The sequence below is a fragment of the Nomascus leucogenys genome, chromosome 16 (assembly GCF_006542625.1).
Source record: "Nomascus leucogenys isolate Asia chromosome 16, Asia_NLE_v1, whole genome shotgun sequence".
NCBI classification, from domain to species: Eukaryota; Metazoa; Chordata; class Mammalia; order Primates; family Hylobatidae; genus Nomascus; species Nomascus leucogenys.
In genome coordinates this window covers 63697886-63842064 of record NC_044396.1, presented here as the reverse complement: position 1 = coordinate 63842064, position 144179 = coordinate 63697886, and positions in this window count along the sequence as shown.

Sequence of the window (144179 nt, the reverse complement as noted above, 5' to 3'; positions counted from 1 at the left end):
AGGTGCTGATTGGTGTGTTCACAAACCTTGAGCTAGACACAAAGTGCTGATTGGTGCACTCACAATCCCTTAGCTAGACACAAAGGTTCTCCAAGTCCCCACTAGACTCAGGAGCCCAGCTGGCCTCACCCAGTGGATCTCACACCGGGTCCACAGGTGGAGCTGCCCACCAGTCAGGCATCATGCACCCGCACTCCTCAGCCCTTGGGCAGTTGATGGGACCAGGTGCCATGGAGCAGGGGGCAGTGCTCGTCAGGGAGGCTCAGGCTGCGCTGGAGCCCACAGTGGGGTCAGGGGGGAGGTGGGGAGAGACTCCGGCATGGCGGGCTGCAGTTCCCGAGCCCTGCCCCATGGGAAGGCAGCTAAGGCCTGGCGAGAAATCGGGTGCAGCGCCGGTAGGCCAGCACTGCTGGGGGACCCGGCGCACCCTCCACAGCTGCTGGCCTGGGTGCTAAGCCCCTTATTGCCTGGGGCTGTCAGGGCTGGCCGGTGGCTCCGAGTGCAGGGCCTGCCAAGCCCACCCCCACCCGGAACTCTAGCTGGCCCACAAGCACCACGCACAGCCCCGGTTCCCGCCCGTGCCTCTCCCTCCACACCTCCCTGCAAGCCGAGGGAGCCGGCTCCGGCCTTGGCCAGCCCAGAGAAGGGCTCCCATGGTGCATCGGCAGGCTGAAGGGCTCCTCAAGCATGGCCAGAATGGGCACCAAGGCCGAGGAGGCACCGAGAGCGAGTGAGGGCTGTGAGGGCTGCCAGCACGCTGTCGCCTCTCACTACTGATGCCTTGGTGTTGCACTTTGTAGAATTAAGAACTGTGAGAAATTTTTGTTGCTTATAAATTATCCAGTCTGGTATTTTATGATAGCAGTACTAACAGACTAAGAAAAAGAGCACTTACAAAAATTACCAAATTGATTAAATGACAAAAAAAAGAAAATTTAAAAATAAAGTGATTAAAAGTGTAAGTCCACAAAAGTAGGTTTAATATTTTGTAAGTAATAGAATTATATATCTGAGGTGGGATCATTAAGAGATCCAAGTTTCAACTGCATAACATTTCCATTCAGTTGTTTTTAAGAGAACTATTAATGCCATCTGTTACATGTATCACTGCTATATTATGAGTTTTATCAGGACAAGGATTTTTTTTTTACTGTTTGGTGAATTCCCAACATTTAGAATTGTGTCTGGCACATAGTAAATGATACATGTGGAGTAAATTTTTATTTTCAATTCTAAGATATGGTAGAAAAAATATTTAGAGTTGTCTGTAAACTAAGACTGTGAAAACAAATGTAACATATTTTATAAAAATGCTATGGTATTTTCCTAGCGTTGTTGTTTTCCTCATCTTGTTTTTCAAATTCTATATTTTGTCATCTACTTTTTACGTGAGAGATGAAACATAAAGGGACTAGAATATTATTACCATTCTAAAATTTTTAGTATTCATTTTAGAAGATTTGCCTATTTTCAGTCTCTATTCACTGTAGTAAATTGAGATCCCTGGGACCCAAATCAGAGGAAACTCTGTGACATAATCCAGGAGTCTATGCCAGGAAAATTCATTTTGAATAGACACTACCTTTGATTACTTACACAGAGGATAACACTTGCTTTTCTTTGTGTTTTGGCAGGAAGGATACGTTTATTTTATCGGAAATTACCACTTACAGACACGGTCTTCTTTTTTACTTTAACTTGAAAGCTTTATCTGATGTTCAAAAACTTTATGTGCCTATTTGAAATGTTTTATTTCTATTAAAATGCAGTTTTGGATGGCAGGCCAAGATGGCACTGTATTTCAGGCAGCCCATTAATTTTATAAACCTAAATATAAAATATTGGGTGAATGTTAATTGTTCTGTCTGAGGAGAGAACATATGGCCATCATTAAATTCTCAAATAAATTTGTGATGCAGTGAGAAAAATGCTTATAAACCACTAATCTACAATGCTATTTTTTAACCAGTAATTTCCTTTTATTTAAATTAACCAATCAGGATTGGAAGTTTATGAAAAGGGTGACTGACTAGAAGTGACTGACTCTTGCCCTTTCCTTCCAAAAAGACCAAAACAATAAATAAACAATTATTTTTTGACTAGAGTGACTGGAGAAATAAGCTGGAATACAACCAAGTACAACAAAGGAGTGGCAAAATTCTTCTGGGACACAGAAACCCAGGATGAAAGCAAGCATACAGGGGAAGTGAAACTTCCTGTCTCCAGCATCTAATCTTCCCTGCTGGGATCAGCTTGTAGCCAGGACGGATTCTCATTGTGGAGAAAAGATGAGCTGGAGGCCCCCAGCATCCTCATTATTGATGCATACACTTGCAGTTCTTATTACAAGACAAACCCACAGTCCTCATGAGCCCTGGATCCACTTTGGAGAGCTTTCTGGAATTCATGCTACTACTTTGCTCATGTTCTATACCCCCAACCCTCTTGGCCCAAACTCTCATGGCACAGTGCTATCTTGAAACTGGACCAAATCACAGTGTGTCCTGATCTGCCACCAGTAGCCGTCATATCTCTCCATCCCTGAGACTCCAGTCATTCCACCATACTCACATTGGTGGTTTAAGCACAACAAACCTGGCTGCTCAAAACCTAGACCCAGCAGAATGGCTGTGATCCCACTGTCAAAGCCTGCATGACACTTTAACTCTCAAGGAAAATGCCATCCTGCACAGTGGTGTAACTGACCCTAGATTGGCTTCTGGCAAGTCTGCCCCAGAAGCAAGCAACCTGCTGCACCAGTGTATGCCTGCACAGACAGCTGGCCCCATGACTATGTCAGAAAAATGCATACAAACCATTAATTTGTATTTTTTAACCAATAATTATTTTTTATTTACACTATCCAATCAAGATTGGAAGTTTATGAACATGATGAGTGACTGAGTTTTTGCCTTTTCCCTACAAAAAAAATACTAAAACAACAAATAAACAAATACATTTTGACTAGAGTGACTAAAGAAATAAGCTGAGCCAGGCGTGGTGGCTCACGCCTGTAATCCCAGCACTTTGGGAGGACAAGGGGGGCAGATCACCTGAGGTCAGGAGTTTGAGACCAGTCTGGCCAACATGGCGAAACCCCGTCTCTACTAAAAATACAAATATTAGCTGGGCGTGCTGGCATGTGCCTGTCCTCCCAGCTACCCAGGAGGCTGAGGCAAGATAATTGCTGAAACCCAAGGGGCAGAGGCTGCAGTGAGCCAAGATTGTGCCACTGCACTCCAGGCTGGGTGACAGAGCAAGGCTCTGTAAGAAAGAAAGACAGAGAGAGAGAGAGAAAGGAAGAAAGAGGCTGGGATATAGGAGACCGGTGAAGCAAAGTCACAGAATGCAAGGCTCCACCGATCCTCCTCCCCTGCAAGGAGACCAAGTTAACAACTATCTACGCAGACAAAACACCTTCATAACCAAAAATCAGGTGAGCACTCATAGTACCTGGTTTGAACTTCTTATCACTGAAAGAGGCACTGAAGAGATAGAAAGAGATAGAAAAAAACAATCAGAAATTACTGATGTGGACCCACCCCCACCCCCTCCGGGCAGCAGCACTAGCTTGCTGCGGAAAGCTTCTCTGGGACCTGCAGGAAGGAGAAAACAGCAATTGTGAGGTATTGAACTCAGTGCTGTCCTCTAAGAGGAGAAAGAAAAACTGGACCAAATTCAACCGACATTCACCCTCAGAGGAAGCATTTAAACCAGCCATAGGCAGAGGGAAGTCACAGATCCCAGTGGTAGGATCTTGAGTGCCTACAAACCTTGCCACAGAAGGGTACAGCACTCTGTGTCTTAAAGTAAATGTGAAAGGTAGTCTAGGCCATAAGGACTGAAACTCTTAGGAAAGTCCTAGTACTGAACTAGGCCCAGAGACAGTGGACTGGGGGACACACAACATACTGTGACAAGCCGAGGATGTGCTGGCATCACCCCTCTCCTAACCACAGGCTGCATAGCTCAAGGGTCCAAAAGATACCCCTTCCTTCAACTTGAGGAGATGAGAGAGAAGAATGGGGAAGACTTTGTCTTGCATCTTGGATACCAACTCAGCCACAGCAGGATACGGCACTGGACACTCATGAGGCTGTCATCTTGCCTGGCTTCCAGATGACATTTCTAGACAGACCCTGGGTCAGAAGGGAACCCACTGCCTTGAAGAAAAGGACCCAGTCCTGGCAGCATTCATCACCTGCTACTTGAAGAGCTGAAGAGCCCTTGGGCACTGAATAATCAGCAGTGATACTCAGGTACTAAATCAAGGGCCTTGGTTGAGCCTCTGAGACTTGCTGGCTTCAGGTGACACTCAGCACATTACCAGTTGTGATGGCTATGGGGTAAAGTCCTTCTGCTTGAGAAAAGCAGAGGGAAAAATAATGGAGACTTTGTTTTGCACTTTAGTTGTCAGGATGGCCACAGAATACCAAGTGGGCTCTTGGGGCCCTATTTCCAAGATTTGACTCTTGGGTGGCATTTCTGGACATGTCCTGGGCCAGAGGGAACCCCACTGCCCTGAAAGTTGAGCCCCAGAACAGGCAGCATACTCCACAAGTTGACTTAAGAGGCATTGGACCATAAAGGAACATTGGCTGGTAGTCTGGCCGTACTCCTCATGGTCTGAGGTGGCACTGGCTATGAAGTGAGGCTCCTCTGCCTTTGAAAAGGTGAGGGAAGAGTGGGAAGGACTGCATCTTGTGATTTCAGTGCCAGCTCGGCTACAATGTAATAAGCACCAGGCAGACTTCTAAGGTTTTTGACTCTAGTCTCTGACTCCTGGACAGCATCACTGGACCCACCTGGAGCCTGGAGGACCTTGCAATCCTAATGGGAAGGACACAGGCCTAGCTGGTTATACCACCTGCTGATTGTGGCATTACAGGGCCTTCAGCAAACATAGGCAGTAGGCAGGGAGTGCTTACAGCAGGTCTTCAGCAAAACCCAGCACTGTGCTGGCTTCAGGTCTGACCCAGTGCAGTCACAGTGGTGGTGGCCACAGGGATGCTTGTGTCACTTCACCCCCAGCTTTAGTTAGCTCAGAACAGACAGAGAGAGAATCTGTTTGTTTAGGAGAAAGGAAGGGAAGAGAACAAGAGTCTCTGCCTGGTAATCAAGATAATTCTTCTAGATCTTGTCAAAGATCATCAAAGTAGTACCTCTATAAGTCTGCAAGAAGCACAGCATTACTAGGCTTGGGGTGTCCCCTAAAATAGATACAAATTAGATCACAACACCCAAGTTCTTTCAAATACCTAGAAAGCCTTCCCGAGAAGGATGGCTACAGATAAACCCAGACAGTGAAGACTACAATAAATACCTAACTTTTCAATGTCCAGACACCAAAGAACATCTACTAGCATCAACACCATCCAGGAAAACATTAAATAAGGCATGAATGACTAATCCTAGAGAAATAGAGATATGTGACTGTATTAATTCATTCTCACACTGCTATAAAGAACTACCTGAGACTGGGTAATTTATGAAGAAAAGAGGCTTGACTCACATATCCACAGGCTATACAGGAGGCATGGCTGGGGAGGCTCATGACAGTCATGGCAAGAAGGCAAAGGGGAAGCCAGCATGTCTTCACATGGTGGCAGGAGAGAGAGAGTGAAGTGGGAGGTGTTACAAACTTTTAAACAACCAGATCTCATGAGAACTCACTATGATGAGAACAGAAAGAATGAAGTTTGCTCCCATGATCCAATTACTTCCCACTCTAACCGTTCAACAGATTCCCCTTCTTCACTGCTTAGATAGGCAGTATGATACTAGCTGTGGGTCTGTCATATATGGCATTTATTATACTGAGGTTTGTTCCTTCTATCCCCAGTCTTTTGAGGGTTATCATCATGAAAGAATGTTGAATGTTATCAAATGCTTTTTCAGCATCAACTGAAATGATCATATGATTTTATCCTTCATTCTGTTGATATGATGCATCACGTTGATTGATTTGCATACGTTAAGATATTCTTGCATCCCAGGGTTAAATCTCACTTGGTCATGATGAAAGATCTTTCTATTGTGTTGTTGAATTCAGTTTGCTAGTATTTTGTTGAAGATTTTTGTATCAATATTTATCAGAGACATTGGCCTGTAGTTTGATTTTGTTTGGGTTTCTGATGTATTGTTGGTTTTGGTATCATGGTAATACTGGCCTAGTACAATGAGTTTGGAAGTATTCTCTCCTCTTCTATTTTTCAGAATAGTTTGAGTCAGATTTGTACTAGCTCTACTTTAAATGTTTGATAAAATTCATCAATGAAGCCATCAAGTCACAGGCTTTTCTTTATTGGGAGAGACTTTATTACTGTTTCAATCTCATTACTGTTATGGGTCTGTTCAGGTTTTGGATTTCTTTCTTATTCAATCTTGGCAGGTTGTATGTGTCTAGGAATGTGTCCATTTATTCTAGAGTTTTCAATATACTGGCTTATTGTTGCTCATAATAGCCTAGTATGTTCCTTTTGAATTTTTGTGATGTCTCCTTTTTTATTTCTAATTTTATTTATTTGGATCTTCTCTTTTTTTTTCTTAGTTATCTGCCTAAAGTTTTGCCAGTTTTGTTTAACTTTTCAAAAAAACCTTTTTGTTTTATTGATCTTTTGTACCTTTTTTTCATTTTCATTTTATTTATTTGTACTCGGATATTTATTATTTCTTTTTGTCTACTAATTGTTGGTTTGGTTTACTCTTGCCTTTGTAGTTCTTTAAGATGCATCACTAGATTGTTCATTTGAAGTTGTTTATCTTTTTTGGTATGGGCACTTATAGCTGTAAACTTCCTTCTGAATACTGCTTTTGCTTTATCCCATAGGTTTTCATATGTTGTGTTTCCATTATCAGTTATTTCAAGAAATTTTTCAATGTCCTTATCAATTTCTTTTGATACACTGGACATTCAGAAGCATGTTTAATTTCCATTTACTTGTGTAGTCTCCAAAATTCCTCTTGTTATTGATTTTCAGTTTTATTTCATTTTGGTCAGAGAAAATGCTTGATATTATTTCAGTTTTTTTCAGATGTTTTCAATCTTGTTTTGTGACCTAAAGTATGGCCTATTTTTGAGAATGATCCATGTGCTGAAGAAAAGAATATATATTCTGCAGCTTTTAGATGAAATGTTTTATAAATATCTGCTAGATCCATTTGGGCTATAGTGCAGATTAAATCTGATATTTCTTTGTTGGTTTTCTGCCTGGAAGATCTGTCCAATGTTGTAATTAAGGGGTTGATGCCTCCAGCTATTATTGAATTGGAGCTGATCTCTCTCTTTAGCTCTAATAATATTTCCTTTATATATATCTGGGTTCTGTGCTGCTGGGTGCATATATATTTAAAATTGTTATATCCTCTTGCTTAATTTACCACTTTATCATTATATAATGACCTTCCTTGTCTCTTTTTATAGTTTTAGTCTTAAAATCTATTTTGTCTAATATAAATATAGCAAGTGTTGCTCCTTTTTGGTTTCCATTGGCATAAAATATCTTTTTCCATTCCTTTATTTTCACTCTATATGTGTCTTTATAGGGTAAGTGTGTTTCTTGTAAGCAACAGATCAGCGGATGTTGTTTTTTTCATTCATTCAGCCAGTCTATATCTTTTAATTGGAGAGTGTAGTGGATTTACATTAAATGTTATTATTGGTAAGTAGGGACTTACTCCTGCCGTTTTGTTTGTTTTCTGTTTGTTTTGTGGCTTTCTTTCTTTTTTCTTTTCTTCCTGCCTTCCTCTAATGAAGATAATTTTCTCTCGTGATATGATTTAGTTTCTTGCTTTTTTGTGTGTGTGTCCATTATATATTTTTTGGTTTGAGGTTATCATAGGCTTGAAAATATTTGCATAAACAAGCAAGCACAAAGAAAAATAATAAAAACTATATGCCTTAACTTTTCCCCTCCACTTTTTAACTTTTTTGTTGTTTCCATGTATATCTTATTGTACATACTGTCTTGAAAAGTTGTAGTTATTATTTTTGACTGGTTTATCATTCTATCTACTTAGGATAAAGTAATTTACACATCACAGTTATAGTATTATAATATTCTGTGATTTTCTGTGAACTTAGTAGTAAGTTCTGTACTTTCAGTTGATTATTTTATTGGTCATTAAAGTCCTTCTCTTTCTGTCTGAAGTACTCCCTTTAGCATTTCATGTAGGACAGGTCTGGTGTTAATTGGTATTAATAAAATCCCTCAGTTTTTGTTTGTCTGGGAAAGTATTTATTTCTCCTTCATGTTTCAAGGATATTTTTGCCAGATATACTATTCTAGAATAAAAGTTTTTTTTGTTGTTGTTGTTGTTTCTTCAGCACTTTAATATATCGTACCACTGTCTCCTGTCCTGTAAAGCTTCCACTGAGAAGTCTGCTGCCAAACACATTGGACCTCCATTGTATGTCATTTGTTTCTTTTCTCTTGCTGCTTTTAGGATTCTTTCTTTATCTTTGACCTTTGGAAGTTTTATTATTGATGCCTTGAGGTAGTCTTCTTTGGGTTAAATCTGCTTGGTGTTCTATAAGCTTCTTGTACTTAGATATTGATTTCTTTCTCTAGGTTTGGGAAACTCTCTGTTATTATCCTTTTTAATAAACTTTCTAACCTATCTCTTTGTCTACCTCCTCTTTAAGGCCAATAACTCTAGATTTGCCCTTTGTAGGCTATTTCCTAGATTCTGTAGGTGAGTTTTATTGTTTTTTATTCTTTTCTCTGTTGTCTCCTCTTACTGTGTATTTTCAAATAGCCAGTCTTCAAGCTCACTAATTCTTTTTTCTGCTTGGTCAATTCTGCTTGATCAGCTCTGAAGTATTCTTCAGTATGCCAACTGAATTTTTCAGAACCATACTTACTACTTGATTTTTAAAATTATTTTAATCTCTTCACTAAATTTATCAGATACAATTCTCAATTTCTTATCTGTGTTATCTTGAATTTCTTTGAGTTTCCTCAATATAGTTAATTTGAATTCTTTGTCTGAAAGGCCACTGATATGGTTCAGTTCTGGGTCCCCATATGAATGTCATGTTGAATTGTAATCCCCAGTGTTGGAGGAGGGACCCATAAGAAAGTAAATTAGTATATCAAAGAGATATCTGAACTCCTATGTTTGTTGCAGCACTGTTTATACTAGCTAAGATTTGGAAGCTACCTAAGCATCCATCAACAGATGAATGAATAAAGAATATGTGGTACATATACACAATTGAGTACTATTCAGCCTTAAAGCAGAATGAGACCCAGTCATTTGCAACAACATGGATGGAACTGGGTGTCATTATGTTAAGTGAAATAAGCCGTGAATAGAAAGACAAATATCACATGTTCTCGCTTATTTGTGGAATCTAAAAACCAAAGCAATTGAACTAATGGACACAGAGAGTAGACAAATTGTTATCAGGGGATAGGAAGGGTAGTGGGAGGATTGAGAGGAGGTTGGGATGGTTAACGTATACAAAAAATAGAAAGAAAGAATAAGAACTACTTTTGATAGCACAACAGGGTGACTATAGTCAATAAAAGCTTAATTGTATATTTCAAAATAACTTACAGAGTGTAATTGAATTGTTTGCAACTCATAGTATAAATGCTTGAGGGGATGGATAACTCTTTCTTCATGATGTGTTTATTTCATATGGCATGCCTGTATCAAAATATCTCATATACTGCGTAAATAATTACACCTACTATGTATCCACAAAAATTAAAAATAAGAAAGTAGCTGGAGTACAACAAAGGTGTACCAGAATTGCTATAGGGTATACAATGTATCTGCCCTAGAGTTAGTGGAAACACTTCTTCTGAGGGCACCCAGGTTAATAACCAGCCCAGCTGGCCTGCCTCCAGCAAAATCACAATAGCACTACCACAAACTCCTACAGCTTAGATTACTGACACACTAACAGGCATTGCTGACATGAGTTATAGCTGAAGAAACTGCACAAAGTGTACACTACTGCATTTACCCAGAATCAAAGTCAGTGCACCACACCCAACTGATACCCTAAGTACAGAAAAATCTTCATATGAAAGCTACTACATAAAATTAGAAAAGGCTACTGTTTCACCAGATGCATAGATATCAACATAGAGACAAGAAACATGAGAAGGTGAGAAAACATAACACCTCTAAAGAAACACAGTAATTTCTGTAGTAACTGACCTTAAAGAAAGGAAATTTTTTAAAATACCTGAAAATAAATTCAAAATAATGATCTAAAGAAAACTCTGTGAGATACAAAATAATACAGAAAGCCAGCAATTCAATAAAATTAGGAAAACAATTTATAATCTGGGTGAGCTATTAAAAAAATAGATATTATTTTAAAAACAACAAACAAATCTTAGTCTGAAGAATTCAATGAATGAAATATAAAATACAATTCAGAGCTTAAACGACAAAATAGATAGGCAGAAGAAATAACTTCTGATCTTGAATACAGATATTTTGAAATAACCCAGTCAGAAAAAAAAGAAGAATGAAAAAAATATAAAGTAAGCCTACAAGACCTATGAGACACCATTAAGTGAACAAATATTCACATTTTAGGGTGCCAGAGGGAGAATAAATGAAGAAAGCCAAAAAAAAAAAGAAAGAAAAAATTAACTACAGCAACAAACAAACAAAAACACCCATTTAACAAATTAGACCGGGTGCAGTGGCTCTTGCCTCTAATCCCAGAACTTTATGAGGCTGAGGCATGAGGATCACTTGACCCTAGGTGTTTGAGACTAGCCTGGGCAAGATGTTGAGACCCAGCCTCTATAATTTTTTTTTTAATTACATGGTTATAATGGTGTATATTTTTAGTCCCAGCTACTTGGGAGGATTAAGTGGGAGGATCCCTTGGACCCAGGAGTTTGAGGCAGCAGTGAATTATGATTGCACTGCTCCACTCCAGCCTGGATGAAAAAGAAAGACTCTTTCTTCAAAAAACAAAAACAAAAACATAACAGAAAGAACACAAAAAATAGTGTTGGAAACTTCTTAAGTCTTTATAGATATATGAACATTCAAAGTCAGGAAGCTTAAAAGTCCCAATACATTCAACCCCAAAAGGTATCCTCCAACACACAATATAATCAAACTGTCAAAAGTCAAAGACAAACAATTCTAAAATCAGAATTTTGGAATTCTGTCATATGTGCATCAAGTCACATATAAGGAAACCCCCATTAGGCTATCAGTAGATTTATCAGCTGAAACCTTGCAGGCCAAGAGAGAATAAAATGATATATTCAAAGTACTAAAAGCAAATGAACAAACAAACAAACAACCAGCCAAGAAAAGCAAGAATGTCTAGCAAATCTATACTTCAGAAATGAAGGAGAAATACATTTATTTCCAGATGTGTAGAAGCTGAGGAAATGTATTACTGCTAGAAATTCAAGCAATGCTTAAAGAGTCCTACAATTGGAAATAAAAAGACAATAGTTACTATCATGAAAATATGTCCAAGTAGAAAACATTCATAGAGGTAAATTTACAATCAAACTCAAAATATTCCAGTAATGTCATGATGCAATAAAAATTTTTCAAACCTCTAGAATGATGGTGAAAAGTCAAAATGATTAAAAAAAAACAGCTAAAATTACTGGTAAGGGAACACACAATATATAAAGATGTGAATTAAGGCAACAAAAATATAAAATGTTGCGGAATGGAAAAAGCCTCGAGTATTTTTATGTAACCAAAGGATGCATACAGACTGACAGTGAAGGGAAGGAAAAATATTCTGTGCAAATGGAAATGAAAAGCAAGAAGAAGTAGCTATAGTTATGCAAGATAAAACAGACTTTGTATCAAAAACTGTAAAAAGAGACAAAGAAGAACATTGCATAATGATAAAAGCATGAATTCAGCAAGAACATATAATAATCTTATATATGCACCCAACATGAGAGAACGCCAATATATAAAGCAAATATTAAATTTAAAGAAGGGATACTCTGCAATACCATAATACCAGATTTCAATATCCCACTTGTAACAGTAGACCAATTATCAAGACAGAAATGTCAACAACAAAAATATTAGACTTAAACTTCACCCTAGGTCAAATAAACATAACAGTTATTTATATAACATTGCATTCAACAGCTGAAACATACAAACTTTTTTCAACTGCATATAGGACATTCTACCAGATAGATTATATGTTAAGCTAGAAAAAAAGTCTTCATTAATTCAAGAAGATTGAAATTATATCAAGTATATTTTCTGACCACAACAGTATAAAGCTAGAAGTCAATAACAAGAGAATCTTCATAAATTTAAAAATACATGGAAATAAACAACATGTTCCTGAACAACCAATGGGTCAACGAATAATTACAAAGAAAATGTAAAAATTACTTTAGAAAAATGAAAATTAAAACACAACATACAAAATCTTTTATGGGATAAAGGAAAAATAGTTCAAGAGGAAAGTTAATAGCAATGTACACCTACATCAAAAAAGTAAGATTTCTAATAAACAACACAATGATGCACTTCAATAAACTAGAGCAAACTACACCCAAAATTAGCATAAAGAAGAAAATAATGAAGAACAGATAAAAAATAAATGAAATAAAAACTAGAAAAACAATACAAAAGATCAACAAAGTAAAGAGTTGTTTTTTATCAAAATAGAATTTAAAAACTGATAGTTGGACTACTAAGGAAAAAAAGACAACTCGAATAAGTAAAATCAGAAGTAAAAAAGGAAGCATAACAACTTATACCACAGAAATACAAGAATTATAAGAGACCATTATGTACATTTATACATAAACAAATTTGATAATCCTGAAAAAAAAACATATAAATGTATGGATGCATGCCATCTACTAAGATTTACTTGTGAGGAAATGGAAAATCTCCCATTAAAAAAAAAAAAGCCCAGGACTTGATGGCTCTCTGCTGAAATCTATCAAACATTTGTACTCTCAAACTCATTCTATGAGGCCAGCATCACCCTGATACAAAAACCAGAAGAAAGCAAAACCTAAAAAAGAAAACTACAGACCAATATGCCTTGATGAACAGAGATATAAAAATCCTCAACAAGTATCAGCACTCTGAATTCAAGCACTTTAAAAACATCATTCACTGTGATCAAGTGGGATTCATCTCTGTGCTGCAAGAATGGCTTACCATGTGCAAATCCATAAATGTGATACATTATAATAGCAGAAATATGGACAAAAAACTTTAAAATCATTTAAATAGATGCAAAAAAAGCATTTGACAAAATGTAACATCCCTCAAAAATTAAATATAGAAGGTATGATACTGAACACAATAAAGGCCATATGTAACAAATCATCAGCTAACATCAAACTGAGCACAGAATAAATGAAAGATTTTACTCTGAGATCTGGAAGAAGACAAGGATGCCCACGTTCACTGCTTCTATTTAACATAGTACTAAAAGCTCTAATCAGAGCAATTAGGCAAGAAAAAGAAATAAAACCATCCAAAATGGAAAGAAGGAAGTCACGTTATTTCTGTTTGCAAACCAACATAATCTTATATATAGAAAACACTAAAGACTCCACCAAAAAAAGGTAGCACTCATAAACAAATACAGTAAACTTGCAAGATACAAAATCAGTATACAAAAATCAGTAGTGTTTCTATATGCTGATAGTGAACTATCTAATAAAAGAATAAAAAAAACTATGCCTTTACTTTGTCTACAAAAATTAAGGTGACTAATACTAAACTAACCAAGGTAGCAAAAGATCTATGGGGAAAACTATAAAACACCAATGAAAGAAGTTAAAGAAAGCCAGGCACGGTAGCTCACGCCTGTAATCCTGGCACTTTAGGAGGCTGAGGCGGGCGGATCACGAGGTCAGGAGATCGAGACCATCCTGGCTAACGTGGTGAAACCCTGTCTCTACTAAAAAATACAAAAAATTAGCCAGGCATAGTGGTGGGCGCCTGTAGTCCCAGCTACTGGGGAGGCTGAGGCAGGAGAATGGGGTGAATCTAGGAGGTGGAGCTTGCAGTGAGCCAAGATCATGCCACTGCACTCAGCCTGGGCAACAGAGCAAGACTCCATCTCAAAAAAAAAAAAAGAGAAAAAAACAAAGAAGTTAAAGAAGACACAGATTAATGGAAAGATATTCCATGTTCTTGGATTGGAGGGTTTAATATTCTTACAGTGTCCATATTATCCAAAGTAATAATACATACTCAATGTAATTTCTATTTAAATATAAATGACAATCTTCACAGGAATAAAAGAAAATCCTCAAATTTGTATGACAGAATAAAAGAACCTGAATAGCCACAGCAATCTTGAAAGAAAAAAAACTAGAAGTCCCAGACTATCTGACTTCAAAACATACTACAAAACTATGTCTCCCAGCCTACATCCTTCTCCTGTACTGGATGCTTCCTGCCCTTGAACACCGGACTTTAAGTTCTTCAGTTTTGAGACTCAGACTGGCCCTCCCTGTTCCTCAAGCTTATAGGCAGCCTATTATGGGACCTGCTGATCGTGTAAGTTAATACTTAATAAACTCCCATATGTATCCTATAGTTCTGTCTCTCTAGGGAACCCTGACTAATACACTAAGGTAACCAAAGCAGCATGATATTAACATAAAAACAGAAACAGAAACTAATAGAACCGAATAGAGAGCCAAGAAATCAATCCACACATTTACAGCCAATTGATTTTTGACAGACGTTCCAAGGATATAAATTGAAAAAAAAAAAAAAGGACAGTTTCTTTAATAAAATAGTGCTGAGGAATTTGGATTTCCACATGCAGAAGAATGAAACTGAGCCCGTATTTTTACCACATTCAAAAATCAAATCAAAGTAGATTAAAGACATAAATGTAAGACCCCAAACCCTGAAACTACTGGAAGAGAACACAGGGAAAATGTTTCACAACATTGGACTGGGCAAGGAATTTTTGGCTAAGCCCTCAAAGCACAAACAACAAGAGCAAAAATTAGGAAATTATGTTACACCAAACTAAAAACCTTCTGCATAGCAAAGGCAACAATCAAGAGAGTGAAGAGACAACCTACAGAATGGGAGCAAATGTTTGCAAACTATGTGTGTGTGTATGTGTATATATCTACAATATATAAGAAACTTAACAGATAAAAAAACCCTCATTAAAAAATGAGCAAAGAGCCTGAATAGACATTTCTCAAAAGAAGGCATACAAATGGCAAACAGTTATGTTAAAAATGCTCAATACCACTAATCATCAGGGAAATATAAATTAAAACTCCAATGAGATATCTCCTTACTATTGTTAGAATGGCTATTATAAAAATGCTAGATAATAAGTGTTGGGGAGGATGTGGAGAATGGGGAAAACTTACACACTGTTGGTGGGAATGTAAATTAGTACAGTGATTATGGATAAAAATATGGAGGTGACGGAGTTTGGATACTTGTCCCTTCCCAAATCTCATATGGAATTGTAATCCCCACTGCTGGTGATGGGGCCTGATGGGGTGTTTGAATCATGGGGGTAGATTCCTTATGGCTTGGTGTTGTCTTTATGATAGTGAGTTCTTGTGTGATCTGGTCATTTAAAAGCATGTGGTGCCTCCCTCCATTGCTCCTGCTCCTGCCATGTGGGATGCCTGCTCCCCATTTTCTTTCCACCATGATTATAAGTTTTCTGAGGCTTCCCCTGGAGCAGATGCTGCCATGCTTCCTGTAAAGTCTGCAGAACTGTGAGCCAACTAAGCCTCTTTTCTTTATAAGTTACCCAGTCTCAGGTATTTCTTTATAGCTGTGCAAAAATGGTCTAATCCAGAAAATTGGTACTGGGAATGGGGCATTATTATATAGATACCAAAATATGTGGAATCAACTTTGGAACTGGGTAACTTTGGAACTGGAAGAGTTTGGAGGGCTCAGTAGACAACAGGAAGATGAGAGAAAGTTTGGAATCTCTTAGAAACTGGTTAAATGGTTGTGAGCAAAATGCTGGTAGTGATACGGACAGTGAAGTCTTAGATGGAAATGAGGAACTTATTGAGAACTAGAGCAAAGATCACATGTGTTATGCTTTAGCAAAGAATTTGGCTGGATTGTGTCCCTTCCCTGGGGATTTGTGGAAGTTTGAGCTGCAGAGTGATGAATTAGGGTATCTGGTGGAAGACATTTCCAATCAGCAAAGTGTTCAAGAAGTAACCTGGCTCCTTTTAACAGCCTAATTAAGATGCAGAAGCAAAAAGAAAATGACTTAAAGTTGGAATATATACTTAAAAGGGAAGCAGAGCATAAAAGTTCATAAAATTTGTGGCCTGACCATATGGCAGTGGAAGAAAAAGCTTTTTTCAGGAGAGGAATTCAAGCAAGCTGTGGAGCAACCACTTGCTAGGGAGATTTGTATTATTAAGAAAGAGCCTAGAGCTACTAGCCAAGGCAATGAGAAAAAAGACCTTGAAGACATTTCAGAGACCTTGATGGCAGCCTCTCCTATCACAGACCCTGAGGCCCTGGAAGACTGAATGCTTTTGTGGCCAGGCCCAGAGCCCCACTGCCCTGGGCAGCCTTGGGACACTGCTTCCGACATCCCAGCCACTCCATCTTTAGCTGTGGCTCAAAGGGGCCAAGTGCAGCTCAGGCTGCCGTTTTGGAGAATGCAAGCCATAAGCCTTGGCAACTTCCAAGTGGTGTTAAGCCTCTAGGTGCACAGAATGCAAGACTGAAGAGTACTTGGCAGCCTTTTCCAAGATTCCAGAGGATGTATGAGAAAGCCTGGGTGCCCAAGCAGAAGCCTGCTTAAGAGGTGAAGCCCTCACAGAGAACCCCTACTAGAACAGTGCCAAGGAAATATGTAGAGTTGGAGCCCCTATATAGAGTCCCCTAGTGGACTAGGAAGAAGCACTGCCTAGTGGAGCTGTGAGAAAGGAGCTACTGCCCTTCAGACTTGAGAATTGTAGATCTAGTCATAGCTCGTACCCTTCACCTGGAAAAGCCACAGGTACTCAACAATCTGTGACAGAAGTCTCAGAAACTGAACCCTGAAAAGCCATAGAGGTAGAGCTGCCAAAGACTTTGGGATACCACCCATCACACCAGTGAGCCCTGGATGTGGGACATGGAATCAAAGAAAATTATTTTGGAGCTTTAAGATTTAATGACTGCCCTTCTGGGTTTTGAACTTACATGGGACCTGTGGCCCCTTTCTTTTGGCTGATTTCTTCATTTTGGAAGGGAAATGTTTCCCTAATGCCTATAGCCCATTGTGTCTTGGAAGTAACTAACTTCTTTTTGATTTTACAGGCTTATAGGTGGAAGAGATTTGCCTTGTCTCAGATGAGACTTTGGACTTTCGAGATAATGCTAGAATGAGTTAAGACATTGGGAGACTGTTAGGAAGGCGTGATTGTATTTTGCAATGTGAGATGGACATGAGATTTGGGAGAGGCCAAGGATGAAATGATATAATTCAGATATTTGTCCCTGCCCAATCTCATGTTGAGTTGTAATCCCCAATGCTGGAAGTGGGGCCTGGTGTTTGGCTCATGGGGGAGGATTCCTCGTGGCTTGGTGCTGTCTTCATGATAGGGAGTTCTTGTGAGATCTGGTTATTTAAAAGTATGTAGCACCTCCCCACCCATGATCATGCTCCTGACATATGAGATGCCTTCTCCCCCTGTGCACCATCATTAGAAGCTTCCAATAGATGCTGTCATGCTTCCTGTAAGGCTTGCAGAACTGTGAGCCAATTCAACCTCTTGTCTTTATAAAATTCCCAATCTCAGATATTTCTTTATAGCAGTGCAAGAGTGGCCTAATATAATAAGAGGTTCCTCAAAAAGTAAATAAAATAAAAATATTACTATGATGCAATTCAGCAATCCTACTACTGGGTATATATTCAAAGAAAATTAAATCAATATGTAGAAGAGATACCTGCACTCATGCTTATTGCTGTACTATTCACAATAGCCAAGTTATGAAACCAACTTCAATGTCAAACCACGGATGTATAGTTAAGAAAATGTGGCACATATGCACAATGGAATACTATTCAGCCATGGAAAGGAAATCCTGTCATGTGTGACAACATAAATGAGCCTGAAGGACATCAGGTTATGTGAAATAAGCCAGGTACATAAACACAAATGAGTCACATTCTCAGTTATATGTAGAATCTTAAAAAGTTGATCACATAGAAGTAGTGAATAGAACAGTGGTTACAGGTGACTGGGGAAGGTAAGAGAGATGAGGATGGGGATTGGTTGATCAATGAGTACAAAGTTACAAGTAGAAAGTAAAGAGTAAATTCTGGCATCCTATTGCACAGTAGAATGACCAGAGCCATTTGTATGTCTCAAAATAGTTGAAAGAGAGGATTTTGAATGTTCTCATCACAAAGAAGGGCAAATGTTTGAGCTGATATATGTGCTAATTACCTTTACTTCATCATTACACAGTGTATACACGTATTGAAATATCACAGTATACTCAACAATTATGTATAATTATTATGTGTCAATTAAAACTAAAAATAACTTTTAAAGAGAATTGGAAGTTTACAATACAGTAAATGACATAAACTGGCACTTCTAGTTGATTCTGTCTTTGTAACTTTAAGTCAGATTTAGATGTCTTCTACATTGCTTTAAATACATCCAAACACGATGTTATTGTGACATTCAACCTTTTTAAAATTCCACTAATTTTCATTCTTCCTCTCAAATTGTAATATTTATACAATGCTTCATAAATATATGTACATTAACATAGAGAGCTGGAGGAAACTAAGTTAAAAGATGATTATACATTGTTGGATATTATGAAAAGATTAAAGAGGAAAAAGAAAAGAGTTTTAAAAAATAGAGTCTATGTTCTTTAGGTAGAGAAGAGAGAGGAGATGGTATAAATTTGGATACTTCTCTGCACTGTGGCTCCTGCTTATGTAGCGCCTACTGTCACTTGCCGAGTGTCTGCCTTGAAATAGGAAGTTCTTAATGGATGAAGTTGATAGCGCTGAACACACAAGTGGCTTTTTAACCTACAGTGAGTGTTCAAATAAAAAACAGATGGCAACTTCTTAGAAACTAAGTGCATTCCTCAGGAGATAAAGTGGAGTGTTAAAACATTTTAACATTGCACTGGAGCAGATAATTAGGGTAATTACAACTCTTCAAAGACACAAGGAAGAAGATCTAAGCCAACTTTTTTCTTCAAGTTATAAAGATTATGAAATTCTAACCAGAACTAGGGCAAAGTAATCATTTTATAAAATGCAATGATAAACAATGGTTGTATTTGAGATGGAATAGATTGTCTACTTCAATGTAATGTTTAAACATCAATTATATAATTAAGGAAGTAAAATCAGGTTGCCCTACTTCACAAAGGTGATAAAGTTAGAAAAAGAAAATGCTGCCAAGCTAGTTTAGAGACACAAAAATATGAGTAGACAAATACAAACACATACAGAAAATAAACAGAAATACTAATTTGATCTTGAAATATTTTAGTCATGCCACTGTGTCTTGGCTTTATAAATAGTGTCAGAAATGTGATCATCTTCTTAGTGATTTTTATTTTTCCTATTTTAATTATTTCCCTAAATAAATAATTTATTATTGGGGGATATAATATTATAGAGAGATAATACTGGCTTAAATGAAAGCAATATGTATTGCCTGCATAAACATATACCATCTCCTCTCTCTTCTCTACCTAAAGAACATAGACTCTATTTTTTAAAACTCTTCTTTTTCCTCTTTAATCTTTTCATAATATCCAACAATGTATAATCCTTTTAACTTAGTTTCCTCCAGCTCTCTATGTTAATGTACATATATTTATGAAGCATTGTATAAATATTACAATTTGAGAGGAGGAATGATAATTAGTGGAATTTTAAAAAGGTTGAATGTCACAATAACATCGTGTTTGGATGTATTTAAAGCAAAGTAGAAGACATCTAAATTTGACTTAAAGTTACAAAGACAGAATCAACTAGAAGTGCCAGTTTATGTCATTTACTGTATTGTTACTTTTGAAACAAGGTAGAGATACAAATAGACACGTTTGTGTGACTGTGTGTGTGTGTGAGTGTGTGTGTATGTGTGTGTTTATATATACACATACACCATATACATACATATTTATAAATATTACATCCTTTACTTTCTAACACATATATATTTTTCATAATGATCAACTCTGCTCATTTCATTATTATGTATTATACCCTTAGTCCAGGCCTTCTCTATCATTTCTTAGGACTTCTTTCAAAGTGTCAATATTGGCTCTGGGCATCCATTCTCTGCCTTTCCAAGGCCACCTCCATGTGCATCTATGGAATCTTTCAAGCCTTCCTAGATTTCTCTTTTCATTCTCTACCCTGTCTCTGCACACACAATCACATAGTGAGTAGAATTTCCTTTCTATATAGATAAATTCAATTACGTGACATTTCTACTTAAATAATTTAATGACTTTCCATGTATTTTAACTCATGGTGATTTAATAATCGGTCACCTACCTACCACTCAGACCTTTTTTCCATTCTCAACCTCAATTGCTACCTTGTAGCTACATTTGAAAAAATAGCTCTATCTGATTGTGTTATTCAGTTTGCATTACTATAAAGGAATACCTGAAACTAGGTAAGTTATAAAGAAAAGAGGTTTAATTGTCTTGTGGTTCTGTAGGGTGTATGGGAAGCATAGTGCCAGTATCTGCTTCTGGTGAGGGCCTCAGGAAGGCAGAAGGTGAATGGGGGGCAGGTGCATTATACAGTGAGAGTGGGAGCAAGAAAGAGAAGGGTTGAGGGGTGTCCCAGACTCTTTTAAACAACTAGATCTTGTGTGAACTAACTGAGCAAGAACTCACTCAGACCAAGGGGATAGTGCTAAGCCATTCAGAAGGGATTCACCCCAGTGATCCATCACCTCCCATCACACCCCATATCTAACATTGGGAATCATATTTCAACATGAGATTTGGAGGGGACAAACGTACACACCATATCGCTGATTTTCAGGACTGTCAAAATGTTCCAGTCTTGGGTTTTTTTGAACTTGTTGTTACCTTTTCCTAGCAAGATCTTTGCTTGGTTGGCTCCTCCGTATTATGGTCTTCAATAAATGTTTCTCTTTCAGAACATGAATATCCAGCCTCCCTTGCTACAGGAATATCTAGCTATTCTTTATCTTAAAACTATCTTAATTGTATTCTTTTTCTTATTTATGACTAGAATTTTTCTGTGTTTTTTTAGGTTAACATATGTATTTTTTGTTCTTCTGTACTTTTGAAAACCACAGCTATCCTCTCACTAGAATGAAAGATCCCTGAGAACAGAAAGTTTGTGAGTTGTATTTTTTCTATATCCCGAGGAACCTAGAACAGTTCCTGGCAGAGAAGATATGTCTATAGGTGTTCTTGAAATGAATGTATAAACAAGCAAATCAATAAATGTATGTTTTCCAGCATCCATAGATTTATTATTTTTCTTAACCTAGATTTGGATTTGGTATCAACTACCTACTAAAAATCTTGAACACATTACCATTGCCTACGTTATTAGATCCAACTTCATTGTAATGCCACATAAGTGCATTTAGAGGCTGGTCTCAATGCACAGTCACAGGCTTTCTCAAATCACTTCTGACTAGATTTGGCACTAACCACATTAACACTAATACTGAAAATACCATGGGCTTTCAAGTCTGATTTTTAATATAATTTGCTCATTGTCTGCAATGCTTTCTTTTGTTTTAAATAATTAACAATTTCTTAATTACGTTCTGAAATCCTACTGAATGTTTATACCTTTTCTACAATTACAAGTTATCTCAGAACGAATTAGGCCCTCATTCTTCATGTTTTCAAAGTAATTTGTGTACACCTCTGTATTCCAACAAAATTATTTATCCTCCTTTTAATTTTCTAATTGCTAATATAATTGTATATATGCACTGTGTACAATATGATATTTTGAAATATACATACATTGTGAAATGTCTAAATCAAGCTAATTAACATATGCATTACATTACATGGTTATCATTATATGGTAAGAACACTTAAAATTTACTCTGTTAGCATTTTTTAAAGTATAATATATTGTCATTAACTATAGTCAACATTTTGTGAAATGGTTATCCCAAACTTATACCTCCTAACTAAATTTGCATATCCTTTGATCAACATCTCTCTCACATTTAACAAGCCATTCCAGGCCCTGGTAACCACCATTCATTCTGTACTTCTATGAATTCAAATTTTTAAATTCCATGTCTAAGTGAGATCATGCTATATTAGTTTTTCTGTGACTGGCTTATTTCACTTAACACAATGATTTTCGGGTTCATCCATGTTTTTGCACGTGACAGGGTTTCTTCTTTTTATTGTTGAATAGTATTCCATTGTGTATATATACTACGTTTTCCTTAACCATTCATCCATTGAAGGACACATAAGCTGATTTCATATCTTGGCTATTGTAAATGATGCTACAATAAACATGGGAGTGCAGATAGCTCTTCTGCACACTGATTTAATTTCATTTGAATATATACCCAGTAGTGGGATTTCTAGATCATAAGGTAGTTTTATTTTTAATTTTTTGAGGAACCTTCATATTGATTTCAATAATTACTGTACTAATTTACATTCCCCCCAACAATGTGCCAGTATTCTCTTTTCTCTGCATTGTTACTCATACTTATCATCATCTATTAGATAACAGCCATTCTAAAAGATGTGAAGTAATATCTAATTGTGGTATTTAATTTGCAATTTCCTGATGTTTAGTGATGTTAATCATTTTTTTCATATATCTATTGGCCGTTTGTATGTTTTCTTTAAAAAATGTTTATTCAGGTCCTTTGCACATTTTTCAATTGGGTTATTTGTTTTTTTGTATTGAGTTGCTTGGGTTTTTTCATGTGTTTTGAAAATTAACTACTTAGGACATGACTGCTTGAAAAATATTTTTCATTTTTCTGCTTTAGATCATTTTTGTGCTTTTATGCTCATATCCAAAAATTATTGTACAGACAAATGTCCTAAAGATTTTCCACGTTTTCTTCAAGTAATTTTGGAGATTCATGACTTAAATTTAAGTTTTTAATCCATTTTGAATGGACTTTAGTTTATGATATGAGGTAAAGATCCAATTTTATTCTTCATTCTGTGTATATCTGGTTTTCCAAACAGCGTTTAGTGAAGAGACCATCCTTTCCTTAATATGTGTTCTAGGCACCTTTGTTGAAAATCAATTGGTTGTAAATGCATGTTTTTTCTGGAATCTCTATTCTGTTCTATTGCTATATATCTCTGCATTTATGAGAGTACCATACTCTTTAGATGGCTTTTTAGTATATTTTGTAGTCAGGTAGTGTTATTCCTCTGGCTTTGTTTTTTATACTTGAGATTGCTTTGGCTATTCAGAGTCTTTTGTTATTTCATACAAATTTTAGCATTTTTTCAATTTCTGTGAAGAATGTTATTGGTATTTTGATAGGGATTCCATTGAGCAAGGATAGCTTTATAAACTATAAAATGGCTACATAAACATATTTTATTTTTTGCTCCTATCTAAAAATTGGTTTGGAAGACAAAGTTTATCCAGATGTCTTTACTGAACATGCATATTTTTAGAAATTGCTTCAGTCAAGACCATATAGAGGAAGGAAACATCAACAAGAACAACAATAACATGACCCTAGCAAAATTAATTTTAATAGCAAAGCAAACATGTAAACACTAGTTAAAAATGCAATATCACAAGTGGTCTAAGACTTCTATGTGTAGCATACTCTAGAAGCACAGAAAGTTGAGTGAAATTTTTGTTTGGGGATTTCTTGGCAGAGGATATGCTTGAAGTGAATTTTTGCAATATGTGGTAGTCTGTCAACAGTACCATCTAATTTGAGAAGGAGAGGAGATCAGTGTGAAAATATCTTTGTAAAGCTGAACTTCTTCAGCAAAACCAAAGTTCTGTTAACTTTTAACAAACCCTCCTTCATGTTATATAAACAACACAAATGTGTAATCTTATAATTTAACAGGTCAGAAATACAACATGAACTCTCACCAGGCTAAAATTAAGGTGTCGGCAATGCAGCACTGCTTTCTAGAAGCTTTAAGGGAGGAATAGTTTTCTTGCTCATTCAATATGTTGGTAGGATCCAGTGATTTACTGCCATAGGAACAAAATCTCTATTTTCTTGCTGGCTGTTAACTGAAGGCCTTTCCCAGCTTTTAGAGGCAACCTTCATTCTTTGACTTCCTTCTTCCAACCACAAAGGCTGAGCAATGGTGCATGGGTCAAGCCCACTCTTGCTTAATATCTCTCCTCCTCCTCTTTCTCCTTCTTCTCCTATCTTATCTTTCAGATTTGCAGTTCTAGTTTTCTCTTTCACTTTTAGGACTCATGTGATTAGATTGGGTCCATTAAGATAATCTGGAATAATCTTCCCGTCTCAGCATCTTTACTCTTTATCAAAACTGCAAAGTTACTTTGTCATATAACATAACATATTCAGAGGCTAAAGGGCTTAGGGCATCATTAGGGGGTGGGAGGAGACATTATTCTGCCTACCACAGTTACCTTTGACTTCTAGCCTTTGACATGTAATCTCCACAGGGAACATAATCATTTTTATATAGCCTGTAATTCTTGTTATACTTTATGAGTTTTGATGGATGAAAATATAAGGCATCCTCTTTGAGAATGAGAGTATTGACACAGAATATAAAGAATAATCAAGTGTCCCTAGACATGTCTACTGTTACATAAACAGAGCTCATGACTACATATTGTATTTTTACTTAAAATCTTCATGAAAATATCAAATGAAATAGACATTTTTTAAATATTTGACTTACAGTTTAAAATAACATACTATTTTATCTCATCTGATCTCATCACAACTGTGTCATCTACCATAGATATTATTCTTTCACTTGTATAGATTAAATAAATCAGATTTGAAGAAAGTGGTGTTTTCTCAAAGTTGGCAGAAGTATTATGTTGGTGCAAAAGTAATTGCTGTTTTTACCTTTAAAAATAATGGCGGCTGGGTGCGGTGGCTCACGCTTGTAATCCCATCACTTTCAGAGGCTGAGGCAGGCGGATAATGAGGTCAGGAGATAGTGACCATCCTGGCTAACACAGTGAAACCCTGTCTCTACTAAAAATACAAAAAAAAAAAAAAAAAAATTAGCCAGGTGCGGTGGCAGGCGCCTATAGTCCCAGCTACTCAGGAGGCTGAGGCAGGAGAATGGCGTGAACCCAGGAGGCAGAGGTTGCAGTGAGCCTGGGCGACAAAGCAAGACTCCATCTCAAAAAAAAAAAAGTAATGGCAAGAACCACAATTACATTTGTGCCAACCTAATACAAAATAAAAATCTATTAGCTCAGCACTCTTGCCATACAAATGGGTGAAAACAAACACAATTTTAGATTTCTATAGCTTCTGGATAAACTCTAGAAGTTTTTTTTTTTTTTTTTTTAGTGGGTGCTGTGGAGGGGAGGTAACAATTGGTTAGGGTGGAATTCCTTTTATATATTACATGGGGAACAGAATAGCATTCAAACATTTGTTTAATAATGAATAATATTATAATGAGAAGCTAATATCCAAATATTATAATGAAGGGCAAAGTACATTACTCTTGATTTTGAGGGAAATGTCCATGATAAAAATGAAATCATTATGATACATAAAAATTTAAGTTTAGAGCTAGTGAATGAAATGAAAAAATATCAAATAAAGTCTTGAATTGCTTTACATTATTATAAAATTGGACAAGTGTATGAAGTAGTGAAGCAGAGAACTTCATTTAGATGAATACACAAACAATTTAATTAAAAAAGCACTCAGCATGATAATGGCGAAAAATATAGATTAAAAATTGTAATTAGACTGAAAATAGAGGTCATTTTAAGTAACGCTGGCAACTTGATTAATGTTAAAATATATCAAAAGTCCCATGTCTTAACAAACAGAACTTGATTTTGTCTCTCATCCCCTCTGCTAACTAGAAAAGTGTACATGTGTATGTGATTTTGTTGTTGTTTGTTGCATTGTTGTTGTTGTGAACACACGCAAATTATCCTTTTTCACAGACTGATTTTATGGACTACTTAAATGTGTTTTTTTTTTGTTTTTTCTTTTTTACTTTGAAGTAAAGGTCTTGCCATTTTTGTTTGTTTGTTTTCTGAGATGGAGTCTCGCTCTGCCGCCCAGGCTGGAGTGCAGTGCCGTGATCTCGGCTCACTGCAAGCTCTGCCTCCCAGGTTCACGCCATTCTCCTGCCTCAGCCTCCCGAGTAGCTGGGACCACAGGCGCCCGCCACCACGTCCAGCTAATTTTTCTTTTTTTTGTATTTTTAATATAGACGGGGTTTCACCGTGCTAGTCAGGGTGGTCTCGATCTCCTGACCTCGTGATCTGCCCGCCTCGGCCCCCCAAAGTGCTGGGATTACAGGCGTGAGCCACCATGCCTGGCTGCCATTTTTTTTTGTCATCATCCAAAGAAATAAAAATTTCTGTGAAGTCATATAGTCCTTCCTTTGAGTCACTACCATGGGGAATCACTAGTACAGATGAAAGAATATTGTGACTTTTGCAAGTATTGGAGTGGGAGAGTTTTATAAGTATTTCTCCAAACTGATAGTCTAGTCTCATCATTCATATATTATGTTTTGCTAATTTGCCTACTCACTACGACATATTTTTAACCTCCAAATCGCAACGTTTTCCTGTTCCTTGGAGGACATGCTAGAATGACAAAGGGTTTGATTCCCCATACACATATTTTCCCATCTCAAGTCTGATAAAAGAAAGCTCTGCTTTCTTGTTTCAACTCTCATAAAAGATGACCAGAGGATGGAGATTGTAGAGGCTATGCCAAGTAATACGAAAAGTCTGGGTCAGCTGGATCAGATTTGAATCACAACTCTAGGATATTCAGTTTATCATAACACTTTAGTAAGTAAGTTTTGATGTTTTCTCACTACTTAACTTGCTCTTGGTGTATACACGTGTGCATGCACGTGTGTATGTATGAACACGTATGTTTATAGTCCTGGTTAAAAAAAAAAAATTTAAATAATAGAGATTAATTCCGAGAGCAAAAATGCTTATGTTGGTACCAAATGGTAAAATAATACTTAAATTTAATGGAGAAACTAAGAAAAAATAAATATATATTTAAGTTTAGGTGTTTAAATATTAAGCCATGTAATCAATTAATTCATTATTTTATTTAATTTATTTAATTTAAATCAACCTAATTTATTTTGTTTAATAATGTCGAATGCTAAGACAGTCAATATAAGCCTCTAGATCTTTCTTCTGTTATATATAGGTCTTATTTTAATTATAAGTCAAGTCTTTTTTATTGTGTGGAGATTGTTCTTCTTATAGAGAACTGTTCAGAAAACTCTGCATCATACTTAAAGGATGTACCTAAAGTATGTTTATAAAAGTATAAATTATTCTCAGCTTGGCCACCTGAGCTCATGTTTTTCAGTGATGCCAAAATTGGAGATCACCTCTGAGGAAATCAGATGGGTATTTGGAAAACTTTCCCATGATATGCAGATGTGTGTTTTTCTTTGCTGTCATAATAATTCGGTCTGAATTTCAAATGCTTTTGTTTAACTAGATGACTTACACAAATTATGAAGTTGTAAAGCAGAAGACTAATAAAGATAAAATAAAAACTAAAGTTTGTGTTTATACACTTTGTGTTTATATTATGGCACCAGCACTTATTTTGTGTCTCTGGGCAAAATATTTTACTTTTTTGCCTCACTTTTCTTATATATAATATTGGAGTAATTTGATTCCCTACCTGATAAAAGTATGTGATAGTTAAATGTGTTTAATCATGTAAAATGCTTATATAGTACTACCATGTAGTCAAAGATAATTTACTAATGCATCCAAGTTCTAGAAAGTGGGAAGAAACAAGTTGAACGTATAATTTCCTCTCTTATCCAATTGGTCACCTAACTATATAAGCTGTAAGGGAGGAAAAAATTTGTAGCATTTATCCCTGTTCATTATATGCCTAGCCAGGACATACGAGTGTTAGCTCTACAGAGAGAAGATTTTGGAACAAGCAGAAGTTTCTGGAACCTTAAGTGTTCAGTATATTTTAGCTAGTGTAAGGAACAGACTCTAAGTGGTAACCTAAGCTTCCCTTCTCCTGGTATTCATGTCCATCTGTAATCCTCTCTTCTTAAATGTACACAAAATTTAAGACTTGTTTCTAACCAATAAGATACAGTGGAGATAGAATGTCACCTCCATAATTATATTACACAATATAGCAACTTTTGTCTTCTAGCAAACTTTCTCACTTTGTGCTTTTGTGGAAGCAAGTAGCCATGTTGTCAACTGGCCTATGGAGAGGCCAGAAACTGAGCCTTCCTGGCCAAAGGCCAGGAATAATTTGAGGCTTTTGGTCCAGAAGTCTGAAAGAAAACTTATCCTTTCAAAACCACATGAATATGCTTAAAATCAGATCCTTCCCCAGTCAAATCTTCAGATGATACAGCAGCTGTAGCCAACAACTTGATTACAGCTTTAGGCGACACCCTGAGCAGAGAACCTATTTAGGTCATGCTAAAGCTACTGACCCATAGATAGAAATAATGAAGTGATAAACATATATTATTTTTAGCAACTAAAGTTGGGGTAATATGTTATGGATTAGTAGAAAACTAACTGAGATACACCTTATCAATATCATTAAGAAAATCATTATATCTAAGTCTTCCTTCTAAGTGAAGGAAATAAGGAAGAAAATAAAGGGAGGAAAGGAGAGAGAAAGGGAAATAAAGCTTTCATATGTATTAAGCTAATTGTAATGATATTTAAAACTCTTTCCAAAGTGCCTTAATGTATTTTAAAGCTTACTCTTATTTTGACAAAATTTCAAATTTGATTTTTGGCTTAGGACTTGTGTTTTATAGAAAGGCATGAGGATGTTAGCGTGAATTTCCTTTAAAGGGTCTTTCAGCTGTGAGATACTAGAAACATATTTTTTCTTAACCTATTGACAAGGATGCCCTTATATAATTTTTCTTCTTCTACTAAAAATTAATTTCCCATTTTTCTGTTTTTTTCCTAAAACATGGTTTTAGATTTTTAACAATTCTGAATATAGTAAGCACAAAAAGTTGAACTATAGCTCAAAGGGTTTCTCTTTTTTGTTTCATTTGTTACAAACTGGAAATCTCTCTGATAATGAAAATTTTTGTTTATTTTTTCAGAATAGAACTTTAAGTGGTTTGCAAATAGCACTGAATCCTGAATATGGCAAATGCAAATGAAAACCTTTCTAAAAGGAAAGCAGACTACTTAGACTTGTTCAAGTATAATCAAAGTGAAGATGTTTCTCCTGTCTGGTGCCAGAAAAGTTTTAAAAAATTCTATTATTTGGTGAATAAAGGATATAACTTTTGATACAATATAATCATAGTAAAATTGTTTCAGAGATAGTGTTGGAGAAGTAATAGATTTTGAAACAATGTGATCACAGCAAAGGGAATTTCAGGTCCCTGGACATAAAGTAATTGTATAAATAGCCTTAGCTACTTTGATAAAATTATAAACTTTAAGCAAAAAAAGAATGTTATATAAGTAGAAAGCCTGATTTAAGATACCCTTCACAAATTACTATAAACTAATTATCATGATCAGAATTGAATTTCATACCTTTACTATTCAAACCGTGGACATATGCCTTTTACTTTTAATCATATGAAAACAGAGCATGTAAATTCCATTCCGGTATTTGTAATGAATTTTATATATTGGACATAAGTTTGGGGAAATAAAACTAATACCTACTTGACTTTTGAAGAGACTTGTCACTTCTATTTTAAGAAACAGATTTTAATAAGGATAAGTATTGATAAGAAATGCCTGTTTTCATATAATATAAATCTTAATTGGACAAACATAACTTTACCCTCAGTTTTTTTTTCCAGATAGTGCTTTAAGGAAAGGATCACATTCAATGCTTTAAAACATTATTTAACTTTTAAATTTTGTATCTTGAAAGCATCTGTTTTTCTGTAGCTAAACTTTTGCCATTTTTCATTGTTTCTAGCTGTTAGAGGAGATATTACTGTGATTTAATTTGTGTATATCGTTTGGCTAGAAACTAGAAACACTGTCCACATCAGGTTTAGTCTGCCAAACTGGGGGTAGCCCATAAACTTTGTTGATATAGTTTTCTTCTGTAATGCTAAATTCTTTCACTATTTATTAACTGTTAAAATATAATACTTAGGGCTAACTTCTATCCCTGTACTACAATTGTTGCACTACCATCTTGTCAACTTCAAGCATTTTGTGTCAGCTTATTCAATAATGAAATAAAATTGTTAAGCTTCTATTGGGTTAAAGTAATGTTCTACTAATTCTTTATAATCCTGTGTTTTAGTGCAAATCAGTACCAATTTTCATTCAATTTAGGATCAGTACCATATTAGACATCTCAGCGTGGAGGAAAAGTTGAATAGTACTAATTAGCAACTGTCACAAAATTTACTGTAATATATTAGGTTTTTTTAACTTCAGCCCTATAAACATTTTGGACTCAGCAATTCTTTGTTGTGGGGAGCTGTCCTATACATTGTAGGAAGTTTAGCAGCCTCCCTGACCTCTAACCACTATATGCCAGGAGCACTATCCCTCTCTAGCTGAGACAACCAGAAAAGGCATTGCTAAATGTCTCCTGAAGGACAGTGGTGTGGGGAGCCCTAGATGAGAACCATTGCTATACAGAAATAATTCTCACGCTGTAACCATAATAGATTTATTGCCCGATGCACCCAGCATGTCACCAGGTTGCAGCAGGGAGTTTTAATCACAGAGTTACTGATGGACGACATGGGAAGATACTGCCAATCCACCTTGCTGAAGAATTTGGGGCTAGTGTTTTTCGGGATTTGGGAGTAAGCCAAAGTGTAGAGATCGTTGATTGGATGGAGAGTGTGGAGCGAAGTCTTGGATGGGATATGAAGAAGCTATGTTATTGTGTTGATCCCTCTCCTCTGTGGAGGTCTCCAAACTGGTTGCTGGACTTAGGAGCCTGAAAAACATCTTAAGCTATCCTTAAACAAAAGCCTTATGATTCTGTAGTCAGAGATCTTGTTTATAGGAACAATGAAGATACATACAATTCTTTTTTTAAAATTATTATTATACTTTAAGTTTTAGGGTACATGTGCACCATGTGCAGGTTTGTTACATATGTATCCATGTGCCATGTTGGTGTGCTGCACCCATTAACTCATCATTTAGCATTAGGTATATCTCCTAATGCTGTCCCTCCCCCCTCCCCCCACCCCACAACAGTCCCCGGAGTGTGATGTTCCCCTTCCTGTGTCCATGTGTTCTCATTGTTCAATTCCCACCTATGAGTGAGAACATGAGGTGTTTGGTTTTTTGTCCTTGCGATAGTTTACTGAGAATGATGGTTTCCAGTTTCATCCATGTCCCTACAAAGGACATGAACTCATCATTTTTTATGGCTGCATAGTATTCCATGGTGTATAGGTGCCACATTTTTTTAATCCAGTCTATCGTTGTTGGACATTTGGGTTGGTTCCAAGTCTTTGCTATTGTGAATAGTGCCGCAATAAACATACGTGTGCATGTGTCTTTATAGCAGCATGATTTATAGTCCTTTGGGTATATACCCAGTAATGGGATGGCTGGGACAAATGGTATTTCTAGTTCTAGATCCCTGAAGAATCACCACACTGACTTCCACAATAGTTGAACTAGTTTACAGTCCCACCAACAGTGTAAAAGTGTTTCTATTTCTCCACATCCTCTCCAGCACCTGTGATTTCCTGACTTTTTAATGATGGCCATTCTAACTGGTGTGAGATGGTATCTCATTGTGGTTTTGATTTGCATTTCTCTGATGGCCAGTGATGATGAGCATTTTTTCATATGTTTTTTGGCTGCATAAATGTCTTCCTTTGAGAAGTGTCTGTTCATGTCCTTCACCCACTTTTTGATGGGGTTGTTTGTTTTTTCTTGTAAATTTGTTTGAGTTCATTGTAGATTCTGGATATTAGCCCTTTGTCAGATGAGTAGGTTGCGAAACTTTTCTCCCATTTTGTAGGTTGCCTGTTCACTCTGATGGTGGTTTCTTTTGCTGTGCAGAAGCTCTTTAGTTTAATTAGATCCCATTTGTCAATTTTTGCTTTTGTTGCCATTGCTTTTGTTGTTTTAGACATGAAGTCCTTGCCCACACCTATTTCCTGAATACTATTGCCTAGGTTTTCTTCTAGGGTTTTTATGGTTTTAGGACTAACATGTAAGTCTTTAATCCATCTTGAATTAATTTTTGCATAAGGTGTAAGGAAGGGATCCAGTTTCAGCTTTCTACATATGGCTAGCCAGTTTTCCCAGCACCATTTATTAAATAGGGAATCCTTTCCCCATTCCTTGTTTTTGTCAGGTTTGTCAAGGATCAGATAGTTGTAGATATGTGGCATTATTTCTGAGGGCTCTGTTCTGTTCTATTGATCTATGTCTCTGTTGTGGTACCAGTACCATGCTGTTTTGGTTACTGTAGCCTTGTAGTATAGTTTGAAGTCAGGTAGCGTGATGCCTCCAGCTTTGTTCTTTTGGCTTAGGATTGACTTGGCAGTGCGGGCTCTTTTTTGGTTCCATATGAACATTAAAGTAGTTTTTTCCAATTCTGTGAAGACAGTCATTGGTAGCTTTATGGGGATGGCATTGAATCTATAAATTACCTTGGGCAGTATGGCCATTTTCATAATATTGATTCTTCCAACCCATGAGCATGGAATGTTCTTCCATTTGTTTGTATCCTCTTTTATTTCACTGAGCAGTGGTTTGTAGTTCTCCTTGAAGAGGTCCTTCACCTCCCTTGTAAGTTGGATTCCTAGGTATTTTATTCTCTTTGAAGCAATTGTGAATGGGAGTTCACTCATGATTTGGCTCTCTGTCTGTGATTGGTGTATAAGAATGCTTGTGATTTTTATACATTGATTTTGTATCCTGAGACTTTGCTGCAGTTGCTTATCAGCTTGAGGAGATTTTGGGCTGAGACAATGGGGTTTTCTAGATATAGAATCATGTCATCTGCAAACAGGGACAATTTGACTTCCTCTTTTCCTAATTGAATACCCGTTATTTCCTTCTCCTGCCTGATTGCCCTGGCCAGAAATTCCAGCACTATGTTGAATAGGAGTGGTGAGAGAGGGCATCCCTGTCTTGTGCCAGTTTTCAAAGGGAATGCTTCCAGTTTTTGCCCATTCAGTATGATATTGGCTGTGGGTTTGTCATAGATAGCTCTTATTATTTTGAGATACGTCCCATCGATACCTAATTTATTGAGAGTTTTTAGCATGAAGGGTTGTTGAATTTTGTCAAAGGCCTTTTCTGCATCTATTGAGATAATCATGTGGTTTTTGTCTTTGGTTCTGTGTATATGCTGGATTACATTTATTGATTTTCGTATGTTGAACCTGCCTTGCATCCCAGGGATAAAGCCCACTTGATCATGGTGGATAAGTTTTTTGATGTGCTGCTGGATTCGGTTTGCCAGTATTTTATTGAGGATTTTTGCATCAATGTTCATCAAGGATATTGGTCTGAAATTCTCTTTTTTGGTTATGTCTCTGCCAGGCTTTGGTATCAGGATGATGCTAACCTCATAAAATGTGTTAGGGAGGATTCCCTCTTTTTCTATTGATTGGAATAGTTTCAGAAGAAATAGTACCAGTTCCTCCTTGTACCTCTGGTAGAATTCAGCTGTGAATCCATCAGGTCCTGGACTCTTTTTGGTTGGTAAGCTATTGATTATTGCCACAATTTCAGAGCCTGTTATTGGTCTATTCAGAGATTCAACTTCTTCCTGGTTTAGTCTTGGGAGGGTGTATTTGTCGAGGAATTTATCCATTTCTTCTGGATTTTCTAGTTTATTTGCATAGTGGTGTTTGTAGTATTCTCTGATGGTAGATTGTATTTCTGTGGGATCAGTGGTGATATCCCCTTTATCATTTTTTATTTGGCATCTATTTGATTCTTCTCTCTTTTCTTCTTTATTAGTCTTGCTAGCAGTCTATCAATTTTATTGATCTTTTCAAAAAACCAGCTCCTGGATTCATTAATTTTTTGAAGGGTTTTTTGTGTCTCTATTTCCTTCAGTTCTGCTCTGATTTTAGTTATTTCTTGCCTTCTGCTAGCTTTTGAATGTATGTGCTCTTGCTTTTCTAGTTCTTTTAATTGTGATGTTAGGGTATCAGTTTTGGATCTTTCCTGCTTTCTCTTGTGGGCATTTAGTGCTATAAATTTCCCTCTACACACTGCTTTGAATGTGTCCCAGAGATTCTGGTATGTTGTGTCTTTGTTCTCGTTGGTTTCAAAGAACATCTTTATTTCTGCTTTCATTTCGTTATGTGCCCAGTAGTCATTCAGGAGCAGGTTGTTCAGTTTCCATGTAGTTGAGTGGTTTTGAGTGAGTTTCTGAATCCTGAGTTCTAGTTTGATTGCACTGTGGTCTGAGAGACAGTTTGTTATAATTTCTGTTCTTTTACATTTGCTGAGGAGAGCTTTACTTCCAACTATGTGGTCAATTTTGGAATAGGTGTGGTGTGGTGCTGAAAAGAATGTATACTCTGTTGATTTGGGGTGGAGAGTTCTGCAGATGTCTATTAGGTCCGCTTGTTGCAGAGCTGAGTTCAATTCCTGGGTATCCTTGTTAACTTTCTGTCTCATTGATCTGTCTAATGTTGACAGTGGGGTATTAAAATCTCCCATTATTATTGTGTGGGAGTTTAAGTCACTCAGGAGTTGCTTTATGAATCTGGGTGCTCCTGTGTTGGGTGCATATATATTTAGGATAGTTAGCTCTTCTTGTTGAACTAATCCCTTTACCATTATGTAATGGTCTTCTTTGTCTCTTTTGATCTTTGTTGGTTTAAAGTCTATTTTATCAGAGACTAGGATTGCAACCCCTGCCTTTTTTTTGTTTTCCATTTGCTTGGTAGATCTTCCTCCATCCCTTTATTTTGAGTCTATGTGTGTCTCTGCACGTGAGATGGGTTTCCTGAATACAGCACACTGATGGGTCTTGACTCCTTATCCAATTTGCCAGTCTGTGTCTTTTAATTGGAGCATTTAGCCCATTTACATTTAAAGTTAATATTGTTATGTTTGAATCTGATCCTGTCATTATGATGTTAGTTGGTTATTTTGCTCGTTAGTTGATAAAGTTTCTTCCTAGCCTCGATGGTCTTTACAATTTGACATGTTTTTGCAGTGGCTGGTACCAGTTGTTCCTTTCCATGTATAGTGCTTCCTTCAGGAGCTCTTTTAGGGCAGGCCTGGTGGTGACAAAATCACTCAGCATTTGCTTGTCTGTAAAGTATTTTATTTCTCCTTCACTTATGAAGCTTAGTTTGGCTGGATATGAAATTCTGGGTTGAAAATTCTTTTCTTTAAGAATGTTGAATATGGGCCCCCACTCTCTTCTGGCTTGTAGAATTTCTGCCGAGAGATCAGCTGTTAGTCTGATGGGCTTCCCTTTGTGAGTAATCCGACCTTTCTCTCTGGCCGCCCTTAACATTTTTTCCTTCATTTCAACTTTGGTGAATCTGAAAATTATGTGTCTTGGAGTTGCTCTTCTCGAGGAGTATCTTTGTGGCATTCTCTGTATTTCCTGAATCTGAATGTTGGCCTGCCTTGCTAGATTGGGGAAGTTCTCCTGGATAATATCTTGCAGAGTGTTTTCCAACTTGGTTCCATTCTCCCCGTCACTTTCAGGTACACCAATCGGATGTAGGTTTTGTCTTTTCACATAGTCCCAAATTTCTTGGAGGCTTTGTTCATTTCTTTTTATTCTTTTTTCTCTAAACTTCCCTTCTCGCTTCATTTCATTCATTTCATCTTCCATCACTGATACCCTTTCTTCCAGTTGATCGCATTGGCTACTGAGGCTTCTGCAATCTTCACGTCGTTCTCGAAACTTGACTTTCAGCTCCATCAGCTCCTTTAGCCCTTCTCTGCATCGGTTATCTTAGTTATACATTCATCTATTTTTTTTTCAAAGTTTTTAACTTCTTTGCCATTGGTTTGAATTTCCTCCCATAGCTCAGAGTAGTTTGATCGTCTGAAGCCTTCTTCTCTCAACTCGTCAAAGTCATTCTCCATCCAGCTTTGTTCCATTGCTGGTGAGGAACTGCATTTCTTTGGAGGAGGAGAGGTGCTCTGCTTTTTAGAGTTTCCAGTTTTTCTGCTCTGTTTTCTCCCCATCTTTGTAGGTTTTTCTACTTTTGGTCTTTGATGATGGTGATGTACAGATGGGTTTTTGGTGTGGGTGTTCTTTCTGTTTGTTAGTTTTCCTTCTAACAGACAGGACCCTCAGCTGCAGGTCTGTTGGAGTTTGCTAAAGGTCCACTCCAGACCCTGTTTTGCTGGGTGTCAGCAGCGGTGGCTGCAGAACAGCAGATTTTCGTGAGACCGCAAATTCAGCTGTCTGATCGTTCCTCTGGGAGTTTTGTCTCAGAGGAGTACCTGGCCGAGTGAGGTGTCAGTCTGTCCCTACTGGGGGATGCCTCCCAGTTAGGCTGCTCGGGGGTCAGGGACCCACTTTAGGAAGCAGTCTGTCCGTTCTCAGATCTCTGGCTGCGTGCTGGGAGAACCACTACTCTCTTCAAAGCTGTCAGACAGGGACATTTAAGTCTGCAGAGGTTCCTGTTGTCTTTTTGTTTGTCTGTGCCCTGCCCCCAGAGGTGGAGCCTACAGGCAGGCAGGCCTCCCTGAGCTGTGGTGGGCTCCACCCAGTTCAAGCTTCCTGGTTGCTTTGTTTACCTAAGCGAGCCTGGGCAATGGCGGGCACCCCTCCCCCAGCCTCGCTGCCGCCTTGCAGTTTGATCTCAGACTGCTGTGCTAGCAATCAGCCAGACTCCATGGGCGTAGGACCCTCCAAGCCAGGTGTGGGACACAATCTCCTGGTGTGCCGTTTTCCAAGCCCGTTGGAAAAGCGCAGTATTAGGGTGGGACTGACCCGATTTTCCAGGTGCCATTTGTTACCCCTTTCTTTGACCATAAAAGGGAACTCCCTGACCCCTTGCACTTCCCAAGTGAGGCAATGCCTCGCCCTGCTTTGGCTTGCACAGGGTGTGCTGCACCGACTGTCCTGCACCCACTGTTTGGCACTCCCTAGTGAGATGAACCCGGTACCTCAGATGGAAATGCAGAAATCACCCGTCATCTGTGTCGCTCACGCTGGGAGCTGTAGACCAGAGCTGTTCCTATTCGGCCATCTTGGCTCCACCAGCTACATATCAATTCTTAAACAGTCTTTTGATCCTAATGCCCAAAATCCTATCTATAGGAACGATGGGGACGCAAATTGTCAGCATCTGGTGCTGTATTACTTTTAGCAACAGAAAAATGGGCCAAAGTGCAGCCGGATTAATGCTTAATTATAATTACATTTCTTTCCAGAACCCAACATGCAATTCTTATCAACCCTGTGGGGATGGTTGTGTGATGATTTAGGAATTTATGTAGGATTTTATACTTAAGATTGAATAAACATTTAATAAGTTTGGAGTTATAATGCTACTTATTTTTATACTATGTTTTAGAAAATCTTTCGGCTGGGCGAGGTGGCTCACGCCTGTAATCCCAGCACTTTGGGAGGCCAAGGCGGGCAGATCACAAGGTCAGGAGATAGAGACCATCCTGGCTAACACGGTGAAACCCTGTCCCTACTAAAAATACAAAAACTCAGCCAGGCGTGGTGGCGGACTCCTATAGTCCCAGCTACTTGGGAGGCTGAGGCAGGAGAATGGCGTGAACCGGTGAGGCCGAGCTTGCGTGAGCCGAAATTTGCGCCACTGCACTCCAGCCTGGTGACAGAGCAAAACTCCATCTCAAGTAAATAAATAAATAAAAATAGAATGTCTTTCAACATAGCATTTGTTTCTATTCTGATTGGGTTGACGATAAGTTGGGTTGGCTAGACACAATGAAAGTGGTTTATATTGATACTTGATTAGCCATAGTAACATGTAAGTAGTCAAATATCTATAAGAAGTTATAAATATATTTGTCTCTGGGGTTTTCTTTTGTCTTTAGTAAACACTTGACTATATGTGAGACTAAAACTTTGTTTCACATGAAACCCTGAAACATCTATTACTATTTATGGAATACAGCTGTGAAAAAATAACTTTAAGCAGCTCTGCATGGTGGCTCATGCCTGTAATCCCAGCACTTTGGGAGGCTGAGGTGGGCGGATCACAAAGTCAAGAGATCGAGACCGTCCTGACTAATGTGGTGAAACCCCATCTCTACTAAAATACAAAAATTATCTGGGCATAGTGGCACACGCCTGTAGTTCCAGCACTCAGGAGGCCGAGGCAGGAGAATTGCTTGAACCCAGGAGGCGAAGGTTCCAGTAAGCTGAGATTGTGCCATTGCACTCCAGCCTGGTGACAGAGTGAGACTCCGTCTCAAAAGAAAAAAAGGGAAAGTAACTTTAAGCTTAATTGTTTTATAACACATTGGCCTGAGTTACATATTCTCTACTTTGCTTCAGTGTTTTGTTTATATTTAAATATATACATATTTATATTGCAAATATATATATTTCTAATTTTTTAAAAGTAAGTTGTAATAGTTAAAATAAGTGAAATAGTAAAACTGATGAGAGTTGATAGTTTTAGATGATAAGATGTTAGTACACATTTGCTGAATATGTATGAATTAATAAATGAAAGATGTAAAAACAAATAACAACTAAAAATAACAGAACTAATTCTCCTTGTTGAATGTAAAGGAAAAGACTTCCCCTCTAGAATATTTACTTTAGAAAATGTATCACTGTAAGAACTTTCTCCTTTTTTTGAACTGTATATAAAGACTTTTTAAAACTAGATAGGTCTTTGCCAACCTTAAGACCCAGCATTGTCTTTTCTCAAGAACTTAGGAGCCATCTCTGAAATATAAACAACAAAGGAGGTAACGAAATGTATCTTCCCCCTTCTGTAGCAGAGTAAGAGCCTAACTTGCTCCAAATTGCAAAACTACCTCTTGTCATAAAAGATATAAGAAGTTTGTTTTTTTTTTTTTCACCGTGGATAAGCCAATTAGTCAATTATGGTGACATGGATGGTAATCACAATTACCAGGTGAGTCTGGAACAGACTGCATGATGAATGGTTCTGTCAAGTCCTCTTACTTGAGAATGACTTCTTATTGTTTATCTTGAGAAAATGTATGCAGTGAGTTGTATCTGGTTGGCTATATAAAAAAGTGAGTTTTTTTTGTCTTTACAGTCTCTTAGCAGGGTTTCCCATTTAGCACATCACATTCTGGGTTAATGCTTATTCAATAATGAAAGTTTTTTTTTTCATGATTCCGTTATGGAGAGAATTTCTAGTTTGGGAGAATATTTTTTAATTAAATTTCCAAAACAAAAGGGATTAATAAAGATGGGTTGAATTGATGTTATGCTACATGCATTTTAGTTTTAGTTGCACTGTGCTTTAATTCCTTTTGCCTGAAAACGAGGAAGAAAGAAATTAGGTTTGTTATACCTAGGCCCAAGTGATGATACTCTGCTGTGGAGGTGAACACTGTGTCAGAGAAGCATTGCTGAAAGAATATTCACTTTGCTGGGTAGGGCTCTGATTTTTACTGCTGCTATGGGTTAAAATAAGATGTATTGGGAAAGAAAATACTGACAGATACGCCCTAGAGAATAACTCTCCTACTGAATCCTCTGCCGCCTCTGCTGTTCTGCTAAATAAGTCCAGAAATAAGGCTATAAAAATAGTGCAATTGCATCCAGAAACAGTAAGTTAAAAAGTGGAGCTTTGTAGATGTCAAAGGCCTTTAGGCAAAACACCTTAAGAAGTTTACTCTCCCTCCCTTCGTCCCTCTTCCATCTCATCCTTTCTTTCCTGTGTCTTGTCTTTGTGGTTATTAAAAAGCCAAGGATAAGTTAAAGATGTATTAACTTCATTGAAGCATGTGGCAATTTAACAACTAGGCAGTTTCCTTGAGGTTATTTTCCATGGATAGGTAACAAGGAATTACGAAATTTATTTCACTCAAAGTAGAAAACCCTGACTAATGCAATTCTGATAAAAAAGCCTACCCAATATTAGGAAGCTCAGCCTGCTGGAATCATACTCCTTTTTCCTTTACTATTTCTCCCTGTTTTCATTATCTGCTGATAAACTGGTTTAACTAAAGATTTTCAGCCATTTTTCAAAATATTTTTAAACTCTTCAAACTTTAATGAAAATGTTATACAGTAGATTTTTAAAACCCACAATACTGTACCTATGTTTCTGTTTATCTATGGTAGCCTCCAGGCCTTCCTTCCTTCCATTATGATAAAAGCGGTCACTATACACTTTGGTGGCTGTTAAATAAGCAGAAATAGTGTCTCTCTTGTTGTGACTTGCCTCTACACTAATATGCCCTGCAAGGAGGGAGGAATTTATGCAGTTGGCAGCAGAAGCATGTTAGTTTTCTGGATTTGAAGTTAGATTGTTTTTCAATAAGTTTGCTAATTTCCTTCTGAAATAAAAGCAGAAGGAAAAAAGGCAAATTCCAATATAGCAATTTAAAGTAATTAAAAAGTATATTTTATGATAATGCACTCCTCATTCTATAGTAAGTGTTCGTATTGATTTTTTAAACACAGTCTAAATGTTCTATGCATAGACACCACAAAACAGACAAGCAAACACAATTATTCCTCAATTGGGCTTTCTGTGTTGATCCTAAAAACTTACAACGTGGAGTCTGACCTATTATTTGTTGCTATTTTTGTTTTCAAATTATTTATTCCTGTGCCTCTTCAAATAATTTTTTTTCCAAATAATTGTGAATACTTCTTGGTCTCAAACATTATAATTTAACTGAATGTAGTTAATTTTTTCTTCATTTCTTTACTGTGCATATTGTTTTTGATTTAATAATAAATTTAAATTTAAAAATAATAAAAATTAGAGCAATTTGCGTAAAATATTTCTTTTTTGATTGAACAAATTTTTATTATAAAATTTGAATTTAGTCAAATTACTAGTTAAGACCCATCAGTGATTGAAAAAGTACTCATTCTTTATTCAGAGTTTATAAAATCACCATATTGGCATTTTTTTCAGTTCTTATGCAGCATTTTGGTATCATCTTGAACCTAGCTCTGTGTCACTGAGTGACAAAAAGTAGTTATGTTTGATATGTGGTGGTTATACAACTATACATATTTCCCCAAATTCATCGACTAGTACACTAAAAATTGATAATTTTTATTGTACATAAATTTAGCCAAATAGGGCTTATTTCAAATAGGGAAAGAATAAACTGTCCATACATGCAACAATAGAAATGAATCTCAAAAATGTGTATATTGAGCAAAAAAAAAGACACAAAAGCAAATGTCAAATGAAATTGAAGAACAGGCAAAAATAATTTAGAATGATAGCAATCAGAAGAGTGGTTGCTGAAGAGGGGTAGGGATTGACTACAATGGGACACAAGTAAACAGTGGAGGAAATATGTCCTCGTTTTTATGCTAATTACATTAGTACATATATTTGTCAAAACTCAATGAACTGTATTCTTCATATCTGTGCATTTTATCTTAACTTTAAAAAATAATGTAAACAAGAAAAAATAATAAATTTAACCTTGTTTGGTCTATCACCCAGCTTTATGAATAGAACATTGCTAATTCCTCAGAAGCCCCTTTGATGCCTCTGTTTAATCATCTTTTCCTCCCACATGTTCATATGATCCCTGGATTTTGATGATTTAGAAGAGACACTTTCTCAGCCAGCCTCAGTTGCACAAATTCTGTACTTCCTGGAATTCACCTTCCTTCCAATTCCTCCATCAGTGTGGGAGCAGCTGCCTGTCTCCCACAGCATTCTAAACATATCCTCGATATTGTAGTGGAATCACTCTATGACTTTTACAATGGCAGTAAAATTGTGGGTACAAAATTTGGATTTCCAATTCCAGTTTGTGACAGCTAATACCATACTCCCAGAGGCAACAGGAGAGCTACTGAATGTACACTCAACTCAAACATATTTCCTCTTGAGAGACATATTTTAGTCAAACTGCCAGATTCAAATTGGAAGTACATTTAAAATCAGAGCCAGTGGTCCTAGTTCTAAAAATTACTTGAAGAGTGCCACTACACTTATGCAATTTGTGGTGATATTACAATAAGTGGTTTTCTGATTCTGACTTTGAAGACTCCAAGATCAGAATTATGCCTGGTTTTTTAGAGCAAACACAAAGAAGTCATACATCTTGCTAAAATTTAAGCAATGGACTGTAGGCCCATCAGCAGAGCCTGGATGTTTGTATTCCAACAGACTCTCTGTGACTCTGGGTTTTTGTGCTTGAAATAAATACTGTAACATTTGGGGCCCTGAGAGCCTTCAAATAATATCATCCCTACCAATTTGCCAACTGAATCATAAAATGTTTGTAAAATAAAACCAAAAAGGAAGCATAGAGAACAAAATATCACCTGTAGTATTCATGAAGAAAATCTGCCAGGTGAAGCTTAGTATAAAGGTCAAATGGGCCATGTATTGGATGTCCACAATGAGTCAAAATAACTCAACAGTCACCAAGACTCTCACTAAATAAAAGAGAACGTTTGCTCTTTGAAGCAGTTTGCTCTTGAGAAAAAACTAAATAGGAAAGAGCTGAGGCAATAGTCTCTGTCCAAATATGCTTTACAAATGTATCAATTAAGGAAATCATTCCACTTTCTCAGCTCAGAAAGAAACCTATGTATACCTACTGGAATTACATTTACATGTCCTTCACCGGAAGGAAACAGATGATAAGCACTCTCTAGTAAAAAAAATTACCAGGCTATAGCTACTGTACTTCCAGTACAGTACGTGGTAGCTCCTTTTGGGTTATGAGAATCACAGCCTGATAAACCTAGTGTATTTGGCTTGGTTTCTTACAGATGGATATGATTGCTTGCCAAAGTTAAAAGTTCTAAATGTATCTAACATTCCTGTTTCTTTTATTAATATTTGGAGAAAATATGAGTGTCATCACTTTAATGATTACTGAAGTTTCAACATAATTATCCATATTATCATTATCATTTTCACCATACAGGGCAAGTCTTCAGAGTCAGGGAGATAAGCAAATGGATCTTGTTTAGATCAGGAAAGTAACAAATACAAGTCTGGTGTCCCTAAGAAATTTAAGTTGTACTTTAATATCCCTCCTGTCCTGTGCAATCCACTCAGCACATTTGAGCAGTTAGTGCCTGGGATTATATATGTCTGGATCCCTATATTGGATGACATTTTGGACCGCACATCCCTTATCTAAGCATTCTCAGATAAACTTCAGCAACACATTATCTGGGAAAATCTTTAAATATGTATATTCAAAAGCCAGAATTTTCAGTTGCTAGATATGTCTTATTCACCTAAGATGTCTGCATCAATGCTAAACATACTGCTGTACACTGAATGTGTGTGTCCCCGTGAAATTTATATGTTAAAATCTAATTCCCAATATGCTGGTATTTTGAGGTAAGGCCTTCAGAATGTGATTAGGTTATAAGGATGGGAACCTCATAAATGAGATTCATGCCCTTATAAAAGAGATGCTGGAGGCTGGAAAGCTTCCTTACCTCTTTTGCTGTGTGAGGGTGCAACTAGCAAAAGGCTGTTTATGAACCAGGAAGCAGGCCCACATCAGAAATGGAGCCTCTCGGTGCTTTGATCTTAGACTTCCAAGCCTCCAGAAATATGAGGAAGAAATTGCTGTTGTTTATAAGCCACCCAGATTATGGTGTTCTGTTATAGCAGCTTGAACTTAACACATGTGGTGTATTCATTTTCTGTGGTTGCTGTAAAAAGCTACCACAAGCTTTGTAGCCTAAACAACAGAAAAATATTCTCTCACACTCCTGAAGGCCAGAAGTCCAAAATCAGTATCACTCGGCTAAAATCAAGGTGTCATCAGGGCCATGCTCCCTCTGGGGGTTCTAGGGGAGAATTTGCTTTTCTTTCCTCCTGCTACTGGTGGCTACCAGCATTCCTTGGTTTATAGTTGCATCACTCCAGTCACTGACTCCATGATTATATCTTTTACTTAGCTTGTGCCTGTTTCTCTTCTACCTCTGCATATCTTATAAGAACACTTATGATTGCACTTAGAGCCCACCCAGATAATTCAGGATGATCTCTCCATCTCACGTGTTTTTGCCTAATTACATTTGCATTTTTTTGATATGTGGTAACATTTAAAGGACTTGTGGAGACTGATATCTCTGGGGGTCATTATTTAGCATACTACACAAGGTATCAGCAATTCTGTAGTTGAGGGCCCCAGCATAATAATCAAAGACGTCAAAGACATATTGTATTCTTTCTGTTCATGTTAGTTCATGCGTTATTTTCTATAAATTATTAAGTAATTAATCTCTTCAGAAAGAGGAAAACATTCAACTTGTTCCTATCATAGCTGCCTTCTGAAAATAAGTAAAAACTCTTTTTGCTTTTGCTTTATTCTTAGACTATTTTGCCACATCTAGTCTGAATCCGTTAAATCTGACAGCTCTGAAACCATTGTATGGGCTTTCACAGTTCAGTAGGAATGATTTCATGTCTAAAATATGATACAACAAATATTTAGGTGGCTCCATGTCATATAAGCTACTGTGTAATACTCTAGATAACTTGCAAGCTCCTCTTTCACTAACTCATCTTTACCATAAGGCATATATTGACCTGTGCCAATGACAGAAGGAAGGCAACTGACCCTAGGATGCTCCCACTCTCACTCAAACATACACAAGCCATCTGCGCCTATAAAAAACATGAGGTCTTTAAAAATGATATTATTACCAAAGACATATTTCTTCAAATATGACTCTACATGCGTGTCTGTTTTACATTTTATCATTTGCTCTCATTCCAGGTTGAAAAAGACTCTGATTTTCAATCCATATTTTAGATGTGATCAGATACGGAAAATCTAAATACATTGTTACAAGTTCTGAATGTTATTGGCACTGGCCATCTCCTGAATAAGTGAAAATCAGTTGGAGTTAACAGTATCTTGTTGTGGCCTTTGGCTATTGAAGTGATCTCTAAATAGAATCCCATTTTATCCATTTCAGACTATAATATACGGGCAGCATTTTGGGGGGTAATGTGTTTTGTAATAGATAGAAAATTGTTTTAAAATGTCTTCAGGATCTATTTGTGCATACTTGCCCTTTATAACTCGAAGTATTTTTATTATAGTGGCTGAATTTTGAAATACAATAGACTATTTTGATAGATTTTCTTAAGTGGATTCAAAGTATTATTATCACCAAACCCAGAAATGAGAATAAATCTGAATTTGACATTTCTTCTTGTCGAAAGAGTGTTAGAAACATAAGCTGCAATGGTTTGTTCAGTACATTTAGTCAGCCTGATTATTTTGGTCACCTGCAGGTGAAACTTTCTGTAACAGAGCTTTGAAATGGTTTATGTTGCTTTTAGCATCTTAAAATAATAGAAAACTCTGCTTTGAGATGGCTTAACTTTTACTTTTTTCCTTGGCCGCCTTTGAGCAAATGTGTGAGTGCAAGTTGAGCTTGGGGTTTCACTTTATGGCTACAATGGAAGTAACAAACTGTAAAGACATGCCAGGTGATATGGTTTGGTGGTGTCCCCACCCAAATCTCATCTTGAGTTATAGTTTCCCTAATTCCCTCATATCCTGGGAGGCACCTGGTGGGAGGTAATTGAATCACGGGGGCAGTTACCCCCATGCCTTTCTCATGATAGTGAGTGAGTTCTCAGAATATCTGATGGTTTCACAAGGGGCTTCTTCCTTTGCTCGGCACTTTTCCTTCCTGCTGCCCTGTGCAAAAGGTGCCTTTCTTCCCCTCTACCTACTGATATGACTGTAAGTTTCCTGAGGCCTTCCCAGCCATACAGAACTGTGGGTCGATTAAACCTCTTTCATTTATAAACTACCCAGGCTCAGGTATTTCTTGATAGCAGAGCAAGTATGGACTAATATAGTAAATTGATACCAAGGTAGTGGGGCACTGCTATAAAGATACTCAGAAATGTTGAAGCTACTTTGGAAAAGCAGAGGTTGGAACAATTTCGAGGGGTCAGAAGAAGACAACAAAATGTGAGAAGGTTTGGAACTTCCTAGGGACTTGTTGAATGGCTTTCAGCAAAATGCTAATAGTGATATGGACAATGAAGTCCAGGCTAAGGTGGTCTCAGATGAAGATTAGGAGCTTGCTAGAAACTGGAGTAAAGGTCACTTTTGCTATGCAAAGACACTGACAGCATTTTGCCCTTGCCCTAGAGATCTGTGGAACTTTGAGCTTGAGAGAGATGATTTAGCGTATCTGGCGGAAGAAATATATAAGCAGCAAAGCATTCAAGAGGAAGACGAGCATAAGAGTTTGGAAAATTTGCAGCCTGATGATGTAATAAAAAAGAAAAACCTATTTTTCTCAGGGGAAATTCAAGCCCACTGCAGAAATTTGCATAAGTAACAGAGGAACTAAATGTTAATCACCAAGACAATGGGGGAAAATGTCTCCAAAGCATGTTAGAGACCTTCAAGGCATCCCCTCCCATCATAGACCTGGAGGCCTAGGAAGGAAAAATGGTTTCACAGCAGATCCCAGGTGCCCCTGCTCTATGCAGCATTGGGACATGGTGCCCCTGCTCTATGCAGCCTCAGGACATGGTGCCCTGCATTCCAGCTGCTGCAGCTCCAGCCATGGCTAAAAGGGGCTAAATTACAGCTCAGGCCATTGCTTCAGAGGGCCAAGCCTTGGCAGCGTCCATGTGTTGTTGAACCTATGGGTGAGCAGAGATCAAGCAGTGAGGTTTGGGAACCTCTACCTAGATTCAGAAGATGTATGGAAAAGCCTGAATGTCCAAGCAAAACTTTGCTGCAAGAGTGGAGCTCTCGTAGAGAACCTCTGCTAGGGCAGTACTGAAGGAAAATGTGGGGTTGGGGTGCCCGCAGAGAGTCCCCATTATGGCACTGCCTGGTGGAGCTGTGAGAATAGGGCCACTGTCCTCTAGACCCAAGAATGGTAGATCTACCAACAGCTTTCACCATGCACTTGGAAAAGCACTCAATGCCAGCCCATGAAAACAGCCAGAAGGGGACTGTACCATGCAAAGCCACAAGGGCTGAGCTGTGGGAGCCCACCTCTTGCATCAGCATGACCTAGATGTGAGACATGAAATCAAAGGAGATCATTTTTGAACTTTAAGGTTTAATGACTTCCCTATTGGATTTCAGATTTGCTCAGGGCCGTAGCCCTTCATTTCTCCCATTTGGAACTGGTGTATTTACCCAATTCCTGTAACCCCATTGTATCTAGAAAGTGACCAACTTGCTTTTGATTTTACAAGCTCATAGGTGGAAGAGACTTGTCTCAGATGAGACTTTGGACTAGGACTTTTGGATTAATAGTGGAATGAGTTAAGACTTTGAGGAGTGTTGCAAAATCATGGTTATGTTTTGAAATATGAGGACATGAGATTTGGGAGGGGCCAGGAGTGGAATGATATGGTTTGGCTGTGTTCCCACCAAAATCTCATCTTGAGTTGTAGTTCCCATAATCCCCACGTGTTGTGTGAGGGACACTGAGGGAGGTAATTGAATCTTAGAAGTGGTTACCCCCATGCTATTCTCTTGAAAGTGAGTGAGTTCTCACAAAATCTACTGGTTTTATAAGGAGTTTTTCTCCACCTTTGCTTTGCACTTGTCCTTCATGCTGCCCTGTGAAGAAGGTGCCTTTCTTCCCTTTCATTTTCTGCCATGATTATAAGTTTCCTGAGGCTTTCCCAGCCATAAGGAACTATGAGTCAATTAAACCTCTTTTCTTTATAAGTTACCCAGTCTTGGGTATTTCTTCACAGCAGCCTGAGAATAAGCTAATACAACAGGATACACATAATGCTTAAGCACATTCAAAAGCTACACCAATGCTCTGTATTTATTTCTATGGCAGTAATTTTTAGGGTTCCATCTTTTTTTTGCTGTACAATCTCAGTTTCTCTCAGAACCTGTTATAAGTGAGAGTCCTGAAATGAAAGTAAAAGTAGAAAATTTGTTTTCCAAATTCTGCAGTCAGAGTCTTTCTTTTTGTGATTCAAAACTCAAGGTACAGGCATGATAATGTAATAGGTTTGAGGAGTCTGAAAGGAACTTGAACTTCATTTAGAATTTGAATAAATACAGAAGAGTAATTTTTGTATCTACTGGACTGAGGAAGAGTAGAGAAAAAGGAATATTTAAGTGTGCTACATTATTTTTTGCATAAACCCATGATTATTTTTCTAAGATTATCACAATATTTTTTCTTTATAAAGCTAACATGCTGGTGAAGTTTAAAATAAGCCCACATTACCCTTGATTTTAAAAATCACCTCAATTAGTTTCATGAATATGTGAAATCTGACTTCCACATTTGTCTATATCCATTTTCATAGTAAAAAACAGAATGGTGCCTTTTATTGGTTTTATCTTAATTAATTTAATTTTACGGGCCACATAATTTGTAAAAATAATGATAGTACACAAAACTATTAAGTGTAGAATGGCCATGTGATATCAATATTAGAGATTTCTGTGTTAAAATACATTGAAACTCACATGATTTAAGTGCTAAACTTTTTATACTGCAAATAAATATTAATGCATTAAGTTAAGTAATTTTATTCCAGTTGCTAGTATGACTATGACATTATGTTTTATTAAAACACAAATATTTTATTGCCTTTAATTTTGTTGGTTATAGCATTGCAATATTTATAATAGTTACTTTGTTGAATAGGACTAGTATGGTATTTATTAGCAAACAATAAAAAGGAAAAAAGGCTACTGCCCTACTTTTTGACGTCATGTAACTGCTCGCCTTTTAAGACCTTAGGGTTGCAAAAGAAGTGTTACAAACTCAGAAACCATAAAGCTGAAGAGTTTAAACATTATTATTACTAGCTCCCACCCTATCTGATTATTCAAAAATTTTAAACATATTTGAATCTTGTCTCTGAATTTCTCAACTAATAAGAAACACGGTGTATCGGATATTAATTGCTGCATATCAAAGCCCCCCAAAATTCATTACTTCAAAAAAAAATGATTTATTATTTCTCACAACTTATTGGGTTCAGTGGGTGATACTTCTAATGATTTTTCCTGGATTCATTCATAATGCTACATTCAGGAAGGTCCAGGTGTCCTTCTTTACTCATGTGTCCAGCAGTTCACATGGCTGAGGTGGTGCTTCTTGGTTCTATACCATGTGGCTTCCCGTACTCCAACAGATTAGACTGAGCTTCTTCTTTTTCATGTCAGGATAGCAAGGAAGCACAGTAGCAGTAGTTGCAAGCCCTCAGCACCCATGTCCCGAAGGTTTAAAAATTTCTTTTTTTCACATTCCATTGTTCAACACAGTCCACAAAGTCAACATAGATTCAAGTGTGGTGAAATAGACTCCACTTCTTGATGGAAGCTGTGAAATACTGTGGCTATGTTTTCAATCTGCCACAACACACATATCTTCTCTACATTGAGAGAGCAATGTTTCTTGTGAGCAAATTCCAGTCATTTAAAATTTGTCATTCGTAAGGCAGGGGAACTTTGGGAAAACAGGAGAACTTTGTTTATCCCTTTTGTAGAAAGACAGTTAACCAGCCGTTTTCCTACCCTCATCTCATTGTAAGTATTAAGGTTTCTTCAACATATGAAATCTTTTTCCCTACACATTTTTGAGCCAATTCTAAACAAATTAAGAAGAGTGTTAATATTCTCAAACCTAACTGCATATGAGATTTCTGAATGTTGTTTCTGCATATGTCCAGTGTGTCTTATCCTTTGTTATTGCTCTGACTATCTGTATTCCATATTGTTTCTGCCTTAGGTGCACATAGCTTTGCTGGAATAAGAGTTTTATCATAATCCCTACCCTTTGATTCTGATACTGTGAAACTAGCCAGATGCATTTACTTACTACCCTTAGTGGCTGTTTGTCTTTACTAAATAGGGTAATATTTTCACCATTGACTTTGTGTCAATTCTATTGCCTAGATGAAAGTTTTGCACACTTGTAGACTTTAGGAGAGATTTGGTCTGCACTTCTGTTTTCTTTAACCAAAATTGTACTTAAAATAAACTTCATACTAACAATGGAAATGTGGAAACTGAAATTTAAAAATGCAATACCATTTAGAATGACTTCAAATGAAATACTAAACCATAAAGCTAACAAAGAAAATGCAGGGTCTATATACTGAATATTATAAAATACTGATGAAAGAAATCAAAGAAGACCTAAATGAATAGAAAGGTATATATTCTGTGAAGCTGAAAATTCAATATAGTAAAAATGTTAATTTTCCTCAAATTGATCTACAGGCTTTGTGCAATTCCTTTCAAAATCTCAGAAAGATTTTGTAGCTGCAGATAGGTTTATCCTGTAATTTATATGGAAGGAAACAAAACCTAAAATAGTTAAAACCTTCTTGAAAAAGAAAAAAGTAGAAGAAATTACTATATCTGATATTATATTACCATAGCTACAGTAGTCAGGGCAGTGATGTGTTGGTAGAGAGATAGTCAAATAAATCAATATGGGTAGAGAACCCAGATATAAACCCACACAATATGGCCAGCTTATTTTGAACAAAGCTGCAAAAGTAATTCAATGAAGGAATTATGGCCTTTCCAAAATATGCAGATGGACTAACTAGACATTGGTAGACAAAATAATCTTAAACTGAAGCTCATAACTTATGAAAAAATTAACTCAAAATGTGTCAGTATTTTTTTTTTGAGACAGAGTCTCACTGTGTCACCCAGGCTGGAGTGCAATGGTGCAATCTCGGCTCACTGCAAGCTCCGCCTCCCAGGTTCACACCATTCTCCTACCTCAGCCTCCCTAGTAGCTGGGACTACAGGCGCCCGCCACCGTGCCCAGCTAATTTTTTGTATTTTTAGTAGAGACGGGGTTTCACCTGTGTTAGCTAGGATGGTCTCGATCTCCTGACCTCGTGATCCACCCGCCTCGGCCTCCCAAAGTGCTGGGATTATAGGCGTGAGCCACTGCACCTGGCCAAAATGGGTCAATATTTAAAAATAAAAAGTAAAACTATACCTAGGAAAAATAAGAGGGAATCTTTGGGACCGATGATTAGCAAAATGTTCTTACGTGACATGAAAAGCAAGACTCATAAAATAAAGAAATGATAAAATTAGACCTCATGAAAATTAACAATTTTTGCTCTACAAAAGATCCTGTTAAAAGATTTAAAAGATAAGCTAGAGACAAGAACCCTGTGAAAAGGATGAAAGGAGGAGCTAGAGACAAGGAGATCATATTTACAAAACATATATTATATACAAAAGAGCAGTAGCTTGATCAGATAAAGTACTTTCAAAAATCAACAGTAAAAACACAAACAATTCTATTAGAAAATGAGCATATGGTATGAACAGACATTTCACTGAAAAAAAAAAACATAAACGTGGTAAATATGCACATGAAGTGTATCTTCATTGACCATGAGGGAAATGCATGTTAAAACTGCAAAAGAAATCATTATACATCCATTCGAATGGCTAAAATTAGTAACAGTGACAACACAAAATGCTGGCAAGGATGTGGAGAAACTGGATCACTCATACATTGCTGGTGGAATTGGAAAATGGTACAGCCATTCTTGAAAACATATTGAGGGTTTCCTATAAAATTAAATGGGTAACTACCATATTATCTACCAATTGTACTCTTCGATATTATTCTAAAGAAAAATGATAATTTATGCTCATACAAAAATCTGTATACATAAATTCATAGTTTTATTCATAATGCCACAACACCAGAAATCATCCACATTTCTTCAACGGTTGAGTGATTACACAAACTGTGGTATGTTCTTATCTTGGGATATTACTTAACAATAAAAATAATAATTTGAATGAACTATTGATACATTCAAAAACTTGCAGGCAGCAGATCATGAGACTTCTCAGCCTTTATAAATGTGTGATACAATTCATATAATCAATCTCTCTCTCTCTCTCTCTGTGTATATACACATATATACATTTCCTATTGGTTGTTTATCTGGAGATCCCTGACAAATACACATAAAATTAACCATGGCTGATGGGTCCATAAGATTGGGAACTAACTAGGAAGTAATTGGGAGATGTTTTGTGCAGTCATCAAGGAAGAGGATTGAGAGGTGTATATGTGAAAAGCTTTGAGGGGACTTTTACTAATGTCGTTCCCATACAGTTTGAAACTTAGCTGTCTTTTGCACTAGATAAGAGGTTAAAGTCCTCATTTTAGTAAGTACTGGAAGCTTCTAGACAAAAAAAAAGTATTTATTTTATGTGAAAAATTTTTAAATCATGTTCTCTAGGAAGCCATTGGTGCATTCTTCAAGTGCCTTCAGAGCAATATTTTCTTGGCTATGACTTCTTAGATTGTGTGAATTTAAGCCCTAAATTTATAACTTGATTTCATTATCCATTAGTAGGGAATGCTAAAGTGACTGATAATAACTTACAGAAGTTTCAGTATTTAAAGTTCTAGGCTACTGGCTTCACATAATTTTCATATAGCATCTTATATTTTCATAATGCTATGACTGCTATAAATATGTTTATATAATACAATATTCATTTTTTTTGCCAAAGCGATTTCTGCGGAGCCAGATGCCAAAGTTCATGTGTTTCAATTGAAACTCAAAATTACAAGGCTAAAAATTCTTAACCCAGTGCATAAATTCTGTCTAAAAATCTTCTGTGAGATGCTTTCTGATCGTAGATAAGGTTACAATATAATATACTGTCTAAACTGAGACGCTATTTCAGAGACAAATGTTGATCCAGATGGGATGCTGGAACAACAGGTGTAAATTAGGACTATTTTATGAAAACTGGAATGTGTATTTACCAGAAGTATTGGAAATGTTGGAAAACATTAAAATCTAGAAAAATACTTAAGATTTAAAAACCGAAAAAAAATTGGTTAGCAAAACTGCTAAATTTTTGGTATAACATCTTCTACAGTTTCAAATAGGGTAAATATCAAGTAGATTGCATAGTTGCTTATACCAATGCAAAATTATGTATAAACTTTGCTATAAACTTGGTGTTGTGTCCCTCCTAAAATTCCTGTGTTGGACCTTAATCCTTGATGCGATAGTATTTGGAGGTGGGCCTTTGGGAGGTGCGTAGGTCATGAGAGCAAAGCCCTTCTGAATGGAATGAGAGCTCTTACACAAGCTAATAATGAGATCCCAGAGCACTCTCTTGACCCTTCCACTCTGTGAGGACACAGAGAGAAGTTGGCTGTCTATGAATCAGAAAGCAGGCCCTGACCAGACACCAAAACTCCTGGGACTTTGACTTCTCAGCTTCCAGATCTGCGAGAAGTATATTTCTGTTTTTTATAAGCCACACACCCTATAATATTCTGCTTTGATTTTTCTCCTTTTTAATTATAATACTATTCTTTTTAATTTCCAGACAGAATTATAACTCTCATGGTACAACATGATGGTAATGAGAAAGATGAAAAGGTTATATATGGCACTATCAGTAATAGAATTTATTCTGAGACTCAAAGGTCTCTCTTGTGGGCAGTAAGTTTGATAGTTATGCATTGTGAAATTTTAGATTTTACACAAAGCATCAGGTCAAAGAGTAACTACAAATACTATGAACCCCTACAATGCTTTTTTTCCCCCCCCTTTCTTCTAGGCAGAGAAACACCAAGTAGGAACAGGAACAAATCTCATCTAATACCTAAATACAAACAACAGAAAAATTAAATTGGTACAACCATTCACAATCTATAATTTTTTTTTTCTTCCTTGAGACGGAGTCTCGTCCTGTAGCCCAGGTTGGAGTGCAGTGGTGAGATTTTGGCTCACTACCACCTCTGCCTCCTGGGTTCCAGCGATTCTCCGGCCTCAGCCTCCCAAATAGCTGGGATTACAGGTGCCGGTCACCAATGCCTGGCTAATTTTTGTATTTTTAGTAAAGACAGGGTTTTGCTATGTTGGCCAGGCTGGTCTTGAACTCCTGACCTCGTGATCTGCCCACCTTGGCCTCCCAAAGTGCTGGGATTACAGGCATGAGCCACGGAGCTCGGCCCCACAATCTATAACTTTAAGTGTGAAATAAAGTGACTGAAGAACCATAACAGTACATTAGTTTTTCTCACAAATATAATGCCTAGATTGATATCTCCATGTTAAATATTGAGTAACCAACAAAATTACAAAACAAAAATAATAAAAAAGACATAGAGACGGTGATTAGCTAGGTGTGGTGGCGGGCACTGTAGTCCCAGCTACTTGGGAGGCTGAGGCTGGAGAATGGGATGAACCCAGGAAGTGGAGCTTGCAGTAAGCCGAGATTGCACCACTGTACCCCAGCCTGGGTGACAGAGCGAGTCTCCAGCTCAAAAAACAAAAACAAAAAAAAGACATAGAGATAGTGATGAAATTCTTACAAGGAAAACATGGCCCTAAAAAATCAGAGAAAAGGAATATTTTTGAACATATTTACTTCAGATATCAAAAGAATATATGTTAAAGTTATATTTTGTTTTCTTAAGAGGGAATAAAAATAGCCTTTTGGAGACAGATTTGAAAGAATCTGAGTAAACTTAAAAGCAAAAAGTTGATGTAAAAATAGAAATGACTGCAAATGAATTTTAAAAGATAGCCTCATAATTGAAACAAGTATTGAAAGTGTGAAAGAAAATTAAATTTTGGCACCCCAACCTCATTTAGCCAAAGGGAAAAGTCAAGCTAGGAACTGGGTCATGCAAATCTGCCTCCACCTTTTGGTTCCTAAATAAGATGGTTACTAGATGAAAAGCTACATGCCTCCTCCATATTTTGCCCACAAAGAATTTTCTAGGGAGCTTTAAGATCTTTTAAGATATTTCTGTTACAATTTCACCATGGCAATGTAAATTGATAGCTTATCTTTACGGGGCAGTCACTCCCCTGCCCACCAGACAGGAAGTCAAATCTGATTATTCTCAGCCCCATTTTGTCTGTTATCTTATGTAAAATGCAGATTCCCTGCATTTTTCCTCTGCCCCATTTATCTGTGACCTTATGTAAGAAATTCAGATTCACGGAGCCAGACAAAGGCACGAATGACTGTTTTTCTCTAGCCCTCCCCTTACATGAAAATTGTGTGCTTCTGAGTATCCCACCTTTTCCAAAACCCTTTAAATTTGGAGCCCTCAAAATCATCTTCAGAAAAAGGCATAGACCTGTCTTCCAGGTGAGCAACCTCAACTTTGGCAAATAAACCTCCTAAAAAGATTAAGACTTCTCTCATTTTTCTCGACTGACAAAATATATGCCAACCATAATTAAAACTGCCGAAATAAAGTTTGAAAACTTAACCCTGGAAAGTAGAATTCTTAGTGTCACCCATGTCCGCGTGAAGAGAACACAAACAGGCTTTGTGTGAGCAATAAAGCTTTTTCATCACCTGGGTGCAGGCAGGCTGAGTCGGAAAAGAGAGTCGGTGAAGGGAGATAGGGGTGGGGCTGTTTTATAGGATTTGGGTAGGTAGTGGAAAATTATAGTCAAAAGGGTTGTTCTCGGGTGGGCAGGGGCGGGGGTGTCACAAGGTGCTCAGTAGGGGAGCTTCTGAGCCAGGAGAAGGAATTTCACAAGGTAATGTCATCAGTTAAGGCAGGAACAGGCCATTTTTACTTCTTTTGTGATTCTTCAGTTACTTCAGGCCATCTGGATGTATACCTGCAGGCTTGGGCTCAGAGGCCTGACATTTAGCAATATTTTCTGGTTTAGAAAAGACCAGATTTACCCTTAACACTTACGTCAACTTCCCATTGTTTTACCTGTCTAGTCACATCTGTAAAATACTGGCCTTATGAGGATTTTATGAAAGTTTATTTGGTTATGTGAATCAGTAACTTAGCTTATGGCTTGCTAGTCATGAAGCAAGTGCTCAATAAATCATAGGTCTATTATTATTAATAAATTAGAATTATAAAAAAGGATGACAATAGTGGAAAATCCTCTTATGAATAATAATTGTGGTTCTCATAGAATAATTTATAAACAACACAAAAATATATAATAGAATAGTGTTCTAAGATTTAAAAATGTAAAATTTCACTGACCTCACGCTATTTCATAGAAATTTATTCAAGACACTACTATTAAGCTTGAATTTGAGAATTTATTTTTATATCAAGATAAAAATGTTTCTAAATATTCCAGCAGAATAAAACTATATAGTTTTAATTTGTTACTTAGTTAAAATTTGCTTTTATGTCATTATTTTTAGTTGATAAATAAAAATTTGTATATATTTATGTTGTGTAATGTAGTGTTTTGATATATGTATACCATGTGGAATTACTAAATCAAACTAATGATTAGTTATCCATTAGAGCACATTTTTTATAATGAGAAGATAGTTCTAATTTAGATTAAATTGTAATTAAATTAATTAAAACTTCTTCCTAATACCAAATGACAGATGACAATGAGACAATGCTTTTTAGACTTTACGAGTCTAAATTCAAAAAGGTTGTGATGCCCCAAATGATATATAGCTGAATTGTTTCTGGGAAAAGTACGGTTAGTTATTCTAAGATATACAGTCATTCAGGAAATATATCATTTAGCCATGTTCTAAAAAAAATTACTTAAATTTAATGCTGGTGCAAATTAGAAAAGAATCAGAGCATTAGACATCTCACAAGACTTAGAAAGCTATAATCAGGTAGAATGGGCTAGATGAAATGACAGTTATAGAAAGGCCCCCAATCTAGGTAGTCAGCTTTTTTAATTATTGGACCCAAAGAAGCATGGAAACTTGTGCTTCATTATCTCGATGTCCACGTTAAAAGCCTGATTTTGTCAGTACAGTCTAAAAGAATTCAACTCTACGCAAAGGATTGTGTAAATAAGTTATAAAGCTCCAAGTGTAAGAAATAATCAGGAATGGTCATCACCCTAGCAACCTGAAGAACATGTACTTTTTATGAAACAGCAACCTATCCCAAAATCTATCTCTGCAGGCAAAAATAAATAAATACAACTAATAAAACATACATAACAAATAAAATAGCAGCTGAATTTGAATATACTCAAATTTGTCAGGAAAGATTGTAGGTAGTGTTTCCAAATCTTCTAATTTTATTAAAAATGTAAAAAAATCAGATTTTATGTAAAATGTGATTTGTGAATGTTGAGTTTATTTTGTTCTTTTTAAAATAAAAGTAGATATAAGTCCTTTGTTGGGTAAGTGGTTTGCAAATATTCTTTCCCTGGTATGAGTTTTTTCAACCAAGTTTTATACCAATACAGCTAAATAGAGTTTGTTTATTAATTTTTATTGGTAGTTTGTGTACAAATTACAATAGTTATGTATTTCCATATTTGTGTATAATTAGTTTTCAATATTTACTCTTAAATAGAAAGTCTTTTTTTTTTTTTTTTTTTTTTTTTTTTTTGAGACAGAGCCTTGCTCTGTCTCCCAGACTGGAGTGTGATCTCAGCTCACTGCAAGCTTCGCCTCCCGGGTTCACGCCATTCTCCTACCTCAGCCTCCTGAGTAGCTGGGACTACAGGTACCCACCACCATGCCTGGCTAATTTTTTGTATTTTTAGTAGAGACAGGGTTTCACCATGTTAGCCAGGATGGTCTCAATCTCCTGACCTCGTGATCCAACCACCTCTGCCTCCCAAAGTGCTGGGATTACAGGCATGAGCCACTGTGCCGGGCCTTAAATAGAAAGTCTTTTTACCTGTCTCATGTTTGTATGTTAGAAATCCTGGGTAATGTGATTTTTGTATCTTTAATCATTTATTTTAATTATCAGTCAATCAACTATTATTATGGTAAGAACAAAACATAAGATCTACCCTCAAATTTAAAAGTGTACAATACAATAATTTTGATTATAGGCATAATGTTGTGCAGCAAATCTCTAGAACTTACCCCTCTTACATAACAGAAACTTTATACCTGTTGAAGAGCAACTCCTAATTTCCCCCTGAGAGAGTTTGGATGTTTGTCCCCTCCAAATCTCATGTTGAAATGTCATCCCCAGTGTTGAGGTGGGGTCTGGTGGGAGGTGATTGGGTCATGGGGGCAGAGTCTTCATGCATGTCTTGGTGCTGTCCCCATGGCAGTGAATTTGTTCTCATGAGATCTGGTTATTTAAAAGTATATAGCACCGTCCCTGTCTCTCTATTGCTCCCACTCTTGCCATGTGATATGCCTACTTTCCCTTCACCTTCTGCCATGATTGGAAGCTTCCTAAGGCCTTCACCAGAAGCAGATGCCAGCACCACACTTCTTGTACAGTGTGCAGAACTGTGAGCCAACTAAACCTATTTCTTTATAAATTACCCAGTTTCAGTCACTTGTAGCAACACAGAAAAGGCCTAACATACCCACTTCCTCAGCACCTGAAAGTCACCATTCTACTTTCTGTTTCTATGATGTATCTAAGATAACCAAAGAAAATGATCGTTGGCATTGTCAAATTGCTCTTGTTAATGCGAGCACCAATTCACATTTTCCTCAGCAGTACATGAAGGATCAAATTTTCTGTGTAAACTCACCAAACTGGAGATATAAATTATGTTCGTGGGCTGGGCACGGGGGCTCACGCCTGTAATACCAGCACTTTGGGTGACTGAGGCGGGTGGATCATGGGGTCAGGAGTTTGAGACCAGTCTGGCCAATATGGCAAAACCCTGTCTCTACTAAAAATACAAAAATTAGCTGGGCATGGTGGCATGTGCCTATAATCCCAGCTACTCAGGAGGCTGAGGCAGGAGAATTGCTTGAAACTGGGAGGTGGAGGTTGCAGTGAGGTGAGATCGTGACACTCCACTCTAGCCTGGGAAGCAACAGGGAAATTCGGTCTCAAAAAAAGAAATTATGTTCGTGGACAAGATTTACTATCATAATGACATAAATTTTCTTCCATCTATAAATTAAATGAAAGTTCAGTCAAAATCTAAAACTTGGAAATTGATCTATAGTTCTAAATATCTAGATGGCAAAGAAAAGTTTCAATAACATACCAGATAATTTAGAAAATAATAGTTAAGAATGGGAGGGTTCCTAACATATATCAAAATGTACCATCAAGCTAAAATAAATATGTCAGTGTTACATTTTTTGGGAGGCATTTTAACATTTCTCTCACCAGAATCAATGGAGACAGGCAGTTTCAAGGCCACTGTAAAGTTTATGTTTCTCCTCCCCACCACTACTGTCCTTAGAGAAAGGTAAGAAGTCCCTGGGCTAACCTTGGATCTGAAGACCCTTGTGTCATTCCTCTTTCTGTGCCCTTCCAGGGCAACGTGAATAATTGAAGACCATGCTCCTCTCCATTTAAAACTCTCCTCTGTGTACCTGGGATTCTAGAATTCCCTATACATTTTAATAGGTTCCCTTCTCAAACCATGCTTTCTGGAGCTTGTATAGCCACGTCTCAGATTCTATCCTCCAGGGACCAGAACGCATCACTTGTATGTACACCTCTGGATTATAGTGACAGTGACCATGTGAGTGTTTGCAAGTGGAGTGGACAGAATTTTAATGCGTATGCTATCTGGCAATTACTAAGTACATCAATGCCAGTGTTATATTCAATGACCATATACATAACCACCAGATGAAATTCTTGACTCAGTGAACTCATAATAAATCAGCTCTGGGATGGGCTTACTTTTATTGAAAAGAGACTACTATTAAGCTTGAATTTATAGATTTAAAATGATCAGTGTGTTCTCCACTCTAATAGAAGAATCATGATGAAATTTTGTGTCCTCAGGTGTCAAGTCAGTTTGGGCCCTGTATTCAGAATTTTTTAAGTAAAATATATTTCCATAGGTCCCCATAGGAGGAAGACTCAGGGAATCATTAACCTATGCATTTGACAAGATATTGCCACGTTCTTCCCTCTGGAAATCTTACCACTCCTCAGTCATTGGGCTGCAGATGAGGAAACTGGTTCAGTTCAATAAATTGGGTAATCACGAATGCTTGATTTCTTTCAGATTTACAGACTGGGCATAAATCTTGTTGGCTGCCCACCTAACTTTCCTCCATAGACATTGTGTTCCATTAAATATTTTCAATGTTCTCTACAGGCCAGCTGACACTTCACCTTTGCTATACATGAAATTATTGTGCTTCACTGTTTCTGACATGATTGAGCATTACCACCTTGTTTCCATTACTTTGGAATCTTGTCATGCCAAACCTATCAGTGACTCTGGTATCTTTTACTGTTAGCCATGAGCAACAGAGAAGAGCCAGCATCAAGATTCTACCATCTAGATCTGCTACCACTCTCACAAGCAAATTCTTTCTTTTTTTATTTCATCTCCTATTTTAATGGAGGAGGTGAGTATCTTACAGCATTCCCATAAAAATAGTTATCTGGTACTTTTCTGGATTTACTTAGAATATTCACTGTAGCATGCCAAATTCTTGGAAATATTTTCATTTTCTATTTCATTTAACAAGCCTTGCCTTCCTCAAGTTTTGAGGAGACATCCTTTTGGTATCTTTGCACTGTCCCAGGGTCCTTGCCAGAATATTGAGCCCTTTATCTGGAGAGAATGCTGCCATATCAATAAACTCTCCTCTCACACAACTTTGTGTGCCACGTGTCTTCATCTAGTGTACCCAGAACACAGTTCTACATATACTGTCTTGGAGTCTTCTGGTATATGTTTATTAGACACTACAGTTCCTTCAGGTCAATAATTATCCCTTATCTTCCTCCATAGGCCAAGCACTTTCTCCATAAGTCAATTCTGTGATTTAATTCTAATTATTGATATGGTAGTCAGAAAGAAAGGTTAGAGCAGATTCTGGTAGAGTGAGGGTGTGCTGCTGTCCCGCACGAAGAAGGTGACTGCATCATTGTAGAGTCCTTTAGATAGTGGAGTAAACCCTTCTCTAGGCTTAGAGGACTTGGGAGCATATAAGAATTCAAGATTTTTAAGTATATTAACCGAGACATCTCCATCCCATTCTGATGGTGCCATTATTTTCCAATCAGGACCCTGATCTTGGTAAAAACAGACCTGCTTATAGTAACAATTTAATGCTCTCTGGAACTCTGTTACTCTTTATAATTGAATTTTGCTCCTGATCCGTAGCTTGCTCAGCTCTCCATCAACAAGGCATTGATATCTCTTTGTATACTGCCAATAAAAGTCCCTCTGGCTTTCACAGACAGCTATTAATTGAGGAGTTTTACACTGTCTTTCTCTCAAGCATCAACTAACCCCAGCAACAGCTATCCAATTTTATTATTCTTATAATTATTATTTCTGCCATATTTATGTAATGCCTACTAAATCTCATTCACTAATGCATGGGTCAACATAGTTTTTCTGTAGAGGGCCAGATAGTAAACAGTTTAGACTCTACGGGCAATACAGTGTCTGTAGCAATCAGTCCAATCTGCGGTTGCAGCCTGACAGCAGTTGTAGACAATACGTGGCTGTGTTTCAATAAAACTTTTTTTGTACAACAGATAGTGTGCTAGGGTTTGCTAACTCCTGCGCTAGTGCATGTGCTTTTTTAATGTAGCGTAACAGTTCATGATGTGTAGAAGTTTTAATACATTCCCTGCCACAGCATGCTGGGGCTGTTTGCCCTCCACCCCTTACAGTAATGGATTCCTGATTATCAGCAGATTGGGAGGTGATCCAGCTCCAACATCCAATTTTACTGCTTATTATTCTGACCCTTCTGGTACTAATCAAGACTCCAGGAAACAGACTCTAGGATGGAGGTTAGCATGAAGGGAAGGAAGCAAGATTATATAAAGAGAGAAGGTAGGCTATGATCCACTCTCAAAATTTTCAGCCAATTTCTTGGGGATGTTTGAAGCTAGGCTTTTTAGAGTTGTTTTAGTTAGAGTGAAAGGAACATAGGCTTATATCTTTATACAGAAAGGTTGCTAAATAAGATTGTCCCTGGTCAGAGTACGACTTTTTGCAAGATGGCTTTTTTCAGCTTAGGGGAATTCCTAGAGAAGGCTGACAGCTAAGGGCTGTCTATCAACACTACTCTTTACAACCAGAGGGATGTGTCCAGAAGGGGCATGTTGGTTGTGCATGATGTCTTCCACTAAAGATGTAATGTCAGACATATACAATCTGTGAGTTCCAGCTTGTCCTCAATCTTCATTGATTTCATGCCCAGTTCTTGCATCTGTTGGGATTGTAGCAACCTCAGGTACATTGCCAGATGCCTTCTCCATACCTATGGAGAGGCAACAATTTCCCACAGACTATACTACCTAGCACCATTCCTTATTCTCTCTTGGTAATTGGAAAACTTTGTTTCTCAGGATGATGGTTGGAGATGCCTTTTTGATCCTCCATTTCACATTTCTAGACCCTTACCAGCTACACAAACAATCATGGAAGGTATAATCCATATGGCATATGGCTAGCCCATATTCCCCTGACTGAACCTAACTGGAGATTGTAGTTGTTATGAGCAAATTTTCAGTTCCATGGAAAACTAAACTGAAAATATTAATTCAATATTTTATATATTCATAAAAATGTATACCAATTATTACTATGATTTAACATTCATTTATTTTCTTATGTAGATGTTCTAATTGTTGTTCATCTTACATATCCGTACCTAACACACAGATATCAAAAGTGAAATGTGAACTCATCATGACAAGATGAATTAAGGACCTCGTGGGACTTGTGTATGTAGCTTTGGAGAGAAGATTAATGTGTTTGCAATAATACAAGTAGTATCATGATAGATAAAACATAATTTTACTATTATTTTGGGGGGGAGTTAAATATGATTAAAAGAAGTATTTATGGATGCCATGTTAAGATGGATTCTGGTATACAACTTGATGGATAACTTGGTTAAACTGGGAAACATATTTCTCAGCATCACTTGTAATGCTTCTGCAGTAGAGAGGAAATGTGCACAAGAGCTGGAATGTGGAAGTGAAGCTGGGTTATTACTCTCTGGGGTCTTTTCATACTCAGATGAAGTGGCAATGGATAGAATCAGAGATGCCTGGTAGATTCCATCACTCTCCTACTTTCTGCACCGATTTTGTCCTTACTGCTGGCCCTCTTGACATAGAATGACCTCAGACCAACTACCAGAGGCTTGGCTGTGTTTCCACAGAGGCAACAGTAGCACAGAAGCAGCAGCTTCCCATAAATCTCTCAATGTATATAATCTTTCATTCTGAAAGACGTTAGACCAGATTTTGTCACATGGTGGCAGCAGAGTTCCAACAGGGCAAGCCCCAGTGCAAAAGGACTTAACCAAGTCTCCGCTTGCACCACTTTGCTGATGTTCCATTGGCAAAACAATCACCAAGCTTAGAGTCAATGTGAGAAGGGAACACAGAGAGCAGAAATATTACAGACATAATGCAAATCGACCTAAGCTGAATTTTACATTTGGTTTTATTACATATGTGTTAAAACTCAGAGGTCTTATTTTTCTTCTGATCAGTGAAACGTCTCCCTCTCATTTGTGTTTATATCTTTTTAAAAATAAAAATACAGTTAAGTAGTGGTAAATTTATATGTTTGATTATACATTCAGATTAGACCCTTCATGTATAATCATGAGCTGCCTTTGAATTATAAATATACTTATCTACCATTGTCACATGTTTTTTGTTCTTAGTTCATGTGGTGTATCAAAAATGTTAAACATTTAGAGATAATATGTTAATTAGTTGTAACCCATTTTCTTTAATCCAATCAAATGTTTGTATAGCATATACGCCTCCATTTTAATTAAACTAATTGTTTATTTAACATATACTGTTATTTATATGACATATACTCCTTTTTAAATGTTAGAACAAAAACATCTAAAAGAAGCCTATTTTTACTCAGTTTGTAGAATCCAGTGTTTGATATAATTTTTTAAAAATAAAATAAAATAAATATGCATGTTTCTCATGTTTCAAAAAATTCAGAAAAACAGTGATACTGAAGCATCTACCTTGTCTGGGTATATACCCTAGGGTTCGTCATCATGTGCCAGGAAAATTTAGGACAGGGACACACAGGAGTTTAAGAGGGGTGGTTTAACAGGCAGAAGAAAAGAGAAACAGCTCTCTTCACAGAGAAAGGGGTCTTGAAGGGGAAGGGACTGGAGTGCTGCCATGCGTCCAGTTTTATAGTCAGATTTGAGGAGGCGGTGTCTGATTTACATGGGGCTCACAGATTGGTTCGATCAGGTATGACTTTTACATAGTGCGTGGGGAAGGCTGAGCGCCCCACCTTATTGTTATTATGCAAATGAGCTTTCCAGTTGATCCATGCTATCTTGTCTACTCCTTACTGCATACCTGGCTGACAAAGAGAAGGGAAGACGGAACCACCATTTGAGTATGTCTAGTCCATAGTTCCTGCCGGCATTCACTCGTGCAAGCTCCTAGCTTGCTTTTCATGTCTGCAGCTTGATTTTACAGGCTGCTTTCTGTTAGAAAATGATTTGGGGCTGCTTTTCATTAGAAAGAAAAGCCATACTGAGGACTCCCATACCCTTACTATCTGCCTAAGTGATTTCTTCTTAACTCCTATATCAATACTATTATTAATACTGTAAATACAACCAACATGTCTGGAAATTTTTATACCTTAATTCAACAGAGATGCACTTAAACAATGTGGCAGGACAATTAGGAATTAACACTAAACTGAAGCTGAAAATGAGACTGTCTTTGCTATCCCACTGCTTTCTTCACTAGCAGGAAAGTAAAAACAAACAACCCTGATATCAAAGGAAAAATATGATTTGCTTTATCATTTTATTTCCATTTTTAACATTTATTTTCTTATATTCTTATGATTTAGGGAGAAAGAGAATAACCTGGAGGCAAGAATTCTTAGCAGCTGATGCCCAGATGCCCAGATGGCTAAAATGTCTTTGGCCAAGTAAACTGTCATACATAAAGCTAGAGAATAAAATGAACTACTTTCCCCCTGTGATTAGACAGTTATTGATTCACAGGTGTATAATAGGTAAAGAAAATAAGAAACAGCACACTCCAAGGTGAAAGAACACTTCAATTACTGTCATTTAAGTAATTTAAGTTTCTACTGATGAATTAATTTATCTATATACATTTATATAAAGGTTCAGTTGTAATAAATAGAAAATCAACATTAGATAAGAGAATTCTGCAATAAAAGAATATTTTTACATTTCAAATATTTAGGAATAATAATTTAAAGATATTTCTTCATAGCATTTTTACAAAAATTGTATTGTTTTAAGACTTAGGATTTAAAATGCATGAACTTTTAATCTTGTGTTGGTGAATTTCATACCGAATAATTAAATTATTTTAATTCTAGCCTTTAAAAATTATTCATAAAACCAAGTAATAATTATTACTTAGTTTAAAGTACAAGAGCTAAATGGCATTGCATTAATTTTATTATGTGAAATATGAGCAGAGTGTTTTTTGCCCTTTAAAGTTATAATATTTTATCCTGTAAGAATGAACAACAATACCCTTTATCTTCATAGCATCAAAAGTAGTTGTCGCCATCAATTTCAACTTTACGCTTGCAATTGCTGGGCTAATCACCTCGGGCCTTCTTTGACTTCCTTCTCCTTTGGCCCCATGTACGAAAAATGTTGTCAGGAACCGCCATTCTGCTCCTCTGTAACGTAACTTTTATTGTACTTTTTATGTTGCTCTGCTAGAATTTGTATTCAGTTTACTGTAACTGGTCTAAATGGCCTTTCCATAGCATACATACATACATTTATTTCTTTATTGTCTTTTCCCAAGTATGATATGAAAGACAGGAGGAGTATTTTCCAGATTACTCAGTACTCTATGGCAAATGCTTAAAACTGTATTTTGTATATAGTTGATACTAATTAAATATTTGTTGTAATAATGAATTTCCAATGTATTATCCCCAAGAACTCAAGAATAATGTTTTGTATTATATGCTGAAGAATGAAACAATTATCAAAGACCAAACCATGACATGTAGCAGTTTTTGCTTATTTGTTTGTTTGTTTGATGTCCCAAGCTTTATTTAGTTCTCCCTATTTGGCCTTCTGGCTATTTACAGAAAGCAAATGTGGTTTATCAGTTTTTTAATGTGGTCCATGACATCTGTGATGGTTAATTTTATGTGTCCACTTGACTGAGCGACAGGGTGCCCAGATATTTGGTCAAATGCTATTCTGGGTGTTTCTGTGAGGGTGTTTTTGGAGGAGGTTAATATTTTAATTGGCAGATTAAAACAGATTGCTTTTCATTATGTGGATGGGCCTCGTCCAGTCAGTTGGAGGTCTGAATAAAGCAAAAAGATCATCCTTCACCTGAGTAGGAGAACATGTTTTTCAGTAGACTGCCTTTGAAAATATAACTTTATCGGCCATATCAGCTATCTTAGGCCTTCAGGCTGCCAGCCTTTGGACTGGAACTTCACAAACAGCTCTCCTGGTCCTTGAGCCTACTGGCCCACATTACAGATTTGGACATCCTTCTAGTCTTCATAATCACATGAACCAATTTCTTAGTAAATGTTTATATATAACATATAACATATATATGTCATATCTTGCTGGTTCTGTTTTTCTGGAGAACTCTAATACAACATCCCTTCTGTTGTATTTCATTTTCATTGTATTTCTGTTGTTCTTCAGTTTCCTGACAAAACATTTCCCTGACAAAACAAACCAAGCTGTATTTTATTGTTATTGTTTATTGAGTGACCTCTGGATGCCACTATCTGAAGTACCTGTGTCCAAAACATAATCCACTATGTTCACTGCAATACTACAAGACAGCTCCTGCTCCTTTATAATGAAGAGAATATGTATAATAAATTGCCTAAAAATAAAATGTTGGTAAGTAAAATAACCAGGATTTTAGCCAAGACTTGTCTGGCCACTAATTTGATTTTTTTTTTACACCATTCAACCTCCAATCAGTCTAATGTTTTCTAAAAGACCAACTGTTATACTTTGTATAATTTTAAACATGATTTTAATTTCACCATTTATCAAATTAATTTTCAAATCATTATTGACTACCTAAGAAAGACTATATAATTATTCAAAAATTTGCCTTTCTATATACTTTTTTAATTTGGGAGATACTTGTCTGTATGATGTTGGAACACTATCAATATGGTTGACTTATTGACTTTCTAGTATGTTAGATGAAAACAAATTTAGATGTGGCACAGTTGGCTCAGAGATTCTGCTTTTAATAAAAAGATGGTATTTAAAGTGTAACTTCTAAAACTGGAAGACCCTACTAAAATAGGATTATTTTATTTCTTATTTTTTGCAGTTCATTATTTATCTGAATTTATTGATTCAGAAGAGAGGAAATAAAACAATCAATTTATAGGATCATTGCTTATTTGCATATCTCATTTTAAGCTTTGTAATTGTCACTAAAAATGCCCAGATTGTTTATTAGTCATTTATTTTGTTGAAAAACACTATTTGCTTAGACAGTCTCAATAGTAAAATTATTCTCAGACCACTACCCAGAGTATATCAAAAGATTAAAAGTATTTGTTTTTCACAACTGATTTTCCCAGTTTTGAAAGCCGATTTATTGGCATTCTGAGGAAACATGTTATTCTACATTATTTTCAAAGAATTATAAATAGTAATTAAATGTCTTATGGCTGATATTTATAAGAAAATTGCTTTCAAAAGGAAATTATTTTCTCCTCAATTACTTCATTGTGACCCTTTATTATTGTTGTTTATATATTAAATAGCATGATGGGTACATTACAAATGAAAATAAAATACAACATTTAAAGGTATAAACTATACATTAACCTGATTAATTTAAATATTTAGGTTAATATTAGGTTTTTATAGGAAAAATGGGTTATCAAGTACAAATTGATTAAAAATTATTTAAGAGACTCAGGTTTGTCATTATTGAATGTAAGTTACCATTGCAAAAATGCTTACTGATTCTTTCTTCTAAAATCTGCTATTTTGAGTCACATTTGAATACTGCTTTAATTTTTGTGAATGGCAAAAAACTTCACTTATTTATTACTGGGATAGAAATCTTACCTATTGTTTCATTATCAAGGTATATTAATAGGTGGACTTTCGTGCTACTTTCCAAAAAGAAGATGATATGTTGGAATGATTATTTTGATTCTTTACTTCTTTTCTGAGTCCAGAGATTTTCATCATATTGGTGAGAGCTGGAAGTCTATTGAGAAATGCCTACCTGAGCTGGCACAATATTTTTTTTAAATTATTATTATACTTTAAGTTTTAGGGTACATGTGCACAATGTGCAGGTTTGTTACATATGTATCCATGTGCCATGTTGGTGTGCTGCACCCATTAACTCGTCATTTAGCATTAGGTATATCTCCTAATGCTGTCCCTCCCCCCTCCCCCCACTCCACAACAGTCCCTGGAGTGTGATGTTCCTCTTCCTGTGTCCATGTGTTCTCATTGTTCAATTCCCACCTATGAGTGGGAACATGCGGTGTTTGGTTTTTTGTCCTTGCGATAGTTTACTGAGAATGATGGTTTCCAGTTTCATCCATGTCCCTACAAAGGACATGAACTCATCATTTTTTATGGCTGCATAGTATTCCATGGTGTATAGGTGCCACATTTTCTTAATCCAGTCTGTCGTTGTTGGACATTTGGGTTGGTTCCAAGTCTTTGCTATTGTGAATAGTGCCACAATAAACATACGTGTGCATGTGTCTTTATAGCAGCATGATTTATAGTCCTTTGGGTATATACCCAGTAATGGGATGGCTGGGTCAAATGGTATTTCTAGTTCTAGATCCCTGAGGAATCGCCACACTGACTTCCACAATGGTTGAACTAGTTTACAGTCCCACCAACAGTGTAAAAGTGTTCCCATTTCTCCACATCCTCTCCAGCACCTGTTGTTTCCTGACTTTTAAATGATGGCCATTCTAACTAGTGTGAGATGGTATCTCATTGTGGTTTTGATTTGCATTTCTCTGATGGCCAGTGATGATGAGCATTTTTTCATGTGTTTTTTGGCTGCATAAATGTCTTCTTTTGAGAAGTGTCTGTTCATGTCCTTTGCCCACTTTTTGATGGGGTTGTTTGTTTTTTTCTTGTAAATTTGTTTGAGTTCATTGTAGATTCTGGATATTAGCCCTTTGTCAGATGAGTAGGTTGTGAAAATTTTCTCCCATTTTGTAGGTTGCCTGTTCACTCTGATGGTAGTTTCTTTTGCTGTGCAGAAGCTCTTTAGTTTAATTAGATCCCATTTGTCAATTTTGGCTTTTGTTGCCATTGCTTTTGGTGTTTTAGACATGAAGTCCTTGCCCATGCCTATGTCCTGAATGGTATTGCCTCGTTTTCTTCTAGGGTTTTCATGGCTTTAGGTCTAACATGTAAGTCTTTAATCCATCTTGAATTAATTTTTGTATAAGGTGTAAGGAAGGGATCCAGTTTCAGCTTTCTACATACGGCTAGCCAGTTTTCCCAGCACCATTTATTAAATAGGGAATCCTTTTCCCATTGCTTGTTTTTGTCAGGTTTGTCAAAGATCAGATAGTTGTAGATATGCAGCATCATTTCTGAGGGCTCTGTTCTGTTCCATTTATCTATGTCTCTGTTGTGGTACCAGTACCATGCTGTTTTGGTTACTGTAGCCTTGTAGTATAGTTTGAAGTCAGGTAGCGTGATGCCTCCAGCTTTGTTCTTTTGTCCTAGGATTGACTTGGCGATGCGGGCTCTTTTTTGGTTCTGTGTGAACTTTAAAGTAGTTTTTTCCAATTCTGTGAAGAAAGTCATTGGTAGCTTGATGGGGATGGCATTGAATCTATAAATTACCTTGGGCAGTATGGCCATTTTCACGATATTGATTCTTCCAACCCATGAGCATGGAATGTTCTTCCATTTGTGAGCTGGCACAATATTAAAGACAAGTGTTTGCTATTACTCAGGACTAATCCTGTCATGCCTATATTCCCGTTTTCTTTAGTCTTCAGAGGTAATTCGAATATCCTTCATCTGTAATCTTACCTCCATTCAGCTCTGAATATGTCCTTATCAGATCAAATCTCCTTTTCATTCTTAATCCCACTCCTACTCCCCCTGAACTTTTACTATCCTTTGGAATTTTGCTTTTATCATCAGCAAAACTGCAATAGTTTATAGCTGTGATTTTTTCCTTGGTTTATTTTGCTATGTGAAATCTGAATATCTGATAATGACAGTGTTTTCACTGTGGTATCTAAAGGGATGGCTGTTATTTTCCTATACCCCATGTGCTACTAAAAGTTTAGAGAGGGTTAAACGTGTTTCTTGGTCCTCAGGACCAATACAGAACTATCATTATTTCCTCTTCCTTTAAACCCCAACTGTTTTGAAACACAGCTCTTGGTTTATACGGCCATTTCCTTATTTTAGTCATTTATAAACCTGGTCACTTTTCTCCATTCGTTAGAATTTTAGCATTTGATTCACTGCTGTTTTTTTTCTTCTTTTTCCTCTCTCAATAATTAATTCTTGCTTTTCTTCTACATCTAATTATCTTGTTTGCTAGGCTTCTCTCGTATCAATCTTCTTGATCATGTCCTATACCTTTTCACTTGTAATAACTGCAACATCTCCAAAATTTTATTTTTAAGCCTCTACTCTCTGATAACCACTTACTATATTTGAAATTTATTTACTTTAGTATTTGGAGGACAATTATTTATTGACCTCAATGGTAACTTCAGTATACTAAATATATTCTTTGCTACTCTGCATCATCACTTTCTTGTCTTCGATTCTCTGATTACTTGGCTTCAATTCCATGGTCTATAATAATCTTTTCCTTGCATCAGCCCTCATTTTTTTTTCTGTCTGAAGTACTGAACTGGAAAACCTGGTAACTCCCTGATCTGCATCAAAGCAGCTGAAGGTAAATGAAGAAAAACACACAACCATGCTTACTTTAAATTCATGGCCAGAAAATTTAATTGCACTCTCAGCATTTCTTGAAAACATAAGTACATTTCTCCAATCAATTCACCCTTCTATTCAAGGGTAATATTTCATGCTTTCTCTTATTTCTTTAAATGGCAGTTTACTCCCTCACTCTTGATTTTTATATCACCAAGAAAACAGAGGTTTTTCAGAAGATGATTTTTACAGCTAACTTACCAGACCATCTTCAAAATCTAAACCCATGCAATCTGTGTGTCCTTCTGTTACAATAGGTAAACTATTCATACTTTTTCCTAAAGCCAACATGTTTTTTAAAATAGATCTTGTATCAGTTAGCTTTTCCCATGTAATAAATCACTCCAAAATATATAGCTAAAGACAACAGTTTTATTATTATCACTCATGAATCTACACATATACTGTGGCTTGACTGATGGAGACTTTGCTTCAAACTAGTCTATCTGGACTCAATTCTTTGCTGAGGTTTGGTACCAGATCAGCTCCATTTGGGTTAATTCTGAGGCAAGGACTAAGAATGCAAGAGATACACAACAGGCATTTCTTTTTTTTGATGGCAGAGCCTCGAAAAAACAAAAGCAAAAAAAAAATAGAAACACAGAAGGCCTCCAGAGGTAGGCAATTTCAATCTGTCACTTCTGTCTCATTTTACCGATCAAAGCAAGTCACATAGCCAAGCACAAATTCAAGACATAGAGAACTATTCTCTTCCCCTCTAGTGTAATGAACTAAAGCACAAAATGGTGTAATGAAGGAGAGAGGTGAAAAATTGGGGCCTATAATAAATTATATTATTATTCTCTTCAACTCCAGTAGATTTAAGTAATTTCTACATTTATTGCATCTCTCTTCTATTTCATAACTTTTTCTCTCTCTTAACTGAATCATTCCCATCAGCAAACAAACATGCTGAAATATATCTTACTTCATAGAAACAAAAACAAAAACCAAACAAAATCCTCCTTTGGCTCCAATTCAATGTCTACTTCATTCTTATGTTCCATTATAGACTAATGTTCCTAGAAAGAAATGCCTACATCCAGAGTCTCTGCTTCTCCGTTTTCTATTGTGCCTGGAATCCTGTGGCTCAGGCTTTATTTCTTCTATGCCACCAAAACCATTCTTTCCAAGGTGATCAATAATTCCTAATTGCCAAATCCTATGACAAACTTTCAGTTCTTATTTTTATCTACATTATGTGACATAGTTGATTACTCCTTCCTTCTTGAAATACTTCTATTAGCTTTTTGAACACCATTCTCTTCTACTTTCTTTTCTATTTCACTGTACTCTCTCAAATTCCTTGGTGAGCCTTTTTCAGCTCTACAACCTGTACATTTTGTTTTTAAAGGATTAGTATTTGGACCTCTTGTCAACATTACTACAGCCACTTTCTAGATGATATCATATAGTCCACAGTTTGAAAACATATTTCCTAATCACTTTTAAATTAATAGCTCTAGACTCATTTTTAGATATTATGTAGCCAAATGCCTATAGAATAAGCTTTTGACTTGGATGTGTAATAGCCATTTTAAAAGTAGCATAAAAAAATCAAAAACAAATAATATCCTTCCATCAACTCTCTTGTATGAATTTCAGTAAACGACACTCCATTCTTGCAGTTCCTCATGCTAAAAGCCTGCATTCATCTTCGACTTCTCTTTTGCCCTTATGATTCATTAACAATTTATCAGTAAATCACAATGGCTCTGCCTTTCCAATATATTCCAAATTCATATTTAGGTAGAGATTTATATAAAAAATAAATCTGATGTCACTTTTCTTCTCAAAGTTCCTCATTGACTTCTCTTAACATGTAAAATGAGTTCAAACTGCTTAGCATGACATCCTTCCTTTCTACTCTCCTTGCACTCTTGTAGCATTGGTCTCATTGTTATTCATATAATGTTCCACATAGAGCACCTCTTTAAAAAACTTGCCTTTAATGTTTCCTCTTCCTGGAACACTCTAGGTCTGGATTATGTATGGATCACACCATCACTTTAACAAGATTTTTTGCTCAAATTTCAACTCTTCTGAGAGGTATTCTATACAATCCAATCTATGATCAGATTTATTTTACCCAATTTATTCTGTTTATTTTTTCCTTGTAACATTTATTTCAAGAAGAGCTTTAAAATAAGACCTGAAGAACTTTGGCTTTGGACCTATCTCAGAAACTTTTTAATAATGAAACTTGGAAAAATCATATCTTAAAACTTTAATCTGCTCATTTGTAAAATGAAGATACTATTTTACAACAATTATAAGCATAGGATAATCAAATGCAAGAATATATGTGACAATTTCTAAACTATTATGTTTTAAAAACATAAATAGCATTGCCATTGCTACTCTCATCTATTCCTATGATGGTATCTTTCCATTTGCATATTTCAAGAATCTTCTCACTTGGAATTAAATAACTCTATTTACTTTAGGATATCTGATCACAACAGTAAAAGGCCCCAGGAAAGAGCTCTTGCTTTATAATTATCCTTAATAGTCTAATTGTTTTGAATAGTTGGCATTAGTCTTTACCAAACAATTATCTAAATCCAACTTACATATATAATTAGTTTAGAATAGGCCAAAATATGAAACACATTCCATATTTTAAAGGGGAAGTTATTTTACTATGCACAGATTATAAGCCAAATTGCTTGCTGAATACCCACTTAAAACCCTTTGAAAAATTTCAAGATGAATTATTCAAAGGAATAAGAGTATTTAGGTCCAATGATCCAGTGAAAATCACTGTTATATCCATTTCTATCGCATATAAATAATAATTATAAGCCCTAACATTTTATAGCAGAGTAGGGTGACTATCGTTAACAACTGTGTATTGTATATTTCAAAGTAGCTAGAAGAAAGGACTTGAAATGTTACCAACATATAGAAATGATAAATACTCAAGGTGATGAATACTTCAAATACCCTGACTTGATCATTACACATTCTATGCATGCAGCAAATACTCATATATACCCCCATAAAAATGTAAAATATTTTGTATCAATAAAAAAGCCATTTGATATTATAGTATTATTCAAAGGTACTTAAGAGAGAAGACAGGAGTTTCAGGCAGACTTGAATATAGCCAATATTTTAAAGAAAATTATGAACTGTGATTACTATATATAAATTGGCTATAAACGAGTTGATGAAAAGGAACTTCCAGTAATGATGGTGTTGATAGGCTACACGTATTGGAATGAATAAAAGGGCTTGCACCTGATGAGAGAACTCTCTGTCCTTCCATTTCTTCTGGTATGTAAGGACATAGATTTCTCCCCTCCAGAGGATGCAGCAACAAGGCACCATTTTGGAAGCAGAAATCAATCCTCACTAGATATCAATCCTGCTGACACTTTAATCTTAGATTTCCCAGAGTCCAGAACAGTAAGAGATACATTTATATTGTTTATAAATTAACTAGTAGAAGGTATTTTTTAATAGCAGCACAAATAGGCTAACACATCCCCCATCTTCCAGGCATCCCATCTCACCAGGGGCGATTATGTCAAAGCTACCTTTAACCTCTGGGGAACTGGGGAAAGACAGTATCCCTGCAACCCCCTCTCAGGAAAGAGAAGGGAAAATGCAAATAGTCTCACACTAGAAAGATGACTCACTGTTTCTAAAACTTCTTAAACTTCCACTTTTCTTTGTGAAAACCTAGAAGAGTAATGGTAACAGTGCCCGGTCAACATCTCATCACTAATGTGATATGTCTGCTGGGTTCCTTTTCTTAGTAGTTATCTTTAGTATAAAGCGATGCTGAATCTCCACTATTTTCAGCCATGAAGTTTTCACTACAATTTTGAGGCAGCATGAAAACTACTATTCACTATCCTATTCGTTATTTATAACTTTGTTTTAAATGTTTGAAGAGATTCAATTAATTAAATAGGTGCTCAGTGTTTAAATGCTAAAGAAAAATTGGCTTCCACGTGCTGTTCCATAAGATGTGAATCTAATAAATTGAGCATTATGAAATAAAAAATAGCTGTGGGTGTTCTTTTTCATGTACAAACATTCCCTCAGACTTTTAAGAATCTTCATAAACATAAATGACCTTTAGGGCATCCCAGGAATTACCCCAACTCTACACAGTGGTCTCCATCTTGAATACTGTGACATTTACTTTTTTCTCTAATAAGGCCAGTTACCTCACTGGTGTAGAAATCTCAGTTAATATGTCTTTTTTAATCAACTTTGTAGACTTTCTTCTCTATTTCTCAATATCTCATGCATTCTACCTTAAAACTTTCAGAAGTGTGAAGTTTCTGGAAATAATGAACTCATATTGATCCATTAAATACTTGCCCTAATATAACTATACTCCTTGAAACATAGTTGCCGTTTTTTACAAACGTGGACATAATAGCTTGTCCATGGTTTAGCAATGGTTAAAGCCAATTGTCTTTATCAATTGTTAAAACCACCTGTCTTTAAATTGAGACTGCTTTGCAACTGATCATGCTCGGCTTTGGTTTCTGTTTTTCAAGTTTTGTTTTTTTGTTTGTTTAAATAATAGAAATTTGTTTCACACCGTTCTAATTTTTGTTTTACAAGTATTAGGTAAGGCATTCCCACTAGCATTGTGATGGTGGTACTCAGGCCCAAAGCCCCAGAGCCTCTCCCCAAAGATCAGTTCTCAGAAGCTTTATTTTGTCTTGAAGCCAATGACAGTTACCAAGTACTTTCAGCAGAGCAGAAAGAAATCAAGTACTGGGAAACAAAACAAAACAAAACAGAAAGCTCCATAGTCACAGATGTAGATGGGACACAGAGGCTAGAGTATCCATCTCCTACTGGACCTGCTACAGGAAAGCCCTGATAGACCCATTGCTACCATCTAACCCCCAGGCCTCCTAGTCCAGCTATGCCTTATTTTGTCTCCCTGGGATGTTTGGTAAGAAAACCTAAAAGCCTGGGTTCCTGTGAGATGAGGTGGCTGTTTTGTTTTTTTTTTTAAATCTACCCTAGACCTTAGCTTACCCAGTAGGAAGTGGAGGACATCCCGATGGAAAGTTCATGAAACAGCCCTGCCACAGTGAGCAGCTAGCAGAATATTTGTATTCTGGAATCCTTGCCTTTCCCATTGGGCCAAGCTCTAAAATATTCCCAGGGATATAAGGCAATCATCTCAAAGTTTTCAGGGAAGAACTATGTCCTTAACAAACTACCAAGTAGAAAGCAACACCTATTAAAAATCCGTAGATGTTGGAGTCCCTATAATTAGGTATACTTATGACTGGGAATATGACTGAAGAGAAGTTAGGAATTCTGTAAGCTGATATTATGAGGTGAGAAAAGAGAAATAGATTTTGTGAGTGAGTGATTAATCTGGTGACAATGTATGGAAGCATTTGGTAGAGAGAAACAAGGCCAGTTGTGCTATTGCATTTATTTTAAAATTTAGCATAATATTAAACACACACAAGATTTTTATAGTAATAAAAAATCATAACTTAAGTGCTAAAAATAATTTTGGTAAAGGAAAATAGCCTGCTTTATTTCTTCAATTTCCTAATCTGCTATGTACTAGAAAATCTGGGTTCTAGGGAGATGTTCAATAGTAATAAGTATTATGACAATGCTTTAAATAATGTCCTCTGAGAATATCTGGGAAAAAGAGATTAAGAAGTTCTAGAAATATTAGTAAGGGAAATGTTAAGGCCTGAGAAAATAGGTAGAATTTCAACAAGTACACATGGACAAATGTTTGCATAGGTGTTATCACAAAAACTCAATGAGTTGCTCAAGGACAAGTATTTTCTTTTATTTAAAAACAACAACAAAAAAAGCATTTAGTGTTTATTGGGTTTCTAAACATGAGAATGCCTTCAAGGAAGTCACGGTATAATACAGAAAAAAAAGAAAAATACAATCTGCACCATGAAATGGCACACACACAGATGTGTGTGTATATATGCACAAATATATATATATATGTTTAAAATATAGAAATAAAATGATAAGAATGGTGAGAATATAATGTTGAAAATAAGGAAAGACTTTTCAGAAAATTTGAAAATTGATACGTTTTATGAAGTAGGGATGGAATTTAATAGATTGTATAAATTTTTGAGGATGTTGTTAGAGATAGAAATATTTAAATAAATAAAATATAAATAAATACATAAATATTTGAGAGGAAAATACTGTTAAATATTTTTGTGGCTTAAATACCATACAAAACAAAAATACTAAAACTAAGATGCCATAGAATACTGAAGCTGCATGTAGATGAGAATCGCCTTGCAAGGGATTAAGTAAGCCTGGGCAAGTTACCTATTTTCTATTTGCCTCAGTTATCCTTCTGTAAAGTGGATAATAGTGCTGTATCCCTTTCTCATAGGTTATTGTGACAATTAAATGCAAAGTCCTTAGGCAATGACCTTAACTTAGTGTTATTTATTAATATATAATTACTATGTTGTATTGCAAAAATGGCCACAGATTCTTCTTATCCATGTCTGTATATCCATTTTACAATGTTAACTTGCAGCTTCTCCTATCAAAAGGTAAAGTTTATAGATAGATAGATAGATAGATAGATAGATAGATAGATAGATAGATAGATAGATAGATTCTCCCATTGACAGATGACATATATTTATCTTCTTGTTGAATTTGGACTTAACTGTGTGACTTGTTTGGTGGATGAGTTGTTAGCAAACATAAACAATGCAAGCAGAGACTTGTAAAATGTTGTATGCATTGGGACTTCCCAGAAAAAACGCCCAGTTGAGCCTGGCTCAACATGCCAATGTACAAAACCATTAAGTAAATGAATGGTTGTTTTAAGCCATTTTAGTAATTTGTTAAACAGCAAATGTTAACTGATATACTGAGTGTTAGTAGGGATGTTTGAAAACATGCTTCCATATAATAAAGCTCTGTAAGTTGCTAAAAGATATTTCTTCATATACCTGAATACATCTATCAAAATTTGAACATATTTTTAGCCCAGCAATTCTATTAATAGAAAAGTATCCTATAAGGAAATTCAACTGTGCAAATATATATATGTATATATATAAGTATATATATATTAGTATATATATATCACAAACAATGGTATTTATATAAAAGTTATTTGTATTAGTTTAAAAAATCAACTGTTCATTCAAGGGACTTATTAAATAAATTATGGTCATCTATAGAACATAATATAATATCCAGATATTTAAAATTAATAAATCTCAATCTGATGCTATAAATCAGTGTTTACAATATGTCATGGGTTAAAAAGCAAGTTTCAGAAAGTATTTAAAAATGAGTTTAATCACAAAGTAGTAAGTTTTTCTATGTACAGATAATACAAATATTTTTAAAGTAAAATTGTTTTACTATCTGGAAATGTGTGTAAATAGGTTGCATGTGTACGTTTTAAAATGGGCACTTCCCTAATGTGTGAATGAATGAATGAATGTATAATGTATGAACATAGTATGTGTATATGTATGAGTATAAAATATACATGTTAAATTTATTTATAGATATGGATATACACATCATTAATGAATCCATGAAGGTCTTGTTGGCTTCATAGGCAATGGCTTAGAGTAGTATATTGTAGAGCAGAGCTATAGATTTCAAATCACAGGACTTTGAATTAAAATATTGCGTATACAAATCAGCACTGTCACCCTGTGTCTTTAAGAGATCTTTCTCCCTCTCTGACTCTCCATGACCCCATGTTTATAATCATGTTAACAATATTGGTGATGTAATAAGCAGGAAAAGTACGTTCACTAGAAGGACCCATAAAAAATCTTTGCAAGCCAAATAGTATATGGAAGAGAAGCTCCCCCTCCCCACTTCCCAGGAAGCTCTGCATACTGTTGAAAACCAAAGACAGTAAGGGATAATGCATCCTAGTGGCCAGACAATGTCAAGGAGTTAGCTGTACGTTGCTCCCTATCCTGGTGGAGAGAGCTCTTGATTGCTTGACGGTGGTGAAATAGGATAAGGTGAATCCTAAGGTCATTAAGGATGTTCAAGTTATTAGTGGACAAACCTGATAAACTATCCTTGCTTATAAACAGAGTATATATTCCCGGAGATTCTTGTCTCATTGAAAAATAGATTATTATGTATAAATAATATTTATTATTATGTATAAATAATGTGTGTTGAATAGTTTTGCCTTTCTCATATACTCCAGATAGACCACTATCATTTTTTTAAATATCTTATTTTTCAAAAGGCTTAAATTGTATTTATTAATATTTCATTTGTAATACATTCTAGACATAGTGATATTTGCTAATTTACATCCATTTTACCTCATTCACTGTATGAAGTTCCTTCTGATCACACTGATTCATTAAATAATTCAACTAGCAAATTCCTGTTTATCTTTAAACACTGAATATTTATCCTTACATAAATCTGTGCAATCTATTAACTTGTTAAATAGACAGGTGTGTGTCTCAACTGCTTAAATTTTTCGGTGGATTTCCAGAGTCTAAAAGACAAAATCCAAATTCCTAAGCCTGGCCTTTATATAGATCGAATCCCTATGTCCAAGCTTCAGGCTTCTAACACTGTTTAAAACTTTTATTTCCTGGCTAAATCTGCCTCGTTACTGAAGACCTTATCTATGGCTTAAATTCCTCAGAACGCCTTTTCTGAAGTTCAGAGCTCAACTGTACTCGTTTCTGTCATAGTCTATGTTACATTTTCTTGCTTTTATCTTGCTGCATAAAAATAGTAAGCTTCGCACAGCAAGCTCTGTAATCTATATTTAATCACTTAACACACACAGATATGTATGTGTGTGTGTGTGTATGTGTACACAAGACACTATGCTAGGTATTGAAACGAAAGTATACAGGGGTCAGATATCGATTCTGTTCTAACAGAACTTATACTTAAGAAGGAAGGGGAGACATTCAACAATTTGGTTATTTAGACACAATTGTAATCAGTGTTATGAAGGAGAAACGTCAGAAGTTATATATATATAAACATAAATTGATTTCTTAATAAAAATGGCAAGGATAGTAGGAGTATGTATTATAGGGAAGAAAGAAAGTTGCTATTATTTCACTGATAAACACCTTCCAGGTGATGTAAACTGGAGTAAGCTCTGGGGAAGGGGAGACAAATGACATATATTTTGCCTAATCTTCCCGATTATCTTTTCAAGTGAGTAATATTAACCCATTTTTGACACAAGATTTAATATTGTGTTCTAGGTCACAAAGGTAAAAAGCAGTGTACCAAACTCCAATCCAGGCCCACGGAGTTCAGAAACCCAGCTCTTTATATTAAACATCGGCCTCCTGGTAGACTACTATACACGTGTAGTGGAGAAGATTCTTTGGCACCAGTTTTCCCCTGGCAGCTGTGTTCTCCCTGTCTAGTCTCCAGATCTTCTTTCCTTAGGCTATATTCTCTGGCTGCAGTTTTAAACTCAGGGAAATATTTACTTTCCAGAGTGCTTTGACATCCAAATTTCATTCAAGATGGTATATTAGAAAAAATGGAACTATAATAGTTACATTATGACACTGAAATTTCTGTCAATAGAAAAATAATAACATTGATATTAGCAACCCTAAAAGGAGGTGGACACTACTTATAATGTATGCGTTCCTGAGGGCTCAGAATCCAAATGTCCCATTGAGGTAACTGATAATATTCATGTGAAAAGAGAAGACTTTGAGTTGGTGCTCTAGGTGGAAGAGATCAGTTAATATGAAAAAGAAAGAGAGGCACTAAGAAAAGGACTGGTTTTGAGTAAACTCTAAACCTTAGATTTTCTCTTGCTTTGGCCAGGGGTCAGGTAAATACCAGACCAGGCCACTGGATTAGAAATTCTATGTCACTGTCCTAAAATGGAATTTATAGAAAGCATTAAGGGAGAATTTATGCTGAAAGTTTTACATTCCAGTAGACTTTGATCAGCATAGCCTGGACATCTCTTTCTACTGTACTGCAGATAAATTAATAATTTCTTGACCTAGCTATATATTACAATGGGGGAGTGTCTTAGCCAGTTTATGTTGCTCTAAAGGAAGACCCGAGGCTACGTAATTTATAAAGAATTGAGCTTTATTTGGCTCACAGTTCTTTGGGCTGTACAAGAAGCATGGTGCCAGCATCTACTCTGATGAGGGCTTCAGGTTGCCTCTACTCATGGCAAAATGTGAAGCAGAGCTGGCATGTGCTGTGATCACATGCTGAGAGGGGAAGAAAGAAAGAAAGTGGGGAAGTAAGAGAGAAAGGAAAAAGAAGAGAGAGAGAAGAGGTGCCTGGTTCTTTTAGAGTGAGAACTCACTCAATCCCTCCCCAAAGGGCATTGGTCTATTTGTGAGAGCTCCATCTCCATGACCCAACCCCCTCCCATTAGGTCCTACCTCTAGCATTGGTGATCAAATTTCAACATAAACTTTGGAGGGGTCAAATATCTAAAGTATAGCAGGAAGTTAAAGTTTCTAAAAGTACTACAGACTGACCTCTTAACTATCATGAAATTGATTCAGGGTGGGATTCAGGCATGGTTTTCTATTAAAGTGCTCCAGGTGAGACTAATATGGAGCCAGGTTTGAGTTTGAAGTTCTAACCAGATGGAGTATTATGCCCTCTAGAATATATCAGTAGTTTGCATACTGTTATTCTAAATGAATACAGAAAAGGTTGAGTTCCAAATTGTTGGATTACCCTATTGACAAATAAACAAATGTTGTTCAATCTTGTCATTATCAGTAAGTAAAGATATCAGCTCTTTGCACACAACTGTGCTTAAGTTTGGTGACTATAGCTCTCGGTACCGTAGGATGCCAACTTTTGGTTCCTAAGAGCAACTCATTTCCTAGGAAGTCCTATGTTCTCAAGAAATTGAAAATATAAAAGAAACACCAAGTCTCTGATATCAAAGCTGGAAGAGACAGAAGACCGTGGGTACAAATCTGAATGCTTCATGCCACAAGGAGTGGTACCAAATCCATTCTCCCTCCAGGACATTTTGTAATACTTATCCCAAGTGACTGTGGGATGGGCAAGTGTGGTAAAATTTTTAATGGGACGAGCAGCATTTTTGTGACATAGATAGGTTTGAATTCTAAACCCTACCTGTACTAAGCAATAGGGAGCCATTTTGAGCCTGTATGCTGGCCAGATAATTATATTTCTGGTGAGGAAAATAAAAATAAAAATAAAAACAAACTTGGAGGCTAGCTACTAATGTCTAATCTAGTGTTTCTCGGCTCTCTTTTCATTTTCACCTTCCCGAAAAACGTTTTCAGCTATTTTTCTCCTAAAGGCCCCTCCCTGCCCCCCTTAAAATTGTAATAGTACAGAGATACTACTATATATCTGTTAATGTACCAGAGAGCCACAGACCACTGTAATATCAAAGACTGTTTCACATCCAACAATCAATTTTTGCTCCCTTTAAAACGCTGTGGCCCCAACTGAGAATGCATGCTTTAGGCTGCCATATTCCGTGCTGAGTATAAACATTCTTCTAAATGTTAATAACAATTAGACAGTGTCACCCTGTGATCATGATAGAACATAATGAAAACAAGGCCATCTGTAATCATGTGTGTATATAGAACAAAACAAGGAAACTACACAACCACAAAAAATAACTGAACCTCTCCCAGCATCCCAGCTGACTACTACTTTTTTACTAGTGGTCTCTCTAACTCTATCTTCTAGAAAACGATGATTAAAATGCCCAATCACCGATTGTTCCTACCTTTTGATAGCATTCAATCTGAAATAAACCCTCACTTTCTTGAACCCTTCCCCAAATAATTAAATACAAGGCAACTACAATAAACCCCTTCTAATTTTCTCTTGGGTACCATGGAGTTGCTGAGAAGCATCTTCCTTTGCTGCCTCAAGTTAAAAAAAAAAATCTAACTTTGTGTAGCCACAGGTATCTTCCTTGTGGTCTTTGATCACAGAGGTTTTTTTGTTTGTTTGATCACAAAGTTTTAATTAGATTTGATAACTTCCTTTCTAAAGGTTCATCTTTGAAATTTATGGGACTTTTTGTATCATAACAGAAAGATGTAAAATAATAGAAAAAATGTATATTTTAACAGGGGAACATATCCTAATGAAGAACAAGTTTGTGAATAAGCTAAGAAAGAAATATAATTAATTCAGGAGGTTTTCAGAATATGCACTCTGGAAACTAAAACTTATGATCAGTTTTCATGTTTTTTTTAATGTAATAAAAGGTATTATTAGTAACTTTATTATCATTGTTCCTAAGCAACTTATGCTGATAAACTCCAGGTTCTTTTTCAAAGTAACATTTGTTATTTGAATTTAAAAAAGAATAAATTTATTTAAATTACCCTTTTATAGTTTCTTCTGGCTCCACTTCTTTATCTATTTGGGAACAACTCGCCCTTTTTTTAAAGAAAAAAATCTGGGAAAGGTTCTAATGAGTCCCTGGGAAGATTAGAATTAAATTTTCTCATGAAATTTAACCTCTGACTTCTCAGCTTCACTTCTATTTTTTTTTTAAATACACACACAAAAAAAATTGTTGGAGCCAATGATCTTTCATTGTTGGAGCCAATGATCTGATAATTCTGTTAAAACACATTCAAAGTGAATATAAAACGCCAAATGTGAGTGTAGGCTGATGCCAGTATTCTTCCCTTCATAGGTGTTGGACATTACTTTTAATAAGATGGAAAAGTTTAATAAGATAGAAAAGATTGATCAGTATCTATTGCTAGCAATCATAAAATGTTTATGCCATGGTGAGTAGAATAATCAAAGTATAATGGGCTCTGGCTGAGAAAAAGGATTATTCTGTAAGTTTTGGCAGTTTCCATAATGATGCAATTTTATGCAACCCCCCAAATAATAGATTATTTTCATGCTCAAAGGTTATAAATATTCACGCTTAACCTAAGAATTCACAATACAGCATTGAAGAAAGTTGCATTAAAATCAATAAAATAAAGTTGCTTATTATCACTATTGAATAGTATTATTATTGTATTTAGAGTCTAGGCTAGGCTGGGAGTGGTGGCTCACACCTGTAATTCCAGCACTCTGGGAGGCTGAGGCGTGTGGATTGTTTGAGGTCAGGAGTTCGAGATCAGCCTGGCCAATGTGGTGAAACCCCATCTCTTGTAAAAATACAAAAATTAGCCAGGTGTGGTGGCACACACCTGTAATTTCAGCTACTCAAGAGTCTGAGGCAGGAGAATTGCTTGAATCTGGGAGGCAGAGGTTGCAGTGACCTGAAATGGCACCACTGCAGTCCAGCCTGGGTGACAAAGTGAGACTCCATCTTAAAAAAAAATAAAAAAATGTTTAGGCCAATCTAACACTATCATATTAGTAGAGTGAATATCGGATAGATTGTAATAAAATTTTCCATAAGTATAAACAATAACATACTTGAAAAGCTTAACTGAATAAAAGAAAAAATTGTTAAAATTAATGAAATATTATATAAGCATCAAGTACATAAATATTAATCACAATTAAAAATAGCAGAGCATTTAAAAATATAATACTAATATCTCTAAAATATTAATGTGCTTTCAAAAGATAGTTCCACGATTAAAATTTTGAGAAAATACTGTTTAAAATAATAGAGCTTTAAAAACTCAGGATTCCAGTAGTTTTACTAAGCTGGTGTGTATTTTGAATCTCCAAGTTGAGTTTTAAAATCATCAGAATTCCATATTATAAAATTGTTCACTGCCTTGAACATCTAACAACAACAAGCAACCTCTTGAGGAATGCTCCTGATTTTAAAACACAATGAAAAATGCTGAACTAGAATATACAAAGTGGAAAGAAAAAATATTGTATACATTATAGCAAAAAAATGTAAAAATATTTTTAGGATTCTTTCTTAAATTATTCTGAATATTCTCTTGCAAAGTAAAATACAAAAAATTCCAGAGAGTGGGTGGGCGGAATGGGGAGGATGAGAAATTGGTCAGTGAGTACAAGGCTACAATTAGAAGGAAGCTCTGGTGTTCTCTTGCACAGTAGGGTGAGGGCTATTAACAGAAAGGTATTGCATATTTACAAAATACCTAGAAGAGAGGCTTTTGAATGTTCTCACCACAAAGAAATGATAAATGGATGGGGTGATAAATACACTAACTGCCTTGATTTGATCAGTATATAACATATATATATCAAAATAAATCAAATTGTTCAACATAAATATGTACAATTATAATGTGTCAATAAAAATATAAAAAGTTTAAAACACAAATACAAAATTAAAATAGTAGAAAACCTGAAGAACAGATAAATATATTTCTAAATAATCTATCCTCCATAAAAGTACAGTAAAATTTAGGAAGCATAATTGTTTCAACTTACCTCAAGCTTCCTGCTTTCTTGTCTGCTTTGTATACTTACCTAGAAGTCCCTTGAAAGTTGCTAATCAATGAGTGAAATAGAGTTGAATCCGCGAGGTCAAAGAAAGTAGAAATAATTTAGTGTACCTTTCTCTCTGCTGCTGCATCTGATTTACTCAGATCCGTTAGTGGATATTTTCTTCCTTAGCTAAAACGTAATCAGTACCTATGGGGACTTAAACTAAATCTGCAATATTCCTTCACTCCAGCATCTAGCTCTTCAAGATTTAATGAATCATGAAAATGAAATTCATTGTTTGAATTCAAATATCTCTGAGCCTCCACTTTACTATGACATCTATGAATGTCATAGTGAAGGCCACTAAGGTCATTTCTATTTCTGACATGAAGATTTTATTTTAGTCAGTTAGGTGCAATGTAAATGGTTCCACCAGAGCCATTAAGCTTGGTAATCCAGGTATTTTGATGCTCTTTGTGGGAGCTAATTCAACGGAAGGAGGGATAAGGACAGCAGACAAACGTTATAGTAGGCTGAGGATGGATGAATAGTCAGAAATGAAGACAGAGTATGGAGATAATTTTATTCTAGTGGTTGAGAGGAAAATTAGAAAGAAAGTAGTATTGAGTGGGTTATGTAGAGTAATAGAAAAGTCTTATTTTGGGTGAGGAACTTTAGAAATCATTTTTATTAGCTAAGAAGTATAGTATATAGTAGACAAAGAGATGAAGAGTAACAGATGCAAAAATGCAGCGGATAAGTTTTAAAAAATGGGGTATAGTCATCAAGCAGAGAGAAAATATTCAAAATGAGGAACAAGAGAGTTTATAGTTTGTCAAAAAATATCAGTATGCAAAGTTCAGAATAATGTATTTTGGCACATTGACAGTGAAACCCAAATTGTGGATCCTGCTTATTTCTTCCTCTTTAAACTCTTAATTAAAGGGATGGAGATTTCAGCATTGTGTGTCAACATCCAAGTATGCATAGCATTAATAAATAGGGATTTTTAAAGTTGTTTCTTGTAGTCTCATGATTGTCTGTTTTCAGGCTAGCTGCACAACTATTTTCCTGTGGTATTACTGTGATGGTTAATTTTATGTCAACTTGGCTAGATCATAGTACCAAGATATTTTTTCAAACACCAGTTTGGATTTTGCTATGGATGTATTTTCTCAGATGAGATTAACATGTAAATTAGTAGACTGAGTAAAGTATATTGCCCTTCATCATATGGTTGGGCCTCATTCAATCAGTTGAAGGCCTTACGAGTAAACAGTCTGAAGTCCCTTGAGGAAGAGGGAATTCTGCTTCCAGACTGTCTTCCATATTGAATTCCAACATCAATTCTTCACAACCTGCTAGGCTACCCTTCAGATTTTGGATGAGAGAGAGACAGAGACAGAGAGAGAGGCAGAGGTTTATTTTAAGGAATTTATTTAAGAAATTGGTCCATGTGGCCGGGTGCGGTGGCTCAACCTGTAATCCCATCACTTTGGGAGGCTGAGGAGGGCAGATCACGAGGTCAGGAGATTGAGACCATCCTGGCTAACACGGTGAAACCCATCTCTACTAAAAATACAAAAAATTCACCGGGTGTGATGGTGGGCGCCTGTAGTCGCAGCTGCTCAGGAGGCTGAGGCAGGAGAATGGTGTGAACCTGGGAGGCAGAGCTTGCAGTGAGCCGAGATGGCACCACTGCACTCCAGCGTGGGTGACAGGGCAAGACTCTGTCTCAAAAAAAAAAAAAAAAAAAATAGATCCATGGGTTTGTGGAGACTGGCAAGTTCACAGTAATTCACTGTGTTTATTTGCCACATTTTACTTACTTTCCTCCTGAAAATAGACAATTAATTTGTCTTCAGTTTTAGGCTCATAAGGAATCTGCAAGGAAAAATCTTATATAAGATTCCTTATGAAAATGTGCATGGTGGCGTGCGCCTGTAATTTCAGCTACTAGGGAGGCTGAGGTAGGAGAATCGCTTGAAACTGGGAGACGGAGGTTGCAGTGAGCCAAGATGGTGCCACTGTACTCCAGCCTGAGTGACAGAGTGAGACTCCGTCTCAACAAAAATAAAATAAAATAAAATAAAAAGAAAATATGCAAACCATTTCTCAGGTTTTATATACTTAGAGAAGTGTTTGTCATAGAATATACACAATTTCACAAAACACATTTAGATGTCTTCCAGAATAGCTTTTTAAATTGATACTTCCTTCAGCAGTTCATGAGAACTCTGGGGTTCTTATTTCCAATATTCTTGATATGGTAATTACTTGACTTTCTTATTTTGGCCAAGTTGATGGTGTTCATGTCAAATCTCATTGTTTGACTTTATCTGATTACTAGTGAGTTTGCACTTCTCTTTATATCCTTGTTGGTCAGCCTTTCTCTGTTGTGAATGCTTTACTGTAGTCTGTGTGCATTTTTTCTCTTGTGTTCCTTCCTAACCTTTGAATGTTTGCAAATGATCCTTACACTTTCTAAAAAATAATCTTCCAGCTTGTTTTCTGTGGGTAAATTTGTATATTGATTTTAAAGCAGTGATTTTCTTACTCATAATATTATGATTACCAGAATGGAAATATTCTATTTTTTATCCTTCATACTTTCTGTGAAGCAAAGCAAAGATATCTGAATTCTTAAAGTACGTATGTCAAAAATTATGACAAAATTCTTCAACATATATAGTATTTTGTTTTTAAATTCTAATCAAAATTGTTGAAAAAATAAAAGCTTATCTTTTGATTTCACTTATGCAATCCAAACACCCTGATATATGAAGCACAGTATGGAATTGAGACTTTATTAAGTACAGACAGGGTCTATAGTTATTCCCAAACATGGCTCTACCGAGGTTTAATATCTTCGGAAAACCCAGTGAAGAGCAGTGCTTCTCCAATAGCATGCACACCTATGTGCTGAGACAATCTTTTTAACTACTCTTGCAGATATTCCTGGGATTAGGAAGAGGTGAGAATTGGGCCTACAATGTATATTCCACCCTGGATGTCCATATATACACCCAACTCCTTTTAGTATTTGAGGAGTCATTTCCTAGATCACAGACCAAAATTACTCTATAGAATCACCAGCTTTCTTTCTTCTTTTTCACTGACCCAATCTCCACCCATATTTCCCCATTTCTTTCCATTCTTTCTCCCCATGGCTTATACCTTATGTTATTGCACCCTGATGCTTCATCTGGATGTGACCCCAGAGCATACCCCAGAGCAAACCTGGCTAGGCGTGGTGGCTCACGCCTGTAATCCCAGCACTTTGAGAGGCCGAGGCATGTGAATTGCTTGAGGTCAGGCAATCTAGACAAGCCTAGCCAATATGGTGAAACCCTGTCTCTAATTAAAATACAAAAATTAGCCAGGCATGGTGGCACATGCCTGTATTCCCAGCTACTCAGGAGGCTGAGGCAGGAGAATTGCTTGAACCCAGGTGGCAGAGGCTGCAGTGAGCCAAGATCACACCATTGCACTGAGGCCTGGGTGACAAGAGCAAAACTCTGTCTCAAAAAAAAAGAGCAAGACTGCAGAGATAATTCTCAACCACAGTGAATTCCAGAAAGTGTAACTGAATTATTCTCAGGGAAAAAAGAAAATCCAGCAGAAAAGAAGATATTTTTAAAAAAGTAACATTTATATCTAAATATTTGCATAACAATCAAATTATATACAAATGTAATCACAAACCAGGAAGGAGAAAGAAATGTCAGGATATAGATGTATCTATATGTCATCTAAAATCAGTAATAAGAAAAGTTAGAATGGTTAAGAACATGATAAAGTGTTTGAAACTGTAAATTAATAGTAGAAGTCAACTCTATGGGCTATAAAACATAAAAGGATGCTCAATTACCACAGTGACCTGGAACATGCAAACTAAAATGAAAGCAATGCATTTCACACTCATTAAGTCATCAAATACTAGAGATCCTAACGTTATTTAGTCTTAATAATCATATGCATTATCCTGAAGACGCATTCAATGCTGGCAAAATGCAAATTATAGCAAACATTTAGAAAGTTATTTGACAATATACATTTTTGATAAAATAACTATGCACTATGACTTGGGAATTCCAGTTCTAGGGAATATCCTAGAGAATCTCTCAAACACATGCATAAGGAGACAGAATAAGCATGCAGACTGAACTGTTGTTTATAACAACAAAAACACGAAGAGCAATTTAAGTTTTTTTTTTTTTTTTTTTTTTTTTTGAGATGGAGTCTCGCTCTGTCGCCCAGGCTGGAGTGCAGTGGCGCAATCTCGGCTCACTGCAAGCTCTGCCTCCCGGGTTCACGCCATTCTCCTGCCTCAGCCTCTCAGAGTAGCTGGGACTACAGGCCCCTGCCACCACGCCCGGCTAATTTTTTGTATTTTTTAGTAGAGACGGAGTTTCACCGTGGTCTCGATCTCCTGACCTCGTGATCCGCCCGCCTCGGCCTCCCAAAGTGCTGGGATTACAAGCGTGAGCCACCGCGCCCGGCCGCAATTTAAGTTTTGTCAGGTGAAGAATTGATGAGTAAACTGTGATATATTTATGCCATAAAATATTACATGTATACAATAAAATAAATTAACTTGAGCTACATGTACCAATGTTGATAAACCTCAAAAACATCATATTGAGGCCAGGCACAGTGGCCCATGCCTGTAGTCCCAGCAATTTGGGAGGCTGAGGCGGGAGGCTCACCTGAGATTGGGAGTTTGAGACCAGCCTGACCAACGTGGAGAAACCCCATCTCTACTAAAAAAAAATACAAAATTAGTCTGGCATGGTGGTGCATGCCTGTAATCCTAGCTACTCAGGAGGCTGAGGCAGGAGAATTGCTTGAATCCAGGAGGCAGAGGTTGCAGTGAGCCAAGATCATGCCATTGCACTCCAGCCTGGGCAACAAGAGCGAAACTCCATCTCAGAAAAAAACAAACAAACAAAAAAACACATCATATTGAGAGAAAACAGCCAGATGTGGAAAGAAACAAATACTATTTATACAATTGTAAACTACAAAACACTATGGTAAATAATTTATGAGTATATAAATACGCACTTGAATTAAATATGCGTTAATATGAAACTATCTAATATATTCATAGTATTTACCTCTAGACTAGAAAGGAGGGAAATTGGATTGCAGAGAGTTGTTGAGGTAGGTTATTATATATAGTTTTAACTTCGTTTTAAAAGCTAGGAAGCAAATATGGCAATATTTGAACACTCATTAGTGCTGAACTGTTGTCTGGTACTTTGTCTTGCTGTTGAGCTATTTCTCATTAAACAGTAATAAACACAATGAGTAAAGAAATGACAGTGACTGTATGTTTTGTTAAACTTGTTTAAGAAGAAAATGACAGAGAAAACAGGTTTCCACTGTGTTGGACTGCAAGATCATTAGGACATTTTTAAATATGAATGACTTTGAAGACATTTAGAAGAAGAATGATGGAGCCCTCAAAGAGAGATTGTGGGTAAATAAAGGAGAAAAGGGAAAACATGAGGCATAGATGTTTTGTCCAGCCTGAAGAAAGTGAGGTACAGTACGTCTTAGTATAGCTCAGCTCCAGCATTCAGAGAAACTGAAAAAGCCTGGGAAACAAGCCCTGCAGTTTAGGGTTGCAATGAAGAAATTACATTTGTGTGTGGAGCAAAGGCTGCCAAGAGGGAATGATTTAGTGGAAGTGATGAACAGCTCTGTGAGGGGAGGGACTGTGGAAATAGACAAGAGGCTCTTGGGCTTTTAGGGCTGCTTCACCAGCTGGTCCTGGGCATGGGGAAAAGCAGAGTTAAGGTTAGGAAAGAACAAAAGTCTCATGATTCCAAAGTGGCTGAAACCAAACCAAAGGGCTAGAATTAGCACATTTGCTTATCTTACTGAAGTAGATGTTGAACCTTGGGAGTAACGTGACCCACTGCCCAATCTAGTTCAATCTAGCCCCTGAGGAGGAGCTTTGTGAGGATGAAAACATTTTCCTTTATTTGGCCCCACCATCACCTGCCCTCCAAAACGTGTAACAGCCTAGTGAAATAAAAAGAGTTTGGGGAGGGGGGAGGGACAGCATTAGGAGATATACCTAATGCTAAATGATGAGTTAATGGGTGCAGGAAATCAACGTGGCACATGGATACATATGTAACAAACCTGCACATTGTGCACATGTACCCTAAAACCTAAGGTATAATAAAAAAAAAATATTTAGTTTTAAAATGATATAAATAAAAAGTTATTAAAATGTGAAAAAAAAAAGAGTTTGGAGTGCTGAAGAAGAGTTATAAAGCATTAGGAAAACCTGTCTTTGGGCTCTGATTTCTAACCTGCTTGTAACCCATTCCCTGGGCTCTGGTAGATACATTTCATGGTGGCGAGGAGGGATTTGTCAGTTTATTAGTGGATGTTGTAAAATGAATTGCACTTCCCCCTGGCAGAAGCAAGAAATGGAAAGTGCTTAAGGGTAGTATAAGGCTGTCAACATTGATCAAGGAGAATGAGGCAGGTCAATGATCAGCATTTGAGAGGTGGCAGTGTTCAGTTGTTATCAGTTAGTGTCAACTGAAAGAGCAGTGAGCTTGTTGAAATGTCCAAGGTGAAAAGGCCAGTTCAGCCAAATGAAAATTGAGAGGAAAGAAGAAAGATACTTCAAATTTTATAAATCATACAACGATTATAATTTTTGGGGGGCTTATCTGACTGTGCTGGATGGAGATCTTAGGTTGAAACTTTCAGAAGAGTATATTTCTAATATTAACACTGCTTTGACATACTCCTATTATTTGCAAAATTTCAAATAAAATTCTCCTTTTAATGGCAAATATCTTTCAGGCAATTTACAAATAGAAGGCTAGAGGAAAAAAAATTATGTACATAGAGTTAAAGTACCAAAATTTGGTAATTATAGTAATAGAGGTAAAAACAATATGCTAGAGAAATTTAGGAGAGAGACATCTATTCTTTCTGATAGATGTTGGGAAGATGTTTTAACTAGGTTGCCAATATCCTAGAAGAGTTGTAAGGTTTCAATCCTGAAACCTGATTAAAGTGTGCTCATTGGGGGCAAGTCTTTAATTCAGCACATATTAGATCTACTACATTCCTGTGTTAGATACTTTCTAGGAAATCAGACAGGAAAAAAGCAAATAAATAAGTTATAACCAAGAAAGATAAGTGCAAGTTAATACAGAAATATTTTATATAAAAGTAGCATGAGATGGAAAGAAAAATAAAGAGAGCGAAAGCTGCTCAGAAGATAAAAAACTAAACTTTAAAGAATAAAGAGCTATTTCCCAGATAAAAAGTTAAAAAAATTTAATTTGGGGGAACATAACCATAGTTATTAGATAAAAAGGAAAATGTATTTTATGTTAATAGTATAGAATTTATATTCTTGAAGTAAGAAGTCCTTTTAAAAATAAAACCAAAATAACAAAAGGAAAGATTGATTAATTTGGTTACAGACAATATAAATTTTTGCATGAGCAAAGAAGTGGCATTAAAAAAAGACAAGTCAAATTTTAGACTGAGAAAATTTAGTCCTCATATAAAAGATAAACATTTCTCTAACATTTCAACATAAGAATATTTTTCAAAAATGTAAAAAATTATAGCTAAATTGAAGCAGAAAAGAGACATTTGGTATTTTACAGAAATGAAAAATAAGCGTGTCTAATGCCCACAATTTCAGATTTAAAGAATCACAATTGAAAAATAGTTATTTTTTCACTTACAAAATGATGAAGAATAAAATGACTAAGAACACTCAGCACAAGGTCCTTCTTCAGGGAGGCAGCCAAATTCACCATTCTTGCTTTGGTCTTTTATGGAAATGGCCTTAGGCACACAGAAGTGGGCATCTAACCATGGATTTTCTAAAAGAACTCACCTGGCTAGAGAAAACTGATTTTTTTTTTTTTTAAGGCCAAAAAGTCCTGAAACACACTAGGGCAACCATATTCTTTCTTTCTAAAATTTACAATTTAGGAAAAATTGCCCCAGAAAGGGACCTTCTCTGTTGTGGTAACAGCAGCACACACACACACACACACACACACACACAAACAAAATAAAACAACCTGTATACTCTCAATGTTGTGTCACTGAAAGGGTCCTCCCATCCTTTGATTCCTTTTCTTTTCATTTCCTGAGATACACTGGGATCAAGGCCATATCTTCTTGTCTTTTATTTATAAAGTCTTGGCAGGGTATAGAGAAACAGAAAGTATTTCAATGTCAGTTTGTTGGCAATATCTATCAAATTAGCATCATTTTTATTTATTCATTTATTCAGAGTCTATCCAATTTTACATGAATACTAAAGTGGAGATGCCTGCATACTCCTTGCAGAATTGTAATAGAAAAGAATATGAAATAACCTATAGAATGGAATGCTACACTCTCCTTCAGAAAGTATGAGGTAGATAGAAATCGATAAAATGCTAGAGGTCTAGAAACATACTTATGTCTAAGTTTTGTGCAAAAATAATTAAGTTGAACAAGAGTATAAAGAGTAATATTTGGTAAATGTTATATTTTCCTTTTTATATAATATCTTGCCCCCTTATTTTGGATATATTTTTCAGTAAACATGAGTCATGCTGTAAAATTTTTGTTCAGGTTTAATGCAAATACGTAGATATGCACCAATAATAATTATCAATTGAAAGAATGACCACAGCATGAACAAATATATGTAACCAGTGCTCGTATTAATAACTAGAACACTACCAATGCCATAGAAGTCTCCATCATATTAATTCCCATTTACTACCCTTTCTCTCATTCAGAAAGTCATAATTCATAATGCTGTATGTTTGTCTGCTTTTGTCATATACATTAAATCTTTACTATGTATCTTTTTGTATCTGGCTTCTTTTTTCCCTAATTTATTTATTTTATCTGACAAAAATTCTATGTATTTATCATATACAGCATGTTGCTTTGACATATGTAGACATTGTGGATTTAGCAAATAAAAGATTCAAGTTTGTATGTACAGTTTTATTTGTGAATTATGTCCAAGTTGCTCTTTGGAGCTATAGTTTTTATATTTTATTGCTGGGAAGTTTGTACTGTTGAGATTCCAAATTATTGATCAGTTTTACTGTTCCTGGGTATTTGTAGTATTTCCAGGTTTGGCTTTGAGAAATAAATAGCCTGCTGTGAATCTTGTTCAACAAAACATTTGAACATACACCTAAAAATTAGGAGGGTATATACTTGGAAGTAAGATTGTTAGGTGTACTTTGTGTGCATATTTTTTAACCATTGAAAAAACTGCCAAAGTTTTTTCCTAAGTTTGTTGTATGTAAAAATTTATGCTCCCATCAGCATTGCAAGAGAATTCCCACTGTTCCACTTCCTACTGTCATTTGGTATTATCACTCTTAAATTTGTGACATTCTGGTATGCATTTAGAGGTAGCTAATTGCTGTTTTAATGTGCATTTCCCGGATGACTAATGAAGCTGAGTACTTTTTCACAAATTAATGACTTTTGGCTATAATACTATGTGAAATTGCTATTCAAGTCTCATGCTATTTTTTTTTCCTATTGGGTTGTCTGAATTTTTTCCTTATGACTTGTAGGAGTCTGTCAGTTACACATGTTGCAAATATATATTCCCTGTATATGTATTACTAACATAATTCTTTCTCTTGTCTTTTATTTTCTAAAATATTAAACATGATTGCTTTGAAATTCATGTCTGAAAACTCCATTACAGTGTGTCTGAGTCCCTTGTAGTTCTGTTTCTCTTCCCCACCAAGACACATTCAAAGGGAAGCAGGAAATATTAAATACAGTCATGTGTTGCTTAACAGCAGGGATTCTTCTGAGAAATATGCTATTGGGCTATTTTGTCATTGTGTGAACATCATAGGGTGCACTTACACAAACCGAGGTGGTATAGCCTACCACACACATAGGCTGTATGGTATAGCCTATTGCTTCTAGGCTAAAAACTTGTGCAGCATATTATTGTACTGAGTACTGCAGGCAATCATAACCCAATGGTAAGTTTTTGTGTATCTAAACATATCTAAACATAGAAAAGATACAATAAAAATATGGTATTATAATCTTATGGGGTCTCCATCATATATACAGTCTGTCATTCACCAAAACGTTGCTGTGTGGCACATCACTGTAGTTAACTCTGACTCTGAATCATGAGGAGATGGGAATATTGTAAAGAAATATAAACAGAGAAGAGTAAAGAAGTAAAACAGATTGCTGAAGTGGATTAAGCACAGCAGGTCAAAACTCATGTGTTATACAAAAGCTTAACTCTGTAATGTTTAAACTTTCCTTTGTAATCATCTATAAATAATGCCGTGTTTTGACTCTTCTTAAATTTTGAGTATTTAGTGTGGGTTGATTTTATTATATTATAGTCACTTCCAGATGTACACTTTTGCTGCTGTAACTTTCTTTCAGAGAGATTATTCTATTTCAAATCATTTAAATGGTTCTTATAATGGTTTTATTAAAATATAATTTTTTTAAAGAAAAAAAAAGAAGAAAAACAGTGGGGTGCTTTTTGGTCTTTAAACCACAGATTTGAAAGGAAACAACACACACCTGTCAAGTAAAATTAGTATCTAGGAGAAGCTTTTACTAGGACTTTCCCATTTGGGGTTATATTGGCATCTGTCCCGCCTTATGAAAATTGAATCGCTATGGTAGGGTTAGGGTGAAAATTGTTCTTATACATGTAGTAAACACAATCATTCTGGAGTTTGCTCCATTTTTTCAAATATACGGGGTAGGAAATTGGTAGGGCTTTTTGCCAGATATCAAAGAAACTAAGAAACTAATATTATATAATCTTGAGTCTGTTTCCAAGAGCTTCCAGGTTTCACTAGTCTATTGCATTTTTTACTGATATGATCAAGTTAGTGTGGTTAAAAAAATGTACATCCATGTCTATGTGTTTTCCCTACTACAATCATTGTATCAATTTTGTAGAAACTAATGCCTGGGGTAATCTAGAATTTACTATCTTATGCACAGCCTAAGTTTGACTGGATTGAGAATTATTTAGGCAACCTCATCACAAATCGTTCTGTCAGCCCTCATCATTTCTCTTGCTGACGTGGGCTGTTCAATACGGAGAGTAGAACAAGACATTATCAAGAACTTTAGCATTTGAGCCGTCTTCCAACATGTAAAATATGCACACTACAGGGAGTTGACATATCTTATACCAGTTCCTCCTATTGAAATGGGAGTTTTCCCTTATCCTCCTCATAGGGTGTGCGATGGGCGTGTGGCTCCCTTCTTCGGAGTCCAGCTGCTCAAACCCCTAGGGAGAGCATGCAGACTGGCAGGTTGTGGGAGCGTGGGCTTTGACCCCACCGCAGCACCTACAGCTGGGTGTTTATAGCTTCCGAAGCCCCAGTGGGCGTGTGTTACAGTGTGTTCTTTCAGCTTAGCTGTCCGCAGGTGGCTTGTGTTAATCAGCTCAATTAGATCCTCTGCCTTATCACAAGGACAGAGAAGCCTTTCTGTATCCCAGAGTTCTTGCCCCAGTGTCCTGGAAAAATTGGATCATATGTGGGCTTGGAGAATGAGCGCAGGGCTTTATTGAGTGGTGGAAGTGGCTCTCAGTAGCTGGATGGGGAGCCAGAAGGAGACTGGAGTGGGAAGGTGGTCTTCCCCTGGAGTCGGGCCACTCAGCAGCTGGGTTTTCCTCCAACTGCCCTCGACTGAATTCTCTTAGGTGTCCAGGTCATTTCATTGTCTATGGCCTACCAGAGTCTGTTGGTGTATTCTTTTGCACATGTGTTCCTCTCAATGTCCAGCCACTCATGTCTATGTCCACTATGGTCTTGGGGTTTTTGTAGGCACAAGATGGGGGCATGGAAGGCCAGAGTGGTCTTGGAAAATGCAACATTTGTGCGTAAAAACAGGAGTGCCTGTCCTCACCTAGGTCCCTGGGCACAGGCCTCAGGGTGGAGCCCTGGCCAGGGATCCTGCCTTTCTCCTCCCAGCACTTCCCTGCCCGCCTGGCGTATCACTATTACTAACATCCAGCATTAGAATGTTATATTTGTTAGAATTAATGGATCAATATTGATACATTATTATTAACTAAAAACCACATGTTATTCAAATTTTCTTAGTTTTTACCTAATGTGCTTTTTCTCTTTCAGGATACCACATGACATTTAATAGTCACATCTCCTTAGATTCCTCTTGACTGTGAGAATTCTTGAATGTGTTATTTGTTTTTCATGACATTGATAATTTGGTGAGGTAGTTTGGACTAATAGGTGTATTTTTAAATTTCCTCAACTGGGATGTGTCTCATGATTAGACTGGGGTTTTATCTTCCTGAGAAAAAGGCCATAAAGGTATAGTTTCATTTTATTTCATCAGATCAAAGGTACATAGTAACAACTTGACATCACTGTTGATGCTAATCTTGATCACATGTTGACGTTTCTTCACTATAAAGTAACTATTTTCATTTTAGAATAAAATCTTTAGAAGAAATACACTCATTAGAAGAAGTAACTATTTACAGTCTACACTAAAAAACAGAGTTTTGATCTACCTCCTTGAGGGTAGAGTAGCTACAAAAATAATAATTCTTCTGTATGAAAAATTTCTATTTTATACCATATATTTATTTATTCAATTATAAATTTGCATCAAATAGAATCATATTTATTTATGTTACAGCTAGAATTATAATCCAATACTATTTTTTTTTATTATACTTTAAATTCTGGGATACATGTGCAGAACGTGCAGGTTTGTTACATAGGTATACAAGTGCCGTGGTGGTTTGCTGCACCCATCAACCCATTATCCACGTTAGGTATTTCTCCTTATGCTATTCCTTCCCTTTCCCCCATCCTCTGACAGGCCCTGTTATGTGATGTTCCCCTTTCTGTGTCCATGTGTTCTCCCATGTTGTTCAACTCCCACTTATGAGTGAGAATATGCAGTGTTTGGTTTTCTGTTCCTATGTTAGTTTGCTGAGAATGATGGTTTCCAGCTTCATCCATGTCCCTGCAAAGGACATGAACTCATCCTTTTTTATGGCTGCATAGTATTCCATGGTGTATATGTGCCTCATTTTCTTCATCCAGGAAACAACATATGCTGGAGAGGATGTGGAGAAATAGGAACACTTTTACATTGTTAGTGGGAACGTAAATTAATTCAACCATTGTGGAGGACAGTGTGGCGATTCCTCAAGGATCTAGAACCAGAAATACCATTTGACCCAGCAATCTCTTTACTGTGTCTATACCCACAGGATTATAAATCATTCTACTATAAAGACACATACACATGTGTGTTTATTGCAGCACTATTCACTAAAGAGCAAAGATTTGGAACCAACCCAAATGCCCGTCAATCCAATACTATATTTAAAGATAAATTGTTTCAGCTTTGGCTATTGGAAGCTTTTTTAGTTGGCTTCTGTGTCGTTTGACATAAACTCGTGGTTGTGTGTTTCATTGCATGTTTTGTTTTGTTTTCCTAAGCACTTCATTATTTCCTGGTCTTACGATATGCTTCAGGTTTATCTTGTATATTTTCTGCCCTAGTCATACAATCAGCCATTTCTTCAACAGTCCTGATTCCTCTTATTGGAATATAGTATTATCAACAATATCTGGGTCCTAGGTAGTTGATGTATTAATACTCATTGCTACTGTGGTATTGGCGCTTCTAAGCACTCTTAGCTAATACAGCAAGGAAATATATGTTTGTGTAATAACCCTTATATATTCACTTATCTATAGTTATTTCTACATGTAAAAATCTGTATCTATATTAGGTTAAATATGAATTCGTAGTGTTACCTCCAACTCTAATACATTGCCACATGGATCATTCTACTTTCTTTCTCTTGCTTAAGCATAACTCCTCACTTCAACAGTTTGAGATATCTGCTGCATTCCCCATTCAACAGCCACTTACTTGTTTAATTCCAGTACACATATACAGTAGAAAGAAATTTTTGGTCCATCAGAATTGTTAATCTATGGGAAACAACTTTACAAACTAGAATGCAGTGCTTACGTGCAACTTCTTTCATGTTTCATTTTAGGGAATTCATTCATTTCCAAAGTTACTTAGGTTAGCCTATCCGTACCCCCTTCCCCTTCACTGACATTGTTTTACATGCTTATAATACTGTTAGATTGTTATCCTCATGTTATACATTCTATCCTTGGTACCCTGATCTTCTAAAATATTTTTTTAATTTGTATTAATTGATGTTCACTTTTTTTGCTGTAAAGGTTTATTGGTTTTGACGAATGCCCAATGTCATATATCAATCAGTAAACTATTCTACAGAATAGTTTCACCACCCTAAGAACCTCTTGTTTTTCAATTATACAATTCTCCCTCTCAAAGCCTCATCATTTTACCATCTCTACAGTAATTCTTTTTTAGGAATATCGTATCATTGGAATTATATAGTACATAGCCTTTCTTGGCTGGCTTCTTTTACATAGCAATATTTATAAGAAATTTATATATATTTTTGTGGCTTGATAACTTATTTATTTTTATTGCTGAATAATATTATGTTGTATGAATGTGCCAGTTTGTTTAAAAATGCATTTATTGAAATATATCTTTTGTTGCTTCCAGTTTGTTGGTGGTTATGAGTAGAGATGCTATGAACATTCATGTGTAGGTTTTTGTGTGGTCGTTAAGTTTTCTAATCAGTTGTGTGAATACCTAGGAGCAAGATTGTTGAATTGTATGTTAAGACTGTCTTTAGTTTTGTAAGAAACTGCCAAATTTTCTTCCAAATTGATTGTATCACTTTTCTTTCTTTTTTATTTTTATCATACTTTAAGTTCTGGGACACATGTGCAGAACATGCAGGTTTGTTGCATAGGTACACCTGTATGGTGGTTTGCTGCACCCATCAACCTGTCATCTACATTAGGTATTTCTCCTAATGCTATCCCTCCCCTACCCCCCCACCCCCAAACAGGCCCCAGTGTTTGATGTTCCCCTCCCTGTGTCCATGTGTTCTCATTGTTCAACTCCCACTTATGAGTGAGAACATGCAGTGTTTGCTAAGTTGACTTTTTTAAAAAACATTTCTAGTTCATTGAGAGTTTTTATCATAAATGGTGGTGATGTGTTTTGTCAAATGCTTTTTCTATGTAATAGAAGCAGTCGTATGATTTTTCTTTTTTAGTCTATTGATATGATAGATTATACTAACTGATTTTAGAATATTATCTCAGACTTGGGTAACTGACATAAATACTACTTGGTTGTGGTGTATAAATTCTTTTTATACATGGTTAGTTTCAATTTCCTAATATTTTGTTGAGGATTTTGCCATCTATGTTCATGAGAAATATCCCACCCTTATAGTATCTTTCTCTGATTGGATTCATTGGATAAATTAGAATGTGTTCTCTCTGCTTGCATTTTCTGGGAAGTATTTTGGAGATTTAGCATCATTTTTTCCTTAAATGTTTGGTAGAATTCACCAGTGAAATCATCTCGCCTGGATGCTGTCTTTTGTGAAAAGTTATAAACTATTGATTTTTTAATAGATTGTCTATTTCTCCTTGCATGAAATTTGGTTTCAGCGATTTTCTCTATTTTTTTGCTTTTAATTTCATTGTTTTCTGCTCTAATATTAACTGTTTCTTTTCTTTATCCTACATAGATGTAAATATATCTTTTTTTCCATAGTTTTCTAAGGTAAAAATAGGGTATTGAGTTTTGATCTTTCTCCTTTTTGTTAATGCACTTAACACACTTAGAAAGTTTCCTCTACACACTGCTTTCACGGCATCCCTGGAATTTTAATGTAATATTTTCATTTTCTCTTAGTTTAAAATAATTTTTAAGTTTTCTTGAGCACTCTTTGTCCCATGTGCTACCTAGAAGTACATTATTTCATTTGTGTGGGATTTTCTAGCTGTTGCTCTGTTATTAATGTCTAGCTTAATTCCATTGTGATAAGAGAACATACTTTGTATGACTTCTATTCCTTAGAAATTTTTCAAATATGTTATGGGTCAGAATGCGGTCTCCCTTCGTTATTGTACCATTTGAGTTTGAGAAGAATTTGTTTGATAGATTTAGATATAAATATCAATTATATCATGTTAATTGATAACGTTGTATTGTCTATATGCTTGATCTTTCAATTAATAAAAGATGGGGAAGAAGTCTCCAACTGTAATAATCTATTGGTGTCTTTATTCTTACAGCTTTGTGAGGCTTAGCTTCATGTGTTTTGATGCTCTGTTATTAGGTGAACACATGTTAGAATTATGACTTTTTGGAGAATTTGCCCCTTTATCAGTATGCATACTTTTGATTTTGCTCATAATCTTCCTTTTTCTGAAGTTGAATTGCCTGAAATTAATATATCTATTCTAGCTTTCTTTTGATCAATGTCAGCATGGAATATTTTTTTCCTTTTTTACTACTAATCTATCTGAGTCTTCCTGAAGTATATTCTTATAGAAAATGTATAGTTCAACCTTGTTTTATTTTATCTATGTGATAATCTTTCTCTATTAAATGGTGTATTTAGACCATTCACATTTGAAGTAATTATTGATGTATTTAGACTTTTACATACTATGTAACTTTTCTATTTGTTTCTTTTTCTCCCTCTCTGCATTTCAGTTTGGAAATTTTTTGGTTTACTTTCAAGCTCACTAATTATTTCAAGCTATGTGTAGTATGCAGATGAACCCATGGGATATATATTTTAATTTATGTTAGAGTGTTTTATTTCCAGCATTTGTTTTGGATTATCTCTTAGAATTTCCATCTTTCTGCTTAAATTACTACCTATTCTTGCATATTCTCTACTTTGTCCATTAGAACTCTTAATATATTAATCATGGTTAGTTTTAATTCCCTGTGTAATAATTCTAAGATCTGCATTGTACCTCATCCCGACTATGATACTTATTTTGTCTCTCCAGATTGTTTTGTTTCTTGCTTTTTGGCATGCTTTGAAATTTTTTGTTTAAAACTGAACATAGTTTAGATTGCAATTGGAAATGAAGTAAATCAGCCTTTAATTTGAGAGTTTATGCTACTTTGGGTAGGAACTGTGCTGTGCTTAATGTTTATTGTATCTGCAGATGTCTTAGGTTTCAAATTCCTCTAGCATTCTTATTTTGCCTGCACGTTTGGATTTGTACTTCTTCATGTATTCTTCCTTAGAGAACATCTGCAGCTTGTACCTCTTAAGCTGCAACTCATTGTTCTTACATTGGAGATTTATTGGTATTTTGATACCATGTGGGAGAAAGAAAGCATTTTACAGTCTCATGATTAAATCTTAGACCTTCAGTGGACTATGTGTCTGGGCTTTGACCTTCGTAAGTGTTTCTACAGTGGTATTTTCTTTTCCTTCTTAGATGAGACAGGAAAGCTAGCTTGGGGTAGAGAAGGAGTAATATACTTCTCCTAGGTGGAATAGGCTCTGGAAAATCGTTTCCCCTAGAGAGTAAACTATGACATGGAAAATGCTCTGAGCATATTTCACAGTTGGTTACCTTCTGTTTTCATTGTTGGTGTCATAAGGGAATATTTCTAGAATCTTCAACATGAGAAATAAGAATTGGGTAGGGTTCCTGGAATTAATATCCAGGAAAGTATGGACGTGTTCCTAAGACTGTTCCTCCATGGGGTTGTTCCATTATCATGTTTGTCTACAATCAGCCTCCAGAACATATCAAAATTACCAAACAAGTGTTCCTACCAAGTTATGTCTCTAGCAACTTCTGTCCTAGGTTAGTAGAGCTCAGCTGTGAATCTGTGCATCCATCTGTCTCCAAGATTTCAAAGTGGAAGTTTACTATGCTACTTCAGTTCACTAATGGTTCCAAGTAAAATAACTGGTTTTCAGTTTTTTCTTGTTTAAGTACAGGCCTGACAACTTCCAAGTTCCTTTTATATCCATGCTGCAATCAGAATTCTTGGATATTTATTTTGATTTGATAAAACTTCCATTAAGACTATTGTTGTGGGGTGTTCTAAAATAAGATTATTAATTCATTTTAAAAAATAAGAAAATGGCTGAGAAATACAGCAAGCTAGTCTTTAGGAGACTATTTAGGAGACGTACCAGGACTTTCAGTGTAATCTTAGTGTATGTTATCCATCGGCATTAAAAAAGTGTTCTGAAGTGACCAATAAGAATCTATTATCAGAATATGGGTAAAAAAGTAGAGAAACATGACTTACTATGAACACTATGCACTTGATGAACCTCATGACCAAATAGTATGTGGTTTAGAGATATCTAGAATAACCATTATTAACACTGCACTTATTGACTAGGTGATTTTGTGAAAAAAGTGAGTATGTTTGTCTTAATTTATAATAATGGGAGGTGACAGCGTGCTAGCAGCCCTTGCTTGCTCTGAGCACCTCCTCAGCCTCAGCATCCGCTCTGGCCATGCTTGAGGAGCTCTTCAGCCCACCTCTGCACTGTGGGAGCCCCTCTCTGGGTTGGCCAAGGCCAGAGCTTGCTCCCTCTGCTTGTGGGGAGGTATGGCGAGAGAGGCACGGGCAGGAATCAGGGCTGTGTGTGGTGCTCGTGGGCCAGCGCGAGTTCCGGGTGGGCGCAAGCTCGGCAGGCCCTGCACTTGGAGTGGCCAGCTGGCGCTGCCAGCCCCAGGCAGTGAGGGGCTTAGCCCCTGGGCCAGCAGCTGTGGAGGGGGCGCTGGGTCCCCCAGCACTGCCAGCCTGCCTGCGCCACCCTTGAATTCTCACCGGGCCTCAGCCACCTCTCTGCAGGGCAGGGCTCAGGACCTGCAGCCCGCCGTGCCCGAGCCCCAGTGTGGTGGGCTCCCGAGTGGCCCCAGCCTCCCTGATGGGCACCACCTCCTGCTTCGCAGCACCTGGTCCCATCGACCACCCAAGGGCTGAGGAGTGCAGGCACATGGCGTGGGACTGGCAGGCAGCTCCGCCCGTGGCCCTGGCACATGATCCACTAGGCGAGCCCAGCTGGGCTCCTGAATTGGGTGGGGACTTGGAGAACTTTTATGTCTAGCTGGAGGATTGTATATGCACCAATCAGCACTCTGTGTTGAGCTCCGGGTTCGTGGATGCACCAATCAGCTCTCTGTATCTAGCAAATCTGGTGGGGACTTGGAGAACTTTTATGTCTAGCTAAAGGATTGTAAATGCACCAATCAGCATTCTGTGTGTAGCTCAAGGTTTGTAAACGCACCAGTCAGCACCTTGTCAAAACAGACCAATCAGCTCTCTGTAAAACGGACCAATCAGCTCTCAATAAAATGGGCCAATCAGCAGGATGTGGGTGGGTCAGATAAAGGAATAAAAGCAGGCTGCCCGAGCCAGCCTGGGCAACCTGCTTGGGTCCCCTTCCATGCTGTGGTTGCTTTGCTTCTTTCGCTCTTCGCAATAAATGTTGCTGCTGCTTATTCTTTGGGTCTGTGCCACCCTTATGAGCTGTAACCCTCACCACGGAGGTTTGCAGCTTCACTCCTGAGGCCAGCAAGACCATGAACCCACGGGAAGAAATGAACAACTCCAGACACACCATCTTTAAGAACTGTAACACTCACCGTGAGGGTCCGCGGCTTCATTCTTGAAGTCAACGAGACCAAGAACCCACCAAATCTGGACACAATAGGACCATTGTAAGGACACATGTTTGTTCTTATACCATTCTTACAGTATTTATAAATCTTTGTTGCAGGAGAGATACGATTACCTTGGATACCTTGATAGTGGGACACTTGGAGAAGGCAAGAGTTAACCTGATCTTAGCTGACTTGGTGAATTGAATAAATCTTACCCTACTATCACATGTGGATTGAGGCAAGGTTTGGGGTAGTAAGTTCAGTTTAGAAGGTTTAGTTAGAATAAAATTCTGAAGTCCAAGCAACCTGTTTGTTGTCTGTCATTATCAAAGACTTATTTTCTTATTTTTTACAACAAGCCTTCATAAAATTCTTCTGAGTGGGAGGGTTCTTGTCATAACAATAAATTTCAGAAGTCAATAGTTACACACATATTTTTTTTCCCTTTTACACACATAAAAATTGGTTTGGCTCTCTTAAACAGAATTGATGCACGGAAGAGAAAACAAGATAAGAAAGAACAAGGAATGAAGGCCAAGAAACACAAGTAATGTATAATCTCTAGGGACTATGTTCATAAGTGAGTGTGCAGGTTTAGAAAATTTCAGCTCTTGGTGGAAAGCAAAATAAACTGATTCAAACTAATTTAAGTGAAGAGCAATTTTTCCGAGGAGACTGGACAGATAATGTCATATATAGAAAACTCGAAGGTTAGCAGAAATAAAAGACACTGATAATGGAGATGGCCAAGCTAGAGTCTTAACTGATGTTTTTCTAGAGATCATTATACTCATTCCTCTTTTTTTTTGTTTTCTTATTTTTTTTTTTTTTTTTCATTTTTTTCTTTTTATTTTTTTTTTTTTTATTTTTTTTTTTATTATGATTACAAATAATCTTTTTTTTTTTCTTTTTTTTATTTTTTTTGTGCTAGTAAGATTATAAATTCCACTTTTTTTTTTTTTATTTTTTTTTTTTCATTTTTTTTACTGTTCACAGTATTTGTGTAATTGAGCTTTCATTCTCCACTGGCAAGCCTCTTCAGTATTGTCATTGGCTCTGTCTGATCCTTACTGGTTCTTGGGAAATTTTCTGCAGTTTTGTAAGTCTAGTGATAATTGAATGCCATCATTATGGGAAGACAGCATTCTGTTCTTCATTGCTCTGAATTGAGAGTATCATTGCAAAGCTTTGCACAACCTATGTTTCCTGGGTAAACTGCCATCCTCTTTTCTCTCCTGCTTTATTGTTTTCTGTGAGTTCTGCCCAAGATGTAAGGAAAAAAGTAATTTCTAATTCTAGATCTCATTTTAAGAGTTTTGGCAAAACAAACTCGCCTATATTAATTATAGTAATAGTTATTACAATAACCTACCTAATAACATGTAATGTCTCAAACTGATAAAAGTTAATTTTTGATCATTATATTAATATTTCAAAATGATTTAAATCTTCTTGATGGATAATGTGCACTTGAGAGAAATCTGAAATAAAAGGTAAATACAGGTTTCTTAGAATTTGTCAGTAAGAGACACATTTTAACTTACATAATCCCAGGATCATTTTCAGCATTCCCATTTTTTTATGTGTGAATATAGGTACAGACACTATGAGTAACAACAACAGTTGGAAGTAATCCAACTGTTTCTCACTAGTGAAAAAGATAAATACAATTAGTTTATAATGCATGTACTAAATTGTAGCAATCAAAATCAACAAATATATTTCCACAATAATATATATGTTTAAAATAATATTAAAGAAAAAGTGTAAATTTGTGAAGAATTTAAGGATTCAGAAATGATTTAAAAACAAATATATTACATATAGTTTATGTAAATAGCTATTTTATATAAAACATTTAAAAATCAAATAAATTTGTTAGCATTTTAAGATTTTTGAAAACTTTTTTATAAGTAATATTCTATAATGTATTTCCTTTTACTGTCTTTTATAGTTTGGTTTTGGTGTTATAGTAACTCTATTGAAAGTTGTTGAACAGTTCATCTTTTGTGTTTTTTGTTTTTTGATGTTTTTGTTTCGCTCTGATTTTGAGGCAGAGCCTTGCTCTGTCACCCAAGCTGGAGTGCAATGGCATGATCTTGGCTCACTGCAACCTCCGCCTCCCAGGTTTAAGAGATGCTTGTGCCTCAGCCTCTCACGTAGCTGGGACTATAGGTGTGCACCACCATGCTTGACTAATTTTTGTATTTTTAGTAGACACAGGGTTTTGTCATGTTGGCCAGTCTGGTCTTGAGCTCTCAGCCTCAAATGATCCACCGGCCTCAGCCTCCCAAAGTGCTGCAATTACAGGAGTGAGCCGCCACGCCCGGCCAAAAAGCTTCTATATCACCAGATATAGAATGATAGATTGCAAAGAAAAAAATACTAAATCCGTGATTATATCTGGATTAGAAAAGAGGAAATTTGGATCAGAGAAGATTGTCTTGCAGATGAAGAAAACTATGGTCATTTATATACATAAATATTAAATTTCTCCTGAAAAATATATATTTAAAAATGTATTATTAAAGATACAATATTTGATAATATTTGTCAAAGTTAAATCTGGAGCCACATTATATTAGATTCAGATCCTTTTTTCTTTGAAATATTTCATGACATATGAGAAGTAAATGTTAATTGTTAAAGTAGAAATGGCAAATATGCACTCCATAACTTTATCTAGGAAGGAAATGAGAGGCTTCAAACTAAAATTGGATACAGGATCAAGGGAGAACATTTATGTGAATCAGGAGACATTTAAGCATATTTAGGAGAAGAGGGGCTGGAACTAACAAAGACAAAATAGTTATAGTAGAGAAGAGACGTGAAGACAGGAAGTGCTTATTGATTGTCTAGCTTGGGAGATTCATCATGGTTAGTTGAATTGCATATGAGAATGGCCTACAGTTTTCACAGTAAAGACAGTGGAAAGAGGTTCAAAACCGAATTTTGGAACTTTTGGTATCCCTCAGGAATAGTCAAGGAAGGGAAGGGAGATATTCTAGTAAGGAAAAGTACATTTCTGTGAAGGCTAGCACTGTGAAACCCACTGACTTGCTAGAATCAGATGACGAATGGCATCCCCAGTGAGGAAGAAAAAAAGAGGGAAAAAAGAAAAGTTAGAATCAGGACCCATCCATCCCTAAAAGAGGCACTCACTGTCATTCTGTGGTCACCTGAACCAGCCCTTTTTGTTCAGGTGTTACTTTGATATTATTCCTGAGGTGGTTATCAAAAAGCGTTATCTAAAAGCATGAGGATTACTTTCAATTTCCGAGTCCTTAGCTTCATTTCAAGAAAACATATTGCCATGGTGTCTGGAAGGGAAAATATTATATTAAGGTCGGGAACATTTAGGAACTGTTAGAGGCCTTCTGAAACAACTAGTTTTTGGAACTGGTTTCTAGACACATTTTTTTTTTTTTTTTGCAGGCCCTGACTACAAATTATTCTCTGTAATTATTGTAGGAAATTAATCTCAGACTGTTAGAGATGATGTGTGAGATAGTTTACAATTAAAAAGAGGCCTTCCTGGCAGACAAAAAAATAAATGAGTTAAGTACTTTAGGTCAATATTCAGTGTTGCCAAGGGGAATGTGTGAAGAAATGTGATTGAGAGGTGGTAGTGGTAGTAACAGATGGTGGTAGTGCTGAGACTGCGTGTATTGAAGATCAGTGAGTAAGTGGCTAAAATAATCACAGCGGAAATACATTGAATTACATTAGTGAAATCATAATGTAAAACGTATACTAGATATATTTTAGAACCATATTCCAAAATTACCATTACTCTAGTTTGCTTATATTTGAAATAATTGTAAAGTCTCAAATTGTTAAAAAAAATTGTTTAAGAATTACAATGCACAGCAAAGTAAGAAACATACTAAAACTTTTTTCTCTTTGTTAAGAATAGCTTCATGCTATTTTAATGAAGATGGGTGTGATCTAACCCTTTTTTGGGACCAACTACGTACAATACAATTTTTAGAAGACAGTAAAAATAGGAAACACTACATACTTTATATAGAAATTTAAGTGTTATGATAGAGGTAAAAACCATAATTCAGCAGAGATTACAGGAATGATAGATATTAATTTTGACTGAGAAACTGAAAAATATACATGGATCTTTTTTAGGAATTGCCAAGCTGATTCAAAAATTTATATGGTATTGTAAAAGATCTAGAAAGCTAATTCAGTTTTAGAAATAAGAAAACAGAGTTGGAGGACTTCTACTTTCAAAACTTACAATAAAGAAATAGTTAATTAGGCAGAGTGTTATAATATAGAAATTTAGATTAATGAAAAAGAATAACAAAAATTATCCTACCTGTGGTCAGTTTATTTTTAACAAAAACACAACGTAATTTAATAGGAAAAAAAGTCTTTTTTACAAATAGATTTGGAACAACTGATAATCTGTATGGAAAATAAATTAGCCTCGATCTTTACCTTATACCACCTATAATATTAAATTTGATCATATATTTATGTGTTAAATTTAAAACTCTAAGCTTTTTAGAAGATAAATAGCAGACTATATTCCACTATGATTTACAGAAACTAAATTGATCCCAATAAGCACAATAGACATTGTGTGGAACGACATTTGTTGACGGGATGCTACCATTTCTACTTTCAAGGAAACATAACACATCCTTGCTAAACAAACACACCTTTCCTGTTACCAGTGTACGTAGAAAATCCAAAAGAAAAAAAATAAGAAAACTGTGTGGTAAACATGGAATGAAATCAACAAAATTTTTCAATGTTCTTTGGAAATATGTCTGTAAAAGTTCTTAATACATGATCCCTCTTTACAAAGAAAATACTGAAAGCAACTTTTTCACAGTCTTCAAACTGGATATGTTTTGGTCTGAATAAGGCAATCTGGTGCATTTGTTTAACTTCAAATAATAACCAAAGTTTATTTAATTTGTTCTGTAATTCACTAAGATAGACTCCTCCTCAAAAACCAGTTATTTCTCCAACTTTGATCTGGCAATATTTTCCCATATTTAAGTAATAAATTCAATGATCTTATCAATGAATGATCTCACTGGCTTTATCTTGGATTAATCACTCTCTCCTTCTTTGCAATCCCATAGTACTCTGGAAAGTCTATATCCTATGGTGGATTTCCATAGCCTTCAGGACAAATCTTAACTGACATTGTCATTCAAGAAACTTCTTCACTTGGAGCAGCTAATGTCTCTAAGCATTTTTTTTTTTCCTGCCAAGGCTTTCACCTATATTTCTTCATGCTCTATCTGACACATCTAAAGAGGCTGTCTTGGGACACTAGGTGCCCCTTTCACGGGTTATCAGAGCCCATCAGAGGCTCCTTTTCTAAATGCACATATCGGAAGCATAAAGATGTCTTTAAGCCATCTGGACCTACAATTTTCTTTTCTTTGTGGATGTGGGAGTCAAAACAGTGTCCTCTATCCTCTGGTGTTACTCCTGTGAATATGTTACATTAAATAACACAAAGGACTTTACAGATCTTATTAAGGTGACTAAAGAGTTTACCTTTTTATTAGGGTGAGTCTGATACAATCACACGAACCTTTAAAAGCAGAAAGCAGCTGTATAAAAGGAAGTCAGGGAGATTCAAAGTATGAGAAGGATTTTATATTTCCATGCTGACTTGAAGATGGAGGGGACCACAAGTCAAAGAATGTGGGTGAGAATGACCTCTCACTGACCTGTGAAAACTGAGAATGACCTCTCACTGACATCTAGCAAGGAAACAGGAACTTCAGTCCTACAATGCCACAGAACAGAATTCTACCAACAAACTAAATGCACACACAATGCGATTGATTGTTCCCCAGAGTCTCCAGACAAGAACTTAGTCAGTTGACACCTTGATTTAGGTATCGTGAGACCCAAAGAGAGTACAAGTGGACTTCTGAACTGTAGAACTGTCAGATAATAAGTGGGTACTGTTTTAAGCCACTAAGTTTGTAGTAATTTGTTACAGCAAAGATAGAAAAATACAGTGGGAATATTTAATTCTGAATTCAATGTCTTTTAGCATGCGGCTATTCAGATTTTCTTTTTCCTTGATTCAGTTTAAATAGGTTATTTAAAGTATTTGACACATCTACCTAAGTTGTTGAATTTATTGACATAACATTTTTCTTTCTATTAGATTGTGTAGGACAGCAGTCCCCAAACTTTTTGGCACCAGGGACCAGTTTCCGTGAAGACAATTTTTCCACAGATGGGGAGTGAGGATAGTTTTGGGATGGGATGAAACTGTTTCACCTCAGCGCATTAGATCCTTTTCTCTTTTCTTTCTTTTTTTTTTCTTTGACGGAATCTCACTCCGTCGCCAGGCTGGAGTGCAGTGGCGTGATCTAGGCTCACTACAACCTCCGCCTCCCTGGTTCAAACGATTCTCCTGCCTCAGCCTCCTGAGTAGCTGGGACTACATGTGCGCACCACCACGCCCAGCTAATTTTTGTATTTTTAGTAGAGACGGGGTTTCACCATGTTGGCCAGGCGGTATCTTGACCTTGTGATCCACCCGCCTCAGCCTCCCAAAGTGCTGGGATTACAGGCATGAGCCACTGTGCCCAGCCATCATTAGATTCTTATAAGGAGCATGCAACCTAGATCCTTCACATGTGCAGTTCGCAATAGAGTTCACTTTCCTATGAGAATCTAGTGATACAGCTGATCTAACAGGAGGTGGAGCTCAAGCAGAAATGCTCACCCTCCCGCTGCTCATCTCATGTTGTGCGGCCTGGTTCCTAACAGGCCATGGACCAATACCAGTCCCTGGTCCAGGGGTTGGTGACCCCAGGTGTAGGATATGTATTAATGTTTCCTCTCTTATTCCAATATGTTAATTTATGTCTGTTTCTTCTTGATTGGTATAAACATTTATCATCTTGATCTTTTCAAATAAACTACTTTTGGTTTTACTGATACTATATTTTGTTTTACATTTTCTTTTTCATTGGTTTCACAATTATTTTTAGTATTTCTTGCTATATATTCACTTTGAGTTTATGTTGCTGTCCTTTTTCTAACTTCTTAAGGTAGAACCTTAGTTAAGTGATTTTTAACTTTTCTTCTTTTCTAATATAAACATTTAAAGGTCCCAAATGTCCTCAACAATTGCCTTAGTTGTGCCTCACATATTTTGATATATTGTATTTTATTTACTTATTCTCAAATTTCTACCCATAATTTACATAAAATCCATTGCTTAATTTTAATCATTTGGACTATTCCAGATACCTTTCCATTATTGGTATCTAATTTAAATCCAGTGATGAAAGATAACATATGCTATGTAATTTCAGTCCTCTTAAGTATATTAAGGGTTGTTTTATTGCCAATATATAATCTATCTTGGTGAATATCCGTTTGAACTTGAACAAGATGTATACTCTGCAGTTTCTTTGTGTGTATGTGTGTGTGGTGTTCTGTAAATATAAAAAGTGTTATTGGTGGACACTGTTGTTCAAGTCTCATATCTTTTTTGATTTTGTGTCTACTGTCAATTACTAAAACGTAAGTGTTGAAATCTCCACCTGTAATTTTGGATTTATCTGTTCTCTTCTTAGCTTTGTCAAGATTTGTGTAAGTATTTTAAAGCTCTTTCATCTTTGTCGTTGTTATTTCCTGTTGATGAATTTACCCATGAAATTTCTATTTCTGGTAAGATTTCATGTTTGGAAGTTTACTTGGTCTCATTGTAACATAAGCACTTCAGTTTTTTATGTCTGTGATTTGCATAATATAGCTCTTCCTATCATATTAATTTTAATCTATACAATCTATACAAATATTTAATCTATACAATCTGTAAATTATATCTATACAAGATATATTTTATTCTTATATTTAAATGACTTTCATGTTGACAGCATATAGTTGGATCTTGCTTTTTTATGCAGTCTTACAATCTATTTATTTAAATTGGTATGCTTAGCCTTTTTATATTCAAGTATTAATATGGTTGGGCTTAGTTCTTCCATTTTGCTAATTATTTTGTAATCATTAAATCCTTTCCCTCTTTGTTTTCTAGTTTCTTTTAAATAATAGAGAACTTTTCAGCATTCCACTTTATCATTTCTAGTTAGATATCTATTATTACTTAATAAAACAATAAATTTACAGTATATTTTTAAAACTTTTTTACGTCTTAAATATCATTTTATAGATTAATATATTTTTAAGACCTTTAGAACTATGTATTTCCATTTCTCCCCTGTAATCCTTTTTGCTATTATAATTATACCTTTTACTTTTCTATATATTATACATACCACAATGCAATACAGTAATAATATTTTGCTGTAAACCATCGAAGAAAATAAGATAAAATTTTATTTCACAAAAATATGATAAAATCTTAAAAATAAAGTAAATAAAAAATAAGATAATATCTTTTATTTTTTCCTACATGTTTTCAATTTCTAATTTCGTTTATTTAGGTAAATCCACATTGCTATCTACTACCATTTTTATTTGATCTAAAATATTTATCTTGTGTTATAGTATAAGTTTGCTAGTAATGCATACTGTCAAATATAATTGTCTTTAAATTCCACCTTTTTAAAAAGTGTATTTTTCCTTGAATAAAAAATTTAGTTTAGCATACTTTTTTCTTGTGTCATAAAGCTGCTTAACAGTCATGTAATTTGCACAGATTATGCATTCATTCTGCTATCATTAATTTTTATCATTCTTCTTTTTATAATGTCTCTCCCCACTTCCTTGGTGATTTTTATGTTATTCTCTTTATAGCTGTTTTCTTATCACCTAATGATACATCTTGTGTGTGTGTGTGTGTGTGTCTATGTGTGTGTGTGTGTGTGTGTGAGAGAGAGAGAGAGAGAGAAAGAGGTGATTACAGTAGTTCCCTCTTATCTGCAGTTTTGATTGTGTGATTCTGGTTACCTGAAGCCAACAGCAGTCCAAAAAGAGGTAAGTAAAGTATAGTAAGATATTTTGAGAGAGAGTGACCACATTCACAGAAATTCTATTATAGTATATTGTTACAATAGTTTTATTGTATTAGTGACTATTATTAATCTCTTACTGTGCCTAATTAATAAAATGAACTTTATTATATGTATGTGCAATAAGTACAAAACAAAACATAGTATATATGGGGTTTGGTACTATCTGTGGTTTCGGGCATCCACTGAGAGTCTTAGAATGTATCCCTTGCAGATAAGAGGGCACTTCTGTATTCTGCTTAGATCTGTTCATCTTTAAACAGTAGTCTTGTAGTGTTTATCATATTTCAAAAACATCCAGTAATTTTAGAATTGTTATGACTCTATTCATTATCTATTGTTTCCCTCTGTTTCATTTTGGATAGTCTTTGTTTTCTGTTTTCAATGTCAATAATTTTATTTCTTCTGCCTTAATTTGCTGTCGATCCCATCCACAGAAATTTTACTTTAGCTATTAATTTTAATATCTAGAATTGCTATTTGATTGTCCATTTGTTTCATTATTATATTCATGTTTTCCTTTGAATAGTTGAACATTTGTAAAATAGTTATAACCTTTATAAGATTACTTCCTATGACTTCCATTACATCTGTCATTTCTTTTTGTTTCCTAGAAATAAAATATTTGTCACATTTTCTTCTTTTGTACATGCCTTGTAATTTTTTATTGTTTTATCTAAAATGCTAATTGTATATTGTTGACATGAGTCTCAGATTCTGTTGTATTACTTTAAAGATTGTTGGATATATTATTCTAGAAGGCAGATAATTTATTTACAAGTCTGTTTGATTCTTTGAGGAATTGCTATTTAGGCTCTTTATGTTGGATGCAGAGCAAAAGCCTTTCACAGTTAGTATAACATAATTAATTATATGTATTGGCTTTTCATTTCCCTACTTCCTTAGTGATTTCATGTGATAACTAAGATATTTTTTCATCACCATGAGAGGAAGGTGAATTCCAAATATTTCCATTTCTTACAGGAAGGGTAACATCACACATCAGGGCCTGTTGTGGGGTGGGGGGTGGGGGTGGGGGGGAGTGGGGAGGGATAGCATTAGGAGATATACCTAATGTTAAATGACGAGTTACTGGGTGCAGCACACCAACATGGCACATGGATACATATGTAACTAACCTGCACATTGTGCACATGTACCCTAAAACTTAAAGTATAATAAAAACAATTCTAATTTTTTTTAGTGTTCCAAATGCAAGTAAGGCTTGCAGTGATAAAGATGTGTGACTACAGTTTGTGATGTTTCATTATGTATATTAGAATTAGCGTCCTTCCATACACTCCCAGTATGCTTGGGGTATGGGAGATTGTTAAATCTCAAACTGAAAAGGCAAGTAAGCAGTATTCACTACTATCATAATGCCCTAAAGTCACTGGAATAAATAAAATGGTATTTCAGTTCTGAATTCCTTTTCTGGAAAAAATGTAAAAAGTGCTAATGGGTTTTGCAATGCATGTTCTACATTAAGAAATACTCTCCCAATGTCTTCAGAACTCCTGTATCATCACAGGTGGACATTTTTACTCCATCATATTATTGGGGCCACTTGGAAGACTCATAGATCTCCTAAGACTCCAGACCCAAGGATACTTCACCAGCTTAACCGTAAGTCACAGTTTGACCAAGAGACTCCCAGATTTAGCAAGATTATCTTGTTCATGCCTGTTATCAAAGCATGATTGTTAATCACATACCTTTACACTCTCAAACGTGTCCTAGTTATAATAATAAAAGCAAATGGTCACTGTAACTGAATCACTCTGGGACATATAATAAGAATTTGGGATGTCTGAATTGAGATGAATAAATCTAAGAAATTTATAGAACACAGTAAATGCGTCGGAAAATATTTCTTTTTTTCTTTTTTTTGAGACGAAGTCTTGCTCTGTGCCCAGGCTGGAGTGTACTGATGCGATCTCGGTTCATTGCAACCTCTGCTCCCCAGGTTCAAGCGATTCTTCTGCCTCAGCCTCCTGAGTAGCGAGGACTGCAGGCGCGTGCCATCACATCTGGCTAATTTTTGTATTTTTAGTAGGGACAGGGTTTCACTATGTTGACTAGTCTGGTCTAGAACTCCTGTTCTCAGGTGATCTGACCCCCTTGGCTGACCAAAGTGATGGGATGACAGGAGTGAGACACCGCGCCCAGCCAGAAAATATTTTTTCTTGAACAGGTTTCTGTATCCTTAGATTTATCCTCCATTCTTCTTGAGCTTTACGTATTTTCAACATTAAGTGCTACTTTTTTATTTTATGAAAAAAGAAGTATAAGGAACAAACGTATTTTAGTACGATATATTCTCTTAATAGCAATCTTTAAATTGTTTAGAGACAAAAATCTCTAAGAATATTAATAGCCAGAATTTAACCTTCTTAAGTGTAAGAACTAAACTTCACACCAATAATACATAGAATATTTTTAGTTGAAACTGTAGGGAAGTCCCCATAAAAGTCAAGACTCTAAAACAATACAGTTAAGCAACCACAAGGGAGCATCTTGAAGCAGAGAGAAGTGTGGATTCTACAGCCAGAAAACCTGGTTTAAAATCATGCTCTGCCACTTAAAAATGGCATAAGGGACAAGAGAGTAAGGCCCTCTGAAGGTACATTTTCTTGTCAGTAAATGAAAATAATTTTTAAAAATCAACCTAATAGCACTTCTATACATATTCAATGCATTTATACTTGAAAAGAGCTTGTAAAAATGCTTTGAACATAGAGAGCACAAAGTATGTGTTTGTTAAAAATAAACAGCAATAAAGAGGGTTATCTACCCATAATAACCCAATGAGATAGATTTCCCCCTCTCTTATTGTATTTTTCTTTATATTTATATGCAGATCAATTCACTATTTAAAGAAGCCTGAGTCATTTTGCCCTGTGATGCAGTTGCTTAGCTTATTCCAGGACCTGGCAAAACACCAGTTACCAATCAATGTAAACTGCTGAAAATAAAGTCTGAAAAGACAGAGCTAGGTTTGGTGTTCTGTCTCCTCTGCCATCTCAGGACAGTGAAGTGCAGTGAGGGGCCAGCTGATGTCTTAAGATTGATAAGTTTCTGATATTTTTACTTATTTATTTTATCCTGAAAGCAAACATAAGATTTCAGAATTAAAGGCACACTATGATTACTATACTTACAGAAATAACCACATGCAACATTCCCCATGCATTATTCTTCCCTCAGAATGATGAGATGAGTGCCACATGGATCTGTGCAGGCAGAAAGATTGTTGCACGAAAGAAGAGGAATCCTAAATTAAAAATTTAGGAGTTATACAGGGACTGCAGCTTCCTTTCTCTTCTCCTGAAAAAAGAAGAGAAACCATATTTCCCTAAGATAAGTAAATCTTCTGTGGGGAGAGAAGAGGAATTTAAAGGAATGTCTCTGAGTTGTATCTCCCTTCATAACATGAAACATAGCTCTAAGGGGAGCTGAATACTCTGAATTTTGCCGAAGCTCTCTTGCTCTCTGAGGGTGGCTATTCAGTTTTAATCTCCAGAGTTGCCCTTCCAGTCTTCTCTCAGTTTATTTGCTCAGAAAACCCTAACCACGCAGAAACGTGGACATATGTCTCCACAATTCCACAAAGTTCTTTCATTGCACTATATTTTCTCCTATGATGAATATTCTCTTTACATGTTAACACGTGACCATAGAATTGGGAACATAAATCTTCAAAATCACTTCACCTAGCATTAATTTCTAGAACTGTTTCTGAGATGTTTTCAATAATGTATATGAGATGTAGATAGATACCAGATTTGTTATGTGTTTCTTAATATTTCTGGGGTATCATATCCCGTCTTCAAGATATCTTATTTTGACAAATGACCCTGCAACCCTTTCTGTATTTACCCATTTTTTAAAATAAATAGTAAATGGTTCTAACATGATTGTATATGAAGATTGGGACACATTTCATGACCTTTGAGAGAGTTCTAAGCATGGAAATACGGAGATTCTATGGATTGTGGTTAGGAGTAGTCACTTTGAACCAGAAGAAATTCCAATTGTAGCTGAACCTACCAAACCTTAGAGTGAGAGAAGCATGTATCTATTGTTTGAATGTATATAGGAAATTCCTTTTTGTAGTAGGGAATATCTGAGTTTTTTATATCCTAAAAGGTAATAGCAAAGAGTAAGAATGTGAGGATAGTTGATAAATAAATCAAAATATAGAGGGCAAAGGAAGTAAATAAAATGGGTAAAAGTGAGTGGAAAATGAATAATCATAATGTGATGATTAAGAAAGTTATTAGCTTGAAGGTTTAAAATATAGTCCAAAGTTTATTTGGAACCGAAATTATGGAAAATTGAGATTTGAGGACCCATCCAAGCTCCTCTCCACAATCATTCAGATGTTTACTAACTTTATCTGAGGGTAGAGAATAAGCAGACACATCTTTAGGTGCTCAGAATGGAAGATTTATAGTGGTGGTTCCTATCATACCACAGGCACGATCCTGGATTTTTCCACTCATGTTTATTCCCTCATTTAATAATAATAAATATTATCTGATCCCTTCCTCTTCTTTTGCACTGATACTCAGATAACATTTTTTAAGCTACAACCTCCAAATTCCCAGATAGCCTAAAAAGTCTTCCAATCCATCTTCCCACCTGTCCATTCTATCCCCATTCTGCTCCCCCAAAATATTGTGTAAAATGCAATTTAAGATCCCCCCAATGATATTCTTTTGCAAATATATTTCTCAACAGAATAGCAACCTGTTAAATTTTATGCATTTGTGTGTGTGTGTGTATGTGTGAGAGAGAGAGAGAGAGAGAGACAGAGAGACAGAGAGAGAATAAGTAGTATAGTTTGCCTGAAAGTCTTATATTCACATGGAAATCAGAATATCTAAACCAGAACTTATCCTTTTCCTTCAGTTTTGTTTTTTTCTCCTGTGTTGTCTTGTTGAGGACAGGAAAACTCTATACTTGCTGTGTTAAATTAGAAATGTAGCAACAATTATTATGTCCTTTTACTTCTCTTTTTATATTTTTCAATCAAAAAGTCCTAATGAATCCACTTTCTAAATAATTCTATAATTAATAGGCTGCTTCTTGAATCTACAATTCATATATTCCCGACAAAATTTGTCACTACTTTGGTCTGACACAATAGCATTCTAATTGCAGACATTGCTTGTGTTTCTCTTAGAATACAGGACAAATAATTTCACATGAATTTAAGAGACAACCAATATTTATCAGTTTTTTTGGAAGCATCAGATTCTACTACATATTCTTTCAAGTCTTCACACTTCAACAATTTCATGTCCTGTTTCTTTTTATGCCTAATATGCTGTTCTAATGTCTCTCACAGATTATTTCATCTGAGTAATTCATATTTATATTTCAAATCTCAATTGAAATTTCCATTTTTAAAGAAGATTTTTCCTGACAGAGGTTCCTCATTTAATAACGTTTATTAAAATTAAAATAACAGAGGTTTCTAGCATTCTCATGAATTTATGTCAGTCAAATTAAATTTTTTTTTCTGAAAAATGAATATAGCCTTGAAGTTAAGGCCCACCTGAGGTGAAGCACTTTCTAAGTCCTTTCCTTACCTCATGTGACCACAGGTGGATAAGATCTTTGCTAAGGTTGAAACAGTGAAAATTCCAGATGGGCACTGTGTTTTGAAAAGTGAACAGAAGCATACAGAGAAGTGATTGTGCCTGGAGCAAATTACTAATTCATAAAGGGGATTTAATTCCAATTCACTATTAATGCAGTTAGGCAGACTGCCTCAGACATGTTGCAAATAACTTGAGCTGGTGCTTCCTACGCTTTAATGTGCATATAAATTACCTGAGAGGCTTGTTAAAATACGGACTCTGATTCTATAGATCTGGGGTGAAGTCTGAGATTCCGCATTTCTAACAAATTTCCAAGTTAAGTTAATGCTGCTGGCTGTCATAATACTGAGGCTTGAGTAGTAAAATCTTAAACTGCATTTCTTGGTGGGGGTGAAAGGCAATATATCATCTGTTTTGAGAGGAGTGTAACTTAAAAGGAAAGTGACTTTTATACTGGTTAAGGCTGCTTTTCTTACAAGAATATTTGAAAAAACTTATGCTAGGATAAGAAGTTTATAGAAATCCTCCAAATATATAGAATTTTTCTGCAGATTGAAAGTAAAACATATTCAATCATGAAAATAAACACACTAAATGTGTATATAAAGACGAAAGATTACAGAGAAACAAGAGGTGAGAAACACAATTATTAAAGATGTATTAGGGATATTGGGAAGGCAATGCCCCTTACAAAAAATGGTAAGAATAGAAAGATTAGCCAAGGAATTAGGATTCAATGGTGTCTAATTTATTGTCAGTTTCTGATATGCAGTAAAGTTAAGATGAAGAGTTTCATTTGAAAAAAAAAAAAAAATTAGCCACAGTGAGTCATTGCCAGCTCATGGATGTCATAAGAAAACTACAACTGTAGGAAATATTAGTAAATTTTCAATAAACACAGTGATTGTAGTAAAGAGAAACTAATGGTGGAAAAATATATACCAATTATAATCAGCAAACAGAAACTATCCACTCTATTCACCCAACACATATACAGTTTGACCTTTGAGAACTGAAACTATCTATTCCCATACACAACTATGCTACCTATACTAAGACTTCATTCTTTTACTTTCTTAAGCATAACTTCAGTATTTCAGGAAACTTTTCCAGGCAAATAACTTGGTTGTTCACTTCTTAAAAGGCGCATCAACTCTTCCATAGAAAGAAAACTTCGGCTTGTATTACCTGCTGTTTAAATCTCAAAATTCTCACCTTGCTGTGTCCATCAACAGTAAATTGTTACATCATAATTCTTATTCAACCTTAATCAAGCCCCTGAATTAAAAGAAAAGTCTTACAATAGACTTTCAATCCCTAAAATTCTTATCTTGTATTTCTCCCTCTGAGACACTACTAAAAGTCTTTGAGTTATCAAAGTAAACAATAACAGAGCTTTTGCTTATCAGCATGTGTTGTATTGTGTTATTTGGGGAGATGGAATTCAACAAACCAAACCCATGTGAAGGAAGAACAAATAAGGGGAAAGTGAAAAAGATTGAATAGAATGATCGAAGAGCAGAAGACAGATTATAGACATATTTTTAAAATTAAACTGTGTTATAGGACTTTTCCTTAGTTCTGCTAAAGACGGGGTCCTTGTCCAACAGCCACGAAATTCAGGGTCACAGACAATTTGAATGGTGAGTAATACAGGGTTTTATTGGGTGAAAAGTAAGAAATGGAAGACACAGGGACTGTCAGCAAGGCCAGAATCCCTGCTGGAGCACTTCCCTCCTCACTATATGAATTCCTGGTTTCACACAGGAAGAGGAGGGGCCAGGCTCCTCCCAGCCACAAAGGGCATAAATTTCCCAAGGCTCCACCCCAGCACGCAGGCTGGTTGGAGTTTTGCCAGGGACCCCCTCCCACCTGGCTGTCTCAATTGCATTATCACTGGGATATAGGAGAGCATAGGGATGAAGTGGAGGAATCCTCTAACAGTAGGCTAAATTAATGGGAACCAAATCCCAATTAGGCTCTATATTTTAAGAAGTTGACTGTGCCATCAAAAAATGTCTTGGAGTCCTTGGCTAATTAATTCAAAGGACATGAGTTGATATGCTTTTTAAAGCTATCTTAAGCTACTTTATGTACTTTAAATTTTGATTTTAAAGATTATAGTCAGCCGAGTTTTGGTAAAAGTTTATAAAGGAGCAACTGTCAATACCTCCAGGCAAAGACCACCAGGAATGTACCTATAGTTGAACAAGTTGGATTTTACACGCTATGTGGAATTACGACATGTCTGGGTAGCAGAGTATTAAAAAGCTCTTATTATAGAAGTTGGTTTGCACTAGGTTACTTTGTGTAGATTTTAAGAAAACAGGGCTTTGTTCTGGATTGGATGCTGTCAGGAAGCAGAGGTAGTTTTATTCTTGGGCATGTTTAACCTTAAATAACAGAAGGAAATATTTGACTGGAGGAACAAAAGGAATGAGGATAAGGGCATCATTGAGCAGTCACTCCTATTAGTCAAGGCAGGGAAATGTTTAGTTAATTTTGTGTCTTCAACAATGTTAATATTTTGTACATGTTCAGATATGATTACAGAGTGGTCTTGTTTTTGTCTTGATCCATTATCGTCACAAAGGGATCTTATTTCAAGTTAATGGTCTGTGAAAAATTCTTATCTTCAACAGAAATACAATAAGAACTAGCTTTCTATGCCAAGCCAGCTCATAACAACACCAATTCCCAGCTGATAGCAACCAGGCCAGCTCCTGGATTTTAGGGCCTACTTTTTCCTTTTCACAACAAGCACAGATAGATTTTAGAATATTTCTACCAAACCAAGGTATTTCCTTGTGCCTTTTTGCAGTTGTTCTCTACCCTTGACCTATGACCAAGGACACTACTGATCTGCTTTCTGCTGCTTTAGTTGTGCCTTTTCTACAATTTCATAGAACTACAATTTTGTATAGTGTTTTGTCTCTCGCTTCTTCTACATAGCATGACAATACTGGGATTTATCTCTGTTGTTTGGCACATTATTACTTTGTTCATTTTTTATTGTATTACTTTGGATGGGATATACCGTATTTTATTTTTCCCCAAGCTGATGTACAATTGAGTTCTTTATACTACTTGGCTATCCAGAGTATTATTGACATATACATTCACATAAAAATCTTTGTGTGGATATATCCTTTTTTCTCTTTTTAGGTAAATTAACAGAAATGGCATGACTGCATCGTATGGTAAATGTATGCATAACTTTTTAAGAAATTGGCAAGCTGTTTCCAAAGAGGGTAAACAATTTTGTAATCATACTAGTAGTGTAAGAGGGTCTTGGATACTCCATATGCTCAACAGTTAGCATTTGTATATATTCTATTGGATATACAGTGATAACACACTGTAGTTTTAATTTGCATTTCTCAAATGACCAAAGATATTTAGCAACTTTTTGTGAGCCTGTTGGCCGTTGATATACATTGACTCAAAATGTTTACTCATTTTTTATGTGTCTGTCTTGTTATAGTTTTACAAGCATCATATTGTAGATAGATGCCCTTTGTTAAATACAGATTTCAAAAACATGTTGTAACAATCTAGGATCTGGCTTTTGAATTCTTAAAATGTGTAACTAGCAAACGAAAGGTTTAAACTTTGATAAAATGCAGTTTAGTAATTTTCCCTTTTGTAGTTACGATTTTCAGACCATATTTAAGAAAATAGTTGCCTAACAAAAATATCACAGTTTTATTCTAGAAGTTTTAGGTTTTAGTGTTGTGTTTACGTTTGTGATCTACATTTTTGTATAATTTTGTTTCTATCTAACGTTTGCTACAGCTTTATGTGCCAGAGACTTCAAAATTTTGTAGTGTCCTTGTTCTTGCATCCCCTCTTAACTTTGGGCTTTTCCACATAACCTCAGGGAGTCTGTTTTGCAGCTTTTTCAGCTGTAATCCACTATTTTTATATTAGAACCCTTTTGTTGGTGTTGTAACGTGTGTGGGAAAGGAAGTGTTGTGTTACCATGTTATTAGATCTTAATCTTTTAGTGGGTCTCTATCATGGATTTTGGTGGTGACTCACTGGATTAGCCCGTCTTTCGAGACTTTACAGTAGCAGTCTGCTTTGCAAACTCACTTCTCTGAGGAGGACATGAAGATTCCTTGATGTTAAGTTTCCTCAGTGTTTACATGTTGTAAGAATGAGACCGATGATTTCTTTTTTTTTTTCTTTTTCTTTCTTTTGGACACAGAGTCTCGCGCTGTCACCAAGGCTGGGGTGCAATGGCACCATCTTGGCTCACTGCAACCTCCACTGCCCATGTTCAAGCAATTCTCTGCCTCAGCCTCCTGAGTAGCTGCGACTCCAGGCACGTGCCACCACGCCTGGCTAATTTTTGTATTTTTAGTAGAGATGGGGTTTCACCATATTGTCCAGGCTGGTCTTGAATTCCTGACCTTGTGATCCACGGAAGCTGATGATTTCTAAGCACCTTGAAGTTAGAGATGAAACCTAACCATTAACATTAGAGCAGAAGTTGTCATTTTTAATGTATGCAACTGTTCACTGGAGATCTAACCACATTAATAAAAATAACTTTTTAGAAAAAATACATTGTTTTCACACTTGGGAGCAAGGATCATTCCAGTCCCTCTCCATTGAGAATTAATTTTCATTCTAGGATGCAGATTGCATTATAGACACAAATACATGCATCTATGGAGAGAAGTGGTCAACTCTACCCAATTTTTTCAGTTCTCCTTTGATTTCTTCCAAATTACCTGACGCAGGGTGAACTGTAACCCATTGCTAATAATCTCATTGAATCTAAACTCATTAGTGCATAGGCCTTTCTGGCTCGTGGTTCACTATCGACATTTATAAAATAATGCATCTATATATAAGAAAAACCTCAATAAGAGTGTGATATATAAATTTATCTATATTAACTATTTTTCTCAAAATAAAAAAGAATATATGTCTCTCTCTCTCTCTCTCTCTCTCTCTATATATATATATATATATATATATGGAATAAAAAATTTGTATTCCAAAAAAAAAAGATATGAAACCTCTAGCTCAAAACATTTGACAGCCAATATAAGACTTCACAGAGTAAGAAAAACCAAGTTATAAGGATTATTTTTTGTACAATGTATATTATTATTTCAAGTATTACGATATGGTTCTTGAAAACTGATCAACAACAGAAAAAATAATTAATTTGTTACCTTTGGATGAAACAGTGTGTGGCTGCAAAGGAATAAAACTCTTTTTAAGAGAGTAGATGATATCAACTTAGAAAATGTCAGAAATTGAAAAAAAATATTGACAAATCATGAGAGTCTAATAATTCTGCACTTATATGCCAATTATACAAAATCAGTTGTGTTTATGATAACATGATATCGGTGAACAGGAAGATGTGAACAAGCAATCAAAGTAATATTTTCTTAATTATATTTGCTAAGATTTTAGAGTTTCTAAACAAGATATTGTTTCCCTCAAAAGAAGGATTTGACAACAATATAATATATAAAATTATAAAATATAATTCTAATAAGCAATTTTTTTGCTCAGGAATTATTTGTGAGTAAATATGCTGATGTATACTCAGAATCCCTAAATTGGGGTTTAGAGGAGCAAAATTTTCCAAATGTACTTAGAACTTTGGAACATATATTGAATCCTCTTCCAAATCTCCCCAAGATTTATGGTATTTATTCATGGGCCTTCAAATACCAAGTCACCCTCCTCATCTCACTTCTCAGTGAATATGGACATAGGCATCTAAATATAAGTTTTGCATCAATTTAAAGGAAGGTTAGAATCAGGGAACAAGAGTGTCTAATTTTTTACTCACAATTATAAGCAAACAGCAATATCTTTTTCATTATGAAACAAGTGAGATAGGAAATAATTCACTGATAAATAAGAAATTATATATAATTTACATCTAATTATTAAAAACCTTGAAAACTATATAAAATAGTATTAAAATGCAAAAATGCAATAAGGACCTGTGGAAGGAAGACTGATCTGGTTTGATTTTTAACAAGACTACTTGTTGAACTGATATTTAACCTGAAATTGGAAAGGTTAGAACAAACAAAAAAAAACCTGACACTCTTTGGGTGCTTACTGTCTTGTAGGGATTAATCAGAATTCCTTGAATTCTTTATCCTTAGCTCAATGTCCACATTGAGTGGGCTCCAAATTAGCAGCATTAGTATCACCTTAGAACTTGTTGGAAATGCAAATTTTTATGCTCAAATCCAGAATCATGAATTCTTGGGATCAGGCCAGGAATTTCTGTTTTAACGAGCAGGTGACTCTGATGCCCACTAAAGCTTGAGAAACTTCCCTTAGCTAACCTTCACAACAAATTAATGGGAGAGTAATATTGTAAACCTTATACAGATCAGAAACCTAAAGTATCTGGATTTTAAGTGACTTGCTTAAGACCAAATAACTATTAAACCACAAAATATAGGTTCCAACTGTCTTCAAATATTGCCTTCCAATTCAAGAATGTTCTAGTCTGGCCCATTGAAAATCAAAAGGAAAGTCAGTGAAACTATATTGCGTAGAATGGGAATCAGAATGGTATAGTGTACAACTTGTTGAACAAGGATTCTATTCATTAAGAAGAGACTAGTACAAGATGCATTTGAGTGAAGATGAAGATCAGATTGACTATCTGTACAGAAATATCAAGTAGAGGCCAATCCTACACGTGATAAAGTGAGCTTATGTTAAATTTCAGAGACATGACTCTAATGCCCACGCTCTTAAATGTTATACAAACTGAATCAATATTGAGATACACAAATATTAATGGGACAGAAAGACAATCCTATATATAAAATGATTTCCCCAGTGATATTTACATATACATAATCTCTACATTTCCTTGTTGTCCTGAAATGCTTGGATAAAGGATGTCAAGAACATGTAGCCCTGTTTATTGATATGGTGCCTTATTCTAATCCAGCTTTTAGTTATAGTCCACCAATTTTTCTTGCAGGCACTAGTAGCATAGAATTATATTAATAAGAATTATATAATAATATAATATATATTATATATATTATATTATTATAAATTATTTATAATATAAATTATTATAATATAAATATTATAATTATAAATTATAAATATTATATTATTATATATTATAAAATATATAATAATAATTATAATTATTAATTATATTAATAAGAATTATCAAGAATGCCAATTATCAAGAATGCCAATTAATAAGAATTATCAAGAATGCCAAATTAATAAGAATTATCAAGAATGCCAAAATCACTTATTAAATGAGTGAATGAAAGAATGAATAAATGATTGACAGTCTCCCTTGTGCCCCCGTTCGTGTTTCGTTCTGCCTGCCAGAAAGCCATTTCTTCTTTCCATTGGAGTATCGTTTCTCTCTTTACTTTAAGCCTTATAAGCATCTCTTTCAATAAGTCGTCAAACCTGGATATCTACTCATTACTTCTAGCATCCTTTTTGGGATAGTATTTAATATTCTGTAATATTAGAATCTTATTACATACTTTACATTATATGATATGATTAAAATTTGTTTATTTTGTGATATTTTATTATTATTTCCATTCAGTTGTTATGAGTCATACCTCTAACCTGTCCAGCTCCCCAGTCTGACCCATTTCCACTGCTATCTTCATGGGCTAGACAGTAACTAAAGGACAGCTTCAGCACACGACATCCTTAAATGTGAGATTCTATTTTTAAAAAATTCATTCTGAACTTCTGATTCACACTTAATACTAATATCTCTTGCTCCACTATTAGAATATGTCACTTAGCCTCTGGTGTAAAGAGTATTTTTGGACATAGCACAGAAAAATACATCTGATTCTTTTTCAATATTTTGCTTTATGCCACATTGAGTGAATGCAGCATTCACAATGCATAAAGTGGTCTTCTCACTCCAGCCTTGTCATCTAAACACAGAAATTACAGTGTCATCACCTGCTCTCTCAGCTCTCATTTTTGTTGCAATAAACTGGAACAAATGATTGAGAGATGTAAGTGTATGTGTGTAATTGAGGGGCCTAGTGTCAGGGTTGATAATTAAACACATTTCTTAGGGTTAGATGAATTTATAGAGTCAGAGAGTGTCAATGAAAGAGAATTTATTTCTATAGACAAAGTTGGTGATTCCCCACTACTGAAACTCCTCTTTGTCTAAAACAACTTCACAGATCTAGACAAATAAACTAGTCTGGTGGGCAATGATAATCTTATTTTTCTTTCTCCAGCTGGTCCTCCAAAGAAGCAGACGTAATTCTGGAAGAGAATATGATTCCTTATCTCTTTCTTCTATTGTTTCAATAACATGGTCAGTCAGCACACAACGTATCATAGGAGGATGGCCAGATGGTTAACTTTGCTACTTGAGTCAGGTTGGGTGTTACTAGGTGCATAATTAGGAAAGTGCATGAGTATGAGTTCATTGCTCTGTATATGTGATAATTATATACATTCTTCAAATTCTGATTCTTATTTTATTTTTTCAGCATCACTAACAGCTCTCCCTAAAAAGGGGATGACTTACCTCTCTTTCTTTCTTCGTGTTGATATTTTGCTTGTTTCCTCAGATCTTCCTATTGGGCTTCTTATTCATCTTCTAAGACTCAGAGGGATTACCTCTATCTAAAAGCTTTGACTTTGACTCTTGTGATTAGCAGAAGCTCTTGCCCATATCTTCAGATGGTAGTCTGTATACTTTCCTATTATTTCACTTCATAAGGTATGTTATAATAATCTCTTCATGCATCTATGCAGCATGTGACATTCCAAGGGTCTATTTAGACCCAGGTGTATTTAACTCATATGCTCTACTACTGACACCTGTGGCAACTAGAGCACCTGACATTTATTCACACTTAATTTCCAGGGATTTTACTACTTGCATTGTGAATATCGTCTCACTTAATGTTACAAACAAAGTAATGAGGTAGGTTAGTCTTACTCTTTCCATTTCACAGTTGAAGAGGCTGAGTCACAGATGTGTAAAGTAATTTTTCGAAGAATACCCAATAGAGAAATTTGAGGTCCCTGAGCTTTGAGTTCTGTGATGTCTGTTGTTCTAATGTATATTTAAGTTTGTCTATTACAGTGATAGTAAAAAAAGAATTTGGAAACCCGCAAAATGGCCCACACTGTAAGAATTTAATTGCCATAAAGGGAGATATGTGCTATCATTACCATGCCATTTTTTTTTTTTTTTGAGATGGAGTCTTGCTCTGTCACCCAGGCTGGAGTGCAGTGGCCCAATCTCAGCTCACTATTGTGACATCTTAAAAGGATAGTTTTAACACAGTAAATGCACATAATGTGTTAAGTAAAATCTAATATTAAAATCATGAAACAATGTACTTTCTTCTGCTCAGTATATATAGGTTGTCATAAATGTTTGCTAAATGACATTTTAACTGTAGATAAATATATACTACATATGTGGATATGACAGAATTTAAAAAGATTTAAAAGACATGGTTGTGTATAACATTTTACGTATTTCATACAATGTAGATTCAATGTAAACCTTTCCAGCAATGCCAACTTGTTATTATATAAATCTTTGCTAAAAAGGAATTTTGAAATACTAAGAGAATCCTGAAATACTAATGTAGAAATGTATGAGAAATTCAAATACTTATCTAGAAATATGGCAGATTTCTCCATCCTCCCATTCTCAATAAACTTGTATATTTGAAAATCTAAGCTTTGTATTATAAAACAAGCTCTAATTGGGAGGCACTCAAATTATGAGCTTACAGTCAAGGATTGTTTTCTGAAATCAATGCAACTGAATATTTTGGAAAAATAATATAAAACCTAAACATCATGTTGAATTCACAAGAATTAAAGAACTAAGGAAACAATGACAGGCCATACTTTAAAGCAATTTTAAAAAATAGGTCTATCCATGGGTTTTTATTCTTTGAAGTTCTGATACTTCAAAACGTGAAATAGGCAGTTGCATATATTGATGTAATTTATAGTGTCATTGTTTAAAAATCTATTACCATTTTATTTCACTGGTTAAATTAAGGGTTTTTTGCTTGTTATGCTCTATTAATTTATTTTGTTTGCAAATGTTAAAAATAATGTAGTAGTTTCATTTCTTGGGAAATCATAATTAAAAACAAAATCTCCCAACCTGGAAAACCTCCACGAAAGTAGAAGTGAATGAAAGCATTTTATTATTGAATAAAGCCCTAAAACAGATTATGTTGTTCATCACAGATAATCTGCTAAAAGATTGCAAAGGCAGAAAAAAAATCTTACTCTTTTACATAACCAAGCAGACACAACTCATTCTGTACATGTGTCTAAGGTAAACAACTAGTCCTCAAACAAGAGGACTTGACAGCACCATTTGTTACAGCAGTTTACCCTAAATTTACTTGGTAATTGGAGTGGCCATCTGTGTTAGCTAATTGACTTTATACAAAGGAAAAATAAACTCCTTATATCTTTAAGACAAGAGGTAGTTTTGCAATTTAGAGGGAGGCACCAGTTAGGCTCCTGCCCTCTCAGAGAAAATGGGAGATTGGGGCATTATCTTTATGATAATTACATTATAAAAAGATGGTTCCTAAGTTTTTGAGAAAGGCATTCACGGATGTGAAAGATGCCAAAAGCCTTAAGTTTCTAAAAGACTTACATACATTTCAAAGAGACAGAGAAAGAATTAACAATCACAAGGTTTCTAAAGTATATGTTCTAAAATGGAAGGAGGCTGTCTCTTCCCTATTTTTCAAGGAGAATTAAACCTATTATTTTAAATTTTTATTTTCCTTATATATGACTCTTTTTAAAAAGCATGAATACAAACATGGTAAAATTAGCAGTAGTACTAAGGCAATTTACCAAAGGAAGCCAGAAAACCTCATTAATACTGAAGAAAAACTAGCTGTGTCCTCAATTGACCTGATTGTTCTCATTTATTGAATATGCTAGAAAAACATTGAACTCTTCAGTTAATTCTGTTTGTGCAAGTCACAAACCATTAACAAAAAAGCCTTTGCCAGATTTTTAGGAGCATTTGATGATATTTTTCCAGGGATGATAAAGTGTATTTGTTTTGAAATTTTATTTCACAAATTCTCTGTTGATAACATTTTGGTATTGACTGTAGTATAATTATCTAATTAAAATGATCAAAGTAAGCAAAGTAAGCAAATTGACCATACCAAATGCCTAGAAAGCTGTACATCTGAGATGATTAGAAATGAAACAACATCTTGATATGGTCAATAAAATTAATCTGCACACAGAAGAAAACAATATTCAGTGAGCCTTACCTTAAGTAATCATTTGATCGGGTGTTAAATTTCTGAAAGGTTTATATTTCATGGTTAATTTAACTTAATTTATTATTTTAAACCAGGCTTATTTTCATATTCATCTGTCTCCACTTGATAAGAATGTTTGCATTATGACCATGGTAAACAAATGAAGCCCATGATTTCGCCCTTATAATCTTCAAATTAACAAAGATAATCATAACCCCCCCATACAATGTGCATTCTTTCAGTCAATAATGGAGATGTACCTGTCAGCTGGTACACTATCATTAATTTGAAAAACTGCCCATGTAATGCTTTCATCAAGAAATTTGAATAGTGTATGGGACTGAGCCAAGTGTTGCATTAATGGAGGTTTGACAAGCATGTGATAGTTGAGCTAGACAAGGAGGCATTCAGTGCAAGAAAGATTTCACAGTAGATAATGGAGATAATTTCTGGAAGTGAATAAAGCAAGTCAAAGGTAGTCCATGAAAGATTTAGATAAACGGAAACACAGGAAAAGGAGTTGTCTAATAAAACATGGTAACAGAAATAAATATTTGGTAATTCTAAAGATTGAGAAAGAAGGTAAGGCTCAAATTCTCATGGACAGAAAACCAGTTTTGGAGACAAAGGCAAACATCCAGCTTGGTGGTAATATGTGACATGATTTTCAGTTGGATACAAATGAATAGAAAAACCTGGAACCAAGTTAAGAGTCCAGCTGGGTCATTAAACTATTAAGAAAGCTGTCTAGCTTAGCTTCTGTATTTCTTGTCCATGTTTGAAATGGAGACACGTGTATATCTTAGATAAGCATAGAAAGGTTCCAGTTTATATTTATGGTCAGAACAATGTACAGAGAAAAACAGAAATCAAATTATGCGAGATTATATACGTTAATAGAATTTCAAAAGTATAGCCAATAGAATATATGTAGTTACATTTTTTTAAGTATTGAAATGTTCAAATTCTGTGTTCGCTCATCTGAAATAAAAACATAACATACATGCCATGTATTGATAAATTAGTTGCTAAATTAATTCTATGTTGGATTATATACATTTTTTTCCCAGTGAAAAGACAATAGGGCTCAGAATAGCTGGGCTTGATTCCTCACTCTGGCTCTTACCAACTATGTAAATATGTGACCTAGGAGGGATTAATAAGTCAATCTCTCTGTGCCTCAGGTACCATTTCTCTAAAATGAGATGTTAACAATAAAGTTAATTTATAAGGCTTTGAAAGTATTAAAGAAATAAAAAATGTAAAGCTATTAAGAAAGATTATAGCTGGGCACGGTGGCTCATGCCTGTAATCCCAGCACTTTGGGAGGCCGAGGTGGGCGGATCACGAGGTCAGGAGTTCGAAACCAGCCTGGCCAATATGGTGAAACCCTGTCTCCACTAAAAATATTTTTAAAAAATTAGCCAGGCATGGTGGCACGCACTTGTGTTCCCAGATACTCAGGAGGCTGAGGCAGAAGAATTGCTTGAACCTGGGAGGCGTAGGTAGCAGTGTGCCGAGATTGTGCCACTGCACTCCAGCCAGGGTGACAGACCAAGACTCCATCTCAAAAAAAAAAAGAAAGATTATATATAGTTATTATATATCATCTTTCTTAATAAATATGTTATTATATAATCTTAATAGCTTTACATGTTTTATGTGCATGTGTGTGTTTGATATGATTTGATATGATTATTAAATTGACAACATATTTTTGGCAAAGATATATGTGATTAAACAAACAAGTGGTATGTGAGAAGAAAAGCTTGCTTTGCTTTATTAATTCACAATTAAAAAAATTAAAAATGTATCATCTTAGAAGTGATTCAAACCGTACTATTATTATATATGCTGTTAAAATGCACATGTATTTCATTTAAAATCCTTGGGATATATTTAAAATGTGGATAATTTAATATGCATTTTCTAAGACAGTCGTTTCTTGAAATTTTTTCCTCTTGAAATATGATTGTTTTCTCATATCTTCATATTTCAAAGGCCAGAGCAAAAGGGAAAAACGTGGATAGCCTGTTAAGTGGCAATAAAATAAAGAAACGTTTTGAATTCTGCAATAAAATATGAGTAAGCTGGGGTTACAATTAATCTTAAAAAATTGTAAACTGTCTTGTCAGATAGAAGCCTTGAGTGTTATTTTAATTTCCTTAGATCTCACTTTTCTCAGGTGCATTTTTCTTCATAAAAAAATGCCAGCTTAGAACCGCACCTTAACAGCACCACCAAGCAAATCAGCTTGCAAAATAATTTTCCTCACCAAGATTTCATATCTATTAGCAGTCCTCATCATTTTATTATTTCTAAATTGCAGCTTCTTAAAGATGTTCTTAATTGAGATCTTGACTGTGTGCTAAACTTACCCACATAAATGATTCTGAAATTACTATAAACATGCTGTCAGTTAACTAGATCAATTAACAATGTTAAGTACAGATCTTTTATGAAATTAATTAAAAGATTCTCATATTTTCCCTGACACACTGATTTCAATTCATTATAATATGCACTTCTTTTCTGAAATAAATGGCATAAATTTTACGAACAAATAAGGTAAAATTTTCTTTTAAACCTTACACTGTTTTAAATAGCACTTTCAAATATAGTGATCTAACTTCATAGTATCTTTATAGACAGTTACAGTTTCGTAAGTGTATAAAATATGTATCATATGTTCAATGTAATATTTTCTGAGTTATTTTATTACCTCATGTCTCACAATAATTTTCTCCTCTCTCCCATTTTTTTTTTTTTGCTAGTACTTGGTGTCTGTCAAACATTCACAAATGTTCAGTCAGTCAAAAAAAAAAAAGGTGAATCTATTGTAACATGCAGCCCTATACATATTAATACTTAGACTAAATTCATTAATAAGACATTTTTAGGCAAGAATACTAATGAATCACTATATTATAATTTTTTCTCCTTTGAGTGGGTGCAGTGGTCTTCAGTAGCAGCAAGAGGCAGGGAAAGCAATTTATTAAGTTGCCACTATCTACTAACTAAAGAAAGCCATTAAGTAGTTTCTCATTTGGAATGGAAGAGGAAACCAGGATTTATAAACATTTAGTCCATTTACCCTAATCATAACCACACTTTCCACAACAAAAAATGGAGGCATTTTAGAGAAGATTCTTTCAGGAAAGCTAGGTATATGCATTCTAATTGTGTCAGTTTGCTAGGGCAGCCATAACGAAGTATCACAGACTGGAGGGTTTAGTCAACAGAACTTTATTTCCTCACAGCCTTGGAGGCCTGATAACAAGCTGAGATCAAGGTACAGGCAGAGGTGGTTTCTTTTAAGGCATCTCTCCTTGGCTCGTAGATGACCCTTGCCCTCCACTGTTCTCATATGGTCTTTCCTCTGTGTCTGTGCTCCAACCTCCTCTTCTTGTAGAGACACTAGTCATATCAGAGTAAGGCCTACCTATATGACCTCATTTTACCTGAATTTCCTCTGTAAAGTCCATCTCTCCAAATACATTCACATCCTGAGATACACGGGTTAGGACTTAAACATATGAATTTTGCAGGGATAAAATTCTGCCCATAATACCAACCACTAAAACCTTTTTATCCTCTATATAATGACAGGCTTAGTTTATATTCAGACCTCTCCCAAATTCTATGGCAATCTTTGCTTAAAGACTAATTTAACTAATTATGTGATACTCCGCACCTGTTTCTGCTTCTCTTTTTTTTTTTTCTTCCTCAAGAAAAGGGCTGTGAAAACTGAGGCAATTTGAACAGTACTTGCACTAGGCTTGTTATTAATTGTAACCCCAGCTTACTCATATTTTATGGCAGAATTCAAAACCTTTCTTTATTTTATTGCTTATTAACTTATTCTAATTATGATCTTGTTATACTTCACATTTATAGTCAAAAGAAATCATTATTTTTTTGTAGCCTCTACCCCTTTTTCAGAATTTCTTCTCCTAAAGAAGAAACCATTTATAATAGTACAATATATGTGGTGTTTTAAGGATAACAAAATAGTTTATATAAATTCTATAAACTTATTTTTAGCATGTGTTTTTTTCTTTTCAAATAATGGGTTTCCCTTTTTATCAAAAATTGCCAACACTGAATATTACATGATGAGATACAAAGTACGTGTAGTATAGAAGGTGGTTCTACTATAAAATACAGTTTATAACCATAAAGCCAGATTTCTGTGGCAGCCCTTAAACCTTAGCACCTGAACCACTTTTCCGAAGGTATTCAAGGTTAACTGAGCTTTTACAGTTGAAAAGGCACTAGAGAGTCAAAGATGGAAATATATTTAAGGGAAGTCGTGGAGAGACAGTGCCATGTATGGTGAAGGGTGGGTGGTTAAAGCAGCACAGTAGTTATTCAAGACAGTTCCAATATCATGTTTAGGGCAGGAGATGCGTCTCAAATACTATGCGAATCTCAGTTTGTAAAGAGCCTCATCTGTTAATTTAAGTTAATGCTTTGTTCATCCTGAAGACAGCAAGAAAAAATGAACAATCACAAAACATTACATACTCTGTCTCTGTGTCTCTCTCTGTCTCTCTCTCTCTCTCACACACACACACACACACAACCCATTTGCCAATGATAAAAGTTTCTCATTCTTGAGAGTCTTCTCTTCAAAAAGTCCATAGAGTCTAGTAAAAAATAACCAAATGTTTCTCACAGACTAAAGATTGTCAGTTTATTGGATGGTGCACAGAAAGGCAGCAGCATAGAATAGGGAAGTTGCTTTACCAGGCAGTGCCAGGAAATAAATCTGACCAACGTTTTAAGACAAGGTTTTGGATTTTTGCATATTCTTGACAAAACCTCCATCACTTCTCTCTATAAACCACTGCAAGTGTATCTTCTTCTCCCCAACACAGATCAGTTCTGATTTTGTTTTAAGGCATAAGACCCTTTCCTGAAGACATCCTTTATCTGCCGCTCTCATCAGTGGTGACTGGTTACTCCCTCTCACTGCTCATATCACTGGGACAGGGTGTGTGGTAGGGTAGGTGTTCTCTGTTACTGATTTCTCTCTTCTTCTTCCAGATCATTCCAGACCATTCCCCTTTCTCACTCCAATTTCCTTCCCAAATGCTTTACATTTATGTTTTAGATGATACCACGCACTACGTCTGTTTGAGAAGTTCTCTGGTATAGTGTTTACATAAGAAGTCAATTTGTTATTTATAGTGTTCTGTCTATATGTATTGGATTATGTTAGTTAATAAAGTTGTTCAAATCTTCTATATCTTATTGAGTTATTGCTCCTTGTCTTATCACTGATAGAGGAGTGTTAACATGTTCCATGATGATAGTGGATCTTTCCTAATATTCCTTTTAGTTCTGTACATTTGTGATATATATGCATATTTCTCATAGGTTTTTAGAATATATATATACTCCAGAATATATATGTATATATATATACACGTGTGTGTGTGTGTGTGTGTGTATATTTGAATGCATGTAACATTAGACATGTTGCAGCTTTTTTGGTGAATGAAAGCATATATCCACACAAAGTTGCATATATGAATGTTCATAACAGCTTTTTGTAATACTAAAACTAAATATAACACAAATTTCCATCAGTGAGTAAATAAATAACCACATTTTAGTACTGAAATGCAATGGACTACTACTTAGCAATTAAAAGTCACAAAGTATTTATAGATACAACTTGAATGAAACAAAATAATTATACTAAGTGAATGAAACCAGACAAGAAAAAGTACGTGCTACATGATTCTCTTTATGTAAAGTTCTAGAGAAGCTGCAGTGACAGGACACATAGAATTTTTTAGAGTTGGCACGGTGGGAAGAAAAAAAGTTACAAATGAATAAAATGGAACTTCTAGGGGTGAATAACATGTTCATTATCTTGATTGTGATGATAGTTTCAGGTATGTGTATACATGTGCCAAAACTCAAATTGGTCCCCTTAAATTTGTGTAGTTTATTGAAAGTCAGGTATAACTCAATAAACCTAGAATAATTCATTATGACTGATATTCTTTTAATCTGATAATAGCGTCTAGTTTCTGTAGAATACGTTCCAAGCTCATTGTTATATCCCTAAGACCTTCACGCCTCTCTTCTTTCTCATTTACTGCACAGATACTAAGCCCCAGCCGCACTGAACATTCCCATTCTCCAATAAAACAATATTTTTTTCTAATGCAAAGAAAAATACATCTGAGACCATGGAAAAAATATCTCCGCTGCAGCATTAAGCTTATTTATTTGTAGGTCTAGTAGAGATTTTTCATTGTTGGCTTTTTTTTTTCCTCTCCCCAACCCTTTTTAGGTAAAGCAAAAGAAAGGGCTATGAGAAAACTCTCCAGAGAGAGAGTTAAGCATATTTTTCAAGCATGATAGCCTTAAAGAACATGATGATGCATTTAGAATGCTATAAATAGTACTGGGTAATCAAAGAACCTAATTTTCTTTGGTGTCCTCATCAGTGAGAAAATATCAACCTGAATGGGCATTACTCAAGTCTTACACATAATTCATGTTCCTATTATACCTTCTGACTTGCCATTTCACAAAATTTGATTTGAAAAGCCAGACCCAATTTCCCAAGACTTTATAAACTGTAAAAGCACAGGTAAATTATTGAAGACTCACTGAAAATACAGGAAAATAGGAAAATTTCTAAAATGATATTTTGCTAAACATTAGGACTTATATCAAAATGCAGAAGTTACATTTGATAACTGCTAATATTTCAAAGAACATTTTAGTATGCTTCATGGCTAAGATTAAAAGTTGTTTACAAATAGATTGTCTTTAGAAATTAATTTTTATTCCAACTAAGTAATTGGAAATTGAACTCCATTTTTGCCTAATAGACATATCTTTACAAGGAAATACAAAACCATACCTCTCACCCTTTAAAGATTCTTCAGTCCTTTCCACCAAGAAGAATTATTACCATAGTGTCATCATAAATTTGATTAATTACACTATGTAAACCCAGAATTCTCCTACAAGTCCAATTGGTTATGATATTATTTTTTCACTAGCCTATTATATAAACAGGCCACTAATGATAAGTAATGAAACAGTTCATTCTCCCATATAGAAAAATTAACAAATGCTGTCATAAGAATACATTCTCATTATGTTTGAATATGTGAAAAATGAACGATGAAGCAGCTCATTTCACAGCTTATTAAGGAAAACAAATAAACTGTTAATTCAAGTAGTTCAATACCTCAAGCCTTATACACAAAAAAGTGTATGACAGCATACGCAGTGCCTAACCATAGGCAGCCATAGGATGAATCAAGTCAGAGCCCTAAATATAGTGAGATTGGCATTGGCTGAAAGTCTGACAATGCATGAAATATATTGAGTCGATTGTGGTGATTTAGTGACAGTCTGAGAATTAGTTTATTATCCATTTTTGTCCACTAGAATTAAGTTTCATAAAAGCAGGATAGATTTTTGTTACTCCTGTAACCCAGTGGCCAGAAAAGTGCCTGACAGAAGAGGAACTCAGGAAATACTTGCTGATGGAATGGGTAAATATGTTAGTAAAATTAAGAGATTACTGCACAAAGATAAAACAAGTAGATGGACTATATTTGTAAAAGGCTCAGCTTATATTTATAAAGGCTATCTATCTATACAGAAATGGAAAAGGTAATAAGCAATGTAAGATTCAGATAACTTGCAGTTTACATGAGGAGACAGAGCAGGCCAACATAGATGTTGGAACACTAAGACAATGACAAGTATGCCACTGCTATTCCTAGAGTGCAAGGAGAAAATCAAGACATTATGGTGCTGGGCACATAGTAATAATTCATATAGATCTGTGTAAACTTTTACATTGTGAATTGTTGAGATATTTCTGTACTTTTTCCATTTATATACTATCTGAGACTACAAATAAACTATTAGAATTAGTGAGTGAGTTAGTTAAGGTCAGTTTGGAAACATCAATTTTATTTCTATATGTAAGACACAGACCAAAAATACAATTTTAAAAGAGGGCAATTTAAAATAGCATTAAAACATATAATAAAATATGTGCAAGAACTTTTCCAAATAAACCATAAAATATAATATTCAAAAATTAACTTAACAGATAGAAGATAATATCCTGGTTTCAATGAATTCAAAATTTGATATTATATTTATAAGTTCTCCAAAATTAATTCATAGACATAAAACTATTTCATTCATAATATCAGGAAGTATTTATTGTGAATAAGATGATTGCAAAGTTTATATGGAAATGCAATGGGCTAAGAAAAGCCAATAAAATCTTGAATAAAGAAAAAGTTAGCTGAATTTCCTCTGCCATGGCTTATTTTAAGATTATAATAATTGAGACAGTGTAGTTTTGATAGAAGATGATATGGTTTGGCTCTGTGTCCCCACCCAAATCTCATCTTGAGTTGAAATTCCCACATGTTAAGAGAGGGACTGGGTGGAAGATGAGTGGATCATAGGGGTGGTTTCTCTCATGCTGTTTTTGTGATAGGGGAGTTCTCATGAGATCTGGTTATTTGGTAAGTGTCTGGCATTTTCCCCACTAGGTCTCTGTCCTTCTGCATTGTGAAGAAGGTATCTGCTTCTTCTTAGCCTTCTGCCATGATTGTAAGTTTCCTAAGGCCTCCCCAGCCATGCAGCACTGTGAGTCAATTAAACCTCTTTCGTACATAAGTTACCCAGTCTCAGGTAGTATCTTTATAGCAGCATGAGAACAGACTAATACAGAGAACTGGTATCAGCAGAGTGAGATACTCTTATAAAGATGACTGGAAAATGTGAAAGCAATTTTGGAACGGGGTAACAAGGAAAGGTTGGAACAGTTTGGTGGGCTCAGAAGAAGACAGGAAGACATGTGGAAGTTTGGAACTTCATAGAGACTTGTTGAATTATTTTGACCAAAATGCTGATGGACAATGAAGTCCAGGCTGAGGTGGTTGCTGTTGGAGATGAGGAACTTATTGGGAACTGGAGCAAAGGACACTCATGCTATGCTTTAGCAAAGAGACTGGTGGCATTTTGCCCCTGCCCTAGGGATCTTTGGAACTTTGAACTTGAGAGAGATGAGTTAGGGGTATCTGGTGGAAGAAGTTTCTTAGTAGCAAAGCAGTCAAGATGTGACCTGACTTATTATGAAAGCATTCAGTTATATACACTCATGAAGAGATAGTTTGAAATTGAAACTAATGTCCAAAAGGGAAGCAGAGAATAAAGGTTTGGAAAATTTGCAGTGGACCATACGGTAGGAAAGAAAAACCATTTTCTGGGGAATATTCAAGCCAGATGCAGAAATTTACATAAGTAACAAGGAACTGAATATTAATAGCCAAGACAATGGGGAAAGAGACCTTCATGGCAACAGCTCCCATCACAGGCCTGGAGGCCTTGGAGGGAAAAATGGTTTTATGGGCCAGTCCCAGGGCCTAGCTGCTCTGTGCAGCCTTGAGACTTGATGCTTTATGTCACAGATCTCCAGCTCCAGCCATGGATAATAGGGGCCAACATACAGCTCAGGCCATTGCTTCAAAGGGTGCAAACCCCAAGCCCTGGCAGTTTCCACGTGGTGTTGGGCCTGCAGGTGTGCAGAAGACAAGAGTGGAACTTTGGAAACCTCTGCCTAGATTTCAGAGGGTGTATGGAAATGCCTAGATGTCCAGGCAGATGTCTGCTGCAGGGGCAGAGCCCTCATGGAGAACCTCTGCTTGGGCAGTGCAGAAGGGAAATGTGGGATTGGAGTCCTCACACAGAGTCCCTGCTGGGGCATGGCCTAGTGGAGCTGTGAGAAAAGGGCCACTGTCCTCTACACTCTAGAACTGTAGATCCAACGACAGCTTGCACCATGCACCTGGAAAAGCTGCAAGCACTTGATGCCAGCCTGTGAAAGCACAGGCTGTAACTTGCAGGACTGTAACTTGCAGAGCCACAAGAGAGGAACTTCTCAAGGCCTTGAGAGCTCATATGGTTTGGCTGTGTCCTCAGCCAAATCTCATCTTGAATTGTAGCTCCCACAATTCTCACTTGTTATGGGAGGGACCTGGTGGGAGGTAATTGAATCATGGGGTGGGGTCTCTCCCATGCTGTTCTCATAATAGTGAATAAGTCTCATGAGATCTGATGGTTTTATAAGGGAGAGTTTCCTTACAAAAGCTCTCTCTTGTCTACCACCAGGTAAGACATTTCTTGCTATTCAGTCATGATTGTGAGGCCTCCCCAGCCATGTGGAACTGTTAGTCAATTAAACCTCTTTCGTTTATAAATTACTCAGTCTTGTGTATGTCTTTATTAGCAACATGAGAACAGAGTAATACAGGAGCTCATCCCTCACATCAGCATGCCCTGGATGTGAGACACGGAGTCAAAGAAGATTATTTTGGAGCTTTAAGATTTAACGACCACCCTGTAGGCTTTCAGACTTGCATGGGGCCTGTAGCTCCTTTGTTTTGGCCAATTTCTCCCATTTGGAATGGGAACATTTATCCAATGCCTATATCTCCACTTTGTCTTGGAAATAACTAAGTTGTTTTTGATTTTACAGGCTCATAGGTGGAATTCACTTGCCTTGTCTCAGATGAGACCTTGGACTTTGACTTTTGAGTTAATGTTGGAGTGAGTTAAGATTTGGGGAGACTGTTGGGAAGGCATGATTAATTTTGAAATGTGAAAAGGACATGAGATTTGGGAGGAGTCAGGGGCTGAATGACATGGTTTGGCTCTGTTTCTCCACCCAAATCTCATCTCAAATTGTAGTCCCCACATGTTGAGGGAGAAATGTGATATGAGGTGATTGGATCATGGAGGCAGTTTTCCCCGTGCTGTTCTGGTGATAGTGAGTCCTCATGAGATCTGGTTGTTTGATAAGTGCCTGACATTTTCCCTTCTGGTTCTCTCTCTCTGCCACCTTGTGAAGAAAGTGTTTGCTTCCCATTCACCTTCTGCCATGATTATATATTTCCTTAGGCCTCCCCAGTTATGTGTAACTCTGAGTCAATTAAACCTCTTGTGTTTACAAATTACCCAGTCTCGGGTAGTACCTTTATAGTAGTGTGAGAACTGACTAATAAAGAATAACAGAAAATTAGCCATTGAAGTAGATGTTAAAATTCATAATAGACATAATGTCTTCAGTTTTTAAAAATTGATACATAATAGAGGTACACATTTTTGAGGCACATATAATATTTTGATACATTATTTTAATGAGTAGTGATCAAATTAAGGTAGTTTGGCTATTCATTACCTTAAATATTTACCATTTCTTTCATCTGGGAACATTAGAATTCTTTGCTTCCTGCTATTTTGAAATATATAATAGATTATTATTAACTATAGCCAGCCTCCTGAAATATCAAACACTGGATTTTATTTTACCTAATGTATTTTTGTCCCATAAATCAATCTTTTTTGATCCCCTTCCCCTCATCTTCCTGACCTCTAGTAACCACCAATCTATTCTCTATCTACTCTGTATCTTCATGAGACCCACTTTATTAGCTCCCACACTTTAGTGAGAACATGGAATAATTGTTCTTCTGTGCCAGTAATAATATCCAGTTCCATTCATGTTGCTGCAAATGACAGGATTTCATTCCTTTTTATGGCTGAATAATAGTCCATTGTGTATACATACCACATTTTATTTATCAAGTTATCTGTTGATAGACATTTAGGTTAATTCCATATTTTGGATATTGAGGCTAAAAAACAACATAAAATATCAAAAAAACAAAAAGTTGTTTTTTTACAGATAGATACAATTCATAAACTATTAGCCATACTAAGAAAAAAAGAGAAATGACACAATGCATACAATCAGAAATTTAAAATGAGACATAACAATTGATATCACAGAAGCACAAATAATCATTAGAGACTATATACCAACTATACAGCAACAAATGAACTATACACCAACAAATTTTAAAACCTAGGAGAAATGGATAAATTCCTGGACACATACAACCTACAAAGATTGAAACATGAAGAACCAGAAAATCAAACTGATAAATAACTAAAAGGAGATCGAAGCCATAACAAAAAGTCTCCCATCAAGGAAACCCAGGACCTAATGGCTTCAGTCTGCATGCTAGCAAACATTCAAGTATAACTAATACCAATTCTGGTTACTGTATTCAAATAATTGAAGAGAATTCTTCCAAATGCCTTAAATTTTGTTGCCCCGGAAATAGACACTGAGGCAAGAATTTAAGAGTCAGTCATTAATTTTGGAAGTGCAAATAACTAACCAATTAACAGTGGAGGTATGAGGAAGTACTGAGTGAAGGGATAGTGTAGAATGTCTTTTAAAACTACATTCTGCTGAAGGTCCAAACAATTGTCCCTTTCAGAAAATGGGAAATGAGCATGCTCTTTCCAATGCAGTATTTGTCCTAACCTAATTTTATCAAGTAGAACATCTCACCTAGAATCAATGTGGGTGGAGGAAGAGGTTTAAAATGGAAAATCAGAAGGCCAAATTTTTTTTGCTGTATTTGTAATATATTACAGAGTGTCTGTATCACCATAGATACTCTCCATAAATAACGATTTAATCAAATGAGCTAATTGTAGGCCCATTTCTATCTCTTTTATGTATATCCTTGAGCAAATCATTTTCCTTTCAAACTTCAACTGAACCATCTTAAAATTAGAGGCAGTCATAATAGTCACTGTCTTAGTAAGTATTAATTTATCAGTGAGATGAAGTAAAGCAAAACCTATACTGGATACTAAAATTTGGAGGATTTTCTTTTTCTGTCATATGTAATAAATCTATATGCAGACAATACATTGTCGGTCTGGTGTTCAGTGGGGCCTGGGTTCCTTCCAATTTTTTGTTCTACCATTCTATTCTTAGAATCTCAACAAGAAACATATAGATCATTTAAATTAGGATAATTTGAAAAGAGTTGATTTGTAAAATGGTTACTCAAAAGGGTGTTTGGAATATACTAAAAACTCAAGGCCAATAGCAGCAGTCATTACTAAACTTGGGCCAAGAAGTGATAGAGTTGGGAAAACAGTTACCTAAACCCAAGAGAAGAGAGCCTTGTAGTAAAGGCCACTTTGTGAAGGATTGTGACCCTCAATTGAGGACACTGTCAGCACAAAGTGACACAGCTGGGGGGAAGCCAGTGGGAAATAACCTGAGCCTACTCTCATTTCTTTCTCCAATTTACTGCCTAGATTTCCCTTTGTTTAAACTCGGTTGGAAACCAGAAGGCCTGTTATGAGCACATAAGTGAGCCTGTTAAATGCACACATACAGTTCAGCCTCCTAG